Source organism: Maniola jurtina, chromosome 2 (genome assembly GCF_905333055.1).
Source record: "Maniola jurtina chromosome 2, ilManJurt1.1, whole genome shotgun sequence".
NCBI lineage: Eukaryota > Metazoa > Arthropoda > Insecta > Lepidoptera > Nymphalidae > Maniola > Maniola jurtina.
The window spans coordinates 7127728-7271906 of NC_060030.1; the positions used below are offsets into that span (position 1 = coordinate 7127728).

The 144179-nt window shown below is 36.8% G+C and overlaps 3 protein-coding genes and 2 long non-coding RNA genes across 13 annotated transcripts; 2 read left to right on the forward strand and 3 right to left on the reverse strand.

Moving 5' to 3' along the window:
* The first annotated feature begins 15470 nt into the window (after positions 1-15470).
* Positions 15471-29780, forward strand: LOC123877025. The gene is made up of 3 exons (XR_006798476.1): positions 15471-15600; positions 25580-25589; positions 29770-29780. It is a non-coding gene; the product is annotated as an uncharacterized LOC123877025 (long non-coding RNA).
* On the reverse strand, positions 16176-26711 carry LOC123876989 (agrin-like). 5 transcript variants are annotated; one of them, XM_045923472.1, is made up of 16 exons: positions 26535-26647; positions 26209-26303; positions 25556-25792; positions 24534-24749; positions 23045-23257; positions 22426-22638; positions 21954-22054; positions 21591-21705; positions 21095-21334; positions 20428-20753; positions 19967-20108; positions 19465-19725; positions 18868-19014; positions 18496-18759; positions 17617-18175; positions 16176-17144 (listed from the first exon to the last, which is right to left on the reverse strand). In XM_045923472.1, the coding sequence occupies exons 2-16, from the start codon at positions 26276-26278 to the stop codon at positions 16985-16987; spliced, it is 3264 nt and encodes a 1087-aa protein (XP_045779428.1). In that variant the 5' UTR covers positions 26279-26303; positions 26535-26647; the 3' UTR covers positions 16176-16984. The 5 variants fall into 5 exon arrangements, with proteins under 5 accessions (XP_045779428.1, XP_045779436.1, XP_045779422.1 ...); XM_045923480.1 differs by having other exon boundaries at positions 26209-26306; positions 26535-26597; XM_045923466.1 differs by lacking the exon at positions 26209-26303 and having other exon boundaries at positions 26535-26711.
* Positions 27859-66101, reverse strand: LOC123876966 (chromodomain-helicase-DNA-binding protein 1). Of its 5 annotated transcripts, XM_045923456.1 has the most exons (33): positions 65819-66101; positions 64455-64624; positions 61559-61642; positions 61180-61402; positions 60640-60751; positions 59866-60071; positions 59276-59468; positions 58766-58877; positions 57699-57849; positions 55775-55883; positions 50227-50241; positions 46851-46939; positions 46164-46529; positions 45882-46061; positions 40706-40896; positions 40029-40358; positions 39245-39495; positions 38889-39167; positions 38524-38804; positions 38043-38400; positions 37589-37963; positions 37105-37356; positions 36384-36551; positions 35678-35798; positions 34330-34517; positions 33601-33775; positions 33115-33277; positions 32411-32786; positions 31779-31997; positions 31143-31442; positions 30828-31042; positions 30264-30665; positions 27859-29344 (listed from the first exon to the last, which is right to left on the reverse strand). In XM_045923456.1, exons 1-33 carry the CDS (start codon positions 65899-65901, stop codon positions 29134-29136), a joined length of 6948 nt encoding a protein of 2315 aa, XP_045779412.1. In that variant the 5' UTR covers positions 65902-66101; the 3' UTR covers positions 27859-29133. The 5 variants fall into 5 exon arrangements, 4 of the variants coding, with proteins under 4 accessions (XP_045779412.1, XP_045779396.1, XP_045779404.1 ...); XR_006798465.1 differs by lacking the exons at positions 50227-50241; positions 55775-55883; positions 57699-57849; ... (6 more) ...; positions 64455-64624; positions 65819-66101 and adding an exon at positions 47863-48287 and having other exon boundaries at positions 27859-28662; positions 28740-29344; XM_045923440.1 differs by lacking the exons at positions 50227-50241; positions 55775-55883; positions 57699-57849; ... (6 more) ...; positions 64455-64624; positions 65819-66101 and adding an exon at positions 47863-48287 and having other exon boundaries at positions 46851-46936.
* Positions 50671-54932, forward strand: LOC123877017 (CD2 antigen cytoplasmic tail-binding protein 2 homolog). Its single transcript, XM_045923509.1, has 4 exons — positions 50671-50805; positions 50986-51182; positions 51688-52006; positions 54394-54932. The coding sequence occupies exons 2-4, from the start codon at positions 50991-50993 to the stop codon at positions 54885-54887; spliced, it is 1005 nt and encodes a 334-aa protein (XP_045779465.1). The 5' UTR covers positions 50671-50805; positions 50986-50990; the 3' UTR covers positions 54888-54932.
* A 7052-nt stretch (positions 66102-73153) lies between the features above and the next one.
* LOC123877029 lies at positions 73154-97691 on the reverse strand. Its single transcript, XR_006798477.1, has 3 exons — positions 97425-97691; positions 77376-77381; positions 73154-73164 (listed from the first exon to the last, which is right to left on the reverse strand). It is a non-coding gene; the product is annotated as an uncharacterized LOC123877029 (long non-coding RNA).
* Between the last annotated feature and the right edge of the window lie 46488 nt (positions 97692-144179).

Genomic DNA, 144179 nt, shown 5'->3' on the forward strand with positions numbered 1-144179 from the left:
TTTTTTTTAAATCTAAAATGACGGTTGATAAAAAAATATTGAAAATAAAAAGCTTCATGTCTAAACTTCACAGGTCGTTAAAGTAGATGATCGAGTTCACTTTAACTTCGTAGAATAACGATCGAGTTGAGATCCTTTGGGAAAACAACACCAACTAAAACTTTCTCTTTCATCTCCCGGTGCAAAGTAGGTACACCGCTTCGGGGACTAATAATTTTATGTGTCTGAAAGTTTTTAATGCATTATAAATCGATCAGTTTAAGGATTCAATCCCACAGCCAGAGGTCTAGAGTTCAAAATTTGGTATTCGGCATTCACTGCAAACTGTACGATAGCTTTTAAGATTTGATCTCTGCAAACTAGTTAATCGTTAATTAAGTAAGTACCTAGTTAATCGCGACGGTCAATTATAGTTAAAACTATTCAGGCTTGACGCATATTGGTTACTATAGTCTGAGCAATAACTTTTACAGCATCTACTTAATTATTTTTAGATTTTTCCCATCGAGACGATTGAGAGTAGTTTGAGCTCTTTATTGTTTCGAAAGAGAATCTTGAATAACTTCTTTAGATGTTGGCTGCTAGTATATACTCGTAGAAACACAGAATTCTGAAGAATTTTTGACCGTTGGCAGTGGGATCAATGTCTTACAAACAAATGGCTCGAGGCGATTTAAAATGGAAACTCAAAATAACACTTCAATAAATGTGTATAATTAACTTGTCTCTGTTTTAAATGGACGAAGGACTTTGATGTGGACTTTTGAGTGCATGAATTAATTGGATGTAAATCGATTGAATAACACATGCACAGGACTCTGTTCAAACATTTCATGTCACTTTCTAGTCAGGGGTAAATGAGCTGAAGAGAGTTACGTAAATTATAAATAGGTACCTGCTTTGTTCTTTTAAGTATTAGTGGTATATAAAAATGTCTAGGCTATTACTTATTATATTTAAAAATTCCAACTCAAAGGGTCACTGACGATATAGTAGTGGAAGGAACATGATCGTTTACTTTAGACGCAGAACGAAAAACGCAAAAAAGACCCTTACTTAACAGGGCTCTCCGTCACTTACTCCATACAATCGTAGTTCCAATTTCATTTGAATATTAAGCAACCAAAGTCCATGATATTTTGCAGACATATTCTAGAAACTAATATCTGTGCCTAAATAAATTACAATTTCGGGTTCGGCATCGATATAATAACAACCCATGCTACTTTTTTTTATATATTTCCATTGTACAGACACCACTTTTCTACAATTTTATTATATGTATAGATACCGTTTTCTTGATTCTTCTGCAAATAGATTTGGGTTTTGCAAATTAATATGTTGGCGTTTGTCCTAAAACAACAATCGAACGAATCTGTTGGAATGATACGGGTTCTCTGACCTGCATTATCATACTGTTGAATTTCAAGTTGCTCTAGTGCTTCAGATCAACATTATTAGTTTTTGTTTTTATATGCTAACTAGGCATTTTTATCTATATCTGTTTTATAATATGACTTCGTCCGCGTGGATATGTTTTTAAAATCCCATGGCAACTTATTGATGTTCCGAGATAAAAATGAATGAAGGATCTTTTTCACTCTCCAGATCTTTAACTAAATCCATGCAAAAAATTACGCCAATCCGTTCGTCCGTTGCGGCGTGATTGAAGGACAAACCAATAACGCAAAAACCCAAAAACAAACACACTTTCGTATTTATAACAATAGTAGTGAGCTAGAGACTAAATTGTGATTTGTCTTAAAAAGCTAGACCCTATCTTATTATTTATTAGGGAATACATAGATGCCTGTGTGAAATATTCAGTAGGTAATTTTGCGTACATTTTCACGAATTCCGCCATAACTCCTGATACCCTTCGCGAATATCAAGATGTAACTAAGAAATATCTTGGCATCTGTTAAATCTCGCGAGTAATTTATATCGGGCTTAGGCGTAGGTAACGAACACATTGCGTGCCACATGAAGGTCATTAAAATAAGGGCCGAATCTCACGTATCATCCGAGAAACATGGGTGCTTTTTAACGAGCTATAGAGAATAGATATTTAAGTAATCAAGATCGTGTTTTTATTGTTCACAGGCTTCATGACTCACCACTATTTTCTATTGTTCCAAATAGATGATGCCCACGACTTCTTAGATGTGGTTTTAGATTTTTTTAAATCTTATAGGAACTCTTTAATTTTCTGGGACAAAAGAAGTCTTTATCCTTCCCTGGGATACAAGCTATTGCAACAGACAGACAGACAGACACACTTTCTAGCGTTGCTTGCTAGCTTGCTAGCTTTTCACGGCGCATCCGTTTAACCGATATTGACGAAATGTGGTACATTAATTACATATTGACTGATTTTTTTAAAACTTAATTTTACATGGATGAGGTTGCGGGTGTCATGAGTCATCCATTTAGTACAGAGATAGCTTGCATCTCGTATACCCATATAGTCTACATTTTATTATGAAAAATTAAAGAGTTTCCTTAGGATTTTTACAAAAGCTGAATCCACGCGGACTAAGTCGCAAGCATCATCTGGTAGCTAGATAATGATGTAAATGATGATGCAAATTCCTGTATCTATACATATAATAAAATTGTAGAAAAGTGGTGTCTGTACAATGGAAATATATAAAAAAAAAGTAGCAGGGGTTGTTATTATATCGATGCCGAACCCGAAATTGTAATTAATTTTTTTTTGGTCTGTTTGTCTGTTTGTCTGTTTGTCTGTTTGTCTGTGTGTTTGTGCACGCTAATCTCAGAAACGGCTTATTCGATTTAGATACGGTTTTCACTAATATATTGTAGTAAGCTTCACTTAGGATTTAGTGTTTATTTCATGTCAATCGGTTCATAAATAAAAAAGTTATGTCAATTTAAAGAATCACGGCGCCTCGCGCCTGAGCGTCCGTGGCTATATAAAGCGCGAAAAGTCACTATTCCACGCGAACGAAGTCGCGGGCACAGCTAGTACTTAATATAACAGAAGTCATCACTTGCCCCCATGTTGTAAATGAGCTCGGCACGATGTCATTACGGGCACTTTTGAATCTGTAATCTTAATTGCGCCATTTGAGATAATTTAGACTCCCATTATGTGAAATAAAGTCATGTCCCATGACACTCTTTGATTAACTCGACAGCCGTGATAAAAGTGTGTAAGGTGCTTTTATAAACGATTTTATATCAAGCTATGAAGTTAGATGTTTTTCTAAGTAGTAAGGTACAAAGACTGCCCAAAAAGTGGGAGCACTACAGTTCTGGGCAGTATTTTAGATGTAGTCAAATAGGAGTCTGACACTTTCTATTACCTTTGTTTACGAAGATCTACCTGTCTAAGCAAAAAAAAGCTTTCGAAAATACAGTTTTTCTAATAAATATCCACCCATATTATGAATGCGAAAGTGTGTTTGTTTGTTGATTTGTCCTTCAATCACGGAGAAACAGATCGACTCGCTTTGTTTTCTGGCGGTTCTGTGATCTTGCTCTATAATATCATATTACAACCGTAATATAATAATCAACGTACATCGAAGCAGCCTTAAATTCATTTACCCCTGACTGGGATGTGACATGAAATGTTTGAACAGGGTCCTGTGTAATCGAGGTTCAGTTAAACACACAAGTTGCTCAACTGACGCAAACACTTTCAGCAAACTCTGTATCGGGCTAATCGAATCGACCTATAACTTGCCAGCGTGTCGTAAATACGGTCCACTTTATTATCTACGAGACTCCACGGCGTCGCTCCCGAGTCCCGGATGAGATGTAGCTCACTAACTTACTGGCACATGCACTTAATTGAAATACTGTTTGACATTTACACTATTAATATTTACAACATAATTATTAATAAATACTACACTTTTTTACAATAAACGTCTTGTGCCAATCCGTGACAGAAGACCTTCTATATTCCTCAATTTAAGATTCTGGCCTTCCAGCGTTTTCGTTTTTAAGGCGTGCTAGTTTCTATGCACAGCGTAGAGCTGGTTTGGGGTGAGACAAAAACTTGGCGCAACCACGCAAAAGTGCAACAAGTTAAAAAAAATACAAAAACTTAAATTAGTTCCATAAAATTGGTGATAAAAATCATAAGTTTACTAATACATCGTTTGGAAATAATAAAAGTCAAGAGTTAAATGTTGCAATTGAAAAAACGAGAACCAAGACCGTGGTAACCACAACGCCCAACGCCGGCTGGTATGACAGCGGCCAGTGCATGTTTTATGCACAGTCTACAAGAAAAAGATGGACTCATAAACGGGTCTAAAAAGATACCACACATATCGCAAGATTCTCACGAGGCGTAAGCTTCCACGAGAGATAGATTTTTCAGTATCTACTGAAAATGTGAGTGGTAGCATTGAGTCAACCGTATATAATACGTTAGCACAAAGGCCGCCCAGTGCCTGATCATACCATTTTTCGAGGTTCCTGATGCGACTCCATCCTACAGCGATGCGATTTGAATGATTTACCAAAGTATCTGGACTTATACTTTGTCAAATCGTTCAAATCGCATTATACTTAGTTATGGGTAGTGAGACGGCAGCCTAGCATGTTTAACAAATCCAACGAAGCCGATTTCAAAAATAAAACCGATCGTTCTGCCACTTAAATACTTCTGCTATGATATTCTGTATGCACATCACGTGCAAATCTGTCTTCACTTTTGGTGAACACAATTGTTCGCGAGGGTTCGGTCCATTTTTTGCTTTACTCTGTAGTTTTTGGAATTTTATGCTTTCATCTGGTCTCTGTCAGTCGCTGCTTTAATTGAATCGCACGTCAGCTTCGTGACATACGAGGGCCGATCAGCCAAGTCAAAACTCCCCGAAAGCAATTTGGTCTGTCTGTTTCATCGCGTATTATTCCAATTTTAAGCACTTTAAGTGTTGTGTGATGTAAAAATGAAGTGAAAAGTTTTAAATACTCACGACAGCACGCTATGTTGGTCTCTATCTATAAAACAGGTGAGGTGATGCTTAAATAAACCCAAAAACCGCATCAAAATTGGAAAACTCTAAAACACAATATCTTTACGATATAAACAGAAAAGTTGTTTACGCTGATATTTTCACTAGTATTATCCTTAGATGTAGGTATAAAAACTGTTAAAGTACTTTGATATAAAAAGAACCTAAGCATAAATGTAGTACAGCTACTATTGATCCAAAAAATTGGCAGGCACTGCCAATAGCAGTGAAAACTTAAAACTATGAAATAACAGTGTTAGTTAATTAAAACGCTTAACATCAGTTTAGCTTTAGCATCAATCAGCACTCCGAGCACTTACCGAGTTTTCACCCATCCCAAAATCCAACGCACCTAAAGAGGTTTTCAGTCTGTTTCTTACTTGTATTAAATATCCATTGATAAAATATACTTATTTAATAACCGCAGATCATATCGAAGATAAGTACGAATACTGACACTCTTCCGCAACATTGGACTTTTCAAAGGCGTATTTCTAGAACTACTTAGTGCTCACTTAGTAATAACTTAAACCAATAACATAATTGGCAGGTAGCGGAGCGCAGAGATTGAAGATTGCGATCTGCACGTCGATGATCCATTAAGGGTGAACCAGGGTGAACCTGTTTCACACTAAGCGCACGATCGTTACTTCACTCCACTAATGATTACCATATAGGTACATAGGTAGTTTGTGATGGTCTGTCAAATTTGAATGTCCATCAATATATTTTATCCATCACTACTAATATTATTATACCTAAATGTGTGTTTGTGTATTGGTTAGTTGGTTTGCAATTCAATTACGCCGCAACGGAGCAACGGATTAATTAGTTTTATTGCATGAATTGAATATACATACTTAAAAACCTGGAGAATGGCATAGGCTACTTTTTATCTCGTATATCTACTCTATATCTACATATTATAGTATTATTCCCGATAAAATAACTATAAATAGTTTTAAATTTTTCTTGAAATTAACATGACTGACAAACAGTTCAATGAGCACCAAACTCCTATATTTCAACGTGTCGTAATAATTACAAAATGAAACTGGAACTCCATAAATAAAATTTAATAAAAAGTCCTTAATTCTTCAGTTTGCCTACAAAACTTTAATGCTCATTTTGGGTTTTCACAAAATTAATATCTCGTATCCGCAAAGCGCGCAGGTATATACACGGAACTTCAAAACATGAGCGAACTTTCTGGAGACACGAAAGGAGGAAATTTAATATTCCTGCGGCATGTATGCAGTTATCTAACTCATAACACAAACTCACTCGGAACTGGGGCTGAATATTACACATAATACGGGCCACATTTGAACTAACGAGAGTCCACCTCACCTTAACTTTTATTGTATTACGTCGATGGTGTCAAATACCCTTCTGTTAATACGATTTTGTTACACGACTGCTCAAAAAGGTGTGTATGTGAGTTTCTATATTCCACCATAACTTCTAAATGCCAAACAAATGTGTATGTATGGAAAGTCAATAGAATCCTTACATTATTCCGATTACCGTGTTACACTGGGTGTATTTTTTTAATCAATTTAGCGAATGCATGGCGCCATTCTCAAATGTGAAAAAGGAAAAGTCTTTTGGCAAAGCAATCGTGTTTTTTTAATCATGACGTATCAAGGATTTTTACGTATTAATTAATTGCGTAGTTCTCGTTGTAAGCTTAAGATTGCAAGCTTTTCTATTAATTGCAGCAAAATGCAAATTATTTAAAGCAGAAATAATCCAGTGTCGCTAGCTTCGCCGCGCAATCAGTTCCTGTCACAAAACCGTTGACTGACGCCCCGCCCCGAGCATCATTACCGCCTACTTGTTTACGCAATACGGCACTATGCAGTTCAATCAACTGCTCTTATCTATCACTAGGTTTTCCCGCGACTTTTTCCTGTTTAGATTTTAAAGAGCCCGTTGGAAGGTCTCAAAATCCTTTCGGTTTCAGCTGCGCATTGTCTCTCTGTCAGTTTTGGTACTGTTTTTAACCCCCGACCCAAAAAGGGGGGTGTTATAAGTTTGACGTGTTTATTGTGTATCGTAACTCCTAAACTAACCCGACCGACTAACTCAACCGATTTTAATTTAGTTTTTTTTTTGTTTGAAAGGTGGCATGATCGAAAGTGTTCTTAGCTATAATCCAAAAAAATCGGTTCAGCCGTTTGAAAGTTATCAGCTCTTTTCTAGTTACTGTAACCTTCACTGTCGGGGGTGTTATAAATTTTTAATTTACACTTGTATATTACTTATGTATAGATACTCGTAGAAATTAACTAGGACGTACAATGAGGACATCTCAATTCTGATTCAGTAACTTTAAACGTTAAACAATATTGATTTGACACAAACAATACTAACTTGATTGCAAATAGGTAGGTAGTTCAGTTCACAATGAAAGGCCTTATTTGCAATGTCGAACCTAGTCAATAGAAGGAAACAACAAACTAAAAGCTTACCTTTTATCGCCGCCTCGATGATGTCAATGTTCCGTAGAGTCATCAAAACGGGTTCCATCACTAAATTCAATCCCATTGAAAGGTCATCCCGGTTTCTTTCAGTCAAGAATATGGCGTAAGTTCGTACACGCAATGGTGGGCACTTGAATTTTTTTGAACTGTGCACTAAAACAGTAGCGTCACTGAAACGTAATGATTCCGCTTTACCAAATTTTACACCAACGCCGACTTTGTTTAAATCGCCCTTTAAAACCCTACGGATATTCACTTTGTACGAGTACAAACGTGTATCATCCCCAGAACTCACGCGGTATACTTTCCCAGTAAATATATATTTCGAACTCAGGGTGACGTGTTTTATTAAAACTTTGTCGTAACTGATATTCGTGTTGCAGACAGATGTGCGTCTGTAGGGTGTCCTCGCACGATCCAATAATTGCACGCCCGTGTTGACAACGTCCATCGAGAGTGCCAACAATATTAATGCTGCCGTGGCCCGCATGGTGGACTGGTACAATAACTGGAGAGAATTAATTAAAGCGAGCTATAGCGAGTATCAGATCGGATTACTTACAGATCATACGCGATTCGCATTCATTCGCGACTCTCGATTAAAGATTAGAACCAGTATGTTAGCTAGGAGCGTGCGCACGGGCGCAGGCCGCGCCGGAGGCTTTCGCCGCGCCGTGCAGGCTCTCACCCACTCACTCCAGATCGTTCACCTACCCCACATATTAACATACTGATTGGTCCCGCGGCAAATAGCACCACACACCTTGTAATAAGATACCAGGTGATTGGAGAATACATCTATCAGCAATACTATCTTGATTTGTTGCGGTTGCTTGATCGCTAAATTATATGGTCGCTTTTTTCGTATTAACGAAGAAAAAAAAGATTTGTTTCTTTTTTACTCCAGGTGTCCCATATCGTGTGTTGAAATCTTTATATTTTTAACCGAAGAAAAAATGAAACATCAATCAAAGGCGAAAAGAAAATCAGACAAGTTATTAACGTCGTGACGAGCCTTACAGCACACAAATTGTACATCGTATCATTACAGGTCATCGGCAGAATATGTTTTTGTTGGTAAACAACGGCGTACGAGACGACATCAAAAATCAATTTGTTGCCTTTCAGAAAGCTTGCCGCTGTTTTTGCAGAAAAACAAATCTGTCTTGTTACAAACCTAATTTATTACAGCCAATTAGGGTCGAGGAGGCGTGACAGTTTAATGTGATTGTGGAAGCGTTCCACTTTGACTAAAAAACCCCAATGTTTAATCTTATGAACACGAGAAGATTGCGGACGAATTTTGACAAAATATAACGGTCTTTAAGTATAATTTTTAACCTCCGACCCAAAAAGAGGGGTGTTATACCTAAGTTTGACGTGTGTATCTGTGTATCTGTGTGTCTGTGTATCTGTGTATCTGTGTATCTGTCTGTGGCATCGTAGCGCCTAAACGAATGAACCGATTTTAATTTAGTTTTTTTTGTTTGAAAGGTGGCTTGATCGAGAGTGTTCTTAGCTATAATCTAAAAAAATTGGTTCAGCCGTTTAAGAGTTATCAGCTCTTTTCTAATTTTCTTGTAGAAAAGAAGGTTAGATAACCGTTAGGTTCATAATATTATGTCAATAGACAAATGTCAAGCTGTCAAGATGGACGTAGCCTAAATACATAATTATTTATTTGAAAATGATGTTTTGGAAAACTCAAATACTTTGGATCGTCGGGGGTGTTATAAATTTTTAATTTACACTTGTTAGATAAGCTTCTAATAATGACGTTTTTTTAGGGAAAGTACATATTATAGGCTGGACTACTGATGTTCATTAAGAAGAGAAAGTTAAAATATTTTAGACACATGATGGTAACATAAGTAAGCATGAACTCCTTCAACTTATCGTGCAAGGAAAAGAAGCAGGCAGGAGGAGGCTTGGCCGTAGAACTCGTGCCTTAAAATCGTGCACGAGTGGTTTTGGAAGAGCATCATTAAATACCCTTATTTAGTGCAGCGGTCTTAAAAGTTGAAATCGCCTTCATGATTAGGTAATAGGTAGCAATTTTTGTAACGAGACGGTGCATTAAGGCGAAAATACTTGCCACCCCACGCAAAAACGCGTTGACATGAAAATGCTATACCTATTGATTAGCCCGCTTCCATCTTAGACTGTATCATCGACCAAAAAATGCATGGACACTAATTTATTATCGCCAGCGAAAAAAAATATCAAGCAAGTTAATTTTAACGAACAATAAAGGTGCGCAAAATCAGACCTTTCAACGTTCACAAGGGTCGAAACTCGAAACGCACGTGGGGTCATTAAATTAAAATTCATGCCTACAAAGGCGCTCTAGTGGTGTTGCAATTAATATGAAAATCTCTGGACAATATTTATGACACGGACAGAGGCGAAATTATACCGGATTTTAATATTTACTGACGGCCCGTATTTTACACAACGAGGGGATTACGTGCAAAATATAAACGTAAGCTGCGTTATCCAAATTTAATGGACGCAATTTGACACTTGGTCATACTCGTTCCATGAAACTATTATGTACGCACAGACAATAATGTCATTAACGATATTGAAAATAATAAACAGCTAGGTTTTAACTATCGAGGGGTTAGCATTGATAATGTGTAGCCACCATTTAGTGATGTCTGGTCACTGGTGGAAGACTTCTGCCGTGGCTAGTTAAGTCCCACCCTAGGTAAGTACTTACCGGAAAAGCCATGCCACCACACAATTTAGCGTTTCGGTACCATGCCGCTTAGAAATTGACAAAGGATATGGGTTTTTATAGAAACCATACCTCTTCCAAATTAGCTCGCATCTTTAGACTACATCATCACTTACAATTACACTTACAGGTGACATCGCAGTCAAGAGTTAACTTGTGGTGGAATAAAAAACCAAAGAAACAATTTCCTAATAAGCTCATAATAATAGCTGTATCACGCATCGTTACTTACCATAAGATGTGATGGTAGTCAACTCCAAGCTATACCTAACAAGGAGTAGATATAACACCTTTAAGAAAACTTCCTTTTAAATTAATTTCTATTCTTTTGGAGTTAATAGGTTAAATTACCTATAGATTTACCTACTTGATTGGTAGAATTACAAAGAGCCAACCTCACCTACTGTTTGAGTTATAACAAAGGTACGTAATACATCAAAATCCCTGAAATACAACCCATCACGCATTCTATCTGTGCATTGCAAAAGAGTTAACCTCTCTAAGCAAAGGTATGTACGAGGATAATTTCCAACATGTTCGCAGCGATTATTTTCACAACTGCCACCGGAGTGCGGCCGTGTGATATATGAGGGAGGCTACGTTTACGTTTTCCAAATAATCTCTCCGCTCGGAAATAATAACCCGCGAATAAACATAAAGGCTGCGGTAGCGCAGAGAACCGTAAAGGTGCAACCACATTGGATTCACGCAGCGTGCTAACTCATGTAACATGATGTGACAGGAGTCATACATGATGCTATCCATACTAGTGATAGTATAAAAATGCGAAAGTGTGTCTTTCTGCTTTTCTGTCACCTTTTCACAGTCTTTTCTTTTTAACCCCCGACCCAAAAAGAGGGGTGTTATAATTTTGACGTGTGTATCTGTGTATCTGTCTGTGGCATCGTAGCTCCTAAACTAATGGACCGATTTAAACTTAGTTTTTTTATTTGAAAGGTGGATTGATCGAGATTGTTCTTAGCTATAATCCGAGAAAATCGGTTCAGCCGTTTAAAAGTTATCAACTCTTTTTAGTTACTGTAACCTTCACTTGTCGGGTATGTTATAAATTTTTATTTTACACTTGTATCAATTATTTATCTGTGCATTCCAAAAGGTTAACCTCTCTAAGCAAAGATACATACGAGGATAATTTCCAACATGATCGCAGCGATTATTTTCACAACTGCCATCGGAGTGCGGCCGTGTGATATAGCTATCATGTGACAGGCTGCGTTTACGTTTTCCAAATAATCTCTCCGCTCGGAAATCATAGCCCACGAATAAACATAAAGGCTGCTGTAGGTAGCGCAAAGAACCGTAAGGCCTCATTCGCACGAGAGCTTTTTTAACGTCCGTCAAAAAAGCGTTCAAATAGAACAAATGCATTCCCAAATATGTATCTGTTCACAAGTCAAAGCTTTTTTAACGCACACTTTGTATTTTCTGCGAATTAGAGCAAAAGGTGCAACCACATTGGGTTTACGCAGAATGACAATATAGATGAAGCATTGCTTGTGTGCGTGAATTTTCAAACTTTTATTCCAAACTATAATATCTACCTACTTACTATATTACTGTGCCATGCAGAGTACGAAATAGTATTTTTTTTTAAATAGGACACGTTGCCAGTTCACAGTCGATATGAACCGAATTAAACACGATTTCGGCGAGCGTTGTGTGTGTTTAAGGCTTAATTCCGCAGTGAAAACCCCGTTAATAATAGTCGTGGCTTTCGCGTTAATTTTGCGCCAAGAGAGAAATCTATGAGATTGCTCGCTGCCATGAGAGATTGCTCTCCTCTCTGAAGCCTGTTGCACCACTTTGTTCACAATTAGTATTCTATTACAAAATGGCGACGTATAAATTAAAAACTCTTAACTACATAGTGACGCGAGTTTAACATGAAACTGTTTCCTACCACTTTTCCACGTTAGGCTTAATTTTGTGTACATACTACGAAGATAGATACAGATGTCTGTAAGTGTATTATATTGCGTATTATTGTTATTGATTTTTATTGCTGGTATTGATTTTTATTTTTTATCAACCGGATTAAGAATATAGTAAGTATCTGCTTTAATTACTTAAATAATTTTTACAGCTAGTAAGAAGAAAGGTAAGTAGAGAGATTAATACTGAATATTGCGTGCCCACTGCCCAGCCTACCTTTTAACCTACGTAGATCATAATCATTTCTGAATTTGTCTCCGAATTCGGTAGGTATCCTATTTTTCTTTAGCTTAGTAACTTAAATGATAAACAAACTGCTCCTCGCAGATATACATGAGCCCGTACTGTGCTATGCCCCTATACAAGTAGGTGACTCTACCACAGTATAGTATACCTAAAGATCTTTACTCTAGGTCACTTACAAAATTTTACTTAGGTTCCTATATAGTAACGCGTTTTAGTTAACTACGGTATTCTGTAAGAACTGTGTCTACTTACTTACTATAGCTATAAAATGTCTAATCTAAATAAATAAATATTGTTTTGAAATTTAAAATTAGCCAAAACTCAATAGATAAGTAACTTTAAGTACCGACCTACCCATTTATGTAGATAGAATCTCACCTATTTAGGTATTTAAGTATAATCAAGCATGCGGAAAAAACAAGCGGATGACTAGGTAGGTAGGTAGGTAGGTAGGTATACCGTAGGCACCGTGGCTCAGTGCGCGTCAAGTGCCTCGGTGGAGGATGTCACAGCGGTAATTAAACATTCCACCGCGCCACTTCATATTAACTCGTTTGAAAATTCTAACAATGTCGTACCCACCAGGTATTTTCTATGAAAATGTTAAGCGGCATATTACATTGTACAATAGCCCACATAGCGTTCGCTGTAATGGTTAAATTTTGAAAGCAGTGTTCCTGTAGTTACTTTAGTTTACGTAGGTATATGAGAGTTGCTATACCTACCTAACTAAAAATGTTTTAAATTTTTTAATTAGTTAGGTAAACTTTGAAGTTTACTTTTAAGGTTTTAGAAAATCACGCGCCCGAAAGGAGAGTCGGAAAAATTCGTAACAAGTTCCATATTGTTTTAATAATCCATACTAATATTATAAATGCGAAAGTGTGTCTGTCTGTCTGTCTGCTACCTTTCACGGCCCAACAGTGTAACCGATTCTGACGAAAGGTACAGGGTTAGCTTATATCCCGGGGACAGGCATAAGCTACTTTTTATCCCGGAAAAATAAACGAGTTCCCGCGGGATTCTCAAAGATCCATCCACTTAACCGGTTTCTATGAAAGGTACCGAAGTAGCTTGCGTCCTTGTAATCGAAATAGACAATTTTTTATCCCGGAAAATCAAACAGTTCCCACGGGATCTATAAAAGTCTAAATCCACGCGAACGAAGTCGCGGGCATCCTCTATAGTAATTAATTATTGTATCCATGTATGTATGTCCTCTTTAAGTAAAAAAATCCCCGCCCGCCCGGAACTTCTCTAATTTTTTGATTTTGAAGGCGCGGACGGTCGCAAGTAACTAATAATATTATACCTAATTATGTGTCTAAGTAATTAGGTACTAAGACTTTTATAGTGTTAATAAGTTTTAAATCACTCGTAAGAATAATTTTTATTTACTAGATGATGCCCGCGAATTCATCCACGTGGATTTAGGTTTTTAAAATCTTTAATTTTCCGGGATAAAAAGTTGCCATGTCAATTTCCGGGATGCAAGATACTTCTGTACCAAATTTTATACAGGTAAATCGGTTTAACGGATAGGCCTTTAAGAATACCGTTGGAACTCTTTGATTTTCCGGGATAAAAAATAGCCTATGTCCATCCTCGGCTAACTCTGTACCAAATTTCATCAAAATCGGTTAGACTGTTGGACCGTGAAAAGCTAGCAGACAGACAGACACACTTTCGCATTTATAATAATAATATAATACTAATATTATATTCATTAATATTAGTATGGATGGATTTATAATATTAGTATGGATGGATATGGATGAAAAAAGGAGTGAAAAATACGTAATAGATATAAAGAGGCCGTAGTGGAAGGAGCAAAAACTTTTGTGACTTAGTTTTAGTTTTCCGTAAAATAATAGCCGAGATAAATTTGAAGCTCGGTCTTTTATGAAGTAGAGATAAGGATTATAAAGAGAAGGGACGAAATGATAAGAAATAATGGGATGACGTTGAAGAGGAAACCCGCTATAATTTTATACAAATACATTTGCTTGGTTATAAGTTAGCCAGTGAAGGTTTTCACTTTCTGTACAGAAATTCGTCTACATCGAAAAAGAGGTTTAAGAGTGAATTTATTTTGAACTAGTCGATGCCCGCGGCTTCACCCGCGTGGATTTAGGTTTTTCGAAATCCCGTGGGAACTCTTTGATTTTCCGGGATAAAAAGTAGCCTATGTGCTAATCCAGGATATTATCTATCTCCAATCCAAATTTCAGCCAAATCCGTCCAGTAGTTTTTGCGTGAAGGAGTAACAAACATACACACACACACACACACACACACACACACACACACACACACACACACACACACACACACACACACACACACACACACACACACACACACACACACACACACACACAAACTTTCGGCTTTATAATATTAGTGTGACTACTTAGCTTACATTGCAAGGATCTCGCCACTAGTACCTACCTACCTAGCTACTCTAAGTCCAAGATTACTTACTGTCTGCTTTAGACCAGAATCCAGCTATGTTCTATGAAACTATTCATTCTATCGCGCACATGGTAGCTTAGTTCAACCGCGCGCTAACGTTCAGCTTGCAATGCTCTTGAACTTGGACTGCCTACTAGTGCATAAGATCCCTGTGTAAATCATGTAATTCTGTTACCCTACACCTACAGGTGTTTTCCTACACCTCGAAGTTCTGAAGTATATTGCGCTACTGGTAAAGATGGCAACCGGGGTGAGGACGCCCCGCACATCCCTCGCGCTAACACGCTGCGAGTGGCGTGCGGATGTGCGGGACGTCCCTCCGCCTCATACCTCGATCGCCATCTCAACCTGTCGCGTACTATTAGGTAGGGTATAAGGCCACAACAAAAACAAGATAACCATAAATAATATTCATTTATTATTATTTTGAGAATATGTTATTTACAAAAGTGTCAAAATAGACAAGAATTTTATTGAAATGTAGAGAAATAGGTAGGTATAAGTACCTACTTATAATGATAACGTCATGATCTTTTTAATAAGTTTTGTAACTTTCAAAGATATGCGATTATTCACAGTTAGTAACGATATAATATTTGAAGAATATCACAATTGAGTTAGATTTAATGTTATTATTATTCGATTATACATTCTCGTTGAAGATTATTTATTAATAGACAAAATATGTTGAATTTTATTTTACGTAGAAAGATAACAATGGTCAACATTTGATAAAATACACTAGTAGATACTAGCAAATGCCTGCTATTTCGTCAGCAAATACCTACCTACTTATAATATAAGCTTTCACGATGAACAAGAAAATATTTTTTTTTCAGTCTTACCAATATTATACAACAATGGTTTCACTTAGCCGTTTTCAACACGGATCAAATAGTATTTTTTAATCATTTTCCTTCAATAGAAATGTTGTTTTAAAATTTACAGTTAAGATATAAGATGACAGATAATATAACAAGAAAGATCTAGGTAAGTATAATAATAATAATCAATTATTTTACGGTACTAAGTAATAATTTATTAATAAAATTATTATGCCCTGCTAAGCGTAAAGGTCGTACATTTTTTGCATAATATTTGGCACCATGGCAATAATAAAATTATATACCTAACAGCTAAAGATCCTGCAAAGTGAAAGTGATACTGCATACTTTATCTTTCCATAGCCAGCTCGCTATTGCGAGCGGATCTCCTCTCAGAACGAGAACGGTTTGGCCATAGTTTAACCACCAGCAATACCAGCAGCAAGCATACCAACAGACAAGTAGGACTTTTACTCTTAGCAGGACTAGTACCTATCCATTTGATAAAACTTTATCTACTATGCATTATTACTATTGAATTCGTCAATCCCTTGTCAATCCCTTACAATTAATGTTTCACAAAATATTTCTAAATTGTCTGTTATATAATAACATGACTAAGAGCCATTAACGCACGGTCGACTGCTCGCCCAGCGACTCAGTCGCCGTGACTTCGTGCGCATACACACGGCGTCGTCTATATAAATTACAGACTCTTACGGTCGCCATCGACTGTGTCGCCAGGCGACTAGTCGACCGTGCGTGATGGGCCTTATCTTCTAAATCAGTGATTGCATACTACAAGATCCGAAAAAGGTGCAAGAGCCAAACATAACGTCCGATACACCAGACTCGTGCGACAACTGCAAATGGTATTATTGTAATCATAACTTTTTTATGTGATATAACTACAAATTAATGACTTTCGAATGTATTTCTTTAATTGTGCTGGAAGACCTTGCTTCTTACCAAATTTCGTAGTTGTAGGTAAACGGGAATTAGTAGGTTTTGATTTATTCGCGAGTGTCAAAGTGTTTTTGATTGCGTTAACTTAGAAAAGCTTGTTTTTAAGAGTACTTGATATCAATTTTAACTAGGAAGCTAACTCGACGAGTTCTTGAGAAAAAGCGTCTTCATAGACAAACAGACCGACAATGAACGGTTCCTATTTCCATTTGAGGTACGGAACCCTAAAAATATGACTCTTGAGTCTTGTGCCTCTTGCGGTAGTATGCAATCAATTATTTAAACCTGACTTTAATATCAAGGGCACTCAATCTGAGCAAGATTGTACGGCGTGCAAGGTCGAACCCCGTGAGCGGTGATAGACAGGCCGCGGGAGGGAGGTATGACGTCACGGCCACTGACACGCAAACGATGCACGCACCCCACGAACCCGTGAAGGCCGTGAGTGTCCGACAACCTGTTCAAAAAATATGGTATGCATAACAAATAATATGCGCCAAAAACGCAAATGGTTGGATGTTATTATAAGGGGGTGAACAGAACTCAGTTAACCAAATTTAAAAGAAGAGGCTCGTATTCGCCATACTTTATTTAGACGAGGACACATGATGATGGTGATGATATAGACGATTAGACGATTGATGATAAAAAATACCATGTAAGGAAGGGCCGAAACAGAACACGATACTTTAACCATCGGCAACCGAGTCGCTTTTCCGAAGCTAGAACTTCTATGCAGCGACTGCGTGTTTCACTCACAACCATACAAACACCAGTTAAGAGATAGTAGGTAAAACTCTGTGCATCTGTTTTCATAGCACGCTCCAACACAAAAAAAAAATGCAATAGATGCAGTTTCTTAATCACTGATCGCCGAAGCTTAAAGTAACATGTGTTCCTTGGCCCTAAGATAAAAATGAATGTCTTACTTTGTAACATTGTCTGGTGGATGACCGACGTAAATGTACGGATCTACGTCCAGCGAACTCATCCGTCCATGCGTCGAACCTCTAGCAGTAGTCGAACCTAATTTCAGCATGGCATCTTTCTTATATCTCCTTGCAGACACTTTAGATTTCACATCTACTTTTACTTTCGCCGATCGCAATTCCAAGGGTCCGTTTCCCGCGTCCCACCGCAGTGCGGCCCTATCGTCTACAAAACCGAGCCATAAATAATCTCTTACACCTGAGGCACTTACTAAAGCACCCTTTCCACAAACGGCCGACACTTCCGCCCAAATATCGAATCGTTTAGCGGGCAACCTAGTGCGAGCAGTGATTCGGGCCTGCCCATCGAACAACGGCGTCGTATATACTTCGTTTTCATTTTCGTCAACGTACTCCTCATATATTGGATAATTTTCCTCGACCTCATTTGTTATGTATTGCTCCTCCTCTGTTTCGCTTTCGATATCAATATGCTTTGGAACGTTTTTATTACACCCGCTTCCCCCTTCGTTTTTCTTTGAAGATATATGTACTTTCTCTGCGAATCAATCATGTTATAAGAGATTTTATATATTTTTCCTTATTAGCAACATCAATTTTTGTGTGACAATAACTACGATTTGTGCAAACTACATTGTCCTAGCTTTATGAACTAGCGATAACCGATTGGCGGTAGGATGTCTATGCAAGTCAATTCGGGTTCAGGACTGTCGGGTTTGCCACTATCGCTCGTGTCTACTGAAGCGTCAGTGAACTGTATGTAATTCGTTTGGTATGTGCGTTCGAATTGGCCTACGGAATTGTTGGTTTCCTTTGGGTTACGTGAGGGGTTCGAGCGAGCGTCTGCTGAGCGACTACCTCGCCTGACGGTCGGGGCGTCATCGCCGCAGGGTCCGAACGCCTGGACTACGATGTCGGATTGGCTCCTACAAGCGTGTGCTCGCAGATGGCAAGTGGAAAGGTAGGTTCGACCATCGCTGCCACACACAGAAGGCGCCTCGGTAGCCGCGCACTCTGGAGCGCCACACTCACAAGTGGCGAGTCCGCTTCGTATCACGCAGTAGGCTCCGAAATAGCAAGTCATGTGTTCACAGTCAGTGGCCGGAAGTTGCGTTGATTCCGCTATTAAAAAAAGATAAGTATTACAACATTAACAAATTAATTTAATTAAGACAAAGTTAATATTTTGCATAAACTAATACTAGAGATTTGTCTGAGGAATTCACTTACGGTCGAAGCATCCATTGGGACCGAGGGTGTGTTCATGGTTGGAGCAGACGGTACACTTCTGACCTTGTATGCCAGACTTGCAAACGCAGCGACCCGTCATTTGTTCGCAATCCTCACGCACCGATCCAAAAGCGGAGCAGCCGCAAGCTGTTAGAAATACACCATAACATATGAATGTTATCAATTGAATATGTAGTATTTTGGAAAAAGCTCCGAAACTTCTTATATATGTGGTCTTTTTAGTTAAAAACGTGAACAGTCACATAGACTCCTTTTATCTCGAAAAATTAAAGAGTTCCCACGGGATTTTCAAAAAGCTAATTCCATGCGGATGGAATGATCAAATCAGGAATGAGGAGCTCCCTAGAAGAACCAGAGGCATAGTTCAACAGCTGAAGTGGCATAAGCAAAGCAAATTGTTTGAAAAACTGATAGGCTTGAGGTTCCAAGGTGCTATAATGGCGATGGAGATTCAAGTGGCGCAAGAGCGAGGCGTGTGGAAGTCCAGTGTGGACGTCTATCGTTTGACAATGATTATGATTATGACGCAGACAAGATCGCGAGCATCATCAGGTAAGAGGTTAATAACAAACTTACGTATACATCCAGTGTGCCCCGTGCCAATTCTCGGCAAGCCCCAGTACCCAGGCTCGCATCGGTCGCACTTCTGTCCCCCCACGCCGGGCCGGCACTGACACTGTCCGCTTTCATCACACAGCTCTGACACGGAGCCTAGTCTGTGACAGCCGCATTGCGACGGACACCCGGACCCTCCCGGCCCGCGAGCCGGCGTGATACCATCCGTGCAGCATCCATACCACGATTCTTGACAGTCCTTCTTGTCCACTACTGTTTTGTCTACAATAAAAAAAACCATTTGAAACTTATTATATACGGCTCGACCGGTTTGGCAGATTTTCTGTTGTGTTCGTAATAATTGTCAGAACAAGATTTGTAAGTATGAAGGAAATGTTTTCACTGCCAGTGGTGATGGTAAGTAGGACGTGGCTAGATTATCTGGTTAAAAGCCAGTAGTCAAGCTGGTCCGTGCTTACAAATCAGATGGATTTCATAGTCTTTTCTTTAGATTAAACTGTACCTTTTCTACAACACCGCGCTGCTTTAGCAGTATGATGACAATAGCTGCCAGCTGGGCAGTCTTTGCGATGCGGGCCGCCACCGCAGTCCATCGGACGGCCTCCTGCGTCCATTAGAGCCTCGTCGTCACCACAAGGTCGGAACTGTAACAAATATTGAGTAACCAGATGACACAGGCCTAATAATAATTTGCCAAACACCAGAAATGACTGAACTCCTTGATTTTTAATGTTTCTTCATTTTGGGAGATAAAACCATGAAATTAGCAAAAAATCTTCCTTACTTCCAAGCTTTGACACCATGCCAAAGGCCGTAATTTCAAGTTTTTCTTGATTCACAGGAGCAGATGCAGCCGCGGCAAACGCTAGACAGTCGAACATGCAAGCGCATCGGGCTGACTATTCCCGTCCACAGCACAATATTCTACTCGCGACAAATATTGTAACGTAAAACCTTTCTTACCTCCAAGCCCCGACATAATGCCAGAGGTCGTATTCTCAAATCTTCCTGACGTCGACACGCCTCCAACTTCATATGGCACAACGTCGGATACATCCTTAAGTCAGATGCACACACGGGCGCAGACGCAGCTGCAGCAGCCGCTGCGCAGTCGAACAGACAAGCGCATCGGGGTTGACCGTTCCCATCCACAGCACATGTCGCTTCGTATGCGCATTGCACGCGCGCGCAAACGGCTGTCCCTGATGCAGGCTCGGTTGAACCTTCCGTATCGTCTGATGTGCGAATGTCGTTACCTTGGTCCATTACATTGGCTGATTGGTTTAACCCTAAAAATAAATTGACTTTGTTCAAGTTGAAGAAAAATTTATAGGAGTATTTAATACAGAACCTAATGGAAGAAAATCTTGACCTTAGAAAGTAGGTAAGTATAATATTTTGATTTAATGGAACTGAAAACTTCTCTGAAAAGTGTGGGTTTCTCGTAAAGGATTCGAAACATAAACGTGTGAGTGAGTGTGGTAGCGATTTTTCCGGATTCTAGGCCAAGACACATCACCACTCAAGGGACAGGGTATACCTATGTATAACTCCTAACATTTCCTTGACAAATGATTCAAAAAATCTTGTATATTACTTGGTTAGTAAATTATATCATCTGCTGAATTACCTGCAGTATTATTTTGATCGTGATTCCCAGTGCATTCCCCGAAATAGGCAACTTGTGGAGCAGTTTCGCCGCGCATGCGCGCTTCGCAGGCCACGCGCTGCAGGGAGCACTCGTTGGGGAAGGTGCGGCGGTTGTCGGCACACACGGGCTCCCTGGGCGCGTCCGCGCACGTCGCCGCGCACGCGCACTTGCCGCGAGAACACCACATACCGTTGGGGCATTGGATGCCGCCACATGATTCTGTTTATTAAAGTTTTACTCAAAACAACCCTGGTAAAGGGCCACCATTTTTTGACGCACGCTCGAAGGTGTCAAAAGTGCGTAACCTCCGCGTCAAAAATCAATATCTATGTAGTCTGTATTGCTACGCGTATGTGTCACAAACACATTGAGTACAACGACACCTACGACCAAGCTTCAAAAATGCCTTTCCGCTCTGCAGTGTGCTCTCACCACTTTTGAAAAACCATTTCACAAACACAATGTAAAACCTTACCACAAGAACCCATATGTTTGATATGAAGACTTATTTTCTCTCGGCAAGCCACGTCGCGCAGGGCGCAGACGCTGCTGTAGGTTTTATTGTCATTGCCGCATATTTCTTCAGTCTCCTAAAAAGTCACATCGTTTTACACTCAAATTCGCCCATAAAACATTGAACTAACTAAATATACATAATATACCGTCTCACTGAGATTGCTCGTGAGATAGAGCGCGGTTCGCGGAAGAGACTCGCTCTCGCTCTTATCTTCTAACAACCCGCACTTTACCACACGAGCCATCTCAGTCAATCGGTACAGTTAGTTTCCAAGGTTTTGTTCTCATTTTCGTCAGATAAAAAGTACTGTAAGATACTCACAGTTCCTTCTTCACAATGTTGAGGGCAAACGCAACTTGCTTCGGAAACTCCATCGCTCTCGCAAACTGCGTAAAATTCACACTTTTTATTTTCGCAGCCATCTGAAATCAAAAGTATACGGTCCATTTTAATATTTACAAGAACATGTTTTTTTTACTTATTTTTTAATCGGTTGTATGAGGCATAGATAGTAAATAATCTAATAACGCAAAAGTTAAATTTTGATCCTATTGCCTATATCTGGAGCACTAGTTTCAGAGCAGTATGTTCAGAGCTCTTCTTTCAACTTATGGAGTATATTATAGAGGTAAGGAACACGATCTCTTATGAGAGAAAAGTCGGAAAAGTGTCCAGCTATAAACAGTAAATTGATACCTCCAAAATGGCGTTATATCTAGGCAAATGATGATATGAATGTAATATTTTCATATTTTTAGCGATTTTGTTAAATAATTGACAATAAATCACTTACTACATGGCCCATCGTACAGCACTTGTACATGTCGACGATGGCGACATGCTTCGAGTTGCAGTTTACATCTGTTTCCGTATGAGATGCCATCGGAGCCACACACAGGAGCAAATTCGTTGGAGCACCGCGGACACCGGCACACGCCACGCCCACCTGACGAGACACACTCGCCGCCGTGCGGGCACACGCGACCAGCGCATACGCCGTTCGAACCTGGTACAAAACAAATATTATAAAGGCGAATGTTTGTGTGTATATACGTATGTGTGTATGTGTGTATGTGTATGTTTGTTAATCCTTCACGCAAAAACTACTGGAAGAATTTGGCTGTGGAGCGGAGATAGGTTATACCCTGGATTAGCACATAGGCTACCTTTTATCTCGGAAAATCAACGAGTTCCGGTTATATACCGGTTGGTAGGTTATCCAGATTCCAGTCCTCAAGTAAGTTTTCAATCCTAATGTTAGTGATTCCTGAAAATGTTTGTCTTCACCGAAAACTCATAGCACTGCCAAACCATTACGGCAGATCAGTTCAGCAATAATTATCAATTCCCCGTACAAATAGGTACAATATTGAAGTCATGCATTGAGTTTGTAAGATGTCTTAGGTACTCACCGCAAGCGCCTGCGTGAAGAACCTTCAGCTCCCTCCCCAATAAGCACCCAGCTCGTTTCAATTCACACTCGCTATCGTGTGTGCGGGCGTCAGACCCACACACCGGACGTAACACGGGCTCACAAGGCGGTGGACACGCGCACACCGCTCCGCTCCCTTCCACCCTACACTCCGCCCCGTGACGACACTCCACTTCCGCACATGGGTTTACACCTACGAAAATAGTATATTTCATTACAAGTGCGGAAAGGCTGTCATTGCAAAGAGTTCCGACAAATGTCTACCCGAGCCGAGGCGTAGCTGAAGGCGAGGGTTGACAGTCGGAACGAGTTGCACTGACGGTTCCGCACGTGTACTGAACGACTATTTTTAATACAGTTGCGAAAAAATGAAGCAATTTAATAAAATAATAAAAACACAATAAACTCAACTAACTTAATTTAATTTAATTTAAAACAACTTTATTGTTAATAGATATAAAAAACTAGGGTCGAAATTACTCATTTTAGGCAACCAACAACTAAACTCGCAAAGAAAATTTCTGAAAAATGGCGCCAACCGTAGAATATAAGCAGAGTTTTATTTTTCTTCACCCATTCTGGTAGGCAAAGGGAACTATGCCCATACAGCCAAGTCTTCAGTAGAAGTTTTTTATTGATATGAAATGAAAATGAAATTTAATGAGATGAAATGAAATGAAACCTAATCAAACTCATTCAATCAAATCATTAAATATGATATTGAAACAAATTAGTAGCTTCTTATTAGAAATACGCATTTGCATGAATCATAAAAACTTCTATGAATTTTTTTAGTAAAAACTTCATGGTTGGTTTTTCTTTTTAATATTTTGACAGTTGGGAAAGAAAAAGCACGAGTGCGGGAAAGGTAAAGAAAAAGCACGAGTATGTAATAGCCCACATCCCGAACGCTATACGTCCCTGCAATACGCCACTTTTTGAGCAACTGTATTAAAAAAACACTTAAATCAACTTCTAACTCGGAATTCCTCTCACGTTGATGTATTATCTGTTGGACGGATGGATGCCACTGCTGGATATAGGTATCCTGTAAAGATCTCTGTACTCAGACCTGCACAGGAGTCTAGTAATACAACGCTCTCCCTTGCGGGGTATTCGAGCATCTTGGCGCTTCAACTTCCTTCTATTCCCGTGCTATGTGCGTTCTCACTGCCATTTCAACTAACTTCGCGATTAGTCGAGATTTGTATGAAGCTCAGAATGATGCGATGTTATAATCCATGGGCGGAGTTTACTTCAAAGTCCAAACATTGTTAATACGATTCCGCACAACAAGTACAAAAGTAGAGAGGGATGGAAATCACTATTATTAGAGTAGGTAGTCAATTTAGTTTTGTTTAGAAATTGTGTGCAGCCACCGCTGCTGCTTTTTTGCATTTGAGAATTAATCACTAACATCTGACACCTCATCGTTAAACAACAAATAAAAATTTACTATAAAATCTTACCAGAGCTGCATTGCCCCTTGAAAATGATCTTCAATTGTTTCCTAGCTCGGCAAGATTCCCTGTGCATCTGGCATTCATTGGAGTACGTCTTCCCATCAGAAGCACAAACTGGTGAGAACTCCAGCGGGCACGGTTCGGCGCAACGGCACAAGGGTTCACGCTGATCGTCCAGTTGACAGACCTCTGGGTCGGGGCAGGTCACACCCGCACATGGATCTGTTTAAAGATTTATAACAATCTTAATAGAAAATTAATAAAAAACACAGCGTACGAATGTGTGTACCTGACTATTTTGTTTATGAGGATCTCTGTTGCCTTTTATCTTAAACTTCAGAGCAGAATCCTAACCGATGTTTAGGTAGCTAACACCAAGTGACGCTACAGTCTTTTGTTTAACTTTTCCATAGAGATAGAACTTTTCACTTTTAGATGCTGTAGAGAAAATTCTGCTATCATTTTGAGAGTTGCCCTGATAAACCACGTTCATATATCTACCTATTACCTAAGTAGGCACATTTTTTAAGTCCATCATCATCGTCAGCCGTTAGGCATCCACTGCTGGATATAGGTAGGTCTCTTGTATTTTCCATGATTTCCACACGCCGCCTGAATCAAGCTACTCTCTACGACTCATTTGACGTCCACCTAGTGGGAGGTTTTCCATCGCTGCGCTTTTAGGTGCGAGGTCGGCATTCCGGCACCTTGGAACCTCAATGTCTATCGGTTTTTCAAACTATGTATCCTGCCCATTGCCATTAATTCTGCTTCGCAACGCGCTGGGCTATGTCGGTCACTCTGGATCTCTTATTTCCACATCTCATTCTTCTCATTTCTTTAACTAGATCACGTAGACAAACTCCAAGCCATCCACTCCATCGCCCGCCCAGTGACTTTGAACTTGGATGAATTAAACAATCATACAAGGACTCTGAGCTATCTTAATATGAGGCCCCATGTTTTAAATTATTTCTGTGTAAAGTATGTGGCTACTTAGTGTACAATATGAATAAAAAAATACTTACCACATTTACCGTAATATTTAAAAGTTATATTATTGTTTGTTTCGCAGGCCGCGCGGCGCATCTCACAAATGCCAGGGTAGTCTTTCGCATCGCTGGCGCAAAGGGGTCGAGAGCCTTCATGGTCCCCATAACTGGGGCACGACGTGGGGCATTCACAGTTGTGACTCTTCCCGTCGGGAGTAGGCCGACACAGCTCCCCAGGGCCACAGGTCACTCCTCGGCAAGGGTCCGGCACGTCTGCCACAATATGCACATCAATTAGCTGCAACAATGGAAACGTCAATCTGCGATTGGATGCGTCAGATGCAAAAAAACGCATTTTTTGTGGCGGACACTGGTAGGTATTATGTAGGTATGAGTGCTGAAAGCTGATGATTGGCAAGAAATAAATGTAGTATCTGTAACTCGTCATCTTACCTATCGGACCGCGAGGCATCAAAATCTTCGGCTATGTAGGGGATGGATACAAAGATCTCCACCCATACATAGCCGAAAGTCTTACCATATTCCTACCTATTAGCCGAGGGTAGGTATCAGCATAATATAGCTGTAGATCTAGGTATGAAGACATACCATAGCTGCATAGATAGATAACTGGTACGTACCTACATAAGTATGTATATATGTGAAATATCTACGATAGTTGCACTTACCACTAGGAAACAAATAGCACCCAAAAGCCGTCGCCACCAGCACCGTGAATGCGGTCGAAGTAGTTAACATTTTCTTAGTGATGAATGTACTTAATCTGCTAAACAAAGTCTGGTGTAACTTAAAATTTACAAAACAACTTAAAATAGAATTGTAACTATTAGATAAGTATAAAAGCAGATAGGCAAAATCCTAGGTACCTAATAAGTATCAAAACAAAATCAATATTAATTTCACTAACTTTATCTTAATCTTCCCAGTTATAATCTAATTTAAGATCGAACAGCGAATTGTTAAGGGTAAACTCAATATAAATTATTGTACTTACCCAATGAAACTTGTTTTAGCCACTTCTCTACAACACAGCTTTCGAAAAAGTAAGTATAATATCTTGCTCCTCTACATATTAATTCGATAATATACAGAAGTACAATACTAAAGTGTCGACTGTAGTGTGAAGCCCTTTGGGCGTCTGAATTGAGGGTCTCGAGCATGCGCATTATCTGCCGTGTTCATTGAGAATTAAAATCTATAAATAGAAGAGAGAGGTGTGAATGAAAACCATACCTATTTTAACAGGAAATCAATCAAAGAATTTGCCTGGACGGTAGGTATATATCTAGTTTTCAATACCTATCTACTTTATCAAACGATGTTTAGGCATTGAGGTATTACTACTAATATAGTTCAATGTGTTTAGGTAGGTACATAAAACTCCTGCTGGTAATAATTAGCAAACTACGATGTTATATAATATTTTCTTCTAAATATTTACCTGGTAGATTAATACAAGCAAAAAACTTACTATATAAATGTAAGTGTCCCTATTACTATTGTAAACAGCATAATAATATTATAACAGGCCCAGGTCCCTACTCCCTAAGCCTTTCGTGGAACTCAGAATGCTAATAAAATATACGTGCATCGTCTGCCCGGGCTGAACTTTATTTCCAAGTATCTAATCTTCAAACGACTAAACAGATTTTCTTGGATTATAGCTAAGAACACTTTTGATCAAGCCAACTTTCAAACTAAAAACTAAATCAAAATCGGTTCACTCGTTTAAGAGCTATGATGCCACAGAGACACGGAGCCACGGAGCGCTTCGCTTTATAAAACGGGAGACACATACCCGCATCGCGAGCGACCTTAGGATGTACTACACTATGCTGCTACCTCGCTCCGTTCCTCTTTCTCGCTTTGCTTGGTGGACAGGCAACCTAGAGAGACGGTATCTGTCACTCGACCAGACAAAGCGGGCGCTTCGTTGTATTGCAGGGTCTAATCATCAGTGACACGTGGGTTAATTATTCTAACCACAAGCTATTGGTCTAAGAGCCCGTGAGGGCCAGACGTTCGTTATTTTAGAAAAGCTAAAAGTTCCTATGCGCTTTGTCCGCAACACAGGGCGAACGAACAGCGACTAAGTATGGATCATGGTAGCTTTGGCAGATAACAGGTAACAAAGACGGTGACTTTCAGATTTTATAAAATAACGAAGTTCTGGCTCTCACAGGCTCTTTCTCTGTACTATTGTGTGCAAACAAGAAATAGTAATCCGATACTAAAATTTTATGCGCACTCTTTTAATTTAATTAGTCGTGGTTTATTAGAATTGCAAGAGGAAGGAATAACATAAAATAAATAAAATATTTTCAACTTTAATAATATGTTTATTATCATGGTATACACCAATCAAGACGTTTCCACTCTTATTACACTCATTTGCATCATGTAACAGAGAATAAGGCTTTACATAATAATTATGTATAAAAATAGGACTGTACGAGTCCCACAAGGACTCCCGAAATGCATGTACGAGAAAGGAAATACAAACCAAAATCTTCCCTTTCCACTGCGAAAATGCAATGACAGTTTATGTATGTGCCTTCAAGCTATACACCATGTTCTGGATTGCACATGATTTATTTTACTATGCAAATCTACTAACATTCGCTTAATTTTGTACATCGACTAAGGACTATGCATATCACCTGCCTGTCTGCCTCATAGTTGAGGCCCTGAATAAATAGTAAAGTCCAGAATGAGCAGATCACTATACAATTTATTTAAATCAGAAAAATTGGCAACATAATTGGAACAATATAAAAAAATATTTTATTTGTCTAAAATCTGTACATCAACAAATAAAATCAAACAGAATTGGTAATAAATAAATTCACTATACAGTATCACTTACATAGTCATATAATAATGTCCAAAATCGATGACGCTCTTTGCTTATCACATAGATAAAATCCACAGCACTATTTGTCACTTACACTTTACAGTAAAGTCTAGATCAGCATCCACGGAAAAGATCTCTATGGCTATTTACATATTTATTGTAATAAATTAAAACTATATTTACAGTGTTGATCACGGCTCATCATATGAGCTGGCTTGGTTGGAACGTGTCGGCCGTAATCACTTTTTACAGATTGAATTGATCACGTCTTATAAAGTGCAGTAGTGATCGCAGCTGATCTTATTAGCTAGCTAATCTCTCTTTAGTGTATTGATCACGGCTCACAAAGTGCATTGATCGCGGCTCATCTTATGAGCTGGCTAGTTTGGAGAAGCGCGTCGGTCGTGATCTCTCTTTTCAGTGTATTGATCACGGCTCATCATAATATGCGCTGGCTAGGTTAGTGGAGCGCGTCGGCTCTTAAGTGCATTGATCACAGCTCATCATATGAGCTGGCTAGGTTGGAGAAGCGCGTCGGTCGTAATTTCTTCAGTATATTGATCACGGCTCATCATCATATGAGCTGGCTAGGTTAGTGGAGCGCGTCGGCTCTTAAGTGTATTGATCACGGCTCATAAAGTGCATTGATCGCTGCTCATCTTATGAGCTGGCTAGGTTGGCGACGCGCGTCGGTCGTAATCTCTCGAGTGTATTGATCACGGCTCATCGTATGAGCTGATTATGTTGGAGGAGCGCGTCGATCGTAGTCTCTCCTATAGACCTCGCGCTCGTAGTCCCGTTCATCATACGCGTAATCGGGCTGCGCATAACCCCGCCAGTCCTCGGGGTAGGGGCGCACAGGCGGGAAGCCCATGCCGCCCGGAATGACGGCTCCTTCGAAGTACCCGCTACCGTATGGCCCTGCTGTCATCGCGCCGTAGCCTCCAAACCTATCAATATTAACATTCGTATTTATTTTTATCATCATTATCATGTGACCAGTACTGAAGAGTCTTAGAATAAGAGTTTCACCATTGCCACCAGCATGAAAGTTGGCAGATTGACACAAACACCTTTTGAGAACATTATGGAGAACTCTCAAGTATGGAGATTTCCTCGCGACGTTTTCCTTTACCATTATATTTGTTTAAAAGTAAAACACACATAGTATACCCTGAATAGGAGGTTGATGTTTAAACCACTACCTACCACCCTACCACCATAATTTTCTTTATTAATTAATTTATTTTTTATCAACGAAAGCCACTGTGTTGATTTGCTTTAACCTTCAAACACATCACAATTGAATTGATTTGTTTTTGTATAGGTATAGTTGATTACATGGAAAACTTCTTTTTAACCAGGAAAATCAGAGTAGGTATTTTAAAAACCTAAATCCACGAGGACATAAGACTGGAGAACAGAGGACAGGAGAAGTCACGGGCATCAGTTAGTTATACAAAAAATTGGTTTCAGAATATTCTTTTATCTTTAAGTCTTTTAAATATAAGATACTAGAGGATGCCCGCGAATTTGTCCGCGTGGATTTAGGTTTTTAAAGATCCCGTGGGAACTGTTTGATTTTCCGGGATAAAATGCCTATGTCAATTACAGGGACGCAAGCTACCTCGGTACCAAATTTCATACAAATCGGTTAAGCGGATGGGTTTTTAGGAATCCCGTGGGAACTCTTTGATTTTCCGGGATAAAAAGTAGCTTATGTCCGTCCCCGGGATATAAGCTAACCCTGTACCAAATTTCGTCAGAATCGGTAAAACTGTTGGGCCGTGAAACGGTAGCAGACAGACAGACACACTTTCGCATTTATAATATTAAGTATGGAAGTATATGTCACCGTCATACACATACCGTCTCTTATCGTGAGGTCGCGCAGTCCGGTCGCCGCCTCGGTACTGCCGGGGCCCGGGGTAGGCGGGCGGGGTCCAGGCAGGGTGCGCCGGGTGCGCGGGGTGCGCCGGGTGCACGGCGTGGTCAGTGTGCGCGTGCTGCGCGTACGGCGGACGCACCCTCGGATTCACGCCCCCGCTGTCACGCCGCGTTCGCGACCGCTCCCGGTCCCGGTCGCGCTCGCGGTCCCGTTCACGATCTCGGTCTCGATCTCGTTCCCGGTCCCGCTCCCGGTCCCTGTCCCGGTCCCGATCGCGGTCCCGCTCCCTTTCCCGCTCCGAACGGCTCCGGTCTCTGTAGATCAAATCGTCCCGCTTCAAGCTTCCTTCTCTATCTCTCCGATCCTTGTGCTTGTGTTTATGTCTGCAGGTATGGAAGCGAGATGAGCGGGAAAGTTAGCGATGCAAAAATAAAAAGTTACAGAGAGTATTAGTAAAATGAAAAGAAAAAAGCAGTGGCATGTGTTGGGGAAGATTATGTTAGTGAATGGGTCTCAGAACTGAAGAGATGGTGGATGAAAGTTACCTTTCGTGACGTTTGTTTTCGGTCGGTTCAGGGTCACATTCCCCTTCCTCCAGTTTCCTTTTTACTCCTGATGCATGTGCAGTTTTATCATTCTTCTTATCATCTTTATCGGTTTTCGGCCTTTTCTCTTTTCTGTTACTTTTGTCCTTGTCTTTGTCTTTTTTATATGACTTAATATGGTTATTGGAGTTATTTATATTATTTTTTACATGTGACTGAAACAACAATAAAACAGTTTCAATACCATTTTACATTAGACTAAAACAACGAACTTCATACATAGAAATAATAAAATAACAAATTAAAATCTTTTACCTTATTTTCTTTATGCTTTCCATCCTTTTTACTATCACTTTTCTTAAGACCATATCTATACAACCTGTACAATTGCTTTGCATCAAAATTTGTAAACTTAGACACAAAATACCACAGATTACTTCTCCATTCGACTTTCTTTTCAGGATCTGGGTATTCAGCTAAGCATATGTCTATTTGGCTTCCTATTTGGGTCAGGCAAGCTCTGGTCCTCGAAACCTGTTCCGATTCTGACAAGGTTTGATCAGGATTATCGAGAGCGCGTAGTGCTTTTTTGACTGGTCTCATTTTTTCTTTGCACTGTAAAAACATTCATTATAACATGAAAAAAATACATTACATCCATACTATTATTATAAATACGAAAGCGTCTGTTTGTCTGTCTTCTAGCTTTTCATGTCCGTTTATTAAATTTTGATGAGGTGCAGAGGTAAATTGCATCCTGGAGAACATAGATACTTTTTATCCCAGAAAATCAAAGATTTTTAAAACCTAAATCCACATGGTTGATGTCCAGTTGCGGACATTATCTACTTGGTACAGAAATAGCTTGCATCCTCGATACTTCTTTTTACCCTGGGGAGAACTACAGGAGTTTTTAAGGAGCATTACTAGTTATATATTAGAACTACGTACCTCATCAAAGACAGATGGATCTAGGTCGCCTAACAGTTCTAAAGCTCTAGGTTCGTTATTAGCGGTGAAGTGCATGGGACCTGCTGGCTTTTTACGGCCTCTCCCTTTATCATTTTTAGTCCGATCTTTGCCTTCCTTTTTTGTGCGCTTCTTGTCTTTCTCTTTCCTGTCATTAGACGCTTCGTCATGTGTTAACACATCTTCAACTTTCGATTTAGCCTGCAATAGTAATTCACATTAAGTACAATCAAGCTCAAGAGAGTTGAATACTTTTACCAAAAGTGTAAGCTGGTGTGTTTTTGTTTTAGATAAAATTGATAAAAATATTACTAATTCTGCATTTAAAATGTTATCTAATGTTATATATTCCAATATTATGTAAGAAGATCTTCACAGTATAGTCAAAATTGTTTCCCCAACAATGAAATTGCTGCCATTGTATTGCACTCACAAGTTTTGAGGCATGAAATTAAATTATTAAGATAGCAAAATAGAATTTCGCATTTGGTCAGATCCCATAACTTAGTTGCTGCATTCATGAAGGCTTCTCATAGATAAGAACACAATTTGTGTTCCTGTCATGGCATAATAAGCTATATCAATCAATGAAATAATTTTGAAAATTGAAGTACCTTTTCTCCTTTATCATTATTCTTAGCATTTTTATTCCCTTTTTTGCTCTCAGCACCAGAACTTAAATCATCTTCAATTGTGTCTTTTGTTATTGGTTCTTTGGCCCCCTTCTTCATCCTTGGTTTTCTCTGTTTTTGTTTGCCGTTTTTCTGATCTAGTAGTTTTTTTATTAGCTTCAACAAATACTCTGCCCTCGACTGTAAATGCTTCGCCTGTGGTTTTTTGTCTCCGTTTGTGAGGATTTTATCACCTATACCAAATGAAGAGTCCATTTTGATTGCTTCCCATGATCCCATACCATACTGATAAATGCCAGCTAACAGTCTTGAATCGTCTTCTACTCCCCATTCGATATCGAAATTTGCTGGTCTCGTTCTGAAAATTATAAAGTAGTTAATTACCTATGGATAGCGCGCGAGATGAGGGCTACTACTAATGCGTCTTGGTTTGACTGTGACTTGACAAATTGATACTGAAACAACTAGTTTCACTAGTAGGCTTCTTTGGTTAATAACTTCTTGGCTGAAATCCATATTGATATTAAAAATCAAAAGTTGGTCTGTCTGCCTGTTACCTTACAACTATTCATCCATATAACCGGTTTCAACGAAGTTTAAAGACCCTTTAAAGTACAAATGCTACTTTTTACTCTGGAAAATCAAACAGTTTCAAAAGTGCTAAATTCATGTTATTGTAAAATTACCTGAAATCCAACTGCCACTTCAGTCTTTCCTCTTTAGTTTGTGGCAGGAAATCGTCCAGGGGCGCGAGTTCGTCCTGGCAGGCAGCCATTGTCTTGGCATTAACAGGCACGCCGCCAAGCTTGAACGTTTTTCTTGCATTCTTACGCCCGTCACTATTTTCATCTACAATTTTTTTTTTAAAGATATAGTTAAATGCAGCCAAAAAGACAAAAAAAATTAAATCAGTTCAAAAACTGTCCTTTGCGCATGTGGGCTTTAGTTTCGGATTTTGTTTGTAAAGAAAATGTCAAAAATCATTTTTTACATTGATTATCTTTAAACTAAACAAATTGACAGGTCTAACATTTTTGCTATACTTTTTAGCAAAGGACAGTGGAAATATGTATGTCTTTAAATCTGTCAATTTAGTTTTGAAATATTGATGTACTGGCTATCAAGATTTATTTCTATACTCATTAAAAATTGTGTTAGGATGTTCAACATACTGGCTGGTGTCTCTGTGGTGTCATTCAATACTGCTTTGCATCTCTCTTGTAGGATTTCGCCCAACTTCTTGAGTTCGGCGAGTGGTTTCTCCTGCAGTTCTGCATCGCATGCTATGCTGTCCAGGTGCTTCAATGGTGCACAGAACTTCTTGAAGCTCTTAACAAATCTCCTTATCTGGAATAACAAATAAAAGTTCGTTATCTAAATAAAAGATAAAAGGAAAAGGTGACTGACTGACTGTGATATCAATGCACAGCTCAAATTACAAGATGGATAGGGTTGAGGCATGCAGATAAATATTGTAACGTAGACGTAGGCAGGCATAAGCTAGCTTAAATATAAATTCAGCAAATACTTGGACGTAATTCCTGGTAGGAACATTTATTTCAGTAAACAAGTGCTCAGTACAGCTGAGTACACTAAACTAAGCTGAAAGGGTAATCAATACCAAGTGTGTTTGTCTGTTGGTTTGTCCTTTAAGCACGCCGCAACGGAGCAACGGACCAAGTGACGTGATTTTTTTGCATGGATACGTAAGCTACTTTTTATTCAAGGAAATCAAAGAGTTCCCACAGGATATGTATAATCCTAAATCCACGCGTAAGAAGTCGTGAGCATTATCCAGAAAAGGAAATGAAGAGAAGACTCAAGTCAGTCGTCGTCGGGAATCGCGTCGCATCTGACGCACCAAAGGGCTGTAAAGGGGAGATATTTTCAAGAAACCTCACCTCTTGATCAGTGAAGCCCTTAATCTTCTCGCGGTGTGAAGCGGGAGGGCGGCCGCGCTTGCGGGGTCGGTCGTCGTCGCCGCTCGCGTCGGGGTCCGAGCCGTCACTCTCGGCGTCCCCGTCCGCACCCTCGCCGCCTTCACCCTCACCGCCGTCACCAGCCTCACCGCGACCTCGGCGCTTGCGACCTACATAATCTTACAGCTTAACGCAAAATCCATTTTTTTTTATAAAAAATAGCGAGCAAACGAGCAGGCGGGTCACCTGATGTTAATTAGGCCGGCCTTACTAATAAACGCTTAAGTGAAAGCCTAGACTTTAACCTTCTTTTCAGTGGGTTTGGGGTTCCATCCTGGGGACACACTTCAACTTTTCAAAGCTACGTGCATTTTAAGCTATTAAATATCACTTGCTTTAATGGTCACGTAAAACATCGCAAAGGAAGCCTGCATGTCTAAGAATTCTCCACTATGTTTTCCTAAGGTGTACTTGTATGGTCTGCCAATTTGCATTTGGTCAACATGTTGAGCTATTTGCCTAAACCTTTTACATTCTGAGAGGAAGGCGGACTGTGGGCTAAGCCCTTTTCATTCTGAAAGGAACTATTTTTATTCAGTACTGAGCCGGCGATGGGTGGTGATGATAGTATGCCAATTGACACTAGCTTCACTGCAATCTTTAAGATCTAGTATGACTCCCTCAGTTAATAACTCCTCCTCAAGACCTACCAGGATTAAATTCTGGCTATGGGCTGAGGTGAGTGCCTAGATATCACAAGAAATCATCAAGTGACCTGCCAGCACTTCACTGTATTTGTAAATCAGTGCAAGTCAGACAGAGGAAGTGGAGTCTCCATCCTCTCCTAGCAAAATCCCATGTGGGTTAAGCCTAACTATTTGTAAATCCAACAAAAGATATTTGAAAAAGTCTCATAACTTTTTATCTGATAATATTGTTTGTCTAACTTATACAATAATTATTATCAGCAGAATAATAAAACTCGAAACGCCGGCCGTGAAACAGAAAGTTACGTCTCAGTTACGGCCTTGAGTAAGGTCACGTACCCACCAGGTTCAACGATGCTCAATCAATACAATCATCGAAGTTGTAAACATGTAATTTCTACATTGAACAAGGTTGGTATAATTGATAGAAGTCTCTAGTCCCTAAATAGGATAAAAAACAAAGACGTACGTTTGTCTGTGTATTCGCTTATAACTTCTGAACATCTTAGTGGAGTTCACTATTTTTTATTGTGTATCCCCACAGTCAACCAAAATAAAATATGAGCCAGATATTAATAATAATAAATAATCAACCCTGGTAACAATTGAATAATATGACTTACCTCCTTCTGCATTATTTTGGTTCATATTCTTCCTTCTCGGCGGTAAGTACAAATCCTCGATTTCCTTATTTTTCTCCTGCTCTTCTATATTTTTCCTAACATTTTCTGGAATTATGTCATCCTGTAACAAACCGAAAATTAAGTATAGACTCAAACAAACAGTCAATCATAGATAATTGATATAAATCAAGAAAGTAGTGTGGTAACATTAGATTGCACTGGTTAAACTACGTTGACCCAAGTCGGCAGCTGGCTGGGGCTTTGGAGGTCCGAATTTAGACTTGACCTTTCCTCCGAGCATCCAAGATTGCAGGTCCCAGCTGTTATCTAGTTTTTGTCACTAGCACCTAATTCTAAGAGTTATTTTTTTTATTCATTTATTTGTAATCAACAGCATTACAGCGAATATAATTTTACATTTTAGACTTCATATAAAAATAAGGCCAAATAGGATTACAATACAGGATTACACTTTACTTATAAGTAATTATTAATTATAACAGTAGCTTTTCAGTGAAGTAGTAGCAGTAGGCAGTTATAACAATTATTCTAAACCTTAACATTTCTAAACAATGTGAGATTGCAGGTTGCTTTGTAACCTGTCTAATTGATATTGTAAACCACTTTGACAGGTAAATCAGCAGACTCTGGCCAAAATACCCAGGACAACCCAATGATTAAACTTTAAAGTAACTGCTATACATACCCAGTCCTTTCCAGCTTCTTCCGCGCTATCTTTCTTGACTTCCATAACAGCTTTTTCCTCATCAAATGCGAAACTGGCAACTTTGAATGCAGAAAGAAGTTCATCTCCCACCATTGCTGGCCCTTCATCTCTCGTTTCTGCTCTTTGAAGAATTTCATCTATGTCGCACTGGAAAAAAATGCAAATCATATTATATGCATACATTATACATAATAATTTGATTGGCAATTTATACATTACAGACTATAATAAGCAATCATTCGCAAAGCTTTTTCAATGTCACATGTGCTTTTCTTGCTTATGATGTCACATGTGCTTATGATGTAAAACGATAAAATGTAATGGATTTAATTTAATTTTTTCATCCAAATTTTAATATGCATCCTTTCACATCTCTGTTTTTTTTTTTCAGGAACCATCCGTTTAATCGATTTTAACGAAATTTGGTACAGCGATACCTTGCATCAGAAAACTAATAAGATTGGAGTTTCGAACATAATGAGCTCTTTGTTTCAAAAGAATATGTACATAAATATGAATGCGAGTTAATTTGTTCATAAGTCACACTGTAATGGATTCACGGATCGACGAGATTTTTCCATGGATTTGGTTGACCTGAAGAGTGACATAGGCTTCTTTTTATCCCTGGGAAATCAGGCAATTCCAACAAATTTGACGCGAACGAAGTCACGGGCATTAGTTAATAAGAATATTTACTTACAACAGGATCTTCTTCATTTTCATCATCATCTTTGAACAATTCTTCAGCGCCAAATTTCAAGATGGCGTTCAAGTCTTCCTTGTTAAAGGGGTTGTTCACAGTGGTCCCGGAAGCGTCCCGCTTGTTGAGCACCGTTCGCCCCGTTGTGTCCATTCTCTGGATCACGAGGTGGTCGAGGACCATTTTCCTCTTGGCCCTCTCAACAATATCTTCTTCCACCGACCTGGCGGTTACCAATCGATAAATATTGACCTACGGAATTATTGTTCAACAGATTAGTCTGCAACTTAAAATATTATCTATAGCAAAATCATTTTAGCAAGAGACTCCCCACAGAACTTCAAATAATTTGGCCCTATTCATCATTTATTATTATAATGGGATTCTAGCCCCAAGGCTTTGGACTGGTCGTTGACGAGTCAGTTCAGGTCAGGTTGGTGAGTCAGGACTTCTTTTATTGTTATATATTGATAATATTATTTACCTGGTTCTTTTGTCCAATACGATGCGCGCGAGCTTGAGCTTGCAGATCATTTTGTGGGTTCCAATCGGAATCGAATATGATGACGGTATCAGCTGTTGCCAAGTTAATACCGAGGCCGCCGGCTCGCGTTGACAGTAAAAAGCAAAAATCCTGGGAACCTTCTGCATTGAAATGATCCAAAGCCTGCTTCCTCAGTTCCCCCTTTATGCTCCCGTCAAGGCGTTGGAATGAAAAGTGCCGCCTTTGTAAGTATTCAGCAAGAATATCCAACATTCTAACCATTTGAGAGAATATAAGCACACGATGCCCAGTTTCTTTTAGCCTGCATAGCAGTTTATCTAATAATAGCAGTTTACCAGAGCCTCTGAGAAGTTTCTGAAAAAAGATTTTATTAATAAATAAATTACAAATAATAATGATTTTTTTGCAAACAAACAATCGATATTCTTAGTACCTCAACAGCATCAGTAGTAGCAAGCGATGCCCGCGTCTCGAACTCCTCTGGTTTAGTTAGGAGTGCATGATTGCAGCATTTCTTTAACTCTATCACAATATTGATGAATGTATTTAATGAGCCCTTTACACCTTTTCGTAATGCACTGTAGTTTTTTGTAAGAATCCACTTGTAGTACTGTTTTTGTATGGAAGTCATTTCCACTCTTAATATTTGTTCCACTTTTGCAGGCAATGATTTCTCAACATCTTTCTTCTGCCGCCTCAATATAAAGGGTTCTAATTGTTTGTGTAACTTTTCGTAGCCTTTTGTTGCTGCATCTTCATGGTCTTTCTCAAATTCCTCCCATGATTCAAACCTAAAAGTTATGCAAGTTTTGTTTTATTGAATGGTGCTTGAACTTGTTGACAAGTACGTGAATATACTCACATCTGAGAAAAAGTATTTACAATGTTACATAATATTAACTTAATATACTCACTTATATGGCATTATAAAATGTAAAAGCGCCCATAATTCTTTTAGAGAATTCTGCAGTGGTGTACCAGTTACAAGTAACCTATGATTTGTATCAAACTCTTTGAGTGCCTTGTATAACAGTGAGTCGTCATTCTTTAACCTATGCGCTTCATCGACTAACAAGCAAGCCCAGCTGAAAGACCTCAGAAATTGTCTATCTTTCAGTAAAATCTCGTAAGTCGTCAGAATCGCGTTAAATTTTAACCTCTTTGAACTAGCGAAACTCCACTCGAATTCTCTAATCTGCAAATGAAACAATATTTTAATGTTAACAAGTACCATAATGCAGGGGATCATGTCATAACTGTCTATAGTGTCTATACTTACAATATGTCTACTGCTGACGTCACCGATATATGTTACGACATTGATATCTGGCGCCCACTGCGCAAACTCCCTTTGCCACGCAGTCATCGTACTTAGAGGTACAACACATAGAAATGGTCCATATAATTGCTGAGTTTGAAACAGGTAGTATAAAAAACATATAGTCTGTATAGTTTTGCCTAAGCCCATCTCATCAGCTAATATAACGGAATTGTCTTTACACCAGGAATGTATTAACCAATTCAATCCATCCATTTGATAATCTCTCAGTATATAAGTCTGAAAGACAATAGTAAATTAATGAAAAGATGGTTAACAACCTGAAAAAAAGGGGTGATACTTTTGAAACAAGTTACCTGATCTTTGCCCATGTATTCAGGTTGTTCTTTGACCTGATGGAACTTGGGCCGCCTTTTTAAGACAGGACAATGTCTAGAGGGCGTTGTTTTCGCGGCCTCCCTGTATTTGAACTGTTCTACTTCTTTAGGCCACCTTTTCTCTATAAGAGGAGAATCTTCCCAAGTTGCGTCCGCATAAGGCAGTGATTCCCACTTACAGAAATATTCATGAGCTGTTCCACCTCCTTCTAGCTCACGTGTTTGTTCAGCTAATAAAATATTTGATGTTAATTTAAAACCGTTTATCTAATGTAATACAATTTTACAAGCTGTGTTTACTTAAAATAATTAAGATCTAGTATAAATAATTATACGCTAAAAGTAAGTTTTACGTAGTGATCATCATCTCAACCTATCGCCAAACCACTACTGAGCACAGGTCTCCTGTCAAAAAGGCTTAGGCTAAGGCCAAGGGTGGATTGGCAGACTTCACACAGCTTTGAGCATTATGTTCTGGAAAACTATCAGGCATACAGGTTTCCTCACGCTATTGTCCTTCACCATTAAAGCAAGTGATATTTAATCAGCAATCACAGAGATGTATGCAAGAAGTTTAAACCACTAAGCTATCAGTAAGAAGTGAGCAGACGCTGTGCGGGTGGTCCCACCTCCCCCCCACGGCTCATCTCATACCCCGATTGTCATGTCGACCGGTCGCGAACCTTTATTTTAGTAAATTAGTAGGTAATACAGTATCTTAATTTCATGCATTATTTAAATAACTGCTGCTATACAAACTTACCAAATATCCTTTCCACACTGTTATATGTTTTGACTAGTTCTTGCTGTAATTCAGATTGACATTCATAGTAGTCGATATCCTCAGGACAAGCCTGTCGTCTCCACCAAGAAAGGTCTGCTTCCTTTTTAATAAAATTTTCTAACTTTTTCATGCCCTTGACCTTTTGATCATTAAGTGACTTCTCCGACTCCCATGTATTGTGGATATGGGACCAGCCTTTCCATTTAATCAGGTACTGTAGTTCAGTTGATTCCTCGTCATCAGGATTACAACCCTCATTGGGATCTCCATGCTCTTCTACATAGTAAACTGTAGTCACATTGCCCGTGACTGAACAATAAGAGGATATTAGCTAAAATTTAATACTACATTGCACCACTTTGATTTAGTAAAACTAGATAATTCACTGAGCAGAAAATCTTACTTTAGCTGACGGGCTGACGGGCTTACGTAGCTGACGGGCGCAAGCAACTTTCTCAAGTTAAAGGATTTTTTAAACATGTATAATTAATTATTATGAGCATGAAACATTTTTATTGATGTAACTATACAGGCAAGTTCCAAGTTTTCAATAAAAGGATAGCTCAATCAGAAATAGTTGTATTTTTTTTTTAAATATCATTGGATATTTACCTATGGTTATTACTTATTATATAAAATCATAACTAATAACTTACCTCCTTTCTTCCCACGTCTAAGGCCCAGAACCCTTTCAATAGTTTCACTATGATCTTCGGGCTCCGGCTCCGCCTCCCCCTCCCCCTCTTCACCCCCCTCATTTTCCAAAAGGTCTGATGAGTCAGTTTGTTCATCGCTGGCTTCTTTGTAGCTTACTGCAGCCGCCCCCGTACGTCGCGTTGCGGTTCGACTATTGGACACACAGAAAATACTTTTTATCAGTTACCGTAAAAAATATTTTCACAAATCGGCTTTCAAAGCCACCAAAGTACAATAATTTTTATTGATATCGAGAGAACATAAAAAGAAACTAGAAATCCAACACATTTCTTAAAGAAGTCTGTTTTTTGAAATGAATTTATAATTTAAGCCTTTTAGTCTAAGTTAATCACAATCAACATTTTATTAAATCCCCACAGCTTAAGAATATCTTGCAGCATCAGGATTGAAGAGTTGGGACTTGGGAGTTCAATCATAAGTTGTTGCTTGCACCCTTCAATATCAATTCACCATCAACAGTTCCTAAATCCGCATAGATTAGGAGTGCAGTGCCCTGTATCATCAGGGTTAACGGTTGGAACTTGGAGTTCCAATCCTATAGTCGTTGCTTGGTACCTATATTATCAAATCACCATCAACAGTTCCTAAATTCCCACAGCTTAGGAGTACCGTACCCTACATCATCAGGTTTGAAGGTTGGAGCTTGGAGTTTAATCATGTAGTCGTTGCTTGGTACCTATATTATCAAATCACCATCAACAGTTCCTAAATTCCCACAGCTTAGGAGTACCGTACCCTACATCATCAGGGTTGAAGGTTGGAACTTGGAGTCCAATCCTGTAGTCGTTGCTTGGAACCTATATTATCAAATCACCATCAACAGTTCCTAAATCCCCACAGCTCTGGAGTACCGTACCCTACATCATCAGGGTTGAAGGTTGGAACTTGGAGTCCAATCATGTACCTAGTCGTTGCTTGGTACCTATATTATGAAATCACCATCAACAGTTCCTTACTTCCCACAGCTTAGGAGTACCGTACCCTACATCATCAGGGTTGAAGGTTGGAACTTGGAGTCCAATCCTATAGTCGTTGCTTGGTACCTATAATATCAAATCACCATCAACAGTTCCTAAATCCCCACAGCTCTGGAGTACCGTACCCTACATCATCAGGGTTGAAGGTTGGAACTTGGAGTCCAATCATGTAGTCGTTGCTTGGTAGTTGGTACCTATATTATCAAATTACCATCAACAGTGCCTAAATATCCACAGCTTAGGAGTGCAGTACCCTGCAGCACCAGAATTGCAGGGTGTCCCCCGTCTCATACGCCGATTGGGATGGAAAAACCGTACTGAATTAAACACCTTCTTTTTGGAAGTCGGATAAAAAAAGTACTTCAATTTAATATTAATATTATTATATACTGTGTACCATTACTGAATGGTTAAAAAGTATAATTACTAAAGATAATTTTAATTACTAAAATGTAACACTAATCCCGAGTGATTAGCCGTTGTCCGTTCAGACTCTTCCTGCATCTCTGAAAATCTCGAGCCTACCTAAAAATGAGACCAACCTGACGCCTTCTAACAAAAATCGAACTATTGAAATCGTACGGAATTATGGAGTAACATCGCCAAAAAGAATTAAGAGATAATCGCAAACAAATCTAATACGAGCATACGGGTCGAATACAGAACCCCCTTTTTCGAGTTCGGTTTAAATCATATTTCAATAAACTACCACTGCACTATCATAAATTACTGATCTAATAATAATGGTTCTCACACAGTACGCGTAATCATTTGTACACTCAAATGTTTACGTATTTGCGATTTGAACATATTCATGTGATCGGTTTAAAACGTAGCCTTCTTTTAAAGATGACCTGACCAATACCTAAGCGTAAAACTTGTGCTGAGATGCTAGGAATCAGTACCATTGTAAATTGAAAGAATGAGGCTTGAGGTTTTAAATTACGATTTCTTAGGTTAGGTTTTTGTAGTTTGCGGATTAAGCTTAAATACATATACCTACTTCGGCAAGTGTCTTTATGCTATAGAATATATTTGAAATGTTTTGCAAAAATGTTTCCTAATAATAGAATCTAAATCTGATTGACTAGCTAATTGGAATCGATTCCGTAAGTTGTTTAGTAATAGTACGTAATTCGACATATAGAGTAAATAGAAATTACTTATTTTGAGTTATTTATAATCGTAGAGTCCGTATTTTCCAGTAGTATTTATAGAATTTAGTGTTCATTTACTTATTACGTACCTACTTATTGTAAAAATAAAAATCGAGTTGGCAAGTCAAACTCCAAGGTTATATCGCGATGTTCACTGTCCAAGATGGCGGTTCCGAATTCAAAATGGCGGATACATAAAGCGAGTAGCGATCATTACAGACTGCGTGATTTTGTAACCGAACCCGCATATTAAATTAAGTCAATATAATTTTATTTTTGTTTTTTAAATTAATAAAAAACAATTTTGAAATGTATAAAAATAATGATAATTTGAAATTTTCTTTTGTTATGCTGTTGGTCACATGGATATAATAATATTTCTAGGGCATTGGCGAGCGCAGACATTTAGCAGGGTAATAAGAAATGCATTTTAGTGCTTGAAGAAGCAGATAAAGAATTTTTAGTCTAAAAGAGCCCCTCATCTCGGCTTCGATAACGCTTGGTTATTGAGAAAATTGCTCAGTTGGACAGAATTCAGTTCGTACGTCTCCCTATTCCGATGTTTAATCCATGTTAAGAAAGCCATAACGTAGCAAAATCTTTGACGGAGACGCTGCGTTGAGGACATTACCAGATGCTTTGCTAGTCTTTTAAGATGGGCCTTAGATGGTTACAATGAGCCTGCGAACTGTGAGGTAAAGGGCCATTAATTTTGTTTGTTTATGAAGTTGTCGGTGGTGGATCTTGCCATAACAGACAATTCCGATGGAACCATATTTTGGTCTCGACTTCTAACAAGTGCAGATTGGCTGTCCATACTTCGGCTTTGGGCAATTTCAACCAACAATACTTTTGGTTAGAATTCATTGTCAACTTACAATAAGTTACCTCAACCTGTGATTAACAACCGAAAGCGAAATTATTACCTACTCTTGGTTGAAAAATCTTCATCATACCACTATGTCACAAAATTATGCTTCACTGAGCAACTGCAACTTGCAACAACGCAACAGCCAATAAAGACTAACCTTAAAAGCTTAGCTTTCTTATGAGGAATTAACAATAATGTCTCGGATTCATAAATCATCCAGTGATGATTTATGGATAACACGCATTGTATGAAGACTTTTGTCCTCAGGCACTCAGTAATTTCAGACGAAAAAAGATCTCGAAGCCTAGCGGATGTTGCTTAGCCGTTGGATTAGACGCGTAACCTCTTTCTCAAAATTGGAATTCATCTAACTCGATAAATAGATTTTGGAGGGTAGCACGATTTAATTGAGATATGACAAATATACGCCCAATCGTGTTTGAGCGGACATTTTGCGGACACTTTTTGACATCCGTATCTCATCTTGTAGATAATATTTTATCAAAGGATTGAAGATTGAACTGATGAAGATTAATTAAAGGAGAGGAGACAACATGCCACCTTGCGGTATGCCGGCATTTATGGATTGCATACCAGTAAAAACACTTTTCCACAACATAATATATCTGTTGCGGGCATCCAAGCAACTAACTTAGAAACCAGTCAAAGACCTCAAGAAATATTTATAAAGAAAGTAGAAAGTATTTAATAATAATCAACATTATTGAAGGCTTTGCTGAAGTCCATTACAGTCAACACTGGCCTTCGCTGATTATTATTTATCCATACCAAAACAGATATCATCAGTAATTTACTAATGCAGTAACTATGACCAGGACAGATTGGAATGGATTCAGGAGGTAATACCATCTGGATAGGAATATTGTCATTTGCTTGTTAACTATGAGCTCAATATATTTAGACAGCTAAAATGGATATCGGCTGAAAAACCTTTAAATATGCAAGTATGCATCCTTTCAAGGGAAAACACTGGTACAGATAGAATGACAAAAGATAGACAAAATATGACAGGAGATAAAAATCAAGAAGATGAGTAACCATCTACGACTCTAATGCAGTTGATACCAATAGCTTCAGAGTTTACTTTCATACTATTTATTTTTATTACTTCCTTAACATACCTGCAATCCATTTGACTAAAATAAAAAGCTGTATTGTCAGGAGTTGATAAAGCTGGATATAAGATTCATATTTCATTTACCAACAAACCAATGACAACCAACTAACCAAACAAGCATTTTTCCTCATTTTGTATATGAGGAAAAATGCTGATTAAGTTGGTCTAAACCTGTATTATTTGAATGAATAATTACTACTTTATTTACAAACCCTAAGAGATTTCTGAAACTTTTATACTCTTCTGCATTTGCTTTGAGTACAGATTGAGATAGATATGCTATTACACAACCTATTGCTTCGATTCCGAATGTTTTTGTTTGTATTCCAAGTTCACTAGCATTTGATTTGATTTTTAGATTTTTGCTGATTGCCCTTGTGTTTAAGATTTAATTTCTCCAGTAGACCAAGGAGCAGAAAATGTTCAACTCTGACAGGGCATTTTAGAGGATAATATGTATCATATTACAACTTTATCAAAAGAGAATAATTCAGCATTTCTAGCCAATCATCAATATTATTTCCAATAAAAACTTCAGCTTAATCCATTCGATATGCCATCATCTCACAGAAGATCAGGGATCCATTAAAATCCAATTAACAGAAAATTTCCATTACACTTATTCCTATTACATATTATAATATAAAGAAATGTTTCGCAATGGCAATTTTAGGACTGTCGAAAATGATTTTCATCTTTTGCTCTTAGTTTCGCTATCATTTGTGTATGAAATAAAATGTGTGTTTATTAGTATGTTCATTATAAATCTTACAGTCCTATTTTTGGGGAAGGAATTTTCTTTATCTCAGTCACATTGATAGATTTCAAAATCTTGTGTGAAAGTGTCATATAAAACATTTTCTGCAAGAACTTACCTTTTTGATTGTAAAATTTATTAGAAAACACTTTAAACATTTTATGAATAAAATATTACCATGAAATAAATAACTTGAATTCAAACCTCTACATTACCTCCTAGTATCTTCATCAGAAGCCTCCGAGCTTTCTTCCTCGTCACTTGTAAATCTTCTTCTTCTGGTTGGTTTCTTTTTTCTTAAAGGTACACTTCTTTGGCCTGGTCGTTTTGATGGTGGTGGTGGTGAACCCTTTAGGTCACTATCACTATCTGAGGTATCTGAATTCCAAGAGTCGCTAAAAATAATATTTATTATAAGAATTTTTTTAATGATAAAAACAAATTTTAAATGACAATTTATTCCAGTAATTTTTTCAGAAATAATGAATACAATGTACCTTTTTTTCCTACTTTTCCTATCATGACTTCTTCCTTTATCACTAGAATCACTATCAGCAAGTTTTAGTCTATCTGGAACTTTTCTTGAGCGACCTGATCGCCTAATACCAAACATATCAGGGTTATCTTCCCAAAGATCTGATTTGACTTTACCATGGTTATTTCTAGATTTACGCTTTGTGATAGAATCATCCGAAGAGTCTTTATCAGTGTGATGATCAGATTTAGAAGAATTAGCATTGCTGCGTTTTGGTGATGATTTTGTGTCATCACTGTGATGTGATCGATCGGTGTGAACATTTGATGACTTATCAGATCCAGATCGGCCAAGAGTCCCAGAACCCGAAGAACTTGAACCACTCTCACTGTCCCAAAAAAAAAAGTATCAAAATTATTGTTAGACAAAATAATAAATAAAATCTATTCCCTGTCACTTATATAATATAATATATTTTAGTTGTTCATTATGGAAAATGTCCACCCAATAACAGTAAAAGTCCTTATTTTTTACACACTTATTTTGAAAACCTACCAAGATAATATCATAAAAATTTAACCTGCGATAGGCACAAATAGAAAAGGTATGGACGTCATACCGATGTTATTAATCAGGCACTTTTTGTATTGTACACATAAATTACATCGCTACTGAGTTAGGGAACAGGACTATTGAATAAAATTGGTACCTTTCACTTCCAGAGCCTGATCCACTGGTATCACTCTTCCCACCCTTCTCACTCATAGAATCACTTCCAGATTCATTCATGGAGCCCTTCTAAACAAATTAAACAATAAATAAAACCAATTACAATTAAAAAAGTTATCAATAAATAGGGAAACTAGACTGGGGAGAAAACAGACAAAAGAAGCGTCAAAATCTTTCTTCAATTACAATAATCATTAATCATTTTAAAATGGTTGATAGTTTTAATAATATCAGCAATAATGTTAAGGTTTTAGTTAATTATTCCTTATTTTTTGAGATAAATTTGAAAGGTATTGTCATCATTAGTAAACGTTGATGTTGAAATATACACCAGATGAGTAAGATCAGAAGTTTAACCAATAACTACTAAAAATATTTTTTTTATAAAAGGAGGCACAATTTATAATGTAACATTTATTGTTAATGTTTAATAAAACGAAGAAGAAGTCCTTCCCTAATCTGTAGAACAAAACATAACCTTAAAATTCAATGTTTACATACAACTTTAGAGCATAATTTTGGTATAATTCTCCAAAAATCTAACAATTTAATGATGAAAGAAAGCAGGAAGTATTGAGTTAAAAAAGGCATTGGTTACCAAAATATTGAAAAAAATATAGAAGACATAACCTCAAATGCTGAATCCTACAAGTACACAGCCTGGTAAGACCAATTTTCAAAGCTAAATTGCAAAAATGGGTCCCTCTCCAAAATCAGTTTTCTTAGCCTCTATAGAAAGATTACGTAACAAAGCAACCGTGGAAACACTTTCTTTCGTGGAACAAATACTTTTTAATACATAAAAACTTTAAAATATATTGTAAACAATCGTAGAAAACCGATTTATTCACAATTACGTCTTAAAAAGTATGCCCTTTCTAGGGCCACACCCAGCACTTCTAGAAAGTTCTATTGATATTCAGAACCAGTAAAACATATTAATAAAGAAATGTACGCAAAAACAACGTCTAAAAAGCTTTAAAATCACTTACCATGAGCATTTTGTAGAAATTTCAAGGAATACACTATATCTTAAATAATTGCAGATGAAAATTGATAAAAAGTAAGCAAATCATTTAACAGAAACCCCTTGAAACACTTTTTGCAACATTTTTTGGAAATATTTTATAGTAAACTGTTAAAAACTAAAAATTTAATTTGGAGTAAAATCTTGTCAAGCGACGCCATTTTGTCGTCGCGTGAATTCTGGTGACGACGGAAATGAAAAATCAGAAAATTTCCTATTAAACATGGGTAAAAACAAGGTAAACAGAAGGAAAGACCACTAAAAAATTAAAAATGAAACTTTAGAGCCGTCGGAAATACTCCGTTCTATATTGAAATCGATTTGAGCACCGCGCACTACCAGCGAAACTCGAAAGCTACGGCCATATTGCCATTACCCAAATGAAAATGCCACTGCACGAATCGAAAGAACTTAAATGCTGCCAGGTCTCTATTTCAATTTACCCCACAACCTCAATTTACCCTAAATTTTGAGTTAGTTGAAAAAAGCCTAATATTTATCGGTTAAAGATTAATGACTTTTAAGTTTTCATTTCACACTAAAATCCAGTTTGCCCACTGACATATTAAATTAATAATTATGTAAAAATAATATATTAGCTTCTTGTGAAATATCAATGTCTAAAGCCGACGCCAGACACTTGGTGACTTGTAGCAAACAACAATCAGCAAGCATCGGCTAACACCACAGAGTGCCTACTTTTTTGTTTTGGCTTGCAGCCAATCGGATCGAACGACAAGCATTGGCAAGCCTAGGCAAACACCGTCCACACGCTTGCCAGTGCTCGGTTATATGGATTCACTGTAAGGTTTTGGTCATAATTCTGTTTGTTGCACCGTCAGTCAGTTGCGACTCTATGTTACTGTAAAAAAACACTCCTTATTCCTTGGCAACTGCAGTAAAAACGCAAAGTAATTATTCTGTAAGGTAAAATGGTTTTTTTTTGCAGAATATCTCTATTGAGGACACACAACGTATCCTTAATAACAAATATTAATAATAATGTTCTTTATTTCAGGCAAAATGTACCTAACGTAATGTAAAGAAATTTTTAAGGTGGAAGCGACGGGCCTGCCCGTGAAATTCAAATTTAATTTGGTTTTTCGCATTTTTTAAACTAATACGACAACGTAGGCTTATGGCATTTTCAATTGCGACAATCGCAGTATCATTCTTACAGGTTTAAAAATCTTTACTTGAAAGGGTCCAGGTTAAGAAATTAGCTGTAGTATCGACTAATTCTGACACATTAGTCGATACTAGAGCTAATTTCTTAAACTTTCGCGGGCAGGCCCGTCTCATGCCCCTTATGAAGAAATTTTGATGGTAGCAGTGATATTATTTTAGTGCCTTCTATGCCAATGCTAGCCTTGCAGTGATGCCTTTTAAGCCAGTGGCTAGAGCCACTAGGTAATTAGACGTCATATCCATCTCCATTAAATTTAGATAATCATTAAGAATTAATTTCACACTTTCAGTTTCACGCACTCACGCTATCACTCACGATATTTTATACGCTTATTATTCAGCCCGTAATTTACTCACGTTAAATTCATACCCTAATAATTACCCTGTTAGTTCACTTTTACCCTAAGTCTAAGGTAAAATATCCTGAGGCGGCAACATTGTATGACTCTTCTATGGGAAATTTTTTTGAAAATGTGGCCAACTAAAGGTTGGCCACATTTTAATATGACGCATTTCCGCCACGCATTTCCGTTTTTGATAAACGGAGTGTAGAAATGGGTAACATTTGGTAGGTATTTGACTCTTAGAACGCCATATTATTTTGTACAAAAACCGATTGGTCAGTGACGACTGGCCATTGATTTTAGAAGCGCCTTTGTTAAATCTGAGCGACTGACGAATGTATTGGCACTCATAATAGTTATGAAAAAAAACTCTGACACAAACACCATTCTGATGATTGCTGTCTGTGATTGCTGTTTGCTGTTTCTTGCAAGCATTTGGCGGCACCACTAGACTTATTTTAGTGATTAGGTATCGTGAAATTTTTGCGCCTTTTTGTAGTGCCAGACCTGATCCAAGAGACCAACACAATCATTCCAAGGAGAGCACAATGCGCTTTGCCAGTGTCAAATATGCTTTGGTTCAAACGCGAGGTTACTTCGTCTGTGTTGGTGTTAGCTGGCGGGTGTGCTCTGCTTTATTGGAGTGTTTTTTCTTGTTAAAACTGACTGGAAAGCACTCTAAGGGGGTGCCGTGCGTATATCGGCGAGTGCCGGCACACATGACAGACAGATGGGGTCCATACTTGTATAGGTACCTAACTAGTTTAACTAATTTGTTACAAAAAATAACTACAAACTTGACATTGGTTAATCTTTGTAAAGCCAGACGAGAGAGAAAAAAAAGTAGCACAAATGGACCTATTATTATTTTTTTTATTTTTTTTATTGAAAATATTACAATAAAACTTAAAGCTAGCCTTATCTAATTACTATACAAATCATGCCCGCCTATTATTGTTGGTGCTACAATGGTGCTGCAAGTGCTGCATTTCAAGGAGTTGTCAAAGAGAAAAATCATAATGGTGGCAGACGTGGTATTACATGCTTGCCACAAACAAAAAAGAGTACTTTTCATACACATTACACAGTGTGTTGTTGGCTTGCTGCCAATCGGATCGAAGTTCGACAAGCGGCCGCAAGCGTTGGAAAACATACGCAAACACCTGTTCACACACTTGCCAATGTTTGTTGAATATATGTGTTGATTGCTGCAAACTTGTAGTGCCACCATAAAAATACATTTGTACCTATTCTCTACGGAACATTTTAATAGAAAAGCATAGACGTTGTGAATCTGTATTGTAAATTGTGGATCAGAGTTTGAGTTTGTTTTATATTTATAGAAAAACTAAAGATTTAAGATTACCAAAACCCAGGTTTGCTATTTAAATTATTTACATAATTATTATATGAAAAATATGTGCCACACAATACATAGGTACTTAATGCCATAGTAAAAAAATTTGCTACAATTATTCCGCCACAAACAAGGCATTAAGAAATTCTGAAGTCATGGACATGTTTAATTTTTGAATCAAAATTAATTTAATTGATAGATGAAATGTCGAAAAGACCGGCATCTGTTACTTTTGAGGAACCTGAGCAGAGTAAAAGGTCTCAGAAAAAAGAGGGAAAGAAACACTCATTGGACTCTGACGAAGAAGACAGTGCAGCAGAGGAGGAGCAGCAAAATGTTCTCAATGCTGATGACATAGAGGGTGAAGAAGATGGTACTGGAGGTATAGAAGGTGAAGTAAGTAGGCACATCAGTAGTAATTTAATGTGATGAAGAGCAAAGAGATTTGAAGTCATTCACCCACCCCACTTAGTACTTATCTAATTACCTAGATTTGTACTGCTAGAATACTGTTATTCTAGAAAGTATATGTGTTAACTTTTCTTCAGCTTCACACCAGTGGTCCTATCCATTCTATACTCGCATTAAATGTGAATGTAAACCTCCTTGTTGAAATGTGCTAAATGCTGATAAAAACTAAAACTTGCATGGAAATCCTCCGTGCCACAAAACACAGTCCTCCGACTTCCTCATCTGCCCGCTCCCCGCCACCTTCAGGTCATCGGTCCAGCGGGTTAGAGGTTGTCCCACACTGCGCTTACTGCTACGTGGTCTCCACTGCAGAATATGACTACCCCATCGGCCTTCAGTTCTATGACAGATATGACCTGCCCTTTGCCACTTCAGCTTGCTAATCTAAAGTGATAGTGGTTATCTTAAAATGATTTAATATATTTTTCAGATCACAATAACGCCATTTAACATGAAAGAAGAATTGGAAGAAGGGCATTTTGACACAGAAGGTCACTACCACTGGAAAAAAGAAAAAGAGATCAGAGATGGTTGGCTTGACAATATAGATTGGGTGAAAGTGAAAGGTAGACCTGAGGATAAATATAAGATTTTTAAAGATGAAGAGTCAACATCCAAAGGCATTTTCGATGATTCAGACACTGATGAAGAAGAAGCTGATGAGAAATATGATATTATAGCAAACTACAAGGAAATTATACAGTATATGAAACCAAAGGAGACCATTGCAAAAACTTTACAACGCCTTGGTAAGAAATAATTTTTTCAATAAAGTACACATTACGCAAGGAAAAAAAGTGGTGATAGAATAGTAGTTAAAATATTAGCCTCCTGTTTGGGGATTGGGGGTTAGATACTGGGTACCTTAGCACCTCTAACTTTTGGAAGTTATTTACAAGCAATTAAATGTCACTTCCTTTAACAGTAAAGGAAAATAGCATGAGGAAACCTGTTTGCCTGAGTTCCATAACTATAAACCTACCATGCCACCACCTAGCCATGTTTTTTTAGTAGTTTGTGAGCTGTTGTCAAAAACATGGGAATTAAGAAAGTGATGTTTTTAAAAAAGTTTGGTGATGTACCTAAGACTTAACTGAAATCTAACAAAACCTTGGTCCTTCTTTGGTGTTGTCATACTTTTTTTCTGAGTCATTAAATTCAATAACAACATTTTACTGCAATCTCTGCTGATGATAAGTGCAGTCTAAGGTTATATTTTGTTGAATAGCAAGAAAACTTCCAGAAGTCAGCTCTGGCAAGCCATTTGTACCTCATGTCTTGACTAAGACTCACAGCAAGTCAATATCTGCAAGTTAGTTGTTAAAACTTGCAATAAACTGACTAGCAGTGAAGTAATTAGTGGAATAATAATTTATTCATCATTGTTTTTTAAAATCATGCATATTTTGCAAAACTACTAAATTGTTGTAGACTACAGGCCCATGTTTAAAAATGGGTGGGTCATATGAACCACCAGGTGACGTATACAGGACGATATAAGAGCATAAAATAATAAGTTTCAGCACTATGCCGTCACTTGTAAGCTGTCCAACAGAGTGCTGGTGAGAATTGAAAAGTGCAGGTAGAGTGAGTACATTTTGGTCATATATTTTTGTACGGCATTTTTACCATCGATAGATCCATGAAAAATAATAAGAAAGCGCGCAGTGCCGTAAAAAAATGGTGCGCCACAAAGTCAGTAAATGTTTTGATTTTCTGACAATTTCCGGGGTAAATTTGGTCATTTAATTCTGTACGGCACTAGTTTCATAGTGTTTCAATACAGCCTCTAATCCATTATTCCGCAACGCCGTACAAAAATCATGCGACAAGGGGAAAAAATTGAGGGTAGCAACCCCCTCTCTTTCCGTGGTCCGGGGGGTGATTTGAAACAACATAAAATTAATTTATTTTGAAAGTGTTTTATGCATAGATAATATTTTTTTACATGCCGTACATTTTCGTTGGTCCAAAGGTTTGTAGGGGATGTGGATATTATATACACACCCGTTCACTTCAGTTAGACGGCATAGTGATTTTATCATATTATCAATTGTTCTCTTCAAAAATATGTTAATGCCGTACAGTATCAGATGGCCATAAAGTACTACCCTTAAAATGGTAGCGTCATTTTCATCAGCCTAAAAGATATGGTCTGCATTAAAATGTACGGCATAATTTTTTCCTAATTTATTTATCTTAATACTATTTAAAACAAGGGAAAAGCGTAGAAAATTGCTATATTTTATTAATCTATGAATATTTAAACTTTTGCAATAATTTGAAAAATTTCAGTTTTTGTATTTATCTATAATTTTTTTTAGAACAGTTTCTTTTGAACGGCAATACTATATAACAATAGTATTTTACACTATCATGTTAAAAAAAAAGTTGCCGTACAGAGTCAAATGATTTTACAGCTTTAAAAATTAAGTATACCATGAAATTAAGATAATTATTGATACACATTCAAATGAACACTAATTTTTTTACGGCATTATTTTTAATAGTACTTTTGAGTGCTAGATAATGTTTTGGAACGAAAGCCGTACTTTCTCAAATCACCCCCCGGACCACGGAAAGAGAGGGGGTTGCTACCCTCAATTTTTTCCCCTTGTCGCATGATTTTTGTACGGCGTTGCGGAATAATGGATTAGAGGCTGTATTGAAACAGTATGAAACTAGTGCCGTACAGAATTAAATGACCAAATTTACCCCGGAAATTGTCAGAAAATCAAAACATTTACTGACTTTGTGGCGCACCATTTTTTTACGGCACTGCGCGCTTTCTTATTATTTTTCATGGATCTATCGATGGTAAAAATGCCGTACAAAAATATATGACCAAAATGTACTCACTCTACCTGCACTTTTCAATTCTCATCAGCACTCTGTTGGACAGCTTACAAGTGACGGCATAGTGCTGAAACTTATTATTTTATGCTCTTATATCGTCCTGTATACGTCACCTGGTGGTTCATATGACCCACCCATTTTTAAACATGGGCCTGTAGTCTATTGTTATTTACTTCAAAATAAGAACTAAACTACTACTAAATAACTACTACTAACTATGTACTAAAGTGTAGTTGATTACTTCAAAATAAGAACTTAATCATTAATTTTATTATTTCAGGTGCCAATTCAAAGATTTCAAGCGCTGAACGCTGGAAGCGAAAAAAGGCTGGTGTAGTTGATGAAAGTAGCAAAACAGTTACAAGAATAACAGAACTTGCTAATCAAATTCTTACTAAAGAGGGTAACATGGACATATACCAAGAGACCTATGAAAAAATAAGTGATTTACTTGCTAAAGAGAAATCAAAGAAAGGTGATGCTCAGTTGGACATGTATGCTGACGATTTTGATGAAAAGGAAAAATCCAATATTGATAAAAAGGATCAGAGTGAAACAAATGATTGTTCAGAAAAAAAAGACTCCCAGGAGTTGAAATGGGAATTCAAATGGACTCAAGATAACAACGCGGAGATTTCAGGGCCTCATACAACGGAGCAAATGCAGAAGTGGGTCACAGAGGGTTACTTCAAAACTGGAGTGTGGGTTAGGAAGTGTGGCGAGGACACACAGTTTTATAGCTCAAACAGAATCGATTTTGAACTTTATATTTAGTTGTTTGAACTTTATGTTAAGAAATACACAATTATACAAAATAAATTTTGTGTATGTCTTATTGAGTTATGATTGAGGAGCTGGAGAACGAAACGTAATTGCACGAAATCAAACTTTACAGGAGAAGCAAAACTGTATGTAACTGGCTGAAAGTTTACTGTAATTATACCGTTTTGTTCGCCAGCTCCCCAATTTATATACTAAATACCTCATTTTTAAGAAAAAGATTTAAAATAGTTTTGTAGTACTTATAGTCACTCATCATGGTTCGGTATCGGTTCCGTACCTCAAAAGGAAAACCTTTTGAAGTATGGAACCCTAAAAATGACGAATGAGATCTCAAAATATATGCATTATACCTACTTATATCAACATATTTTGGACCGATTGATTAGTTCACATTCACAGACAGACTACAATTTTCAATACTTATTATTAACTAGATGATGCGCGCGATTTAGTCCGCGTGGATTTAGGTTTTTGAAATCCCGTGGGAACTTTGATTTTCAGGGATAAAAAGTTGCCTATGTCAATTTCCGGGACGCAAGCTACCTCTGTACCGAATTCCATACAAATCGGTAAAACGGATGGGCCTTCAAAAATCCCATGGGTACTCTTTGATTTTCCGGGATAACAATTCGCCTACATCCATCCCCGGGATTTAAACTAGCTCTATACAAAATTTCATCAAAATCGGTTGAACTGTTGGGCCGTGAAATGCTAGCAGACAGGCAGATAGACACACTTTCGCATTTATAATATTAAGTATGGATTAAAATAAAACACATCAGGTAAAGTTTATTTATTGTACTTCATATTATTTATTTAATGTTAGTAGGTAGGTAGTTATACTTAAAATTAAGTTATGTTTTACATCGTTTCTTAGCGATAGTAGTTATGGATAAGGAGAGAATGCCGAGCACCGCACTCCCGCCACAGGCGTACGTTAGGACTCCTCTGTAGTACTGCGGGCAATCTAGCGCATCGTCGCATTTGCTGGAATGGAAAAGATAGTAAGTTTGAAATGGATAAGATAGATAGGTTTTTGTTGTGAAAACTTCTTTAGGCACGTTGGGCGATTTTAGGATGGGTAAAAACTTCAAGGTCATGTCATCGACATGCTAATTTTTAGGGTTCCGTACCTCAAAAGGAAAAACGGAACCCTCATAGGATCACTTTGTTGTCTGTCTGTCTGTCCATCCGTCCGTCCGTCGTGTCTGTCAAGAAACCTATAGGTTACTTCCCGTTGACCTAGAATCATGAAATTTGGCAGGTAGGTAGGTCTTATAGCACAAATACAGGAATATACCTACCTTATACCAAGTGGGGTACCTATCATATGGAAGGGCTTTACCTGTACATTCTAAAACAGATTTTCATATATTTTTATGCATAATAGTTTTTGATTTATCGTGCAAAATGTTGGAAAAAATACCCGAGTACGGAACCCTTAGTGCGCGAGTCTGACTCGCACTTGGCCGGTTTTATAATAACCTAACTTCTATATCTTCGTTACAAGCATCAAGAGTCGCTATTTATCTAAACGTCTTTGTCTTCTGTACCTGGAGTAGGGTAGGTGCCTACTATGTGAAGGCATCAGAAAGTGAACTGAAATCCAATAGGTCCAAAAGCCATACCTACCGTGTTCAAAGTTCAAACCCTGTAGACTATTGTCATAGCATCTCCAAGAATTACGATTAGCTGGAGAGTAAAGGGGATTGATATACCTAATAATATTAGTTTGTGAATAGGTACAAATACTTAGGTATCGTTTACTTAATAACAGAAATACTTAGGCAAGGCACATGAGTTTGTACTGTACCTAATTTTTATGACATTAGCGTAACAAATTTTTTTTGTCCTTTACAAATTATAGGTAGGTACCTACGTAAGTATCTAGGTATTGTTAGGAAAAATTAAACGGTTGTGTTGTTTTCAGCAGCGTGTATAGCGACGAATCTTAAAGTACATAGTGATTTACATAAGTCTTTGTACCTTATTCCATGTAAATGAAAATTTTTCATTATTTTATTATGGCAAAACACAACTTGGCGTGAAGTTGAGTCATGGAATTCTTTTTGTTCGACATGAATTATTTGCGTAGTATGTTAGTATTCAATCCAAGTTCTTTTAAAATTTTGAGCTAATACCAACGACCTTAATGTAGTACTATGCACTAGACGGGTCATTGTGAACAAATATTTTTAACTGACTTCAAAAAAAGGAGGAGGTTCTTAATTCGGCGGAATCTTTTTATTATTTTTTATGTAAGTATGTGCCCCGATTACTCAAAGACGCCTGGACCGATATAGATTTTTTTATTTGAAAGGGTATACTTTGCACGTCCCATATAACTGGTGAAGATCTAATAAATATCTTCGGAGATGGAGAACAGAACCCTTCAATGGATAACAGTAAATTGCTCGCGATCAGTGTAATAGCTTAGTAATCAGTAAGGTTTTAACTGGGCACAGCATATTATATAGTGCGAGCTTCACACTTGGATTTCTAGTTTCTTTTATTATGCTCGCTCGACTTCATATTACACGTGTAGAAACAAAAATATATTTTTTCTTTTTAGTGTTTGTGGTTTCGGAAGGCGGTTTTATTCTTTTTTAGAAAATTTTTGCAACGTTGAAACTATAAGTAATTTTTGCTTACAAATTGATGTCCAGCCAGTGCCATATTAATGTTCATAGAACACGATTTTTGGTCTTCATCAGAGTAGTACGCCTACTCTGATGAAGACCAAAAATCGTTTAGGCTTTATACTTATATCCCTAAGTATCAAAAGTAATTATAATAACTCACTAGTTTTCGATAGCAACCACAGCTATGCCAGTCACCAATTTGTCGGCAAATGTCACAATAGAATATATCAAGGCACCCTGGTGTGAATGTGGGCCTATCAAATCAGCAGTGACGCATAGACTGGAGACCAAGGTGATCGAACTGCCAGCACCTGAAATACAATTTTAGATTTTAGAGGCTCGATAGTTCAACGGTTGAGGAGCGGACTGAATTTCGAAAGGTCGGCGGTTCAAAGTTCTGGCACAAACTTTAAGCTTAATTGGAGAGGAAAGGGGAGTATTAGTCATAGTTAGCATGGCTAATATTCTTTGTAAAAAAAAATTTGTATGATAAATAAAAAATTAGGGCTTCATGTCTATTTCGCCTTTATTTAGATTGAATTTCTTAAAACACTAGAAATTAAGCTCGATTAGAAATACGTTTGGACCTACGACCTTTAGGATTTCGACTGTCTCTACTCTCTACTATTGAGCTAAAGGGGTTTTTAGCTCAATCGGCCTGTAGATATCCGTACTAATATTTATAAAAGTGGTAAGTGTGTCTGTCTGTTACCATCTCACGGCCCGTCCTTTTAACCGATTTTGACGAAGTGAGGTACAGAGCATGCAAACCGGACGTAGATATCTACCCTACTTTTATCCCGTAATAAAGGACGAGATTTTAAAAACCTAAATCCATGTGGATGAAGTCGTGGGCATCACTTATTTGGTACAAAGGCTACTTTTTATCACGGAAAATCCAATACTTCCCACGGGATTTTCATAAAATCTAAATTCATAAAGTCGCGCGCATTAGTTTGATCATAGTTCCATCAATGGAATAGTAGGTACGGATTGCCTAATCGTTTTCTACACGGCATCGTATCGGAAGTCGGAACACCAAATGGTTTACCGGTAGGCATTTCATTGCCGGTAGCGTGGTCTAGTCTGTCCAACCGTGACAGAAATTTCACTACCAGCCGGGGTCTAATGTGGAAGCACCCTCGCGTAAGACTACAAGCATACACCGCTGTTCTAGTGGAGTGATGCTTTATACCTAGTAGAAATAATAATTGGGTAGAAACTTACCTATTAATGTCGCCACCAAATAAATCTGAACTACATGTGCTTCTGGACTTATTGCTAGTGCAATCCACATACAGCTCACTAAGCTTAGAAAACTGCCAATCAGATACGCCACCTAAAATTAATAAATCTTAAAACTTGCTTCTATTTCTATCCTACTATCTTCGACAGAATTAAAACTTATAAACTTTAGCAAGTTACCAATCACTGGCACTACCCACATTATAAAAACGAAAGTTTTTGTTTGTTGGTTTGTCCCTCCATTACGTCGCAATGACCCAAATAATGACATAGGACAGGGCTACTTTTTACCCTGCAAAATCAGAGTTCTCACGGAATTTTTAAAGACCTAAATCCACGCGGATGAAGTCGCGGGTATCAGCTTAGTTTTTTTTATAATTTTCATTAACGTGCCTTAACGTTATAGGTGATACTTAATATTTAAGTTGAAAATAAAGAAAAAGAAAAATATTAATCTAGAATACTTATTAGGTATATCAATTTATTCCTTACCTGATTACCTAATTTATTGATATTACTTTTTAATAAAAACGAGAAAAACAGTGAGGAAATGTAAAGCACTAGTGGTACGCTGGCAACTAACTCGGAGCCCTCTGCTGCGTTCGGGTTCACTGATAGCCGCTCCTCTAGGAAAAGCGGCACGTAAACCAGACTTAAAGCCCAGTATAGCCTCGAGAAAACGTACCTAGAATTAAATTAATTTACTTAACAGGATAAAAATAAATACTTTGCTAATGTAAGGTATACCTATTGGTACACTGGTTCTACCTCGGTTTTTCTTAGAAAAACGTAGAAAAACCGAGGTAGAGACGAAAGATTTTTATATAAACCTGTGGAAATGATACTAGATAACATTGGACATTAGACAAATTGCGAAAAACTAGATTAAATTTGAATTTCGCGGGCAGACCCGCCTCGTGCACCTCAAGGAATGATCATTTTTCAGACTGATTGACTAAGAGAGAGTTGCTTCGGGCTGACTTACATGGGTACAGCTTAGTACCTAGTATTTATCTCGCTACCCCAGAACTATCCCAGAAGCATGGATGTACTGAAGATAGGTGGTAGGAAGGCATACTTACAACAAACTAGTTTGATATAGAAGAGGCATTTGCAAAAAATGCATAATTTTAGATTTTGCTGATAATATTGTAGAATCTTTTTCACCGGTTTCCATTACGTGCCCATTTTCTTTGGGTTTCTCTTCCTTTGGGGGTTTAAGTTTGAAGAAAACGTGAAAAATTATAAACGAAGCTATGCCAATACTGGAAATGATGAGTGATACATCCTGTAAATAATATAAGTAGCTACATTATAGAGCTTTTTGTCAGGGTGAAGTCCGGAAAATGTTAAGCACCTAACAATTTGTGCACATAATATATGGAACTAGGAATCAGCTTAAATTATTACTGAAAAAATTTTGTAGGTATGTTACTTCTCTAGAATCCATACCTATGTTCTTTGATTGTGCAAGTCAGATATGACTGGTAGGTAGACCATAGGTAGTGTAAGAGGCCAGAATCCTCAGCAATTAATCATACATTCCTCCATACCTACTAATACTTATTATAAATGCGAAAGTGTCTGTCTGTCTGTTAGCTTTTCACGGCCCAACAGTTTAACCGATTTTGATGAAATTGGCTACATTTTATTCCCGAAAATCCAAAAGTCCCCAAGGCATTTTCAAAGGCCTTTCTTTCTAACAGAATTATATGAAGTTTGGTACATAGGTAGCATCTCGGAAATTGACATAGGCAACTTTTTATCCTGCAAAATCAAAACCACGGGATTTAAAAAACCTAAATTCATGCAAACGAAGTCGCGGGCATTATCTTGTTATTAATAAAAAAAGTTACCCGAAATTTGTAATCATCCGAAGGGCCAATAAATGTGCTGTAGTTTGTCGCTCTCAAAACGATCCACGTTATGAAGTAGACCATTAGACTCGATATTACTGAAGCCATATATCTGGAACAGGAGTTACCCTATTTACCTTATTCAACTTCGTGTTTACGCCACCGACAGCTGATTTTTTAAAGTACAAGATAGAGTTCAAAAACTTAAATCCGATTAAAACTTGCCCCAAGAGTTTATTTCCTGAAATCCTGACTGAAGATTGTTAAAAATACCTCTCTTTTTATGGCGATTTCTTAGCTTTGCGTATTATTTATTCTCTAATGAAATTAATGTGAATCATTGGTACCTACCTACTTATTATGTATTTCCTACCTACCTGTATAAAAGTTGATTAATTAACAAGTACCTAGCTACTTAAGGTCTATGTTGGTGAAAACCACATTGATATCAATTTAAAAGTTATTAGCTAATAGGTAGGTAGCACTTTTTGCGATTTTGTTTTATATTAAATAGTTATTATTCAGATATAGACAAGTTACCTTATAGATGTCAACTCTGAGCGGATCTGTAGGTCGTCTGTGATTGATGGTATTATAGCAAGGTGCGAGATTTGCACTATCGCCCAACCTATTTGGAAGAATATGACCAGGATGGCGTAATAAAACGGCATCCACCAGGATAAGTACTCGGTGTTGATCCCCGGCCTGCAGCCCCAGCATCGTATGAATAGTAGAGGAAACGTGCATGTTACGACTGCACAGCCTGAAATTTTTGAAATCATTGTACACCTTAAGCAGGTTGAAGAAGTTGGTTCAAATGATTTCGATTCATATAATCTATAATATTATCCATAATAATATATAGGTAAGTACTTACTAAGTAACTTAAATGAAAGGTAAAAAAAAATCTTAGGCTCACCTGTTAAATGCCAAAATTTCTTGGTGCTGTATTTGTCAGCCAAAATACCGACGATTGGGGTAGCAAGCGCATCGACTACTTGCCCTGTGATTAAAAAAAAACAATTTTATTTAGGGTACTATGCTAAGCAAATGATAAAGCTTAGTTTGATTTGTTATCAAGAAAGACCTTGACCCCTTTGCAATATGCAGGTGCACGTTGCGCCTTCTTAACCTACCTACTGGTTTTTATTCCATTACAGTTCTATGAATTACCTACCTTAGGTGCCCAACCTAAGCGCATATTAGGAGGCTCCGGGAACTCTAAAGAACGTTTGCCGGCGCCTCTCTTGCGGGATATGCGTTGGCTCATGCTGGAGGGTGTAGTAGGGAGTACCCTTTGACTTCATGCACCTTGCATGTAGACACGACAGTTTGTGACACACCAAGCTGGCATTTTCCCAGAGTCGCTGGCTACAGGATACAATCCAGCCAGCGACTCTAAGGTTCCAGCGCCTGGGACTACTGGATGGATGGATCAGGGAGTTGATCAGCGCTGCCCTGATGTTTCCACCTCCGAGCAGGATCGGTTTGCTCGCGATCCAGCCCGGCGGCCTCCTTCTTGAACATAATGGTATCTAAAGTAGGTACCATTAATACTTTCGCTTTAGGACCACCTTTGAGTTGACCACCAATGGTCCCAATTTAAAGTTTTGGGTCTTTAGCTTATGAGGCTTAACGACTATATCCGGTACTATTAATTTACTATTGCGTACTCATTGCGTTCTATAGAAAACAAATGAATTGCTTCCTAAGTAGTTTTACATCCTAATCTACTTAACTAATGACATAATTAGCTAAATAGGTAGGTAGTAAAATTTCCTTCCTTTTCATCGGAAAACATTTTATTTTATGACGGCTTCTGCCGTGTTTAGTAGCCACCCTGCAGCTGGTGAAGCTGTGCCGGCAAGCGATTCGGCATTCCGATACGATGCCATGTAGAACCGATAGAGATAGGTATGGGTTTAGTCAAAAAAACCGGTCAAGTGCGGATGGACGGACGGACAGACAGACAAAAAATTGATCCTATAAGGGTTCCGTTTTTCCTTTTGAGAGACGGAACTCTAAAAACTGCCATAAATCTTCCAAGTTGGTTCAATTCCATCTTAGACTACAAAATCACTTATCACTAGTTGAGATCGCATTCAAGAGCTACTTTGTATTGGAATAAAAAATCTACATATTCATTTATAGCTTGAGTATTGTATTGAGTAACAAAATTGCTATCAAAAAGGCATCCTAATTAATATGAATGAATCGTGGTTGCGAAGGTAGGTACGTACTTAAAAATCAATAAAATATATAATGAATATTTAGATGATAATTAATTACGCAAGATGCACTGATGGACATCGATAAGTGTAACAGCCATGATTGAAAGTACTTATATTAACGTTATCACAAGTGTAAATCGTGTAAATTAAAAATTTATAACACCCCCGACAAGTGAAGGTTCCAGTAGTAAACTAGAAAAGAGCTGATAACTTTCAAACGGCTGAACCGATTTTCTTGGATTATAGCTAAGAACACTCTCGATCAAGCCATCTTTCAAACAACAAAAACAAAATCGGTTCATTACTTTAGGAGCTACGATGCCACAGACAGATACACAGATACACACGTCAAACTTATAACACCCCTCTTTTTGGGTCGGGGGTTAAATAAAATAAAATAATTTTTACAATACAATAATGTTTAAACATTCTATTTCGTGCCTCTAAGGACTGGTAGGTAGATTAACAGATGTTCACGACGTGGGAATTCTTTGATTTTCTGGAAAAATCCTGTTATTGGTTATTATATTATGTGTCCCCATTCCCCAGAGTGCAAGCTATCTATCCCAAATGATGGCAAATAATAGTGGAAATTCACTCTGTAATTACAAAAACCTAATATCCTATTCGGAGAGATCCTAGTTTATAGCCAATGGGAAGTAGGTATGTTTGCCCTGGAAAGGGAACAACCCTTTGCCGGATTTCTATCTCAATACCAATAGAGGACTGCAGTCGATCGAAAAGAAGATCAATATTCTTTGCTGACAAGAACACATGAAGTAGGTATGGCGATCGGACCGCGAGAGTATTACAATTTATACAAAAGTTGTTAGGTCCAACAAAAAATACTGAGATGCTGGAAAAGGCTGAACGAATTTTTAATTTTTATTAAATTTTCAGAAATGTAGTCATTCCCTATCTAAGTAATTAAAAATACTCCAATCAAAAACTCTGGCCAAAATCGGTTAAGATTTGACAGGGTTATGATGTGTAAGATCGACGAAAATTTTTAGCATGTAGGTTTTCCCAAGAATGTAGACCCCCACATTAGTAAATACATATCTGTGTTGAGAGTTCTAAAGGGATCTTTGAAAATATGTACCTACATTCACGCGAACATAGTCACAGGAAAAACTAGTGAATAATGAATGATACAAAAAATGAGTTACAAAAAGTGATGCTACGGAAGTGCTACGAAATTTTGCGTACTTTGGTCACTTCATAAAAATTTCAACATATCAGTATCATCCATACTTCTATATTAATATTAGGTATAAATGCGAAAATGTGTCTGTCTGCTTGCTTCTCACGGCCCAACAGTTTAACCGATTTATATGGAATTTGGTACAGAGGTAGCTTGAGTTCCGGAAATTGTCTGCAACTTTTTATCCCGGAAAAGCAAGGAGTTCCCACGGGATTTTTAAAATATCCAAATCCACGCCGACAAAGTCGTGGGTATTATTTAAACATAAATATTTTTTTCATAGTGTTACCTTAGAATATGGTTTTATTGTTAGTCGTTTGAATACGAGCCTTTGGTCAATGACACGCGAATAGGTAAATGTAATACGATATTCTACTTACCTAACAAAAGCATCGCGCCGGCTATTACAGCCCTCATTTCGAGAACCGCTTGTAAGAACAGCATCATGTATGAGAACCACATCGCCGCACATAGGTCGTTGTACATGTGCCCTAAGCCGTACAAGAGATTTTGGCTCACACGCCACCATCCTCGTCTTTTGCATGTGATACTGGGGACAGACACGGAAAAATACATCTATAATTTAAGTAATGGCAGGTAGAGAACTTGCATAGATCTAGGCAACTTTTTATAGCAACTCTTCTAAACATTTCCAGGATCCTATCCAAAATCCGTCTTACTATGAAGGATCTCGTATATCTCCTAGATTTTCTTAAAGAACTTGATGTTAATCCATCTAGTGGAAAGTTTAGCACCCCTCCTCTTGCCGTTGTAAGGTCACTGTGTACCTACCTATCTACTTTGAAACCCTAATATCTAAGAGTGTCTATCAACCTATCTAGATAATATGTTGCTGCCCATTGTCACTTCATTTTTACCCAATCTCTAACATAATTTTCTATTCAAATAATTGTTTCCTTCATCGGCTATCGCTCTATAATAGAGCCAGTAACAACTAGTCCCAGCTCGAAAACAATTAGCCTCAAGTTGGGGCAAGTTGTTACTTTTGGACCTTCTGGAGTTACCTACCTAGTAAATAAAATTCCTTTAAAAGTTGGTTTTTAAGATACATCCAAAAGTCATTCAGTATTATAAAAAACAGTCCAAATATTCAACTAGCATTAATTAAGTTAATATGTAAGTACCTAACGTTCGAAGTTGTTCAAAAATTGGCACTTTTAGAGGGAGGAGGAGAAATTATTATTATAATAGGAATTCGTGTTAAATACCTGTTTTTATTACTGAATAGAGCTTGGCAAATGCCAAGCTAGCAAGCATGATAGTAAGGTTTGGTAAGTACTTAAATAAAAAAATACGAAAAACCTTGCGAAAAACCATGTAAATGAGATCTACGTCCAATGTTTCAGCTCTTACAGGATATCGGCCTTGGAGATAATTATAAGTTTTTATTACAGTGTTATCTAACTGGAATATCATAGACCATGATATTATGGATAAAATAATTCCTTAAATTTTTTTTTAATCTTCTTTCTGAGTTAATCTATCGAACATGGTTGATGAAACTAATCCATAGTTTGATTAATCGGCTCCTAACAATCGAATGATTTTATGCGATAGGTACCTACCCGTAAAACTACAGTGAAGGAAGAACTAATATTCCTTAACAATGCAATTGACAGACTTGTGTCCTACTTAACCGTCGCGTGTCACAAATTGAGGATAAATTACAATTTCCACCAGGAACTCTGATTGATGAAGAGAATTTGCGGATATAGAGCATTACCTTAAATCAATTTCTTTAACAGGGTCCTGCTTTACACTGATTTCCGTAATTTCAGCGTTAGTTGCACCGTATTTAGGACTCATAGTTTAAAACCTAAACTTTAATTTAACTCCCGTGATCAATTTATAGTTCACTTGTTGGTATTATCCGATCATAATGCACTGATCGAAGTCTATTAACATTTTCACTTCACTGTTATTGGGGACAAAGATATTGAGTTTCACAGTTCACGGGTAAGCCGACACGACGTGTAGCTTGAGAGGATTCCTACGAACAAATGAGTTTAAACAGTTAGTTTAATCTTGACGAAATTACTAGGGAAATATCTATAAATCAGTGGGCTACTATTACTATGTATATTAGCTATGACTAAGGTAATATCCATAGGAGAAATGGATCAAGTTTTTGGAAATCGGTTAAAAATTAACATAGGTAGGAATATGCCAGTGGGTAAGTACCTACTACCTAGGTAATTAATTTTGTTTGGGTACCTATTTGGTCTATTCACGTAATAGCTTATCATAATGAAATTATTATGAACGATCTTAAAACAAACAAGTGGATGATGGATCAGAAACTGAAGAAGGTTAACATTATGGCGTTGTGTGTAGAATTGGCTAACAGATACCTACTGATTTGGTGTGTGAGTAACAGTCCGATCACGGTACCCCGAAGAAATACATAATAAGTATTTACTAGCAATAGGTACACAAATACATAATAAGTATCTAGGATTTCTTAAGTTAAAAAGGTAAGAACTTACCTACACAAAGGGTTTGGCTTAAACGCACCTTACTGCTTCACTTTAGAATAAAAGTACGTACGTTTTGGTAGAGCCTCAGGAAATTGTTAGCAGTGCTAATTAAAGTTATTAAATAGATCTTAACGAGAAGGTACTTACCTAATTTGTTTAGTTCATAATATGACCTAAATAGCAAACTCGTTGCAGATATTATGTATGAATAAAACCGCAAGTCTAGACATACCTACCGTGAACCAAAATTAAAATGAAAACGTTGTTTTCAGGGTGACTAGGTATTGAAATTGTTCCAGGCGAGGAACCTTCCTATTTATACTCGAATATTATATAACTTAAATTTTAAAAACCCCCGACACAAAAATCTCTATGAGAAAACTAGAAAAGAGCTGATAACTTTCAAACGGCTGAACCGATTTTCTTGGATTGTAGCTAAGAACGCTCTCGATCAAGCCACCTTTCAAACAAAAAAAAAAAACTAAATTAAAATTGGTTCATTAGTTTAGGAGCTACGATGCCACAGACAGATACACAGATACTCAGACACACGTCAAACTTATAACACCCCTCTGTTTGGGTCGGGGGTTAATAAAAGAAAGATGTGGACTCACTCGCGTCTTATTTTTGTTCCCAAAACTCACCATAATTAATTATAAAAAATGTTAACGACAGCCTATTAAGTTTGAATATAAATTAAATGATGAAGCCTTGAATAGGGTTTCTTCGGTCAAGGATTTTGAAATAACTACATAATACTACCTTAAAAGTTACTTTTCGATAAACACATCAACTACATAGTACCTCTTAGTCTATAGCATCGAAGTTTGTAAAATATTGGGATTTGTCTCGAGGTTTTTAGGGGTAACTATAGGTATATCTACCTATTTAAATATTTTGTTAAATGATCTTTAGCCATAAAAAATTTTGGTTATTTATACATTAAAATACGATTTTTAACAATAATATGATAAGTAATAATAAGTATTAAAAGTAATTTAGCAAAACTCAAAAAAGCGTAAAAGGTAACAAGCGCCATCTCTTAAAAGATAGATAAAGTACATTAAAGTAAATTTTACCTATGTAGAGTCCCTGAGTCACGTCTCACAATCGCGCCTCTAGGAATCTACGTTCATATCTAAGAATGAGCCACGTACCTACGGCGTAGTTTACTCATATTGAACAAGATGTCAGCACTGATATGAAATTAAAGCTTTTTTGAAAATACTCATTTTTGTATTTATATTCTTTTCTGGGAATTTTGATTGTGTGATTGTATGATTGTGGTTGTATGAGTATGATTATAATCATCACATTATAAGACACACGCACTACAGATTCAGTCTGAAAACACGCTATGGTCGGCACTGACGTGATTAGCATTTCTTCAATGTGACCAATTTGGCCCCAACGGCTCTGGAGGCTGTTGCGCTCCCTATGGGACAGCATGGTACTATCGATTTCTTAACGGAATTAGATGGTTCAGTATCGGTTTGATTTGCGATCTCATCCTCGACTTTTTAGACTCGACTTAGTGTATAGTGCCCTCAAAAGTCAAGCGTACCTACCTACAATAAAAGTGTCTTTAAATATTTAACTAACCCTCCGCTTTCTGTAATTCTTATAAAATACTAGTGACCCGCCCCGACTTAGCACGGGTAGCTTATTACAATTTTCATAGTGACCTCAATTTTTTTTGAAAATAAATTATGTCACTCAGGAATAATATATGTTTCTATTGGTGAAAGAATTTTCAAAATCGGTTCAGCAGTTTCAGAAATTACTTCCTACAAACAAACTTACAAACTTTACCTCTTTATAATATTATAATACTTACTCTTACTCTCAGGTTGTCTGGAAGAAATCGTATTTTTTTAGTAATAAAGCCGTCTATTGTGCAAACGTCTTGTTGTAACATTTATGTGAATTTGATGTACAATAAAGAATTACTTTACATAATTTTCTTTAATTTTGAACACAACATCGCATATTGTAATAACAACTTTTCAGCTTGCGTAGCAGATCACTAGCAAGTGATAAATAGTTATTGCTTATAACGGCGATGTTAATTAATGGTGGATTTAATGACCGTGATTACGACCGCGGATGTCTGCCTAGACACCGGCTGGCACATAAATCAGGGCTCCAGTTTGGTGCACTTTGTCCGCGGTTTGTACGATTATGCCGGATGTAATTGATTGTTGACTCTATTGTAAGCTATGTTTCATTGTGCACGTTGATGTACCTGTATTCGCAGAGAAAATTTTTCCGTGAGACTACAATTCCGGAATAGGCAAGTGTAAATTAAAAATTTATAACACCCCCGACAAGTGAAGGTTACAGTAACTAGAAAAAAGCTGATAACTTCAAACGGCTGAACCGATTTTCTGGATGATAGCTAAGAACACTCTCGATCAAGCCACCTTTTAAACAAAAAAAAAAACTAAATTAAAATTGGTTCATTCGTTTAGGCGCTACGATGCCACAGACAGATACACAGATACACAGATGCACCACACGTCAAACTTATAACACCCCTCTTTTTGGGTCGGGGGTTACAAATAGCCTTAAATAAAAAAAACTTCAAAGAAACTCACAAGAACGTATTTTCTTTGAGAAGTCTCTTGTATCGTCTAGGATTTACAAAATAATAGGTATCTAAATATCCTTGTGTAAATTCTTTAAAATGTTTTAGTTTGCACAGCATGCAATTTGTTTTAAAGTAATAAAATTAAGAGTGAATACTTTCTCAAGTAATTTCCTGGCAGTTTACCTATTTTTCTACTTAATCACGCAGATAAAAGCTCACAAATCCGTTTTAGTGCGAGGATGCAAGTAGTGTAAGTGCGCTCAAAATACCAAGTAACAATAGATATAAAGCTGATCAAAACTAAATTTGTATAAAACAACGCAACTAATGCACTAAAAGTACATTTAAAAGTCACTTATGCCCAAATTAAGTTCTTTGTCATTCTTGTGTTTTTATGCATTGATGTTGGAAGCGCCACCCCTTAACCAATACCTAGATTCCCCTAGGGTTTATTTATTCTGAGGTTGTATGTGACAAAAAATGCGATAATCCTTGTTTAAGAGGGTTCTCTCCGTCACTCGCTCCATACAAACGTAGTTCCAATTTCATTTGAATATTAAGCAACCAAAGTCCATGAAATTTTGCAGACATATTCTAGAAACTAATATCTATGCCTGTGGTTTTCCAGATTTCTGTTAAAATATTCGGTTTCAAAGTTACGCGGTCTTAAATTTACATACAAATCTTTGAGCCAATGTAATTTTAAAACTACATATTTTTAGAAAAAATCTAAACCACCACAGGCACAGATATTAGTTTCTAGAATATGTCTGCAAAAATTCATGGACTTTGGTTGCTTAATATTCAAATGAAATTGGAACTACGATTGTATGGAGTAAGTGACGGAAAGAGCCCTGTTAAAAGGCGTGTCTACAACACGGTTGGTACCCACACCTGAAAGGTTGTCAAAGTAGTTACTTGCAAATGCGAAATCGAATGCATAAATTACTATTAACGTTTATTGCTTTATTATCATTTCAAAACTAGTAGTGGGCTTAAATTGAAGTTATGATTTATGAAACAATTGGTAACGGGTACCTACTGACTGTCATAGAATAATAAATAAAATAAGGTAGAGCTCATAGATTAATTAATTATTATTTATAGGTGCTGATTCGGTGATTATAAAATCAAATCTTAAAGTATAGGCATGTGTTCTTTTTCTTATTTTTACTCAAGGAAAAGTAGCACTATCGAACAATTTCTTAGTTTGCACCAAAATTATGAACCCAGATTATCACAAAAGAACAACTTTTCTAAATCATGTAATCTAAGTTAGTATGCACGATTTTTTTTCTTAATGTTCATTAGAATCATACCTTACTATGACACTTATTAAGAAAATTGTATATAAGTCCTTACTAGTATTAAAATGCGAAAGTGTGTCTGTCTAGCTGTCTCTTACCCGATATATGCTTAACCGATTTTGACGAAATGTGAGTCTTGAGATACAGAGATAGCGTGAAAGTTGCATCCCGAGACGGACCTTAGGCCGGACCTTTTATCCCGGGAAATCAAAGACTTCCCACGGTATTTTCGAAAAAGCTAAATTCATGCGAAACAAGTCGCGTCCATCATCTACTAAAATATTAATTTTCGTTCTTCGTAGAAAGTTTCTTCTGCGTTTTTCGTCAAAGTCAGGATTTCTCTGTAAGAATTTGGGTATAAGTACCTAATACATATAGTTTGCCAAATCTGGATTTTTAAAAATAAATCTTTGACGTAAGGGCTTTCGAGGGACAAAGCATCGCCCACCAATCGCCATTGCGGGGGCCGTGAACATTGAACATCTGATCTCAATGTTTATTAGCCCTTTGTGCTGTCGCCTTAGTAATAGATACTTTATAAATGGATTATACTTTTCATGTTATATTTACTATAAAATTCAATGAATATAGTCATGAATTGTTTATAAACACTCACGACTACATATTACAGTGAAGTTTTCTACTTTTCAATGGTCCAGGGTCGATTCTGGGCTTAGGCAGATACGTGCGTTTTATGCGATTACCTAATTATTATCAGAAGAAAAACATCGTGAGCAAACCTGCGAGCCTGAGAGTTCCCCATGATGGTTTAGGAAGGTGTGTGAAATCTGCCATTCCGCAATTGGCCAGCGTAGTAGTCTATGACCATACCCCTAGTTGTCTGTTTGTACTTTGTACATATACATAATATAGGGGAGAATAAGAGAGATGCAGCTTATGATAGTAGGTAGGTATTGCATGATCATAGCTTTGGACGAGGGCCTTAGTACGTGACTTGGTTAGAAATAGGTTCATTTTATTTTCGCATCGTTAGTATCTAATGTGAGTACACATTTAAGATAACGATATGTACATTTCTAATTATAGCAAAGTATTTACTTTAAATACTAATTAAGTCATGAATTCTATTTAAACATAAAAAAAAATTATATTATTTAATTTCATTTAATAGTTAGGTAGGTACCATGGACCAATAAAATATATTATTATATTATTATTATAATGCGATAGTGTGTTTGTTGGTTTGTTCTTTTGGAGAGTGACATTATGCCCGCGATTTCGTTCATTGCATATATTTAGGTTTTAAAAATTCCACGGGAACTCTTAGATTTTCGGGAGCGAAAAGTAGCCTATTTCCGTCCCCGGGATGTAAGCTACTTCTGTGCCTTTCATTAAAATCGGTTCAGCGCCCGTAAAAACGTACCTGGCAGACAGACAGACAGACACACTTTCGCAATTATATATGGATAGAACTAACAATAACTACCTAATGGAACGCATTACGCACGTACCTACTAGGTAGGTATATCTTATTCTACAATTCTCAGTTTCTTGTTTCGTATCCTTGGCCCTAAATGCAAATTATATCTAATAACAATTACTAAATTTTCTTATGAAGTTGGCTCGATTTCTACGAAACCTGCGAGCTAATATGGAATCCATTATGCTAATACGACAGAATATTTTATTGTTTTCCTGCCGGCAGATTTTGTGATCGCCGTTTACGATATTGATTTCGCCGGGCCGACGAAAATAAAACGACCCGTCGCGTCGAATACATTTTTATCCAAACCTGAAGTTTATAGACCCACCGCGTGTAAAACGGGACAGGTTTATACTAATAATAAAGTGTTGGGATCCCATAACCGTTGCGCACGAAAAGGTTCTCGTTAAGGTTTAACCCACTTACCAATGTATACTTTAATCTAAACTATACAGGATGCAACCAGAACGCTAACAAAAACTTAGCATTATTATTATACTTCTTAAAAACAATCCAAATGCCAATAACGTTAATAAATAAATTGCCTTATTTTGTAGTTTTAGCGATTTAGTATTTTTCAACCCGCAATGTATAACGTGATGATCCCGGAAAATCAAAGAGTTCCTTGATTCCAAGCTTGATTCTTAAGGATCTATCCGTTTAACCGATTTCTATAAAATTTGGTACAGAGGCAGCTTACGCCCCGGAAATTTGCATCGGTAACTTTTTATCCCGAAAAAGTAAAGAGTTCCCTCGGGATTTTAGAAACCTAAAACCACGCGGATGGTGTCGGAGGCATCACCTAGTTGACTACAATTATTTGGTACTCTTCTCATTTTGAGGAGAGACCCGTGCTGAGTGGTGGGCTGGTGGTAGGTTGACATTTTTCAATAAAATCTAAACGCTATCGAACGAAGTTAAGAGAAACAGCTATTAAATACTTAAATATCTATTACTAACTATATAAACAATATATCAACTATCTATTACAAAATATGTACATGATAAGTAAATAGTAAATACTACTTTTCTTGTTGTAGGTAAGTAATAATAATACCCATACAAGTTTTTTTATAGTGCAAAGGATCTATTCATTGATTCTTCAAGGAAACGTAGCTCCCTGTGATGTGTTCGTGGTACCATTTGCAATTATAACAACTTGAGCTTGTAAAACCCTACTCGTATATGAATACAAAAAAATAGTCAATACATAGTACCTAGTATGAAAAAACTATTAAGACTGTTTGTACCCTCTCAGCCATTTAAGCTCGTTTTTGAGCTATTTTGACTCATAATATTTTGTTAATCATAATATTTACTTAAAAACTTATTTATACTACTTTGCTAACTTCTAAAAAATCGCTTTTACCGATCAAAAATAAACTGCGCAAAACTTTCAGTTCTACGCAATATTTCGTAGATTTTTTGCGAGCTTCCTCTGCTCAGCCGAAATTTTTAAAATAACATACAAAACTATCCATTGTTCTTCTGTATACCAGTCTACTTGGGGTTAGGTATTTTAAATCAGATATTCTAACTCACACAAACAATACAGTCGTAACTCATTCGAATAATATTCTATTTACATGGAAATTAAATAAGTAAGTAATTTATAATTATTTATTCTCGTACACAAATGTGTTTAGAGATAGAACTAATATAGAACCTTTATTTATTTAAGCTTAAATTAGTTGGCGTTTCGTAATCCAATTTCCAGATAGGTAGCTAGGTAGATGAAAATATTTAAATCTGAATTTACTTAACAATTTCCATAAATACAAACTTACTTTTGATTTTTATTTAAAAATATTATTAAAAAATTAGTAAATCAAATATTTATAAGTAAAATAGCAACCACACAATCTTAATTGTATACTAGCTGATGCCCGCAGCTTCGCCCGCGTGGATTGGTCAGATCCCCTGCAGCATCAGGATTGAGGAGTTGGAATCCAAATTTTTTATGAAACAATGTCGCAAAGTTCCTCTATCGATTAAAAAAAAATGACGCAAATCGGTTCAGAAATCTCGGTGATTTCGGTGTACATAAGTAGAAAAACACAACTCCCTTCTTGAAAGTCGGTTAAAAAAGTAGCCTATGTTACACCCTGGTCAATCCTCTACTTGTATGTGAAAATCCCCTTAAAATCGGTTCAGCCGTTCCGAAGATTAGCCTTTTCAAACAGACAGACAGACAGACAGACAGACAGACAGACAAAAATTTTAAAAACGTGTGATTCAGTTATGGTATCGTTCAAATAACCATATGACCTTAATATGTGGTAGCTATTTCGAAATTACAGACAGACACTCCAATTTTATTTATTAGTATAGATTCTCATCACATTTCGAATGAATACATCTTAAACCATACTTTTTGTATGAACCTTATGAACAAGTTCTAGCCTCTAGGGCTGATCTGTGCAGCAGGTGCTTAAGACTGCATTCCATAGCGCTAGAAAAACTGGATTCGGAGCCTGCTCCTGTACTCTAGAGCGGTTCAGTGTCGAGATTGGAAATTGATAGGGAACTCATTGGACAACATAAGGCCCATAGAGGAATAAAGTGTAAAAACATTTATATACCTTTTATATACATATAAAAGTTTAAATGGTTTTGAAGCTTAGTTATGTGAAAGTAAAAATTGTAATTGATTGGCCAGTGAAAATCATCCCAACGCCTGTAAACGGTAGGTAACTAAGTCACTAGATGGAAAGACGGCATCAAAGTCACCGGGAAGCGCTGGATTTAGGTGATGAAAGACTGTATCGTATGGAAGTCCCTACAAGACAATACATACAGCCTACAGGAATACCTATATTTTTTCTGTTAGGACGTTTTTTTTTGACAGACATTAAAAAAGCGCTTTATATCGGGCCTATCTGTTGATGACGACCAATGAAAATAGTTTTCCTAAGCTACTCTCGAATTAGGTACCTAACCTAAAAGTTTTGTTCAAAGCTTGGCCAAATCATAACCTGAACCTATCTACTTACTTCCTAATTTGCCAAGTGCCTATTACATAACAAGGCTGTGCTTTTAGGTTAGTTAAACCAAGAGAAACTCTTAAAATAAATAAAATCAGTCAAGTGCGAGTTGGATTCGTACAGACAGGGTTCCGTACCGTCTTACATATTATATAGCACTATGTACCTAGTTTGAAATTTTTAATTTGCATGGCAGACATTTTGCAATTTTCATTTCTGTGAACCACACTACCTATCACGGTTCATGAGATGAACGCGCTGACAGACAGACGGAAGGATAGACGAACGGACAGCGGAGGCTTAGTAATAGGGTTCTGTTGCTACGGAACCCTAAAAATTATTACGATTCATAGCAATACTTTTTATTCATTAAATGAAAAAATAGTTTTTAAACTTAAATACACCTTGTACTTCCGAGTAGATACTATAGATTCCATGTCAAATATAATTTATGTGTGACCTACACATAAATCCTGCTGCATTCAAAATCTATACCCATACCTAGATGGAGAAGGTAATATTGCTAATATTATTGGTAAGGTAACTAGTTTCAAGTACCATTTGTATCAAGTAACATAATGATAGGTAGGTATGCTAATCAGACAATCCAGCCTATTATCTAGTAAGTATAATATTATAATTATTGACGTTTACTTAGAACTATTTTGCATTGGAAATAAACATGTAAGCACACATAGTTAGATAGCTCGGCTAGCCATTTGAATAATAAAATTGTAAAAGTTAGAATCACATAATAACAAAATCATTGGGATATTCAATGATTTAGCTGCTATATAAAAAGTATAAGTATAATACACAGGCACCTCAGTTCGTTACCGATTACTTTTACGGTTATTATATTATTTTCTCCTTGCATTTCTCAGTGGTCGCAAATTCCTTAATAAGTCCTCCCATAGACTTTCTTTTTTTTTTTTTTATTCACTATAGGTAAGCGCTTGACCACAATCACACCTGATGGAAAGTGATGATGTGGTCTAAGATGGGACGCGTTTACCTAGAAGGTGCCTATTCACTCTTGTTTTAAAGATACCCGGATTGTAATTGGTAGGAAACACAGATCGCGGAAGAGTATTTCAAACCTTAGCCATGCGTATGAGGAATGAAGACGCAAAACGTTTCGTGCGTGTTGATGATGTTGATGATGTTGATGGGATGTTAACGACATATGGATGGAAACTCGCCCGACGTCTTGCGGTTCGGAGGTAAAATGGTGAAGGGGGGACAAGATCGAAAAGTTCCTGGCGTTATGCATACGATTTCGTAATTTTTGCTTTTAAAATATAGCAAAGCCATCGATAGTTTCCTAGTTGTAGCCCATTTTGTTAATGATAATAGAAAAACGCTAGAAGAAGCTTAGCGAATCCCCCATTAGATAACACTCACGTTTCTCCAGTGTAGGCACCTATACTGGAGAAATGTTATAGTATGACTGTTTATTGAGGATGACGTACAAGCAGAAATGTCGAGATAATTTTATTAATTTATGAAATACATCTATCCCACATAATAATATCACAGTATGGCACTACCTAAAAGTCGGGAGCAAGTAATAAATAAGGCTTGACTATCGCACTTTCATTAGCGGAATCATTTGCTAATTTGCAGTGTTGTGCCCGCAGCTACTCAGTTAGGGGTGAGTGTACAAATTACACCCATTACAAGGGCTCGTGATAATTAACACGGCCTGTTACAGTTCCACGCAAATTAGGAGTCTCTGTTGCCCGGTAGGTACCTACCTACTCTGTTGAAGATAAATAAGTAGGTAGGTATATGAATAATCTAAAGTTGTACAACTCTTGATCCCTATTGTATGAGAATAAGATTGGAGTCAGACACCAGTTCTTATACATATTTTTTCACTTACAAAGTGTCACTGGTACGGTGACTATTACCTACATAAGCCTTAATCAGATAATATGAAGTTAATTGTTCCAAGACAGGTATGAGTGGTAGCTTCTGAGGATGGAGTGAAGAAGCTAGTGGGTCACTAATCAGCTGAATTTATATAGAGAAATACGTGTGTCCTCAGTAAACTGAGGAAAGTCAAAGTATACTCTATAGATATCAGCATAAGATAGATCTATAAAGTAAAATCTTTGAATGAAGTCTCAAAGAAAATACTGTTATTATGCCATTACCTATTCTACGGAGGCTGGTCCCTATTCTACGAAGGGCAATGCTTTTTCTACGAGGAATAAGTATGAGCTGTCGCTTGCAAATGCAAATAGCAGAACTGAAAATGAAAAACTATTATTTCCCAGTTAACTGGATACCTAGTTAAATGGATAGGTCATATTATAATATTAGTGATGACTTGATATAATATTATGACGTTAGAATACTCAGAAAGAGTATTTTGTTTATAGTCATAGTTCGAAAAACTGATAGAGGTTGGGGTTCTGACTCCTAAGTTGCTTGAATGGCGAGCTCTCACCGAAAAACGCAACCTTGGAAGACTACCCACTAGGTGGATAGATGATATAAAACAAGTCGTAGGAGCCGCTAGATTCAGGCAGCTCGGCGACCGAGGCGTGTGGAAGTCCCTATAAGAGATGTCCAGGTCCATATATAGGTCCAGTAGTGGACGTCTATCGGTTGACGATGATGATGATGATGATGATGATGTATTGGATAAGCCGTTAAGCGCGTAAGTATCATGGGACCCATCAATTTACATAGACACCAGTTTATCTAACCCTGTATTAGAGTATCGTTGTGAAAGAGTTGATAATCAGTTTGCCTCGTTACACAACGGGACGGGTATTTCACATCAGAATGGTAATTGTAAAATAAACATACAGGTCCCCACGAGCGATGTTTAATTGTACAGACCCGATATTTGAAAGAACCGACATTTTTTACACGTGTAGGTAGATGCCTCTGTTTGTATAAAAGATAAGTATTTATCCTAGCACTGCGTTTTCCATAGAAACGTAATCATTAGCTAATCAAACTCAATTAATTTTTAAGTAAGTAGATCATATACTTATTATTTATGTGTGTCTGTGGTTTTTCAAATTTCTGTAATATTTGTGAATTGTGTTCATATCGCATGCTGCACGTCGCACCACGCAGATTAATCTGGTTTGCCGGATTATAGCAAATTAAGTTAATGGTTCCTTGCATTATAGTGCTATTTTATTTTATTTTATTACTGATCCTTGATATGCTGATGCCAAAGCGCACTGCAAGTTAGACTTACACTTTTCATATTTACAGATGTTCCTATATATAGTTGTGATCTATACCTACATGAAATAAATCTATTTATAATTACTTATGTATACTTAAACTACTGTTGTTTACTGATGAATTAATAAGATAAACAATACACATCCAACAATGACTAAGCAACACTAAGCAAGCACGTTAAAAAGTTAACGACCCCGCATTTGAGTGGCTCTATAATACTCCTTTTACGATATTCGGGTTAAAGGCTTAAGTTGTTGACTTCTATTTCATTATGTACCTAGCACCAACTCGACACTTCTGAAAGGACCCTTTTATAGAGTCCTAAAATGTTATTTGACGTTATATTGGATTCTCTACCTAAGCGAATCCAATTGTTTTTGGAACGCCTCCGTTCGTCAAGACCCTTTTGCTTCAAGAGTTATGTAAGTTTTATCAACCCTGGTACCTAACTGGCCGCCATTTTTTGAAGCTCGCTCGAAGGTATCAAAATATAAGCCCCAGGCCAATATTTACATAGTCTATGTCGCTGTACTTACCTTAATGTGTCACATAAACAAGTGGTGTGAATTACTTGTCTTCACTTTTACAAAAAATACAGCTGTATGAACTTTGTCTGTCTGGAGTTTTATAATATCTTTGATTTTATTTAGAAAAAATCTGCTATTTTGATACCACACATATTGTGCACAACAGAAATAACATCGGCTTAGTGGATTTGCTCATCTCACGATATGCGATCACATTTCACTCACATTTAATTTTTATGTGAACTCTGCAATATGTTTTAGGATTAGGATAGACTCGGTCGGCGTGATTTTTTGGATCTTTTTAAATTCAGTGAGAACTTTTTGATTTTCCAATCAAAATAGCCTCTTTCCCGAGATGCAACTATATCTGTACCGTATTTCCTCAAAATTGGTTAAACAAATGGGTCGTAAAAATAAAAATCAGATTTATTTATTTGCATGATTGCAGGTACAAAGAAGATACGTGTTACAATGATCAAAAATTACAGCCAACAGACAGACATACATACCTACTTTGTGATTTATAATATTCGTATGGATTAATTAATCAATAATGCTACGTACCTTAAATTAACTTTTTCTATTATGTAATTGTCCAGGAAAACTTTTGTTTACCTATACAGCTAAATTACTATCGTCCTAAGACATTAAGCGCCCGTGAAGGCTATCAATGCAAATTGAAGCAATCAATTCATCAGTCGTGGTTTCAATTAACACAGAAACCTCGCAACGCATATTTATTCGTTTCCTTATTTCTCCCTAAAACATTTGAATAAGAAATGCGATTCCAATGTAACTTAAACAAGCTCGTAAAATGAATACATTTCAATGGATTTACTCTCGGCAAAAGACGTCGTAAATGGAGCAAATTATCTTCATTGAGTTCTCCATTACATTCACCGAGTGGGTCTTGTTACTGCATGTAATAAGCTGGAGTGATGTAGAAAGGCAATTGTTTTCCGTAAGCTGCGATAAATGAACCAGATAAGATCTTGGAACAAAGTCTAATCCATATCAGTTCTAATATTGTAAATGTAAATGTGTGTCTGACAGTCTGCTAGTTTTTATGTCCCATCCGTTTGACTGATTCGAACGAAAGGCAGATAGCTTTCATCCTAAGAAAGGATTTAGACTACTTTTGGTCCCACGGGATTAAAATAGAATAGAATAGATTTTTATTCAAGTTGACTTTTACAAGTGCTCTTGAATCGTCAAAATATTTTAATAATTAAAACTTAAAACCACATGGATAAGCTGCAACATTAATTGGGTATATAGAGACCGTTTGCATCCTCGAGATGGAATTGACTAATGTTATCCTGGAAAACCAGAGTTCCCACGGAATTTTTCAGAAGCTGAATCCACGCGGACGAACTTGCGGGCATCAACTAGTATACCAACAAACTAATTTTATTGACAAATAAAAGCCATTAACAGGGCTCTCTCCGTCACTCGTTTCATACAATCGTAGTTCCAATTTCATTTGAATATTAAGCAACCAAAGTCCATGAAATTTTGCAGACATATTCTAGAAACTAATATCTGTGTCTGTGGTGTTTTAGATTTTTCTAAAAATATGTAGTTTTAAAATTACAGGGGCTCAAAGATTTGTATGAAAATTTTGAAGACCGCGTAACTTTGAAACCAAATATTTTAACAGAAATCTGGAAAACCACAGACATAGATATTAGTTTCTAGACTATGTCTGCAAAATTTCATGGACTTTGGTTGCTTAATATTCAAATGAAATTGGAAGTACGATTGTATGAAACGAGTGACGGAGAGAGCCCTCTTAAGATGGAAGCGACGGGACTGCCCGCGAAATTCAAATTTTACTTGATTTTTTTCTAATTTTTTTTTAATTTTAATTTGAATTTCGCGGGCAGACCCGTCGCTTGCCTCTTAAGAAGGTACATTATTCCATTAAAATTTCAATTACATCGTAATGGCCAAACTTTAGTTATTCGTATTTTAATCAATCTCTAGTGCTACTCGTAGATTAAGTACATACTATACTTAAGTACCTATACTTAGATTCAGTGACCCAAAGAGGATCCTATATACATTAAATACAGGTGCAACTACATTACCTACTGACTACCTTCATATACCTATTCAAACGACTATGCTTTTATAATTAAAAGTATTTTTAAGTATTAATTTTTTTAATAAAAAGTTATTTAGGTTAGAAACCCATAACTGGTACAGGCAAGGAAATAATTCATTTGTGTACTCATTACAGGTAGTACCTAATATCTACTGGTCATTATAACCGACTAAAAATAAAATAATATGCTTCCACATTACCTATCAGCTTCATAAGATAGCCGATATCAATTGGGCGCTACCGACGGACTTTAATTTGTTCCATGGCGTGTATCTAGATACAATCTTATAATGAGATAGCAGACACTTTAATATCTGTGATAATAGTATCGGCTTTCTGTTCGCCGTCGCCGCCTATCGTTCGTATCGCGATAGAAAGTTTAATATACATGTAATATAATTGATATGTTAATGCAGTAAAATGCGGATACGTCCGTTTAAAACTGTATCTCGAGCATAAAAATCATGCCGTGCGACGAAATTAATAGCTGATTGTTCATTAAACGGATCTATATAAATTGCATTCCTATCAGTATAATCTGTCAATGAAACTTTGAATTTGAAAAGAAAACAAGTGTAAATTAAAAATTTATAACACCCCCGACAAGTGAAGGTTACAGTAAATAGAAAAGAGCTGATAACTTTCAAACGGCTCAACCGATCTTCTTGGATTATAGCTCAGAACGCTCTAGATCAAGCCATCTTTCAAACAAAAAAAAACTAAATTAAAATCGGTTTATTAGTTTAGGAGCTATGATGCCACAGACAGATACACAGATACACAGACACATACGTCAAACTTATAACAACCCTCTTTTTGGGTGGGGGGTTAAAAAATATGAAAATGAACAATCCAATTGGTAGATGCTCGAAGAAATTCGAGTGGACTGACCCTTTTAACAAACACTCATCTCAGATATATTATTACTTAAGTACTTCTATTTGCTAAGCATTTGCCTCAACGCGCACTAAGTGCTATTAAAACTATTACAGGCCATTATTCGCCTTTCCATCAAGGGTCGTATCTAGGCTGACCACACTAGATACAGCCTTGTGACCCTTGGTGGAAAAGGCGAATGGAGGTCTAGATTCCATTACAAAAAAATTATTTCAACCTAAAGTCTCTCTCTCTTTAGTAGGTACTACGTCTGGGATTCGAAGTAATTTATTTGAAAAGGTTAGCTTGGTATATGAAAGGTAAAAAACTAACAAACAAGGGGTTTTTATAGAGTCTTTCGCTGACTCTCCGCATTTTATATTGTTAAAAGTTTAAAACTTTTAATATATCGAGTCAATGAAAGTGCTTAGCTACTAATTCTTAAGACATTAAGGTCTGTTCATAAAACTCAACTATCACGTTTATGGATACACCCCAAACCACGCACTGCTCTGAATCTACAAAGTTGAGATTTTGCGCTTAGCTTATGACATAGACCCTTACCGAGAAAGGATTTTGAGATGCTCTAATGGGATTTTTAAAAAAACCGTTGGTAAAAAGTGGCGGAATAATTTACTTCTCGCATCGGTCCTTCACTTTGAAAATCGTAACTCTCTCAAGATTTCACTTCCTTCACTATGCTGCGCCATTTCACGCTATTGGAGGCAGTATACGATTAGCAGACGGGTGTGCAGACCGCTTATTTTATCTGGTCGGTCAGACTAACCTCTGAGGTGTCTCTTTCTTTCGATCTTATCACTGGCTATGAGTTTTTCGATGCTATTCACTTTATTCCCAGCAATGTGAACCAAGTATCTACCTATTCGAGTATTCGCCCCAGGCAGATGTTTGAGAGCCGAGTCTTCAATCGGTTTAAATAGATATGTTGGTATGTTCGTCAGGCACAGGGTTAAAATTAAAAAGAATCCCCTCGAAGTCTATGGCTCTGGCTACGGCCCATGCTCGCCTACATAACTCACCCTCACTAGCATCCCCACTCGTAACGTGACTCCGCGTATTTCTCTGAACTTAGTGGGTACAGTGTCAGGGCGAAATAAGTAATTAATCAAAGTCAAATCTAATAGCACTAGTAATTCATGACGCAAATCATACCCAGATATTTGTTATCATTGCTATAAATTACAATTTTGCAACCAAATCATGCTAATTAGAATGAAACACAATGTAAATTACTTTGAGTGAAATTGATAGTGCCTGTGATGAGAAAATTATAATTTTAGAGAAACATTAGTTTGATTGTGTAAATTTACGTTTAACGTTGTTTCTAAAATTAGGTAGATACGAGATGTATTAGGCAGGTAGGTACACTAAACACGCACGGAATAATGTTGCTTACATTAGTCCAATCCTTATGTTTATCTGACAGGTAAATTTTAGTCGCCCATGATGCAATGACGATCGTCCAACGGTGGCTACATAGCACATGTTTTTTTTTCTTTTCATATTATAATTCTACATGGTTCTTAACATTACCAACTCGCCAATCTGGTGGGCCAGTTTGTTGGCGAGTGATGTCACAATTTTCTATTACTATTTTATTTTATTTGGGTCAAAGTATTAATTTATTACGATCAGTGTGAATTAATAATAAATTATTTATCAACCCTATCTGTAATCTGTCGATAAGTTACTTGGCAACTTGTTATTTGTAAAAAAATGTATGGCCGTTTTCGACAATTAATAACAATCTTGCTAAGTAACTTATCGACAGATTATAGATAGATTGATCATTAATTTCGGCCGTACCTAAGGCTGTTTGAAGTTTTACTTCAAACAAAAAAGGAACTGTACAGTTTTCTAGAACAATTATAACACATCTACCAATCTACCATTATTAATTATGTACGAAACACGTAATATTCCATGGAATAAATTACCGTGGCTCACGTACAGGTTAATGTTAGAAAATCCTTCATACATGCCCATCACGCCTAGGGGATTTGATTGTACTATTATTATATTAACATCCAATATCTGAGTTATGACCGTGCGTGCGTGTATCACATATCGCATAGGGCTGACGCGGTCGACGTGAGGGGACTGTAGTTCTATTTGTGCCACAACACAAATCCACAATTAATCATATTTTTCGTTGACACTACTATCACAGTCACTACCTAACAGATTATTGTAGACTAGCTTTTTCCCGCGACTTTAACCACCAGACTCAGTTGTCTAGTAGAAAGCTTCGGCCGTGGCTAGTTACCACTCTTTTATTAGATTAGATTTAGAGATTAGATTTAGCGTTCCGGTACGATGCAGAGTAGAAACTAAAGGAGTATGGGTTCAATGAAAACTGCCTTGCCTCTCCCAGGTTAAACCGCTTCCATCTTAGACTGCATCACCACTTACCACCAGGTGAGATTGCAGTCAAGGGCTAACTAGTATCGGAACTTAAAACAATCGAATCATTAGATATGCAGATTACCTTACCCTCTTTATCCAAACTTACAAACTTTACCTCTAATATTAGTGTAGAAATGTGTTCAGCTTTCAGTTGAATGACTCCTAGAACTTATGTGAAATACCTAAGCATTTACGCAAACTGGTGGTTTGATGTGTAATTGAAATTGAACACTAAAGGAAGGAAATATCTAAATGTTTTTTCTCCCAGCATTGACGTACAGACAGATTTCAGATTTCATAAATCATTTCGTCAATATCAGTAGATGATAATCGTTAACCCTAGGTATAAAATTATCCTAACCTAGATTTGTCTCACGAGCTCGATGGAGGTCAGGAGACAATAGCCATACAATATGAAAACTATAGTAAGTTTAAATACCTACATTAGTTTTCCTGTACAGGAAATTTTAATTACTACACAGTAATTGTAGAATGTAGAGCCATTGACAGAATACTTAGTCTAAACAAGGCGAATTACTTGATTGTTTAAAAAAATTACGTGGTTGAAGGTTACGTAAGTACCTATTTAATTAATAACACAATTACATTACTTTGATACATTAATTGACAGTCAAAAAGTGTATTAAAATACCTATTTTGTTTGAATAAATGCTTTGCGTTTAAGTTTAAGAAGCCTGCCTTTAACATCTATTTTCCGGATTCTCTTATTAATCCTTCAAACTTTGTTTTCAAGTTACCTTTATAATTACCACATAATAATCTTGGATGATAATAATAATATAATAATATATTATAAGCCTTTATTTTCTTGAATTACATGTTATATTTTTAACAAATAAATAATTTTGACACTGTTGTTTTGTTTGATTTCCTATTTCTCTTTTCATTCAGTTTGCCCATGGGCATAGGCCTCCTCCAGGGTTCACCATATAGTTCTTTCTTTGGCTTTTCTTTGCCATGAATCCCTGCCATTTTTCGTATGTCATCCTCATATCTCTGACAAGAGACAAGAGAAATAAATGGACCATAAATGGACGAAAGCAGTTACAGAATGGTATCCAAGAACGGGGAAAAAGAAGAATAAGAAATACCTTAATTAATACCTTACCTTACCTTATTTAATAAATTAAATCACAGAATTTAAAACAAAGGATACATAGAGCATATTTTTTTCAGGACGATAAAGTTTGTCATTGGCAAAAACATTGAACACTGTTCGTATCCATCGCATGAGTTACATTGACATAAATTACGAGTGCGCTGACGCTAACAGAGCGGATGTCAGGGGGATGAAAAATGTAGTCGCGACAGTGGCGCGGTGGAGGCGATGCGGCGCGGCGCGGTGTCAATGCGACTGATTGCGAACTGCACCGCAAATCGATACACTGTCATTTGCATGCAACGTTAAACTCTTTGCGTTCTTTTTTGGCATCGTTTACGAGTTTTACCTGAGAACAAGAAAACTGTCGAGCAGTTTTCTTTTGTTAGATTTTCTGTCGTACTCACTAGGGGCTATAGCTATCATCAACGACCGTTTGTGGGCCTGGGACTGCTCCATCGATGTCTATAATTTGTACTCGTTTTTCAGCTTTTTACCTGTCATCATCAGCCTCTGGACGTCCACTGTTGGACATAAACCTTCCCTAAAGAGCGTCACCACACCCGGTCCTCAGCCTTCTTCATCCAGCTACTTCCCGCCAGCCGCTTTATATCGTCGGTCCATCGTTCTGGAGGGCATCCCACACTACGCTTGCTTATATACCAGTCTTCAATTTACTCAAACATTTTCTTTTACATTGCAGTGAAACCTTACCTTTGATGCTAGGATATCTAAAGTTTCTGATAAGAAGGTACCTTGATTTGTCATTCAATCAGTCAGTACATCTTATTATTAATTGTTTGTGGTATTTTAATAATCCACAAAGTAAAAAAAAGTTATTGCTGTCGTGAATAAACCTGTTTATATTTGTATATCATAATAATTTCAGAAATTCTGAATTACATAGGTACAACTACCCTGTAGCGAACAGCGTCATGTTTAGTAGGTTTATGTTGTCTTGAAGAATAATTTATGTTCCTCGCTTTAGGTACATGAGTTACATTGGCATAAATTATGAGTACGCTCATAACAACATATCTGGTGTTAAGAGGATGGAATATATAACTGGTAGTGACAGAGGCACGGCTGTGTACTATATGTGCAATTGATTGCGTAATACAAAGCAAATCGATGTGGCAATATTTGAATACATCGATATTTTTGGAATCATTTACCTCATAAACTGTCATATTTTACTGTAAATCCATACTATAATATAATAAATGCGAAAGTGTTCTGTCTGTCTGCGAGCTTCCGTTTAACAGATTTTGAAATAAGTACAAAGATGAGGGAAGGACACAGGCTACTTTTGGTTCTAGAAAATCAAAGAGTTCCCACGGGATTGGTAATAAACCTAAATATTAATGAACGATGTTGCGGCTATCATCTACTTGTACAGATATATAATAGCTTGCATCCTGAGACGGGTTTACCTACCCCAAAAAAATCAAAGAGTTTCCATGGACGAAATTTACGCAGGCAAAATCGTGGGTATCATCTAGCACTACTCAATATTGCTCAACAAACGTAATTATGGAAATAGTATTTTACTTTAATACCACAAAAGCGGATCACTGACTTCCTATTCGGTTAGCGGTTCAGGTCAACGACAGTATCCAGCTGGATAACGTTAACACGACTTGATCAGTTGGACGCAATTTGATATACGTACCTACGTTCTCACGACTAGGCCGTATTACTAAATCCTAGCTCCGGTAAATACTAGGACTTTCATAAAGGCTGTACTTAAAAGCCGTAATACGTTCAGGAAACGGCGTTCAACGAGTGCAGCGTAGATTGCAATCTGTTTACAGCACGTACAATCTGATATAGGACTCGCCATATTGCTCTATCTGTCAACTGACAATTGAAAAGTATAGCAAGGAAAATCTACAAATATAAATACAAAAAGAATACCCTATATACTTAAATCCATGTTCTATTTTTTGTTCTAGGGAAAAGCAGCAAAGAAGCTGATGATGAAGACGAAGACTAGTCAGAGAATGATACAGTTCAGACATCAGTGCAGTTGAAGAGCTATATTTCGATTAAATCAATTTCATTCGAGATTAATTCTTTTGTTAATGTATATTTTTTGCTAACCCCACCTAATCGGATCACATTGACAGCTATAAGGTCACAATATGGCGACCACGGTTTTCCTTTCTCAAATTGTACGCGTAATATTTCCACTGAGCGTGCCCGTAATCACGTGGCAGCGGCTGGCGCACAAATGATCAGTCCGCCTAGCGTCGGTTGCGGGTAATGAATTACCGAGCCATTGCTTGCTTGCAAAATCTAGTCGGCGCATCGTACCCAAGTAATGAGGTTAGCTCTCCCCAGAGCCGGTGGGCGCTGCGTCGTGACTCGGGAACTGGGGTGCTGTCGGAGGCGTTCTTGGGCGAATTATTTTCTAAAACGAGCGTTATAAATTAAACAGAGTACGGTTTATTGCTATAAATATAATAGTGTGCTCTTTAAATTATTCGGGTGACGGCCCGAAACTAATGAGGCCAGGGAAACCCAGAAATGTGGCCTCTATACAATACACAATTCAAAATACTTGCGGGTGTGTAATAAATTAGTTCGTGTGATTATGAGCAATTTCGCTGCTAAAAACCCTCAATAGTGGAATGTGACCAATATAAAAAATACAACGCATAGCACAACATTTTGCTGGGTGTTTTAAATTGTGATACCTATTTCTATTATTATTTTATGTGAAAATGTGCCTGTTAGCTTTTCACGGCCTATCCGCATAACTTATTTTGACGTTTGGTACAGATAGATCTCGGTACATCTCGGCGACGGAGATTTGCTATTTTTTATAAGCTTTTTATTGGAGAAAAACGAAGAGTGAACAAGGCATTTTTAAAAACCGAAATCAACGCAGGCGAAGTTCCGGGCATCGTCTAGTATTAAATATATTTTTATGCAATTTCCCCAACCCCTTTTCCCAAAATCTGGATTATTGTAGTTGCAAAAAATACCTTCAAGTATGTTTAACTAAATATGAGTGGTCTAGTCTATGAATTTCTGATTTAGTCTAGACCTGTTTTTCCCTCGTAGTTTCAGCAGTCGAAAACCATTACTAAAATTCTACTTTTTCCGTAAATTATACGGCGATCGCAGCAAATCTGAAAAGGAACTCATAAAGTAGGTCGTTCAAGCATGGACTTAAGAGCAGTTTTATAGAGTATTTTATGATTCCATCCACACTATCCCTACTATAAACGCTGAATTAGATGAAGTGGAAACCGCGGGTGGTACTGCAAAAGTAAATCTGTTGATCCCACAAGAACTATTATTATTGCTCTGCTAAGAGTTACAAATCGACATTAACTACGAATTAGCCTTAGACTTATTATAATACAACTAAAATTTTCAAAAATCTGAGCAAATAATAATCAATCGTTCATTTGTTAAATTTTGTATCTACCTATAAGTAAACGAGCTTATTTCTTAGTTGGAATTTGGGCTTGAGTATAACTGTTTTAATGGTGACTAATTCCAAAGAGAAGCCTCTTTTAAATTAAATCTGCGATAAAAACTTAACGACTCTACAAAAACTGCAAACGTCCATATCAGCGTACGAGTATATGGCTGCAAACTAAAACCTAGGATGCAGTGGTAAATTAATTCAATTCACCCGAACGTCGGCCACACGTTCCAAGTCGTTAGGGAAAAAGAAATCACGACGCTTTGACCACAGCCATAAAGTAGTGGAGCTTTCAAGCGCAGATTCTAGAAGCCATCCAGTGCTACTCCCTAATACATGTGCTTTCGAGAGGGTGGCTCTGAATTATCAGCTCGCCAGTAGGGTATATTGCCACCTGAACTGATAGCCTGCAATTGACGTAAAGTTATAAGGAATTTACAAATCGAGTCGATTCATATCTACACGTACACTCATAATATTATCTGCTCAAATTATACACTTTTAGAGTAAAAGTTCTCTTCTTTCCGCTTAACATGGGTCTTGGACAAAAATATTGACCTTCTGTCTTGGATTAAAATTTATAATAATTAACTCTCTAATATACCAAGTCTTTTGGAAAAAATTAATATCTTGCTATTGCTCTTCCATAACCGGACTTCAGAATAATATGATCAATAGTTCCGTGAAAAAACTATAAAATTATCTAAATGATTATCCATGCTAATCCATACTTATTTATGTAATAGTATAAATGCGATAAAGTGTGTCTGACCGTCTGCTTTTGACAAAACACTTAGGTACAGACATAGCTTGCATCTCGGGGATGAATATTATTGAAAATCTTTGAGTTTTAAAACACCTAACTCCACACGGACGAAGTTATGGGCATCATCTATAAAGAAATAAGAATAAGTAGAACCCTGTCAAAATACAGCAATATTCTCGGTATAGCTATGTTTTGTTTTTATAATGCAGAATTACTTAATACCTACTTTTTTCGGCGTGTCTAATAAACTTAGCTCAAGGCAAACTTTTTAAAACCTGAAACTGATTTCTCGGTATTGAGTCGAGGCTACTGAGTGTGATCGTGACGAACGGCGATTATCCACCAAGCGAGTAGCGACCCCCACGACTATGGAGATTTAGTTAACTGCTTCATCACGAAAGTCAAATTTCTATAACAATAAACAGTCCAATAAGAATAAGAATAAGAATAAGAAGTGTTTATTTGCTAGAATATGGTATAATATACAAGTACATTGGTCTTAAACATTATGTGGAACCGCATATTCTGCCAAGCATGGCGTGCAAAATTTATTGAATTTATTTATTGTAACAAACATGTCAAATTATTACTAATTATTGCATTCACTATTTAAAATTTGTCATTCAAAAATTCATTAACATCATAATAACCTTTGTTTAATAAAAATTTAAATAAATAACATCTAAAAGAAGTAAGGCTCATTGCATAACTGTGTGACGGTAGATGGTTATGGATACGTATTGCCGCACAGTACACATTCTTTGTATATAAAGCCAATCGTTGTGCTGGTATACAAATTTTATTTTTATGTCTACTGCTCGGTTTTATTTCTGTCTTTAGTTTAAAGTATTGGGGATATTTACGGACAAATATGCAAACTTCATAAATATATAAACATGGGAGAGGCAATATTTTAAGTTTTTTGAATAAAGGCTTACAACTGTCAGTAAAATCAGCATTACAAATAGACCTAATACAACGTTTTTGCGCCTTAAAAGCTTCTTGTGCATTGGTGGAATTTCCCCAAAGTATTATTCCATATCTTAACAAAGATGAGGCATATCCATGGTAGGCCAACAGTGATGCCTCAACTGAAACTATTTGTCGAATACGACCCAAAGCATAGACATACTTATGTAATTTTGTGCATAAATTCTGAATATGTGCCTTCCAATTACAATACTTATCTATAGTAATTCCCAAAAAAACAATGTCATCTATTTCTTCAATCCTCACATCATTAAATTTAATATCAAGGTTTTGTGTTTTAGTTTTATATGTTTGAAATTGCATTATATTAGTCTTAGATATATTTACTTTTAAATTATTTATATTAAGCCAGTCTACCACATCCATTAGTGCGCCTTGTACTTCACTCTTTATATTTTGACGTTGTTTAGATTTAATTAATAGGGTAGTATCGTCAGCGAAAAGTATGCATTCGTGTTTTATAATGTCAGGGAGATCGTTTATATAAAGAAGGAAAAGTAACGGCCCTAGTACACTACCCTGCGGTACTCCGAAGATATTTTCCCTGTAGCATGAACGAAATAATGTTTTATTATTTCCCACAAAGCTACAGATTTCAACACATTGTTTTCTATCCTTTAAATATGATTTAAACCAATTCAGGCCTTAATGGATATTGGACACAATAAAAACGTAAATATGCCGATTGATGTTTTAAAAGGTCGTGGGATTTGTTTTGAAATGAAAAGATGGGACTGTCTTTCGCATCTTTCAAAAAGTTTGTGGAATATGAAATTGGCGTTTTATTGCACAAAAGAAGAAAAAACCGGCCAGCTGAGAGTCAGACTCGCGCACCGAGGGTTCCATTCTTGGGTATTTTCCGACATTTTGCAGTTTGCACGATAAATCAAGAATTATTATGTATAAAAATTAATAAAAAACTGATTTAGAATGTACAGGTAAAGCCCTTTCATATGAAATCCTACTTGGTATACTTATTAACGAAGTGATCCTATAAGGGTTCCTTTTTCCTTTTGAGGTACGAAACCCTAAAAAGTGACCCGGACAAAATTGCATTGGAGATCAGTAAGGAAATTAGGAATGTAAATTTGGAATATGGAAGAAACTAAAATAGATAAGTTGTAGAAAAGACTCACAATGTTTTGTAGGCACACAATGTTAGGCGCTATAAAAAAAATTATTATTGTTACTATTAGGTCTACCTACCTAGGTAGACCTCATAATTTTTTTTCGCCTCTGCAATAAGAAAGTTTAGGTATATATTGTTAATACAATATGACTAATTAAAGAATAAGAAGCATTAATTTTGATTCCTGATTTTGGTTCTTGCTATCATTTTATAATTATCATATTATTTTCTATCATTTTTGGCTAGGCAAGCGCGTTTCAATCTCTACCATAATCATAGATTTCTATAAAGCATAATTTCCCGCAAACGCAATCATAATAAATTATTCTAAATTACTATTAAAAATTATTGTTAAAAAAAATAACATTTCCCTATAAAATGTAAATCTTTGTACAAAACACAACCATGCAATATCTAAAAACATCCTTTTACGCTCGTAAACACTTCATGCTATACAATCTCGAGTGGCAAGATAAGTAATAGAACAGTCTAATTCACTTGATTACAAGAATTCAGCGGGAATATAATGTATAGCTGGGAGAACCGGTCCAGGCCGTGTCCTGAGTCAGCTCCAATTTGTCCACCCACTGTAAGACACATTTCGCAATTGGGTAGATTGTTCGCTTATGGTCGTTTCCTTTTTAGAGGCAAACATCTCGTCTTTGTCTACTTGTCTATACGGTTTAAATAATATTTGTAACTGGATTTCTAAACAGGATATATTTTCGATTATATACACAGATATCTCTTATAGGTATGTACCCTATCAGTGGCGTGCCCAGGGTTTGAAGCTAGGGTAGGCATTTAGGTAGGGACCTATTTACTGGCATCATATTCTTCATTAATGGGAGTCGTGACCTTTTTCATTTCATTAATCATATAATGGAAGGTTTTTTTTTTTTGAGATAATAATACGATGGGTTCTCGGATCTTTGCAGGTTAATGAAAAATAGCATTTAAGTTGTTACATATAGGGTAAAAAGAGATTAAATATTATTCGTTGTTATAGCTGCAATAGAAATATCTGAAATCTATTAATAGGTCTCCGTTTCTACCCTTTGAGTACGGAACTCTAACAAAATACTGACTATTCGAACGTAGAAGCATTTAAAAACCCTACAAAATACTTTAATCTAACTAGAAACTTTACGTTTAGTAAAAAGCAGTAAGTACTAACTATAAAATATAATGAATATTTACTATTCATAATATTATCTAGGTAATTTATAAACATGAATAACAATTTCAACGGGGCTGCACGTATAAGAAAAGCGAATTTATAGGTAATTTCGAACAACGTCGGTCTTATTGGAAGCGTAAATTATATTTCTCGCAGGTAGTACGGCTCTGGCACAGCGTTGAATTGATTGAACGGGTCATGAAGGTCGGCTTTTAACCAGACGCATACCGCCGACTAGGCGAAGAAAAATTTTAATCGAGCATTGGTCAGGTTTCTTACTGATTCTTCCCAGAAAGGGCATTTTGAAACAGAGGTAGATTCACTTCAAAAGCTCTTTAAAAAGTTTATTTGAATAAAAATTAGATTTAGTGGTGCTACCAGCTGTAGCTACCTATGTCGTGAAATCTCAGTAAGAAGAATTTTTTTAAAATGGCGTCCCAAAAAAAGTTACTGAGTCGTGAATAATTTATCAATCTATTTGGTGTTACTTATGCCATCTACAATACGTCGCCTGCAAGCACACTAATATGAAACTTTTTCGCCTGGAGGCGCTCAAAAATCTATAGTTTGCGCTTGTCACAATAATTGACAAGTCATGCAATATAATCATAGAGCTTCCATGTCATTTAAGTGTTTGTTAATCATGCATAGAGTCATGTCTCTATGAAGTGTTCCACACTGAATATTTATTACGATAAAAGCTTTGAAGCAATCGCACATTTCCGACCGGATAGACTTAACGAAGAAGGTAGATTATGCCGAATCATCGTTGTGAAATAAATCGGTAGATTTGAATACGTTTTTTGTTATTTCAGTGGTAATGGCGTAGTGGTCTTACGAAGTATGAGAGGTTCCAGGCATCCCAGGTTTGTTTCAGGCAGGGCAATTGGGGAACTTATAATTTCTGGTTTGACTCAGGTCAGTCTGTCTACTGTGCGTGTTACTACCTGCTGCTATCATATTGTGCGTATGAGGTACTTATTTATTATTATTTATTCTATATAATTATTATTTTAGAAGCTACACTGATGATAAGGACTGACTATATAGAGATTATATAGCAGAACCGACGCCGGTTAATGGAGCAGACGTGTTCTGGAGTGGAGACCGCGTACCGGTGAGTGCAGTGTGGGATGACTGGACCGATGACTTGAAGAAGGTAGCGGGGAGCGGGTGGATGAGGAAGGCGGAGGACCCTGGTTGGTGACGCGCTCTTAGAAAGGTCTATGTCCAGCAATGGACGCATATAGGCTGATGCAATGGAATGGAAAATAAAGGGACTTGCCTTTAGAACGCGGCTACCTACCTGCTGTCTCATTAGACAGCAGGTCACATTTCTTTTCTATCACATTTTGTTGACTCCGTAACTGAATACAATTTAAAAAATATATTTGTTATCTCAAAAGCGATAGGGTCAGAAGTCAACGAGACCTGGTTCCGGAGGAGGCAAAATGGCGGTTTCTCCGTTTAAACGACTCGTTACATCAGGGAAAGTTGCGATTGCCAGCTATCGGTCCCTTCCGCCATCTTTGAAAGTTATCATAAAATTGAAAGAGCCTGCGTTTAGTCTTATGTTATGCCTAGTATCACTGATAAGTGTGTTTAAACACTATCTACTAATAATCTTTTTTTTTATTGCAAGATAGGCTTATGCTTGGCGATAATCACGCGCAATAAAAAAATCAATCAAGGGCGAGTCGGACTCATACACTAATCGTACCATATCCGTACGTATGAGACGATCCATAGTACGAGATATAACAATGCTCCATTAATTTTTTTTTAGATCTATCGATTAAATATTAATTAAGTTTAGAGACTTTGTATGCAACTGAATAATCACCAAAGTCTACTTGTGCATTATTTTGCGTACCTACGTAATAATATGTTGTTTTGAACTTTATGGTTTCGCGTGGTTAAGGTTAATTTGCGAAAAACGGAGGGTTTGGAAAAACCGTGAACAATAAGTAGGTATAGTTTCCGCAAATAAACACAGAAGGGATTAGTGCAGCGGGCTGTAATGTTGAACAAAGGCAGAGGACGTGACTGCGCCCGCGTCGCGCACAATGCAGCGCGGTCAAGTTCAGTAATTCAGAGGCAACGGGCCGCGACTGTGCCGCCGTAATGCGATTGGTGTGTGACACATTCGCCATAGACAGTAAACTTAATTTTTCATGCACTCCGGCGATTTGTGACTACGATCGCCGCCGGCAACTGCCGACTTTTTTACAATTTTTTCCGTAGGGAAGGCAGAAATACTACTTGTGACGTCATTTGCGTTTCTAATAAGAACAGCAAAATGCAGCCCGTGTAGCTTGCGTCTCTCGCGGCTCAGAGACTTTTCTTTTGAGCGATCAGCTAAAATGAAAAAAATACAAGCTTCTTAAGAGTCACGACAAAATTGCGTTTTTTAATAATAGTATGAATTATTATGGTCCGTAATTTATTTTTGGTAGACCTTATTTGGGAAATAATATTTTCTAAATTAGCTCAACACTGATTAAGTGTGTGATTTTGGTTAGGTACAGCTTGCATCTACCCGTAAAGTCAGGCAATTTTGTTTACACCAGCGTTGTTAGATTTTAAAACACCTTAACCAAATAATTATTTGAGGCGAACGTGTTCTAAACCTAAGAGCCAACCATTGTTTCAGTTGTTCAGAGATCGTTATGCAAAACGGATAGCAAGCGTAAATAACAACTTTCCTAATCAAATTGTTAATGTCATTGTAAAACAATGTTGTTGATCATACAATTCAAAATTCAAATTACAAAACAATTGACGGTGCTCAGGAATAATAACAAAGAGATCTCGAATTCAGTTGCTGATTTTGTCAATTTAATGAATGACATTAGTAGCTGTATGAGGCCAATACTGCATTTCGTTACGATGTCATGTGGAAGTCCAATAAAGGTTATCGCCATAGCGTCATAGGTTAACTTTCCAACGTCATTAGCACCTGTAAGTATGGCGCCTTTCTTTTTAGATTCATCTTTTGCTCATCAATAGATTTATGTTTGTATAAGATCCAACTCAAACCTGTTCAATTCAAAAAGTGTTACCGTAGTGCATTTCACAATTTACACTGGCAAGCCTCAAGTGTACAAAAGTTATAATTGTATTTTCAACTTCACCACTATAAATAATGTCGGAAATATTTTTGCCACATCGGCAATAACAAGAAATAGGACCAAATAAGACACACCGAGAGAGCTCGCCGTAAAGTAATTTCGGAACGTAGATGGAACAAATTTTCAAATTCATAAAATAAGTAGGTAATATATCTAACACGGAGGCGAGGCGAAAGCTCGTTATTCCTGTTTAGACCATATCTAATTCACGACGTGCGACGGGAGCCAGATTGTCGCGATGTGCCGACGGGGAAATGTGAAAAGTTCGCGAGTTATCCGATATCTGCCCCGCACATCTGCTTAGCGAACGTGCCGTCTCGACTATTGTATATGTGATGAGTTAACACTTAAATCTCTGCTTACCACTCTACTTACACATCCATAGACAATTCCTCTGTCCGTGACCATGCCCAGTTAGGTAAACATTTAAAATTAAATACAACAATCCTGTTCAATACATTTCAGTAGCGCGTAGGTAATAGATTATAAGCTCAATAAGCATTATAAGCCTCAATAGCTCAACGGTTATAAGAGTGGACTGAATTTCGAAAGGTCGGCGGTTCAAACCCCAGCCGTTGCACTATTGTCATACCCACTCCTAGCACAAGCTTTACGCTTAGTTGGAGGGGAAAGGGGAATGTTGGTCATGTTTAAACTGGCTAATATTCTTTTTTTTACAGGTCAGCGAACGAAATGAATAGGCTTAGGTAGGTACATCGTGTAATAATAGTTTAGAATTGCCTTTTGTAACCCTAGGTTGAGCTGGATGTCCTTTGAGCGTGCCACAAGGGCGTCGACCGATCACCTGCAATTTAGCGTTTAACGACCCTTTTTAGGGTTCCGTACCCGAAGGGTGCCAACTGGACCCTATTACTAAGACTCCGCTGTGCGTCCGTCCGTCCGACCGTCTGTCCATCACCGGGCTGTATCTCGAGAACCATAATAGGTAGAGACCTGAAATTTTCACAGAATGTGTTTTATATAACAAATAGAGGATGCCCGCGACTTCAGCAGACAGACACACTTTCGGATTTATAATATTAAAGTATGGATAAATACTATACATTTCAAAATTGCCACCATGAAAATTAAAAAGTGTTATTTTTTGTACGGATTGTACGATGGACGAAACACTCCGTGTGCGAGTCGGATTCACACTTGACCGATTTTTATGCAAATTTTATTATTTTCGTGATTATTTAAAGTTTTTCGTGAAAATAACTTTTCAAAATGGCTTAAGAACATGCATATTTCTTACAATTTGTCATTTTTATTGCGCAAAAATTGTTCTAATTAATTATAGTCATATTCTTTAGGTAGGTACCTAATAAAACCCCCTAGCCATAGGCTTTGCACGTAGGTCTATATTTTTTTAACAAAAATAACGAGCTATTTGCAGCACCAGAAGAACCGCCAATACAAATATGAATGTAAGTTTGTTTGTTTGTTTCTTATGCTTTCCTGTAAAGTTTGTACAGTTATTGTTAGGATTTGCGGGAAGATTTCTAGCTTAGTACGATCAAAGAGGCATTGCAACGCATGTTGGGTATCGGCTTACATAATAAGCATGAAAAAAAATGAAATTAAAAGTCAGTATGGGTTTAATAGGCAGGTAAATCGACGGGAAAAAATAGGCAACCTAACGTTTGCATATTCTATGGGCTTCATACCTTCGATTGGTATGAAATTTGTCTATTAACCAAACCGGTGAAATGTTTAAAAAAAAAATTTTGTTTTAATTATTAATTAGTCATATCCAGGACTGAAATTTTTTAGGCAACCCATATGCAATATATTTATTGATATGTTAAATTGAATATAAAATATGTTTCATCCATTAACCAGCTCGGTGAAGTTCGTTGTATAGCGGGATCTTAGACCATCATATTCAGTCAGTTGGAAAATCTAATTTAAATGTGACTAGAACCCAAAAAATAAAAAATTCAAATGGCGAAACCTCTTTTAATCATCTTGGGGTTGAGACATAACTTTAATACATTCAAAATTAAAGAAAAAAAAACAAAAGCCTGAATGAAAACAATAAAATATTACAATCGCAAAAATTGTGGTTCGTTGTTAATCTCAATGCGGCCTTTCAAACCATTATTACAGCGAGAAACTGGGTAAATGAAGCTGTTCTGTTTCCCTATCTTTACGTTGTATGCAACGTTTACTTGACAAAAAACAAATAGAAAACATTAAAGCTGCTCTGTAATTACACGGTTGTATCTAACCGCGCTTTTGTTGCGTATTTAAAAAGCTCCTGAATTTTTTGTGTATATTTTAAACGCATTGTGGAATGTGTTTATAGATTTTATCCAAAAATTAATAAAACGGCTGACCTGACCTTATTAGTAAGTACGTATACAAGTCATGCAATAACAGCCTGACTTATTCTTTGCGCAAAAGCAAAGCGCAGCCGGCCAAAGCACAATCAGTACCATCCAAAAACATTTAATATTTGACTGTACAATTGTGCATGCAACCACAGTATCAAAGAATTAACTGGACCACAAGAACGCGTTGTCACACTCATTGTGCTTGGGCTGCTAAAAAGGCTGTCAACCGTGACACAGTTCACGACAATTATGGAACTTCTAACAAAACGTCGAGGATTCGACATAACTGGTAGGCGTCAAATGTTAGTAAGTACTTACATTTCATGCAGGTAGCCCCTAAAGCAGCCCTATTTTTCTTTGATTTTACGTCACGATAGCCATATTTCACATAATATTGTTGATTCAGGATGAAACCGAGAGTTATTTCAGTGCTTCTGAAAATCTGAACCAATGCAAAGTAATTTTTTAAATATCTTATAGAGTTTGCATTGAATTTTGGGGTTAGATTAGTAGTTCAGTAGTAGCAGAATTGAGGCATTTTTGGGATCCTTAAATTTGAATAAAATTATAAATCTAAAGAAACAGTAGAAAAAAATAACAGTATTATCCTATAACTTTAAGCCAATTTCAAAATCTATTATGCAACTTCAACTGGTATAGCAGTCAAGTATGATACAGTCCCGAGACAAAGTTGCACATACAAAGCGGAGAGGAAGAAACTACTAAAACCTAGCAACTTAGTCGAAGTTAAAATGAAAGCTAAAACCAAATCCGCTGTCAACTTTAGATACGCGTCTAACTTTTCTTAAGTTCGTGTTTTAACAATGTCACTTATGAATTTTATTGAGTAATAATATATGTAGAATGTTATTTTTTTAACCCCCTACCCAAAAAGAGGGGTGTTATAAGTTTGACGTGTGTATCTGTGTATCTGTGTATCTGTGTGTCTGTGTATCTGTGTATCTATGTATCTGTGTATCTGTGTATCTGTGTATCTGTCTGTGGCATCGTAGCGCCTAAACGAATGAACCGATTTTAATTTACTTTTTTTTGTTTGAAAGGTGGCTTGATCGAGAGTGTTCTTAGCTATAATCCAAAAAAATTGGTTCAGCCGTTTAAAAGTTATTAGCTATTTTCTAGTTTTCTTGTAGAAAAGAAGGTTAGATAACCCTTAGGTTCATAATATTCAAGTGTCAATTGACAAATGTCAAGCTGTCAAGATGGACATTGCCTAGATATACATAATTATTTATTTGAAAATGATTTGTCGGGGGTGTTGAAAATTTTTAATTTATACTTGTTAAAATATTTGCAAAATATTTGCAAAATATTTGCAAAATATTTGCAAAATATTTGCAAAATATTATATGAAATAAAATATTTATTTCATCTTCACGGTTGCGTGAAGATGAAAATTTGTTTTTGGGTGTGTGCAAACTTGTGACTCGATAAACAACCTTTTTTGCAAAGTTTATTCTTCTTTTCATTTCCTGATAATATTTATCGGGGTTCTCGACTTACATTTTCGCTTATCTGTCTACTTTTTTTTTTTTATTATATATTTTATTGACTCTCCCTGAGATCTTTAAAATGTACCTACCTAATTTTTAAAATATGCGTAATAATTAACAGTGTATGTTTGGTATATATTAATTAATAGGATAAATAAAGTAATCAACCACATAACAATGTTGTTTCAATTACGTATCAGTCATCACCAATCATCATCCACCCATCACCGACTCACTACTGAGCGCGGGTCATCTTTCAGAATGAGAAAATGCGGATTGGGCGACAACTACATGTTATAATAGTATTCTTTGCCTAAGTTATGTAAGGTCATAGCATAATATAGGTAACATACTATTACATAAAAATATATTACCAAGCACCTATTGGTTTTACGTACGTTTTGGATGCTACCTTGTGAGTTGTGAGCTTATTTCTTTAAGATTTTCCCAGCTTTTGTACTCGATTTTGCTTTGCTAACGTGCATTTTACATAAACCAATTTCTATTCGATCTTCGCGACCCATTTAGAGCGAACTTGCAACACATTAGTTGAGATTATGCATCTAAAGTGTTCCAGGCATATATCAGCACATTTTCGGAACACAAAGGGGATGAAATGAGATAAAGCTCTTCACCCGAATACGGCGCGGATAAGCTTTGTGGAGACGAAAAAGAATCTTGTATTTGTGGCTGTAAATAGGCCACCCGTAAACTACAATCTTGGCGTCAAATCTGTAGATATAGTAAGGGCTTAGAGCGTGGAATAGATAAAAGTACCGAATAGTAAGTAGCTTGGCAGTTTCAGGGTTCCGTATATCATCTAGTTCTAGTCACACTAATATTATAAAGACGAAAGTTTGTGTGTATGTTTGTATGTGTGTATGTTTCTTACTCCTTCACACAAAAACTACTGGACGGATTTGCCTGAAATTTAGAATGGAGATAGATTATACCCTGGATTAGCCCATAGGCTACTTTTTATCCCGGAAAATCATAGAGTTCCCACGGGATTTTAAAAAATTTACATCCAAGCGAACGAAGTCGCGGGCATCAGCTAGTAAAATAATAAAAACTCTTGCTTGTTTCTAAAATGTACATAAATACAATAGGAAGACGTCTTCACCTACGTTCTATTTTAAGGTAGAAACTGTTTTTCATCTGGTTTAAATTTAGTTCAACATCCGGTGAGCAAGTAGAGAAATATTCACACCTTTTCATTTTTTAGGGTTCCGTACCCGAAGGGTGCCAACAGGGTCCTATTACTAAGCCTCCGCTGTCCGTCCGTCCGTTTGTCTGTTAGTGGATTGTATCTCATGAACCATAATAGGTAGAGACTTAAAATTTTCACAGAATGTGTTTGCCGGTAGAACAAGAAAATTAACAAAAAAAATTAAAAAATTATTTCTTGTACGATAGTACGTAACCCTTCACGCGCATTTGATGACAAGTTAGCGCTTCAATGCGATATTACCATTTTCCTTAATTAGTAAGTATTGCCTAATGCAGTCGCGTATTTTATACATTGAATATACTTGATCATAAAAAAAAAGAAAACAGTTAACTTACCTACATTTTCACTTTAAAACAGTTCCTACTGCACAAAAAATGGTAATTAGGCATTGCGACTTCAAAGCCTACTTAACTACCAGAAGTCCAAGCGCAATGAGTGCGAAATATCTCTATCGCGGTCAGTGAATTGGCTCGAAATATCATTGATTGTCGCACTGGTTGTGCTTGGGTTGCAGGTCGTACTCGAAATTCAAGTCTCGTCCGATAATTTTTTCTGTCATGCACATAGTCACTTTGCCATTATTAACTTACCCAGGAAGTGGCTATTGAGTTCATGTAAGGCTCTGAAGGACATGGAACAAAAGGTGTCAGACAACGTATTTGGAATGTGCGAATAGAGTACCCTTAAGGTACCCACGCACTTGAACTGAACTGCAACTGAACTGCGCGTCGCGGCAGCGCCCCGCACGATATTCTCTCCAGCCGCGACGCGCGTACCGCGTAGCGCGTCACTGCCGCGCGTTCAGTTCAAGTGCGTGGGCGCCTTTATTGTCTAATTAATATTCATACTAACACCTACAATCTGCGTTCGTCGAATTGCATATATAAATTCTCTATGGATTTCTGTAGCTCATGCATTTTATAATGGGTGCTTAGTCTGCGAGTTAAACTCATTGTTAAACTTTGCCATTGTCCATACTTAATTATCGTCTGCCCCTGTAATGACGGCTAGTTTGGAATAGCCAGTCACTTATCGAAAGTTCGTATAGAAACTATTATCTAACGCCAAATAATTGAATAGATACCTAGGTAAAGTATAAAATGGCTTGGCATATTCATGGCCTGTGGGTTTATCTATTTTATGAACAAAAAAACGTGAGAATTTAGGAATGTAGTTATTATGCACTATACTTAAACCTTCCTTTTCAAAATTTCTAAATCGTACCTCATTTAGGATATAGATTGTATGATGTCAAAATATATTAAGAAATTTGGAAATGAAACGATTACACAGAAAAAAGCGAAAACAATAGATAGTTAATTAATACCTACCTATACGTACCTAATTATCTTATAATTGAGCTATAAGTCCGTGTTATTTAATATAAGTTCAAATGTTTCAACATGGTTTGAACCTGTACCCTTTTATTAAATTCTGCAAAGGTCAACACCTATAATGATGTTGGGAAATTATAATAATTATGTGTAACATGAAATCGTAAATCTAGGTAGGCATTCAATAAATACAGAATTACATTACAATATTATACATTAATCCAGGTTACTCTTATCTATCCACATTTTGAATTCTTAATAATTTCAAAAAAAATTGCCAGTCAGTGGAGAAAACTTAAAAGTATAAAATAACAATGTTTTTTTGGATTCTCAAATTAATTGTAGTATCAAAAATTAATGTAAATTAAAACCATTAACATTACTTAATTTAATATACCGAGCTCTGAGCACTATTTCACCATTAGCATGTCGGTGACGCGGCTTTGTAGTTTTTACCTATCCTAAAATCGGCCTACGCGCCGGGGATTTTTCACTTCAAAAACGTAAGGTGTAAAAATTGACTTAAATCTAATAAGCAAAATGTTAATTTTCGTAGGTTCAGTTATTAGGTAGATTATGTCAGTTAATTTCAAACTTAATACTTTTTACACAGGCATGCTATCAGGTCAGGTAGATACTATATCTAATGTGAATCTACACTTAATGGCAAAAATACCGTTCACCTGACACAACATTAATGATGTAATTCGCCTAACGGTTTGAATCACTAATGGAAGACTGAGCATCTAACACGGTCGTCATGCAGTAATGTGCCCTAGTTACTATGATTTGCTCAAATTGCCCATACCTACTTAGGATCATTCGTTTGACCTAGTAATTTGAACTTCGTGAATTGTCGTGTTGGAGTCACGTCAACTTCATTTAGACTGAGGGTTTGTGTAGTAAGTAGATTCAGGTGCTCGATTGCGGTAGAATGACAGTTACAATGTCACGATCGCAATCATCTCTGATTGGTTGGTAAGTTCAGCCAATCACAACAATTGCGATTGTAATAATGATTGATGCAGGTTTTCGGGAATCGACCTGCGGACTACTTTTACGGTTCCATACCTCAAAAGGAAAAACGGAGCCCTTATACGATCACTTTGTTGTCTGTCTATCTGTCCGTCCGTCCGTCCGTCGTGTCTGTCAAGAAACCTATAGGGTACTTCCCGTTGACCTAGAATCATGAAATTTGGCAGGTAGGTAAGTCTTATAGCGCAAGTACAGGAATAAATCTGAAATTTGTGGACACATCATTTAAAAAAAAAATTAAATATGTTTCAATTTTCAAAGGAACTAAGGAGTAACATAGGCTACTTTATTAACCGACTTTAAAAATGGAGGAGTTGTGTTTTTCTTCCTATGCACTGATATCTTCGAGATTTCTGAACCGATTTGCGTATTTTTTTTAATCGATAGAGGAACTTTGCGACATTGTTCCATATAAAATTTGGATTCCAACTCCTTAATCCTGTTGCTGCAGGGGATCTGACCAATACACGCAGGTGAAGCTGCGGGCATCATCTAGTTGCATTGCATTACAAAAATGCTTTAATCAAATGATAAGGTTTTTAGATTCAATTTGCATAATAGCGTGACATGATTATCGGGCTTATAAAACAGCACCTAAGTACATGCAATCCAATCTAATAAAGATAACGACCCGCAAGAGGTGAATATATATCGCATTTTTTTATTATCTCTGCGTTTTACTACGAACAAAACGGTTCCTAACAAAAATATTTGCAGGTGCGAGTATGTCATTCAGCTACTAATTTTGATAGCTTTATAGAATTTGATTTTTGTTTGAAATAGCCCTTCTATAGGTACTAATTTAGCCTCAATGTCTGTAATAAAGCCTAATTCATAATAATATAGCTTCCACGTTTTCAGCGGTCTTATGCGGCCATGTGCGATCACCTTTAGCGTTCGTTGCATGATCGCTTTCTTTTGAACAATTCAATCGAGTAATAGAGACAAACAGCAAACAATACAATACAAAAGGTCTTTACGTGATCGCTTTACAAATTCGAGTTTATTTGCGACAGTAAGTTTGTCAGTTCTCGGACAATCAGTGGATAATTATATGCATCGATAAGCAAGTCGCTGAACTCGTTCATGCACTTTCTTTAATTAAGTCCTCTATCTATTTAGATAAGCCAGTCCCTAGAATGTCTCTTTACATTTGTAGTCTGTACAAGATATCTGATTGCACGGCCAGTTAATTATTTTGGTAGTCTTCACTTTATCAAGATGGAGTTTAAACGTGTATTGAAACACAATTAAACGTAGTGGATTCGTTAGACTAGGTATAAGGTTTTGCAGTCAGTTTTAACTTTTCCCACAGTGATTGCTGGGACTGACGTACTAAAAGTAATTTTGTGGCTAATATTTGCACAACAAATATCTGGATAATTCTTTGCTAGTCACTCATCCGTCCATCTACCAAAGCAGAATCTACCATCTAATAGACCCCATAGGTTTGACTAAATGATTTTGTGGTCACGCAAAGCGGTCAAATCAGACCGATAAAATTGTAACAATAATCGATTTGGGCTTAAAAACGTTTCATTTTACCAATAACACGGCAAATTGCGAATATAGAGTAACAAATCACTAGAGAGATTTTATCTTTTTGCATCATACATAAAACATTAGGCGATAAGCAAATTGAGCGTTTTATTTTAAAATACAACGTTAGTAAAATATTGGATTTTAAGTACACTGCAGTAGTTTACTTGTCGTGTTTTTTTTAGTATTTTCTTTATGTAATAATCGAGTGAAGAAACCTAAAGTTAGTAAATAGTAATACAATTCTTATTCTTTTTGTAATGTACAATTATTGCAAACCTGGTTTGCCGTTCATGATTGAAACTTTCTGGTGCATCTTCGGTCATTCATACATATTCCATCGAACAGAGCATCCATCAAACTACGATTTTAGATAGATACCTATCTCCCTATCCTTACTTTTTTTTTAATATTTTTATTTTTTTATATTTATTTTTTAATGTATATGCAGCCTTACTATTTTATAGAAAGAGTATAAGTTATTCTATCAGTTACAGCTAAGTTTAACTCGAGAAGCAACTAGCGTAAGATATCTCAATGATTGTGACCACAGAAATGTTTACTTTGCATCGAGTTAAGTTGAAATGGATTAATTTGAATTTAGCCACAGACGTTTTAATTTAAATTCTCTTGAAGTTAAACGAATGCTCGAAATGCTTATTAACCTATATAACATTGTGGTTTAATTAAACCCCGCAAAAAGTGTTTAAGTTATTTAAATTAGTTTCCATAGCGGCCCCTAATAAGATATCCATCTGAGACCTAAATGTATAAAAGTAAAAATTAACAGACCGGAAGCTATTAATGTTTACATATACTTTCTCGCACGTGATTTCATATTATTATAATATCTCTTTTGATTAAAATAAAATACTTAGGCACTATAAAGTTAGGGAGGACAAATAATTCTTAATTAGAAATTATATTTTGTTGTAAGATACATGCCTACTAATTATTATTTTTTCAATCTATTTATCCACTACAGAGATAGATTAATTTCAAGTCATTTAGTGGGCGATGAAGAGAGCTAGGCTTAGAGCAGATATAAAATTATCTAAGTGGAGGAAGGGTGTAAGGAATATTAAACCAAATTAATCCACATAACTAACTCAACGAGTCGCAAAGTTAAAGTGGCAATACCTACCTAGGCGTTGCTGCATTAATAGGTCGGATCTCCAATGATCACCACCACACCACACCAGCTACTATCAAGTTTTGGTGCCACACCAGCACCTTGAGACCCCAAGGGTCTCAAGGTGCTGGTGTGGCAACAAAACTTGATAGTAGACCTCACCAGTGAACAGATGACATCAAACGAGTCGCAAGGAGTCGGAGATACAAGCGGCTCGAGACTTTGGAATGTAGAAATTTTATCAAAGGACCAACAGTGAGCTTGCTTATAATACATACTACTATCGCTGAGACGACGACGAACCTACCTGTATTTTTGGTAAAATCACTGGCGACCGCCCGCGGCTTCACTCCCGTGAGTATAAAAAAAAACCGACGGTATTTCCTTGGGTACATTATCTCTAATGTCTAAAGGGAACCTCTGTATTTCAGCTTTCAAGGTCTAAGGCTACGGGTTGGGTGATGATGAGTCATTTAGCGAGTCAGGACGTTTCTTTTTTATATATTTAGATTATCCAATTAAGTAATAAAACCATTTTATATTGTATTTAGATTTCCAAGTAAGTACCTAATAAAACCAAAAGTGTAAACAGTGAAAATGTAAAACGGACGCTCGTTGATTTCGGCTTTTTTCATTCACTAAGTTACATTTGGGCGGCTGCAGGGGGTGCGAAAGGAAACACCAGTTCCTTATCCTAATTTTATTACTAAAAATTTACATATTATAAACTAATTATTACATAAAATAATCCTAATTGCTCCGCCGATTTGTGGCGGAGGCTTCTAAAGCTAATTGTGATGTGTTCGTGCCCAGTCCTCGCGCATGGTGACCGTCAATTTCGCTGCGTCAGGCGTCAGGTTACGCGGCGACTGTGGGAACGGTTTTAGCAGGCACGTCTAGCGTTACGGCCTTACTATGCCTGCGTAACACCTCCACCCGTTGACCAGCGCATATTGAACAAGTTGGTTGGAGATATGCGCTGCGCTGGAGCATGATCTTCTGTCCAGAAGTTTCAGAACCAGTGCGGTTTCTGAACTTCGGGCTTTCAGCCTCTATGTAAGTACCTGAATTCGTTCAAGTTGGGAGGTACGAAGGGATGGATAAAGGCTTAAGAATGGACTAGGCTTGGCTATGAATATAATATACTTAATTAAAATTAATGCCTACACTATAATATAATAAAAGTTATACCTACTCTGTAATAATTTTTAGAACCTATCTAAGTTTTATATAATGGGTATTAAATAACATATTAAAATGATAATTTAAATGATTTAACTATCCGAAAAATTTAATATTAATGTGTCAAAAGTTTTTTTTTTTTTTGATGGGTATCACATTTTAAGGTACAGTTATCGTATTATTATCAAGAATAGCACGAACTTACGCTAAACTGCATTCTATCCAGGAGAATCGTTAAGATTTTTTTTTTGAAAAATTAATCTAACGTCGAAAAACAGAAATTAAAATCAATTGCAAAATTAAGTCATTATAATAAATCATCATCTTTAAGGACATATTTGTTAAAAAGAACATTAAATTAGGAAAGAATAAGGATGTAAGGACTTGAACGATTCAAGACTTACTTTTAATGCGTTTTTCCTTTCGCTGAATCGATTTTTGTATTGTCCTCTGCTGCGGCCGCCGGAAGGTAGGTCCCAGGATAAGATTTCCGTCACAATTGCTCGATGCAGGTGTAGACTGGAGAAATTCCTATCCTACCGACTGCGCCAGTTACATTTGGGCGGCTGCAGGGGGTGCGAAAGGAAACACCAGTTCCTTATCCTAATTTTATTGCTAAAAATTTACATATTATAAACTAATTATTACATAAAATAATCCTAATTGCTCCGCCGATTTGTGGCGGAGGCTTCTAAAGCTAATTGTGATGTGTTCGTGCCCAGTCCTCGCGCATGGTGACCGTCAATTTCGCTGCGTCAGGCGTCAGGTTACGCGGCGACTGTGGGAACGGTTTTAGCAGGCACGTCTAGCGTTACGGCCTTACTATGCCTGCGTAACAACTATATAAATAATTTATCCAAACAGAAGGTAGGTATCACGTATGCGTTGGACAGAAATAGTGGACAATAAAGGTTAAATGTAATCTGATCGCGGACTTTAACAATGCTCTGGGGACCGACAATGGCAATCGGCAATGTAACGTATGGCAAGTGTATGTATTTTTAGGGTTCCGTACCTCAAAAGGGAAAAAGAAACCCTTATAGGATCACTTTGTTGTCTGTCTGTCTGTCTGCCCGTCTGTCGTGTCGATCACAAAAACCTATAGTGTACTTCCCGTTGACCTAGAATCATGAAATTCGGCAGTTAGATAGGTCTTATAGCACAAGTAAAGAAGAAAATCCAAAAACGGTGAATTCTTCGATAGGTACGTCACAAAAAAATTAAAATGTGTTCACGAAAAATTAATTTACTAAACCAAATATAGATAGCACAGTCCGTCATTAGCTTGCAGTATTCTAGATAAAAGTGTTAGGTATACCTTGTACTATGGAACGGAACCCTTCGTGTGCCAGACCGACTCGCACTTGGCCGGTTTTTTACACACTCGCGCACATTCCCATTTAATTGCTCTTTAAATTAGCCGGAACGATACATGGTCGCACTAAAAAGGATTAATTAGATACTCATTTGCTAAAGCCTTAAGCTAATAAATATTTCTTTAAACAATACGAAGAAGAGACTATTTTTATTTCTGCTGCTTAGCTAATATACTCGTAAGTACTTGACTGATTGACTGCTTTGCTCAGCTAATATACTCGTAAGTACTTGACTGATTGACTGCTTTGCTCAGCTAATATACTCGTAAGTACTTGACTGATTGACTGCTTTGCTCAGCTAATATACTCGTAAGTACTTGACTGATTGACTGCTTTGCTCAGCTAATATACTCGTAAGTACTTGACTGATTGACTGCTTTGCTCAGCTAATATACTCGTAAGTACTTGACTGATTGACTGCTTTGCTCAGCTAATATACTCGTAAGTACTTGACTGATTGACTGCTTTGCTCAGCTAATATACTCGTAAGTACTTGACTGATTGACTGCTTTGCTCAGCTAATATACTCGTAAGTACTTGACTGATTGACTGCTTTGCTCAGCTAATATACTCGTAAGTACTTGACTGATTGACTGCTTTGCTCAGCTAATACACTCGTAAGTACTTGACTGATTGACTGATTTGAGCTCGATGACAAAACCTACAAAATACTCGTACATTGACTGGCCAATCCATATTTTATCGTCATTATCGTTACATCGCAGCCAAGCAAATACTCTTACTTGTTATCAAACAGAATAAAATACATAAATTCAAGCATTGAAATTGAACTAATCGAAACGCAGGCGATGCAGAGTTTTAATGTTGAAAAAAAAGTCTGAGGCAAAACATGGAATGCATTTTACCATGCCTGCAATCAATCTGTCTCAGTTGATCGCGTATGCCAGCTGTAAAATTCGCTTATAAAAATGTCTTCTACGCGGTATTGTAGGACAAGGATTGGTTGCTTTTAAATCAATCAAGAATTAATTCTGGGACTTGTTTTATGCAAAGTAGAATTTACCACTGAAATAGGTGGCTAAGAATATACTTACCTGTATCGGTAGCTTAGTATCTTTTTTTTTCTTAAGTCGAAGATGGAAGCGGGCCATTACTTTGAAAGGGTATGCTTATTTTACCCACACCCCTAAGTGCCTCTAATCTGTTTCCACGCAGCATTGTATCGGTACACGGTAAGGCGGTAACTAGCCACGGACGAATATTTCCCCTACTGAGAATTGAACCCAGAACCTTCTACTTATAAAAAGATAGGCGTTTCCTTTATAATAAAAAAGTAATTTCATATAAAGGCTTATTCATTCGAAGGCAGTTCGAACTGCACAATCTTTCGGATCAATAGTTATTAGTCCCTAGCTGCTATTTCTCGCATATGGCGTCGTGTATGCGAACAAAAACCATCTCGAAGAAGATTAAACACAAATTGTATCCAGTCTTGTTAATGAAGTCTAGCTTGATTTGTCTGATTACTTATTATTTTTCGTTGTTTTACCGCGGATTGATAAAGACATAAGAAACTAACAATTTTGGCAGTAGATAGAAGTGGACAGGTATCTAAATATCGGAATGTGTAATTTGCAGAGGCCTGCACGCTCTTTTTTACCCGCACAGTTAATTGTAGGCACAAGTAAACCTATAAGCTATGTCGTTGTCGATAAGCTAGATATAGCTTATGCTATGACGCCTATTGCCCATAAGTCCAACTATAGTCCAGGCGAACATAGTGTGTTTTGGAGCCGCACGATATGAGCAGAATTTTGTAATAATAATAATAGGTAATAATTAATAGTCCTCCCGGTTAAAGTAACCAAATCTGAGACCTCATGATCCTGATGATTATTAGCTAGCCACTGAGTTGAAGAGGTTTTCACAATGTGATTGTACCCTGAAAGGTTATTTTAAAATCAGTTTTGTAAATAAAAGACGCCACGCAGTAGCAATTTTATATTTCCATAGAACATAAACAGGCGTTTGATTAAAAATTGTTTATTGAGTGTCGATATTGGTCGGCGCAAGCCTCGGGGTCAGTAATTAGGCCGCCCGCCCGCCATCCCGAGCATGCGGTGCGCACCCTAAAGCCGCCAAAATTTGAACACAAGTTTTGTTCGTTATTGGACACCACTAGTCTTTTATATACACTAACAAATCGGATTTCTATTTTAAGTCCAAAGTACATAATATATATAAGATTACTGAAATATTTAAAATTATTGTAATAATTATAATACAAATCGTACACGCGTTCAGTATGACCATCCTACCGTGCTACTGTCATCGCGCGTCGCTGTTCTCTCGCTTTGTGTACGTCCAATGTGCAAGATATAAAGCTGCACCTAATAACTTCTTTTATATAATTCATTCCCTTTATAATATCTCTGCAACCTCAACAATAGGAGTAAATGTGAATAGCAAAATGAAAAAATGCATGTATTTGCGCGGCAGCCAGTGAATCATCTTTTATATGGAAATAGGGCCCATAAAATGTAATAGTTGGTGATTCATATTTCTAGTAACTACTAATATTTTATGTGGAAAATGGTGCTAAGTTTTCCAGGCTATCCAAAAATTGCACCTAACTGGACGATTTCTATTTTTTAGGAAGCTTTATTATCGACAAAGTGGCTCTCTATGTTGAAAATAAAATCCAAGAAACGAGTACGTTAGTTTTTGTCTGTATGTCTGTTCACCCATCAGGCTGAAATTACTGGACAGATTTGTATGAAATTTGGTATATTATAGTTAATAGTTTGGATTATCATTAAAGACTTTTTATCCCAAAAAACAATAGGGTTCGTTCGGGATAGAGGATGTTTGTTGATGTTACTCCATAGCTTCGTGAAATCTTTTCCGATTTCAGAACCAAATTAAAATTCTTTAGTATATTACAGAATAAAGTTGCAATCCTAAAATTATAATACGATGTTGATAAAGAGAAATATACGAATATGGCTGGAAATTGTAGCTCTCTTCATTTAAATTTTGCTAAAATAATACAACATATGTGCCTATAAGAAAAACCCGTTATGTACTTGAACGCACGAACAGGAACGTCAAGTTCGCTGGATAATTAAGGAATGCTTGAAGTAATTTATAGGGACAAATTACACCATTAATCTCGTTACTTAAGCTAGAGTCAATTTAGTTAATACTTATTTGCTATTAGAGTGTCAGTCGCGAGGCACAAATATTTTAGCATCTATTAGCTAGTATCTAATAGGTAACTAATAAGTGTATCTATGCATAATGTACTACATAAATCATAGGTATAATATCATATTTTATTTTGATATAATTGTATTTTCGATCTAAAATATTCTCATGCTGCTATGCTCAGCAATTTATAAAGTCATTTCACTATGAACAATTATTATAGACCACTTCTTCTAAAATCTACATGTGAAAATTCCTTTAAATTTTCCCTTCCCTTTGCTCTTAGAATTACCGAAAACCGTGTAATGTGTACTCTTTCATTGTCAACCAAAAGCCTAAATACCAATTTACATGTATATGAAAAAAACTACGTTTACTTAGTTATAACTTGTTTCTAAAATATTTTCACGAAGTTTTAGAGCTACATTAGAAAGTACAGATACTCACAGCTTTACAAGAAGCCTTAAAATATTCATTGCCCTGGACTTTGTTGCTCTCTGAAATGTAAGTAAAAGGGTTTTGAAACAAAGTTTTGTAATAAAAGTGAGAATTAGTAAATCACTACTCACCATAGCTTGAAATTAGTCATGGCAATCAGTCATATAGCGTGACCGTGAAATATGGTTGAATCAGCAAAAAAAGTCTCTGGCTGCAAAATTGTGGCAACTCTGGCGGATATGGCCTCGTACCACTGACTCAGTACGGAGACAGTTCTACTTTGACTTTCGAAACGACGGCGGTAAGTAAAAATAAGATTATGTAAGAACGCTGACATGAATCATTGTTACATTGTGCCTACACTTTTATACTCTATGCTTTATGCTGTAAAATCTTTATATAGGTAAGCGTTCTAGATAACACCCGCGTAGATGTAAGTTTATTGAAAATACCGGTTTAAAACTCTGTGATATTCCGGGATATAAAGTAACCTATGTCAGTCTCTGAGTTGCAGGCAATCTCTGTACGTTTCATAAACACCGCCATCAGTTTAACGGATGGCCCTTTAAGGATCCCATGGGTCTGTGAACTTGTTGATTTTCTAGGATAAAAAGCCTATCTCAGTTCCCGGGACGTAAGCTAATTCTTCACAAAATTTTATCAAAATCGGTTAAACGAATGGACCGTGAGAAGTTAGTAGACTGACAGACAGACAGACACTTTCGCATTTTATAATATTCGTATGGATTAGTATTGATATTGAGCATAATATATTAATTAGTATGAAAGTATGGATGTGGATGGATTAAGAATTTATGTTAGTAGTGAGATTGGTTGCCACTTTATCAGTAAAACTGTATCTATAGCTTTACTCTTATTCAAAGTTATGTTTTTTTTTTTTCTGGGATATTGTATGAAATAAATTTTGCTGTTATTACCTACATAGTAAAGGAAATAATATTATTACGTTAGACTTAATAAAGGATATTGCTGCTATTTATAAAGGAAGATAATATATCGAGTTGACTGCACATTCGAGGCTAGGTGAGGCAATAAGAAACCCAATCCTTCCCTTTCTTTGGAACGCAACTCAACCGCTGTTGGGCACTGGACCGCAGGCGTGTTTTAGTGTTCCGTAAACAAAGTTCTAACAAACGTTTTCCGCTTTCGTATTGTATTGCGTTTAACTTAGTTTTAAACTTCGCAATTTCTCATACACAAACACGCATTAACTTTTTTAAATCCAGTAAACGAACAGGCATATTTCAGTCACCTGATTAAAAATTGTTATCACCGCTTTAAGCATGTGTGTGCTTCCAATTTCTTCTCGATTCAGAGTTTGTCCGTCTGAATTGCATCACAGTGATCATTGTAAGGTCCTATTTACATTTTAATAAAGAACTCATCACCATCTTCGTCATCCCTTTGCCAGTCCACTATTGAGCTACTGAGCACGGATCTCCTTTCAGATTGCAAATGATTATGGCTATAGTCAACCACGCAAGCCAACATGCCGTTGAGAACATTATTGGAGGACGCTCATGCTGCAGGTTTCCTCACGATGGTTTCACCATTAAAGGAAGTGATGTTTAATTTCTTTAAACGCACATACCTCCGCAAAGTTAGGTGTGCGTGCCCGGGATCAAACTCTCGACTCCACGTATAAAAGGCCGACGCGACGTCACTAGGCTATCACTGCTGTAAAACTCTAGAAAATTATAAACTGAAATGTTAGGAAACAATAATAAAGATCGCCAGTTCGCTCTTGGCTGTTATTTTTAAACAGGATCCTCGTTCAGCCGCCCACCGCCGCATATTGCTCCTCTTTACGATTCTGATCCAGCCGCTCTCTTCGGAAACTAATTGAAGATAACAGGCTTGTTTTTTCACCTATCTGCTTTTCCTTTTTGGAGTCGTAACCAACAACGGAGCGAGCGATATTGTTTGCGTAGATTTTTCTTTTATTTCTAGCAAAACATTAGCTATTGTTTCGTTTTGTACCTACTGCACTGTATTTACGATTTTCTTCATTAATTGCTGGAATGAAAACATGAAAACATTAGTGGTCAGTTGTAGATATAGTTATGCCTCGCTAAAGATATATAGATAGATAGTTGTAGATAATACTTACTCAGATAAATATCTGAGTAAGTATTATCTACTTAAGTATAATAAAACTGTGACTGGGTGAATTCTGTATATTAGGTTAAATATTTAAAACAAAATATATTGTAATATTGATATAGCGTAAGACAGTAGGTATTCTTTTCATGTCAGTCTGTTTAAATCCATCTATTCGCGCATCAGATGAAACTACTGGAAGGATTTGAATGAAATTTAATTTATTTATATATAATGTTCTGGAATAGCATTTAGAATATTATTTTGCCGAAAAAAAATTAGGTTCCTTCAGGATAGCGGATCAAATTTTTTGTAGATTTTATTCTACAGATTTCGCCTAAAAGTAAATACACTTCGACGCCTAGGCTACGATTACTATTAGATGTTAGTAATTACTTAGTAATAATGGTTGGTACCAACTGGACCAAATTCTTCTATAACCACCAAAGAAACTACCCTCCATGTACCTGTTTTTACATATTGATTTTATAAGTGGGGAAATGTATCTGTCTAGCTATTACTACTAGTGTCACGGTTCAACTACTGAAGCAATATTTTAACCAATTTAACCTGGAAATAGCTTGTACCTTAGAGAAGAACTAAAGATACCTTTTATCTCCAAAATCTAAGATTTCCCGCTTGATTTTAAAAATCATAAACCATGCCAACGAGCAATGGCGGAAATGGGTTGAGATCAACCCATTTTCGCCCCACTACTGAGTACGGGTCTCCTCTCAGAATGAGAAGGGTTTAGGCCATAGTCTGCCACGCCGGCCCAATGCGGATTGGCAGACTTCATACACCTTTGAGAACATGGAGAACTCTCAGGCATGCAGGTTTCCTCACGATGTTTTCTTTCACCGTTAAAGCAAGTGATATTTAATTGCTTAAAACGCACATAGCTGAAAAGTTAGTGGTGCGTGCCCAGGTTCGAGCCCCCGATCTCCGATTAGGAGGCGGACGTTCTAACCACTAGGCTATCAAAGCTTACGAGCAACGAGCATCAGTTAGCGTAAAATGATTCAGTAAATATAGGTTTTTAGTTCCATAAAATACATATTATCTTACTCCTATATGAACTCATTTCAAGTTTTCACGAAGAATTTCCCTTTCCTTCCTTTTTCCCAGCATCAATGCGGTTTCATTAATTACTTGAAAGTATTGCTTAAGAATTTTTATGAAACTTGTGATCGTTCTTTTGTTCCGTTGTTGGATATTTTAATAAAAGCACAATATAAACGCTGTGCTAAAACTTGGCGATATTGTGATTTCATAAAAATTCTCGCCCCTTAGCGAATAATTTCACACTTGACCAACTTTTTTTATATCACTACCCAATACCCATATTATAAATAAAAAAATGTCTTTGTTTGTTGGTTTGTCCTTCAATCACGTTGCAAAGGAGCAACGGACTGTTTTTTTGCAACGGTATACCGAGTTAAAGACCGTGACAGAGAACATAAACTACTTTTATTTTGGAAAATCAAAGAATTTCCAAAAGATTTTTAAAACCAAATCCACGTGGACAAAGTCGCGGGCATCAGCTAGTTTTATGATAACGCTTTATGAAAGGCGTTCGTTCGCGTTATCACGAATGATGGAGCGTATCCGCGTGACTGATTCAACGAAGATTTGCTTCAACCAATATCTAAATTCGTTTGCTTCGTGCGTATCTTACTTCTCTTTTTCACGTTCATTCACTCCACGTATCTATATAACTAGTTTATGCCCACAATTTCGTCCACGAGGACAAACCCCTATTTCACCGTCTTAGGGATTGAATTTTCAAAAATCTACGCGATCATAGCAGGTATCTGCATGCAAAATTTTAGCCCAATCCATCCAGTAGTTTGAGCTGTGCTTGATAGATCAGTTAGTCACCTTTTCCTTTTCTATATTTAGATTTAGGTACCTACTATTATATTATAGCTACCTCGCAACCCATATAAAATCTACTACTTTTCTGTGATTTTATGCTGATTCGTTTCGATGCCAGATTGTAATATTTTTATAACTTATCCACACTACTATTATTATTATTAACGCGATAGTTTACCTACTCGTTTGCTCGCTATTTTTTATTAAAAGAAAAGTTTGTCTGCTAGCTTTTCATGGTCGATCCGTTTAACCGATTATGATGAAATCTGGTATAGAGATGGCTTGGATCCCGGAAACGGATATACGTGTAGATTACTTTTTATCCCAGAAAGTTAAAGAGTTCCCACGGGGGTTTTTTCAAACTTCAACGGTCCAATCTTTTACTCTTGCTCTCTTTACACATCTCAACAAGGCACCATGGATTTCAAAAGGAACTTTATCACACGCTTACGTAATAAGTAAATAACATAAAATTTTCAGTTCAATTTATTGAGAGAAATTACGATTATGTCATGTGGTTATCGATACCGTGGTTATGTTTATTTTACAGTCTTTGATCTGTATTTAACTAAATCCAAGTTATGCGACTGTTTGATGTTTATCACAATTTACTTTTACAGCAGCCCGTAATATTTGAGTTCAGGGTTTAATTAATTAAATCAATCCTATATACAAATTAAATTCCGACTTCATCATAGATATTGAATTTGGTTAATATCAAACAGTTTCGAAATTATCGAATTAGTTTTAGTACGATAACAAATCATGCGAATTTAGATTTACGAATGTTAAGTGATAGAGTTCCATTCATCTTGTTGAACACATTAATATTTAGATTTCAGTAGTAGATATTTGGGTTTACTAAGGGGAATTATTATCTTTCCTCGGATTAATTCAAACGGCAAAATCATTTGAAACGCTATTTGACTTAAAAATAATAGGTAGGTATTATTTCCTTTGTGAAAATAGAATCGTGAGGGATTTATTCCTAGTTCTCTCCAAATAAACAGAGTTTGGCTCTTATTTGAATACTACCAATCAAATTCAATTTAATTTTGTAGATAAGTTCTAAGAACTAATATGTCTGTGGTTTCCGTTAAAATATTCAGTTTCTTCTTAAGAATTTACCTACTTAAAAATCTTTAAATCCGTGTAATTTTAAAACTAGTTATTTGTACGGAAATCTGGCACACAAAGTTATTAGTTTCTAGAACGTGTCTACAACATTACAACAAATTTGATTGATTAATACTCATATGAGAACAAAACTACGTTTGTATGGAGTCAGTGAAATACGATTTTGCGTTTAGCTTTAATCGTAATACTTAATGCTTCTTACACATGCAGATTTTACCTTTTCTTCTTTTTCGGCTATCACTAACACATTGTGATTCGCGAATTTCCCCACTAACACTAGTGGCAGCCACTCGCCTAATTTTAGCTCTCCGAAATGCATTTGATTCTTGAATCTTTCCCGTATAAGTTTATCGCATTGTAGTAGAAACTTTCGCACAAGTTAGCATTCCAGATGCTTTGTATTATTCTTTGAAGGAAAGGAGATATAAATAATTTTTCTTTTTGAAAATCGTATTTTATATAAGTACAGTAAAGTTCAACAGGAAGTTTCATTTAGGGGAAAGGTTGGAGGGTGGTAGAAAACAAACAAATAAATAAAATACGGTTCGACTAGATACCTCGGTTAGTGTCAGCATAGTTTTAGTCTTTACGCCTTACAGTGGTTTAGCGAGGATTCATTTGTGTAGATATCCTATAATCCTATTACAGGGAGGCGATTCGACTCTTATCTCATTGTAAGTTATCATATTTTATTGGCCATTTCGGGAGAGGACAAGTAACGATTTAGCCCCGCAATCGAGATAAGCGACCCGTCGGCACAACGTATGAGCGACAGCGGCTAACAATAGCCTTCGATGAACACAAAGGCTCTACAGTTTCTATACTAATTTATGTTAGCGGGACTCAGGAGACTAACATTCAGTTTGTATGGTACAGTATTTATATATCTATACAAATAAAAACCGGTCAAGTGCGAGTCGGGCCTCACTTTTTTAAGGTTCCGCTCATAATTATGGGTAAGCATATTTTGGGTGTATGAAAATATTTTTTTCCGAGCTAGAACATCGCAACAAACCGTGAAAGGAACCCCCAAAAAATGTTTTGAAAATATTCTTCTTTAATGTTTTGAGGACAGAAACGTTTGTCGGGTCAGCTAGTATAAGACACAAAGTTCCATAAGTCATCTTTTGACAACCTTCCTGGTGCATGTTGTAAGGATAGCCAAGTGTTGTGATCTTATAAGTGGGAAATTTCAGTTTTGGTATTGCATGTTTGGCTTATCTTTGGCTGTTGCATTACCACCCTACCACCAAGATTAGGGGCATAGGTTTAATGACCATGAGGTGAGGTGTTACCCCTTTTCAGGTTATGCTAGAATAAAGAAACAGGCTCAAAATTGACTAGGTTGCAGCGTTTCCATTGCATGCGCAGCTCAAGGTAAGAAAAAAGCGTCGTAAGTGCAGGCGGGTGCAGTAGGTACGGTACGCAGTTGCGCAACTCACGCTGTCTGGTTACCTGACCTGCCGAAATTAATTCATTAACCTGCTTAATTGTAAGTGCATTATGTTGAAACTATTAGCTATTAGGTTATTACGAATATTATGACTGTCGTTGTCCAATCAATTTAAGTTGCAATATATTCTTTCTTCGTTGTAAGAAACTTTTTATTAAAAACAGTATACTTAATATTATATCTATCTAAAGGCGTACGCAGCTACAGATTAAAATATTATAAATAGGTAAAGTTTGTAAGTTTGTTTGTAGGAAGTAATCTCTGGAACTACTAAACTGATTTTGAAAATTCTTGTAGCAGTATAGAAAGCTACATTATTCCTGAGTGACATAGGCTATATTTTATTTACAAAAAAATTAGACATCCCGCGAAAATTGTAATAAGCTACCCGTGCGAAGGCAGGGCGGGTTTCTAGTGTGTAGATAATGTATTTCAATCTATACTTCGCGTTATGTAGGTATCTATTTCTGAACGTAAAGTCGCTCTTCAGCACACAACATGCTAGATTTTATGATAAAACCTGAATTAAGTTCAACAAGCCGAAAATTAAAGTGCCTTTCCCGTACGTTATGTAAAAAAAGCTTTTAAAGACCATCACGTTTACAAAATCATTATCATTTGCGTTGCATCATTTACATTGCATTTAGAATACGGTAATGGGGCGTTTATGTAAATTCCGCCAAAGTTATGAATGAGCGTCCCAGATTTGCGTCTATAATCATGCGGGATGGAGCGGGGCGGAGCGGAGCGGAGCCGCGGCACAAGGCGAAGCTTAGCCTGGGCGGCTCCCGCGACCTCCGCACGCCACGGAAGCACCTAACTGCCACCTCCAGGCTCCATTCCTATGTAAATCACTCCGGCGCATCCGTCGACAGATAATAGAGACGCAATTTGCATGTCTCGTTGCTCTTTGTGTTAAACCTTGTACTGTCGACGGCCTGCAAAATGGGTATCGCTTCCCGAAGCCCTGGCGCCACATGAATAACAAACAAGCACTAATAGACAAAGCTTGTTGAACAAGGTACAATGGTTTTGAATAACTGACCTTTACTAATACAAGTACGCTGGACCTGCGATTGCTATCCCGTTTTTGAAGCAATTTGATTTTCGCCATTATCGCGCTTGCAGCAGGAGCGAGTGTCATGGGAACTAAAAATGTTTGTACTTAATGAGACATCTGTCATATATAGTGTTAACCCGAAGTAAAATGTGAATTTGTCTCGGGTATGAGGCCCATACCCCAGCAGGTTTCAGTTTGTCGAGAAGACACCACAACAAGTGTCAATTTTAATCCCCAGTACGCTCAATCGAATCAGCACACAAATAACCGTAATTTTCTATGGCACATCTCTTCTAGCGTACTTGTATCTATCCTTATATCCCTGTGCTTATTCTTAGGACCTACGTCTTGTCTTGTGTATGTAGTATTGAAAAGCACTTATAAAGCTACTAGAACTAGCCTTACCTAGATACATACCTATTATAACCTGTATTAGTGAACTCTGTTGGTAAATTCGGAACAAGTAGAATTACATTGTTTATTCCACTCTGACAGCAAGAATTAGGATAAACTATAAAACTAACTTTGGACTTTATCACTATGCCTACGATTCTGAGTAGAACTATTAAATGTCGCATAATACGACATTAGGTTCTCACAGCATACCTACCTGTTTACTTTACGAATAATTCGTAAAAAAATATCTCATGTATAGAAACAAATTCTAACTGAGCTTTCTATCAAGGTTTATAAACGAGGAAATAGATAAAAAACGTTTTATTTTGATGTCACAGGCAGTAAAGTCCGTAGGCTTTTTCCGGGTACACCATTAGAAGTTAATTACGGACCATCTCCAGTAATGGCGGTGGCAGCATTAAACCAGATCCAGTGATGACCTCTTAGTGGCTACATACTCGTAGAAACGTGTACGGGTTTTTCTCTCACGCACATTGGTGTCATGTACCTTGATCTTCGTCTAAGTGTCATGTATCTGATTGATCTTCTATGTTTCAATTTGTTTTTAGGTTAATGTACCCTACTTTTTGAGTTTTTACTTCTCTATGTATTTTAATAAGTCGTTTTGCCGTTTGCATTTATTTTCGTACTACTAGGTCATAGAGGGCGCAACACTGTGGCGTATGACAGTCACTTCAAGGAAGATGTCCAGAAGTGGACGTCTATCGATTGGCGACCACTCAAAAATTCTCAAGAAACTCAAAAACTCTAAGAGTAAACTTTAATCCTACTAATATTATAAATGCGAAGCTGTGGATGTTTGGATATTTGTTACTCAATCACGCAAATACGGCTGAACGGATTTGGATGAAATTGGAAATGGAAATAGATTATACCCTGGATTAACACATAGGCTTCTTTTTATCCCGGAAAATCAAAGAGTTCCCGCGGGATTTTGAAAAATGTGAATCCACGCGGACGAAGTCGTGGGCATCAGCTAGTGATTCAATATTTTCAAATTGTTTTCAAATAACGTAGTAATTTGTCTAAGCTTTATTTTAGCCTCTTTGGAGATAGATAAAAGCTGTAGAATATGTAAGTAGGTAGTGTCAGATGCCGCTAGCTGAGAGTTTTCATTTAGTAAAGAGCATGGGATGGTTACGGTGTTGAGGTTTTTTAAATGCGGATGAAAACAAGGGTACGTATCTGTTGTTTTTGATTTGCAATTCTGAACTATATTAACATTAGTAACATGAAAACTGTGAGCACTTTCAGTCATTGGGCCATAATATAGTATAAGTAATAAAAGTTCGTCAAGTCATGTCGCTTTAGTTTAAGTAGGTACAAAATTACTGATTCACCTAAGGTATGAAAATTACGAATCATTATTAAGCTTTTTACATTCAAAGACAAGTGTAAATTAAAAATTTATAACACCCCCGACAAGTGAAGGTTACAGTAACTAGAAAAGAGCTTGATAATTTTCAAACAGCTGAACCGATTTTCATGGATTATAGCTAAGAACACTTTCGATCAAGCCACCTTTCAAACAAAAATCTAAATTAAAATCGGTTCATTAGTTTAGGAGCTACGATGCCACAGACAGATACACAGATATACACGTCAAACTTATAACACCCCTCTTTTTGGGTCGGGGGTTAAAAACACTACTTTCCACAACAGAACACAACACGCTAACATTAAAATTCTGAGAAGTTTTATTAGTCGCAAAGCTGTTTATGCGATACTCAGTAGGTCGGTATAGAATAAGAAAATTGCTTCCGAAGAAGTTTTCACAGTCCATTATAAAGATAAAAGTAAGCTATATAGGTAAGTAGCTAGATAGGTATAGTAAAGATTCTCTGTATTTTATTTATTATATCGAACGGGTTAATATAATTTATACTAGGACATTAAATTACGTACATTTCACGTTAAATACTATACTTATAATGCGAAGGTTCATTTGCCAAAATCCAATGATGATTGTATTATGGAAACTGGCAATCAGGTAGTCTACTAATAACACATCTTCAACATTTTCTACAGGTTTTCCGGGTTTTAATAAAGTTGTAGCATAAAAAATTAAATATAACGAACTTAACAAAATCGGTAGCCCAATAAAACCTTGAACTTAATCTACCTCTTCAAATTTTAACCAAATTAAAGGTTAATTCGATCAAGCCCGCAGGATGGCGGCGAGCTCGGGCTAAGCCGCCGTGAAATGATTCATTAGCTATATGCGGGCTTGGATTACTGCCTTTGGTACCTACCATTAGATACAGCTAACGCAGGCAACCGCTTTTTCACATGGGCGCCGCCGCACCAAAGTCAAACAAAGCGCATAATATTATCAAAAAGTACTAAACGGATTTTATTCAAGTTTTTACCAATAGATAGGCTTTATTTAACGCAAGTCCTGTACCTACGAGTTTTTTAAGAATTTATATGATAGACATGTTTGTTTTAAGAAACATTTTTTAGTTTAAGAGTTTGATCTAGTAGATAGATCTTTCAATGCAAATATTTTTAAATGAAACGTATGAAAAATTCAAGTGTGGGGGTTGCGTAATTTTTAACTTGGCATACAAATTCTTATCTATTCTTCCTAGACGTAACATTTGTTTTATAGCTTATTTAAGATGTTACGTAACCACACCGCCACAAGCTACTAGGTAAGTAGTATCAACTTTATTGGCATTCGTACAGATTTATGTACGTTTGTACGTGATCCGAGATAGAGTTGACGTCACTCACTAGTGACATGTCAATAGTTCAGCTCAAATATTCAACTGTCGATATCCCCTATGTCAACGACAGAAAAGCTGCTCTGACTCTAAATCAATAAAAGTCAAACCAGAAGTTATTGCCAATAGTTGGTATTTTCTACCTACGATCCTATCTCTCTCTATATTGCTTACGACATCGACATATAAAATCTATTTGTCTGTGGGTAAATGTGTCGTAACTTAGTAATTTTGGACATATCCCCTGACGCTGGAATGAAAGTGTCGAGAAGCTGATCATGGTTGGGAACATGGAAGGCAAAACACCACGAGGGAGATCTGCTATCCGATGGTCAGACCAAGTGAAGGAAACTGGTGCACTTAATTTTTACGATGCTGTACAAATAAATGGCTAAGAACAAGATCCGATGGAAGGACATTATTTACCGCAAAATTTGACTCCCAAGGATTCGATTACGATCCTCATTCAATCGATCAAAAGCGATTAGAAAACTTGTATTAAACCTATTCTAATGAAAAGGCGCTTCTACACAATATATTAATTTTCAAATTTTAAAGAATATAGGTGAAATATTGAATTGTACTTTGTAGTAATTTTGCATGCCTGTTTATGTAAGGTGAAACATTTCTACTGGACACTATGTAATAACATCTCATTGTAAAAATGTTTCTGTATTAAAAGAATCTTGAATCGTTAGGAACCATCCAACTTGAGAGAGAGAGAGAGTTGTTGTAACCTTACCACATGACATCGGAGCGATATTTATAATACCTTTTAGTAATCTGTTTGCGTGTGGCGTGGGTCCCTGTTTGTTTGTATTTACGTTCAATTATATTATTCATTTTGTCGTGTATGATGTGTTCAGTGTTGTTCAACTTCTTTATAAAGGAGACCATCTGCCCAATATTATTAAAGAATTACCTATTTCAAACGTTGCTATAGATTGTATCGGGTATCGGTTTTCGATATATCAATTCGAACCATACTATTATATGCCTTAAACTTCTCAAACACTTTCTTAAATCGTTAGAATCATTTGCGATAAGGATTTTAAAAAAACGAGTACGCGATGATTTTTGTTAAATCTAATGTAAGTAGTGTGGATGGCACGTGGAGATCGTTGGTAAATACGTACTAATAATTTAAATGCGAAAGTTTGTCTGTCTGTCTGCTAGATTTTCACTGCACATCTGTTTTAACCATTCTTGATGAAATTTGGTGCAGAGATGCTTGAGTGAGAGCTTGCATACCAGGCAAGGGGATAGGCTACTTTTTGTCCCGGAAAATCAAGGCGTTCTCACGGGTATCTTGAAAACCTAAATTCACGTCGACGAAGTCGGGGTATCATCTGTTGGGACAGAGATAGGCTTGTATCCTGGAGATGGGCATATAGGCTAATTTTTATCCCGAAATACCAAAGCATATATACGGGATTTAACAAAAACGCTTATGAAATTAAATATATGAATATGAATATTTAAATCTACGCGAATGAAGTCACGGGCATAATCTAGTAGGTAGGTAGATAATTTCAATGTGGCGTTACTTTAGTAGGTACTTACTGCGAAATAATTAAGACAGAAGATAGGTATTAATGTCCGGCTGACCTAAGACGTTACTTATCCCAGGATAATACCCGTAGGATACTGCGGGCCGTCTGTGCGAGGATTCTCGTAGGAAAGCTGAAAAATCTCAGGCTTATGCAGTGGTTGTATAATATGTCCTAATAGCAGGTTAGCTCTATGCCTTATTCATCTTATATGGATTATCATGTGGTTAACATGTTCATCTAATACTAACTTATGCCCGCGACTTCGTCCGCGTGGACTACCTACACAAACAAACCTGTATCTTACCCCGTTAAATGTTGAATATCAAAAAACCTTTCTTAGCGGATGTCTACGTCAAATGAGCCTTCAGGCTCGAAATGTTGAATTCCTAATAACAATCTGCACGCCTTACAGCCCGATCCGTCCAGTAGTTTAAGAGGGGCATTGATAGGTCAGTCAGTCAGTTAGTCATCTTTTCCTTTTATGTATTAAGAGAAATATGCAATACCATCAATGTGCCATGAAAACTAATATGAGAAACTTTTTAACAGCTTTTCGAGTTAGGAAAATTCATTTAAAATTCATTTCATGACGGTAAAATGATGCTGAATTTACCATTCCGGTTCAGTTGTCTTGCACTGCCTGTATTCAGGCCGTGCCTGCAGCACTGTTCTCGAACACTTGTACAACATCGGAACAGAATTCCGATAGCGGCCGATGTCGATCCCGAGATAGCTGAAATATCTTGAAGCGTTGCTCTGAATAATGCCCGGTTGTTTACATTACCCTGCCCAAACTATCGCTAACAATGTAACTACTTACGTGATGAGATTTATAACGAGGGACTTAAAGGCCTGGACATATACGAAGCGCGGCGGCTCTAGCGAGGATTACAAAATATTACAGTAAACGCACGTATAGTGCACGACAGGTTGAGATGGCAACCGCCGTGCACAGCAGATGGGACACCTTGCACAGTCCTCGCGCTAGCTCGCTGCTGATGAGCGCGGCTAACGTGCGGGTGTGCGGGGCGTCCCCCCGCCTCATACCCCGATTGACATTTCAACCTGTCGCGTACTATACCTACAATTTATAATACAAGGACTTGAAGCCTGTTTTTATGTGGAGAAATCCTCATGGATACCACCGCGTCGGCACGGAGGTTATGTCAGACTCTTACCCACTACAACCCTGCGGTGTTCCACACATCGCCTACTGGCTGGGCTACTACGAGACAAAACCCGTTTGCAAAACCCAGTGATGGCGAGCGAGTGACGGCTGTAGATTGTGATGCGGTGCCGCATTGTTGTACACGCTTCCGTCGCGCATTTTGTATGATCAAGCCTTTACTCTATATCCTTTGTTTACATCTTAGCCTTTAACCATATTTCCTTGCAAAATAGTTGCAAGCTGGACTCCCCGGGTAAACAATAAACTAAATAGGTTTATTTTGTTGGGGGATTGTTGGTTGACCTGTTTGGGATATTTTATGAATATTTTTTTTAATGGTTTTCTACGAGAAACGCTTTCACTTTCCAGCTAGTTTTATAGCTTGTGTCAAACTATACATACTATTATGCTGTGTATAAATAAAACTTTGTATTTTATAAGGAAGATAAAGATGGAGTCAAAATTTTACTTCCAATGTATACCTGAGACATACCTCCGTAGAATACATTTTGTTGTATAGAACAGTCCACTTATAGTAAAAAAATCATGCTTACAGAAATAAACAGCCTACCAAAATACGTCATCGAATTAAAAAGTGTGCGTCAAGCTTACCAGCCGTTGTGGTTTTCATTAATTATTTTGCTGTCGGTACGCTTGGTGAAAAGTAGAACATTTTGGTTCATACTTTAACGAGCAGATGGCTTCCAAATAATTTATTTTCTTATTGTTAAGCAAATGACAAAGTAGCTTGTCGCAGAGCCAGAGAATGCGAAAACATTGTGACCCATTTTCTCTATAGTAAAAATTTAAAGACTTTCCATGAAAAGCTGAAAGTTAGGCCTTCCTTTGTGATCTCAACGAAAAATTATTTTAATTTTTTTGAAAAGAATACCAGGCATTTGAGACTAGGCTAATATTCCCGTTTTCTATTCAAATAGGCTTAGGCCTTAGGCTGTTCTATGATATGACGTAGCAATATTAAAATTGAAAACATAAAACCAATCGCAGATAACTGATTAATAAACAATCAGTCCGATAAATGTCAGAAAAAAATATATGCATAGGAAAAACGAAAATTGAAGGAAGTACGATCCCAGTTCGACCTAACTCAATTCGGTTTTTGACGGAGAGTATAGAAAATACGAGTGAACGAATGCTACGCAAATGGTAGCAAATGGTAGTTTGCATTGATTTGGCGCCCGCCGTCAGCGATATAAATGTTTTATACCGCTGGTTGGCGTAAAATTAGCAGCGCTACTTTATAAAGTCGACCGCGATTGTCGAATGAAATCGATCCCAGACAAAAGCGGTTGTCTGCGTTTATAAAGTTAAGAGCTGCGGTTTTTTGGACTTCAACCACTTTTACCATAAAGCCGTTGATACTTTAAGTTAATACAATAGTTTATTTAACTCTACCAATAACTAAATTGTTTTTCGAAACGTCTCCATTCTCTCTAGGTACTTATGCCTCGTGAAGCTCGAAATAATTTACAATCGACAAATTAACTGGAGACGCAACTACTGGTTAGTCGTATTAGTTTTTGCAACTAATTCTGAGTAAATATCAATTGTTTGACTAGTTTTATTTAAAATAGTTAAGATCGCTATGTTATTTTATGTTGTGTTAATCTACAAAGGGCTTTTTATTAAGCTTAATATTTGTTATATTCTTTTATCTTTACTAAATTTTTACTCCCATGTTTGCGTTTCGTCTCGATCTAACATCAAAATTCATTAGACATTTTTGCGTTTTATTAACAAAATAATTAAAAACAAGTAACAAGTAGTACATAGAGTAACAAAGACGACCTTACATAAAATAAATTAGAGTACATTCCATTGATCTTCAACCTGGTAAAGGACGCTGGACTCTTCTTTTGCGAAATATTACACAGCTCTTAAAAGGTTGTATCTACCTGCCTATAAATGTTGAACGACGAACTTTATATTATACTCAGTAAAATAAATAGGGAAATTACCTCATAAAAACTTAGCAAGTAAATGAATAATTTCATTAGTGCTTACCTAGACGTGAAATAAACGCATTACTGAGGGATCAGTCTTCATTATTTAACACATTCTAATTTAGTTTAAATTCTAGTTCAGTTTAACTCTGTCGAGGATTCACGGGTCAACGGACGGTTCACCTTTGACAGATCATAGCTATTTTATCTTTAACCCCCGACCCAAAAAGAGGGGTGTTATAAGTTTGACGTGTGTATCTGTGTATCTGACTGTGGCATCGTAGTTCCTAAACTAATGAACCGATTTTAATTTAGTTTTTTTTTGTTTGAAAGGTGGCTTGATCGATAGTGTTCTTAGCTATAATCCAAGAAAATCGGTTCAGCCTTTTGAAAGTTATCAGCTCTTTTCTAGTTACTGTAACCTTCAATTGTCGGGGGTGTTATAAATTTTTTTTACACTTGTTTATAAAAGTGTTGCTATTAGTATTTCATAATGTACCTATTTACTATTTATTTTAAAACAAAATTATTATAATATGTAATATGTACCTATATTAAAAATCCATACTAATATTATAAATGCAAAAGCATGTCTGTTTTTGTTTGTCTTTTACCTATTTATTTATTTATTTATTTATTTATTTATTTCATTGCTATCCTATCCTGTTGTCAACTTGTTGTCAAGGGTTCTGTCCTTTGGCGCAGACATATTCCTATTATCTAGTATGAAACATTTTTGAAAAAATATTTTATTTACTTTAACATATAAAAATATTGTGAAAATATACTCTGACCAGCAGCCTAAGCACAATCAGTGCGATAACGTTTTCACGTGACTTTATCATTGACAAAACGTTCCAAAAGCTGCGAAAAAAGATGTCTTGCAATGATTATGGGCTCGGGACTCGGATTGGGCTACAAAGGCGACAATTTTCAGCTTGGCGACACGCATTGCGGCATGGTGTGAAAGAAATGTACATAGATATTATAGAAACGTTTCATACCGCGTTCGAAGGCTTTAATGTCAGAAATAAGGCTAACATTAAATTTGCCTTTTATGAAGTACTTCTACTTACGCTTTTAACGTAAAAGAAAATGTTTCTTGAGTGTCACTTAATCGCTTTGCTCGTTTACAAAATACTAACATCCAAATGCCGCACTGTTCAAATAACTTTGGTATCGATATAGCTTAATGTCTTGTTAAATGCTACTATTATATCGAGTACCTCACTTTATAAACACTATATTGTTGCTCAATTGGATAGAAAATGGCTTGTAAAAAGTCGTTTTAACTCGCCATGAACTTGCAAGGGCGGGAGTGCCGCCCGCCCAGTTCCCAACTAGCCGCCCAACGCGACGAGCGTGTATAAATGCTGATGGAACCACCACGTGACTTCGCAAATGTAGAACTGACTTTTCAAGTGAGTGTAACAGTGTAAACTAAAACTTAACGAATAAAATAACATAATCCTTACATAGTTCTCACTTCTATTAGCTTTCTAAATACTAGCTTCAGAAATAAGTATAATTATCAGGTAAAGTGTTTAAAGGATAATTATAAATAGCTTGAGTGATAATACTAACCATTAAATATAGTTAAACTAACAAAGTCCTTCATGCGACTGTAATTATAATTTTTCTTTGTAAGTTAATAATTACTTTATCGAAAAGTGGTGAAGTGAATTGAAACTTACTGAAGGTAAGTAAAAAGTTGTTATTCACTTAATTATACTAAAATTGGTACTAAAATAATAACAGTAATTCATTCATTAAGGGTACTATTTTATATTTTGTCAGTTTCCACTACTAATTTTATAGGAGTGGCGCAGCAATGACTCGCATCTTAATTAATTATAAGTTCAGTATTAATACAAAAATTACTAACAAAATGAGTCACTGTTGCTTGAAATAAAAGTTCATTTATTTATCTAAAGATTTATCCTTCGAATATTGATACTTTCAACAAAAGTAGGCATTTAGAACTCTGTTAATAGGCAAATGAGTATTGACATTGGATTGTATTAAGGTACCTAGTATAATAATAACGCTAAGTTTTTGCTAGCGTTCTGGTTAAACCCTGTATTTGTGAGGTATACCCTATTACCTACGCAACTACTTAAAGCTTCTTGATGACGAAAGCTCTCAGAGTACTCGCGATAATAATCAAAGATTTTACTCAAAGGAGTGTTTGTAGGAAACATCATGCCTATAAATATACAAAGCATCATAAATTTCCTGAGGGATAATCCTGTTTTTGTGCCTTGATTTATATTAGAATAAGTCAGTTCTTTATATTATACTATATTGCAGGTATTCAATTCAAGAGCCAGATACAATCGTAAAATTATATGACACTGAAGTCTGGTGTTATTACAAGGAAGACCTAGTATTAAGAAAATATTATGATTAATAATTTTTGTTATTTGTACTACCTTTTTGTTTTGCTTTGTATATGTTTCCTGTGCTAATTCATTCAATAATTACTATTAGAAAACGCTATTTGCGTAAGTATAGTGAAGTAGTGTTGTAGTCAACTTTTCCGAGTAGAACAAGTTTGTAAGACACAGAATTTTCTGTGTTGTAAAATGACCCCTTTCGAGAGACTCTTGATAGCAGAGACGCTCGCAGCTCTCCCAAATTACACAGTCAGATTTGCTCTGGTGAAGTAAAGTTACAAGTTCTCTAAAGTCGCATCTTAGATATCTTATTGCACACTACCTACCTATTGGAATGCTTACAACTATTTATAATGAATAGAGTCTAAATAAACATTTTACTGCTGCAAAAAGTTTACGAGATAGAGATTAGTTACAGCGTATTTTTTTTAAAGAATCATACGAGTATTATTATGACTCATGACCCGCTGCGGGTGAGCGCGAGTGATGTGCGAGTGTGTGGGCCGACTCCCGCCTCATACCCCAGATTGCCATCTCAGCCTGTCGCGTGCTATAAGTAGGTACCTAGTACTACTTAATACAATAGGTACCTAGACCTACTATATAGTATTATTTACTAGTACATAATAGTTCTATGTTACTGTTTGAAATTTTATCAGTAAGGACCTTAATCTAAAAAGGACCTTAGTCTAAAATATTCACAAAGCTTAGCAGAGTATCGCAGTCCTTTTTAGAGCTGTGCTTAAAATAGCTTTATGAAGTTAGCGAGAAAGGATTCGTGCACTTTGCAGAAGTTTCTCTTCGTAAACTCAGAGGGCAATCGCCTGCAAGCGACTGCAGTAACACTTTCCCCTATGATCGCTAAAGGTGAACGATCACTTATCAGATTAAACAAGCCATAATAATTTCCTGGCTGGATATCATTTACTACAATAATGCCTCTTTTTGTTTCCGCAATTAATATGATAAATTATGATTGATTTAAGTGCTAATGGTGGAATTACGACTAAACGTTAACTTGCAATCGGATGCCCATGCGATATTTGCCTGATGTCAAAAGTAAATTACTTCTTAAGAATTATTAAATAGAGGGTCTTCGAAAATACGTAAAATCTACGTCCTTTGTTAGTTTTAAGTGTAATAACCATTTTAAATTATCGATTAAATTCAGTTCAATGTACAAAGCTTGTAGATTGTATTTTTGTGGATACCTAATGGATGAGTGCAAGGGAACAAGTGTGTGTTAACCTTTACACACTATCCAATTACGTTGCAACCCGTTCCCCCTGTAAATCAATCAACGTTTAAATTTCATTACACGCCATATTGATTATGAGAGACCTTTTTAACTGTCTAGGGGTTTTACTTTGGTAACATGAAATATTGCGGTGTGTTGTTTGGTGGTTCGATATGTCTGAATTGTTAATGATTTTTAGCTTTCTAAACATTTAGCGTTATTACTATTCACTGAAGTCTACCAACTCAAGACGCGGTTTCGGTTGGCACCAGACCAGAATAAACTAGAGTTAGGGGACTCTCAGCTTGATCCTGAAAAAATAATTCGCGGTTTAGATACTCTGTTGGATAGGTAAATAGATTTAAGCTATTGGTAATACCTATGTAATTAATTCATATAACTTCCTTCCCAGCATTGTACTGCATTAAGCTTCATTATTCTAAGAATTTAAAGCACAAACTTCACTATTTACTATTCATTAATACTTTTCTAACAATTCCATAGAATTTGAAATGAGACCCATTTGAAATTCTATACACAACATTTACGACTCAAGCTTAAATAAAAAAATAACTCAAATCAATAATAATAATAAATCAACTTCTACGAATTAATTAGTCGGTAAATCTGTGGTCCGTTAGATTGCGGCGGTCATCCGTGTCAGCTTTCGACGGATTCGGCATTTCGGTCGGTCATGGCGGCTGAAAGGCGTGAGAAAATAAACAACTGTTCTCGTTAACTGCCTCTTATACTACCATTGAGTATACCCCGCAGAGTTATGCTCTAAAGGCCAATTCACACCAATTGCGTATGCAGCACATACACATGACACGTGCGTAGTGACGCGCGTGAATCCGTAGGCATAACTGCATGCATTACGTCTACGTGAACGTTCACGCCACGCAAGCGGTATGCCATGTCTCATACAGTTCCATACATTACAACGCAATGGTACGCGCTACGTCTACGCTTACGCAGCCTGTGTGAACGAGCTGTAAATGCTCAGCCTTGTTAATACTTTACACGACTGGTGTGACTAATCAAGTCAAATAACGTAACATATAAGCTTAGAAACATTGACTAGGTATAACATGCAAGCGCGATTATGTGTTTAGGATAATGACGCATTATTTACGAATTACAAATTGGTCTTGGGTTTAATTCTCCAATTCTTATAGGCGTGTGTCAAGGTTGAAGTAACAAAATAATCGTAATATTTGGCATATAAGTAACAATATCTATGAAATACTACACTACCTTATTTTTTTTATTATACGTCTATGACAGATGACTGGAAAGTAATGTTGGTAATGGATGTTTTAAAAATATTTAGCGTGCTTGAAAATTCATCAAAAAGCCTCTGCTGCGCAGCGTAGGTATGCTTTTGTGGTTCCATATTGAGGAAATTTTAATCAAAATTTCTGGCATTATATAATCAAAACCCGACTTAATTACCTAAACGCACGCTTATTAAATTGAGGAACCTCCTACCTAGCTACTAGGTACTAACCTAGGTACTAGCAGATATTTTCAAATGAAACTTAAAAATAAATGTGATTGATCTGTATAGTTTTCTCATCCGTATAATATTGTAATTTAATGTTTATATAGAGGAATGTGCAGCGCCCAGACAAGTCGACAAGAACCTTCAAGGTAAGTATATCTATGAGTTATATTGATAAAAAATATAAATAAATAAATAAATAAATCGTTATTTCTGCAAACGTCATAAACAACTGTAAGTAAGTGCGACATACCTTATCGTGAGTCGTGACGCTGCGCCTACTACTCTCTTATTGACTAACGGCCAAAATTAATGCTCAATCTATCGTTAACTTGTCGATAAGTTACTTAGCAACGCTGTTATTTGTCAAAAAGACTTTTAATAGAATAACAACATTGCTAAGTACTTAACTTATTGTCAGATTACATATAGATTGATTATTATTATTAATTTCAGCCGTTACTAGATGATGCCCGCGACTTCGTCTCCGTGCATTTAGATTTTTAAAAATTCCGCGGAACCTCAAATTATTCGGAATAAAAATTAACTTACGAGTAGGTAAGGAGTAGGTATGTGTTTATTTAGAGTATATCTCCATTTCAAATGGCCAAATTGAATCAATCAATGATGACGTGAATGAGTAACAAATATACAAATACTTTCTTTATAATGTTAAGTAAGTATCTATAATATCTAGTCAAAGTTACGTCTACAGATTTCCCCCAGATCGACGATTAGTAAATTCTTCCCATATACCTAGGTAGGTACCTGGCGCCTAGTGCCTACATTAGTAGGTATATTTTCTCTTTCCCTAGCCTAATCGCTGTACCGACCGGGTACATTTCCGTTCAGTAACAGTTTCCTTCCATCTACATAAATTCTATAAGCTCAGCCCCCTTGCGTAAAGCTCGAAACGGGTATCACTACGAAATGAAGTTTGAGTTATAGTTTGGTAAGGACTTAAGGTTTGGGCACTTACGACGCGTGACGGAAGCGTGGCAAACGCCAGTTGCCACATATAACTTGAGTACCTTAAAGACAAGAGTGAATAGGCAGCTAGGCAAGCGCGTTTCACTTTCCAACCTCCTTCTCATTGCTTTCCAGAAGGTAGAGTATTGTGATTCTTGCATGAAATAAATTGATATGAAGGCGGTGGTATTGTCGAGAGCATGCAGACGCCATGTTGCTGCAATTACGCGCCGTTACTGGTGCGCTCTGCTGTACGTTCTTCTTTAAATCATAGTTCCTTATATTTAAATTACAGCACATGCAATGCGACATCCCGTCAAACAACTCTATGTGCTTTATTTCAACCGTGAAGTTGCCAGCACATCTTCCTGTATGGTGTCGTAACTTGGACTTTTGTGCTACAAAAAAGAACAGAGAATTGATGCGGATGATGGAAGTGAAAGTTACGTATTCCAAAATTCTTTCTCAACTACAGATTCATCCCAAAAATCAAATCAAAAAATCATCATCGTTAACCGATAGACTTCCTCTGCTGGACATAATATGTCTCTTGTGAGCTCACGTCTTGCGCCGTCTAAATCCAGCGGCTCCGTGCGAATCGTTTGATGTAGTCCGTCCACCTAGAAGGAGTCTTCCAGCGCTGCGCTTTCCGGTCCGAGTTCGCCACCTTGGGACCTTGGGACCGCAACGTTTATCGGTTTTTCGAACTATGTGTTATGCCTTTCGCCACTTCAGCTTCGCAATCCGTTGAGCAGCTACAAATTAAATCAGCGCATCCTTAGTTATTATAAACATATCGCAAGCTGATTGTGGTTGGGATGTGGAAGACCACGATAAAGATATTCTATCACCTGGTTAGACCAACTAAAGGAAACTGGCATGGTCAACTTTAATGACTTAGATTTTACGATATATGGAAAATCATCATCCCAAGATGTTGGATCGTCAGGAAGGTGAACACGGTCCTTATGAGGGACTGATTGGAAAAAGAGAGGGTGTTTTTATCGTTCGCCGCTGCCACCGTGCTTCATGTTTATCCAAGCCTTAAAAAGTAACAATACAAAACCGGTTTCCAAACGTTGGCCACCGATGAGAAAGACTTATTTCTGTTTCTTTTCGGTTCAGTGATCCGATCTAGAGTATCGTTTCACTCCTGTGTTAGAGGGAGAGCGAGAACTGTGTACTCTTGTACTTGTATTCATATCTTGTTTATCTTATTGTACCGAATGTTCACGAAGAAACCCGACGGGTTCCGAAGCGCTTACGCCGGCTGTCTGCGTTCTACGTACGAGACGTTTTTGTCTTATGACGTGAATTCATTGATATTTAAAGACTATTGTATTTTGTACGTTCGTGTTGTTTACAAAACCGTGTTTTTATGCTAGTGTGAAATTATTGATATAGACGGCGCTCCAACTAGCGCTGTGTTTGAAGAGGTCATGTAGGTTATCTCTAATAGTGTAGCGGCGAGCTTTAAAGCTCCAATCATTAAAGTGAATATTAAATAGTATGTATTGTGTTAATGAAGTAGATAAGAGTTAATGTCTCTATTACGCATAAAATATTAGTTACGTACAGCTCTTTAGCGTACTGGAGCTATGAAAAAACTGAACTCTTTGTTGAAACCAGTTTACGCTCGAAAGTGGGTGACTGTCGATTGAATAGAAGTGGAAATAAGGCTGTATGGCAGTGAACGTTGCACGACTTTATAACATAGCATTGAACGTAAAGGTAAGGTCCAATTAAGTTTATTTAATAATTGCTTAGAGCTTTTTATTTTTAATATTAAAACCCATGAAGTCTGTATGCAGAAATTTTAACAGGTAGGTACTAATTAGGTAAATACATGAATATAATATGTATGTTTATAGTAGGTACCTAACACTTAAGAGGGCTCTCTTCGTCACTCGTTTCATACAATCGTAGTTCCAATTTCATTTGAATACTAAGCAACCAAAGTCCATGAAATTTTGCAGACATATTCTAGAAACTAATATCTATGTCTGTGGTTTTCTAGATTTCTGTTAAAATATTCGGTTTCAAAGTTACGCGGTCTTAAAAATTTCCATACAAATCTTTGAGCCCCTGTAATTTTAAAACTACATATTTATAAAAATCTAAAACACCACAGACACAGATATTAGTTTCTAGAATATGTCTGCAAAATTTCATAGACTTTGGTTGCTTAATATTCAAATGAAATTGGAACTACGATTGTATGAAACGAGTGACGAAGAGAGCCCTGTTAAGTAATCCAATCGATAATATTATGACAACCTATAGACATTTATCACGTACTACGGGATGCCCACGGCTTCGCTCGGGTGGATTTCGATATTTTTAAATCCCTTAGGAACTCTTTGATTTTCCGGGATAAAAAGTAGCCTATGTCCTTCCCCGGGATGTATCCCAAGTCTGTACCAAATTTCATTAAAATCGGTTCAGCGGTTGGGCCGTGAAAACGTAGCAGACAGACAGACAGATAGACAGACACACTTTCGCATCTATACTAATAAATAAAATTGGAGTGTCTGTCTGTAATTTCGAAATAACTACCTCATATTAAGCTCATATGGTTATTTGAACGATACCAACACTGAATCACACGTTTTTAAAATTTTTGTCTGTCTGTCTGTCTGTCTGTCTGTCTGTCTGTTTGAATAGGCTAATCTTTGGAACGGCTGAACCGATTTTGACGGGATTTTCACAGACAAGTAGAGGATTGACCAGGGTGTAACATAGGCTACTTTTTTAACCGACTTTCAAAAAGGGAGTTGTGTTTTTCTACCTATGTACACCGAAATCTCCGAGATTTCTGAACCGATTTGCGTCATTTCTTTTTTAATCGATAGAGGAACTTTGCGACATTGTTTTATAAAAAATTTGGAGTCCAACTCCTCAATCCTGATGCTGCAGGGGATCTGACCAATCCACGCGGGCGAAGCTGCGGGCACCAGCTAGTTTATAATATTACTATTACTATGGACTATGGATAATATTATGTAGTCGTAACATAATATAAACTAACTGACTATCTTTTGCACAAAAGGGCGATTCATGATGAAAATTTTTGAGATTCGATTTCTGGTTAGTTAGATTGATTATGACCTAGAGAATACCACCACCGCATTATTATTAGGTATATCATAAGTATGCCGACAAAACCTGAGGTGTCACCCCTCAAAAGAGAGTTGGGAGTTGAGACTGGTTGAGACTCAAAAGAGAAACTAGGTAAGTAGGTACATAGAAAATAAGGACTTTTAAGTTTCTAGAATATTATTATGTCTGCAAAGTTTCATGGACTTTGGTTGCTTAATATTCAAATGAAATTGGAACTACGATTGTATGAATCGAGTGACGGAGAGAGCCCTGTTAATAGGTATTATAAGGTATCTACATGAAACTTATCTGTTTAAAGCACTCCACATGATTGCTTTATAAACTTTAATACTAGGATAACACTTGTCAAAATGTCAAGAACCGACATTTACGAGTTATTGTTATTGTTATTTTACAGGCTGCCGCAACATACCTAACAACATGCCTATAATGTTAATTGAATTATTAAGCAAACTTTACGTCTGACTTATCAATAAACAACTCGTCGAAAACTCCCCGGAATAGCGAGTATGCAATGCACTTATTACCTGCGCTTTGACTTGCTAAAGTCCGTTTTTCACTTACAGGTAGGTAGGTACTAGTTATGTATCTTTATGTTAATTTAATTGATAGCTCGTTGCATAGTCTCGTTGTTGCGGGGCGCGTCTTGCTTACCTTTTAAGTAAGCTGAGAAAAATAAATTGTAAAAATATAATAAAGAATCAAAAGCTTAATTTGCTATAATCCGCTAAAAAAGGCAAATCTGTTTAGTACAACATGCAGCGTGCAACATGCACCTCCCGCCCTCCCACTGCTAAGCATGCAAGAAAAGCCAGCCACCAAGCAAGTTCTGGTGGATTTGTGCAGTGTTGCGTGGTGGTACTTGGGGCTTGCTTGGTGTTTCGCAAAGTACAAAAGTGTAAGAACACTTTAGTTTTCCATAATTTACATAAAAGGTAAATAATTAGTAGCTTCTCCCCGAAATACGTAAGAGGCGTACCTACTATAAGCGGCCCATACGACTCGTTACCGCCAATTGACAATGAATACGTGATACAAGTAAAAACCCTAACTCCAGTAGCTCTAAAGCGCCTGACAAATCCGAGTTTCTTCGAGTCAGTTACTCGATATGTTTTTTAGAAATCTAAGGCAAAACGGACTACAGTAATAGGGAGAAGAGGCAAAATATAAGAATACACATACATAAATAATAAAAGAGAACCACAGGATAATAAAGTTGGATACTAAGTTCCAGTTCAAGCCAATAACATTATTATTAACACCCCGATGATATAGGCAGCAATTTTATCCATAGTATGAATTTCTCACACATTTATCATATTAATAGCCAATGAATGTATGAAAATGGAAGCTATTATTATGTATGAGCATAAAATTCAGTCACTTTGACACTAATCCCGAGTAAAAACCGTGTTGTCACAATGGATATTACGTGTGCATAGCCCATTTCCAAATTCTGCGAATAACAGAGGGATTTTATTTGTCATTCCTCGTTTTAACGTTACTTTTATGTTTCGGTACCAACAGCTTTTATAGCACGCAAAAAATTTTACCTTTCACAATCAAATAACATTGCAGAACCTAACTGATTGTGATGTGAAATTTTGTTTTAGAGGTATTGATAAAAATCCATACTGATAAATGCGAAAGTGTCTCTGTCTGTCTGTTCGTCTGTCTCCTAGCTTTTTATAGCCCATCCTAAGTGGATGACAGACACAAAACCAATTTTGTGATAGCTTTCATCCCAGGGAAGGACATAGATTTCTTTTTATCCTAGAAAATCAAAGATTTCGATGATCAAAGAGATGAAAAATCAAAGATATGGAGATAGCTTGCATCCTGTAGATGGACAGTCTGCTTTTTATCCCGGGAAAAGAGTTCCCACGGGATTTTTCTTAAAATTTCAAACCCATGTGGACATCGCCTGGTATAAAATAACGAGAAAACGAGTAGGTGATACCCTAGATAGGGTACCCTTTTCGTTTTCATATTAAATATTTACCGCCGCACCGGCTAGAATACCAGTGGCACTAGAGGAAACGTATTCTATTAGAATTTAGAAAGCAAAAGTTTACCAAACTCCTAACCTACTTTGTATCAGAGGAAGCATTTTGTAGTAGGTATATACAAAGTTTAAACCTTTCGCATTGAGCAAGCTTATTTCTTACGTGATCGTGGGTTGCGAAGATGCGCTGACCTGTGCCTCTTACCCACTAAAGGCTTGGAAACAAACAATGCGCGGCGGATCGTGAATAACGCTTTAATTTAGTTTTCCTTAAAAGATAATAAAATCACAGAAGCCTTTTCGAGAAATGACCGGCGCTTTAGACCTTCTGGAGTTAAGTTTTCATAGTCAGTTCACGGTAACAAGATCGTATGGGCGCGTATAGTGCGCCTCTCGCGCATTTCAGCATGAAACTACTCTATAAATCTCTATAAATATCTATAAACTACTCATTTACTCGGTCTTGGTCAAATCAAAATCAAAATAATTTATTCAAAGTAGGTACTGAGGAGCTACTTGACAAACTCGATCGGCTTCAGAATCTGTGCATACGGTTTATATACGGACTGCGCAAATTCGATCACATTTCCGACTACCGTCGTCAGCTAAAATGGCTCCCTATTCGCTTTCGCCACAATTTGCATATTTTGACTGTTCTATACAATGTTCTCATTACCTCTTCCCCTGGTTATCTGCGAGAGCGATTTCAATTCTCGCTCCCTCCTACTAGGCCTATGCGGTCTTGTGTCTCAAAAAATCCTCTCGTCACTCCCCATTGTAACACAATCTTCTACAGCAAATCTTTCACCGTACTAGCCACCCATCTTTGGAACTCACTTCCTGAGAATATTAGAGAGAATTGCCGCTCAGTACATTCATTCAAATACAGAGTGAAGCAGTATTACCTATCATTACAATAGAGTATTTTATTATATTTTATATATATTATATTTATTCGTATTTTATTATATTATGCATAACTATTTATTATTATATTATTATTGTATGTATTTTATTTTGGTATTTATTGGAAGATATTTGTGTAAATATTATTGTGTAGCACTTGTATTAACCATTTTATAAATCTAGTACCATGGGACCTATTCCACGTATTTATGCACCTTACTCACAACCTGCACGGGGAAGCTGGAAGAAATCTCTGTTTAGAGATAAGCATTTCCTTTGTACATAGCTTAATTTATCTTAACTTTGTAACTACAATTTTGGTACATGAAAAATAAATATAAAATATATATACTATTTGTACGCCTTTTGATAATCAGAATTGTTAGATTTGTAAGATGCTATAGTGGTGATAAGTAATTACGAAAACTTAACTAAAACTACGAGGGTTCCAAACGCACCCAGGTTTGAGAAGAGCCCACAACAAACTCAGCCGGGTATTCTTTTTATTATTACCACTACACAAACTTCTTCTCTTCTTGGTCTTAGTTCTCGTCGCTGCTGTATTGTGTGGGTCCAAGTCTATAAATATTTGTCTTGACATTAGTCCTAGTACTCTTCATAATAACTATAATCTTCGTATTTATTTGAATGATCCATTGACAGTTTACTTGTCGTTTTAACTAATGTTTGCTTGTTCTATTTTGTAACATCGAAGTTGTGAGTGTTGCAATTATTAATTTAAATGTATCTTACGTCACTATTGTCAAAAATCACCATCTTGACCGCATTCAGTGTTGTTGAAAAAATTTAGGCGTGGTGATAAGATTGTATCATAAGCTGTCATGTTTTTTTGCATTAGGTAGGTAATTATGTGACAATAGTTTAAAAGTAGAATATTTTTACGTTAGATTACAAATGTTTTTCCCTAGTACGTTCTCCAGAGCTTTTCATACAACGTAGTTTGATTCTCATTTGGATATTAAGCGATCAAACTCAATGAAATTTTTTGTAGAAACTAATAATATTTGTGTATGTAGTTTGCCAGAATTTCGTATAACTAATATGTTTTATATATAAATCCTTGAGGCCATGTAAGTTAGAAACTAATTAACAAAAAAACTGGCAGACGCAGATATTAGAGTTCTACAAAAGTATCTACAAAATTATATTTAGTTTAATTGAAATATACAAATAAAAGCCAAATTACGTATGTTTGGAGTGCGCTACGAATAAACTCCACTTGACGACCTTGTCTCTTTTTAAAATGTTCCTTTCTTTTTAACTTAACACAGGAAAAGTTAAACCGCACGAGCTTAGACAAGCGGCTTCTTAAAACTATAATATAACATGAACTTGCTGCCTTAGTTTAACGTTGAATGATTACGTGATTCTACACTTAAGACAGACTTGTAGATAGCTAGTTACCTAACTATATTACCTGAAAGTAACAAAGGTGAGGTCGTCACGAATGTACCGTGAATATTTTAAATACCTAGGGCATAGGTAGTAAGCACCTTAAGCAAAAATCTTAGACGCATTGTTAAAAGAACAAAATTTTATTGGCGTCACTCAGAAAAGCAGGTATTATTTAATTATTTTTATGGAATTATTGGAATGTCCTCTCATTTACCAACACAAAAAACTGTATAACGCTTTTGTTACACATAGGGGCATGAAATTACGATTCAGAGTTGCTCTTAGCATGAGTTTGTACAACTCGACAACGTTGATAGACAGGGTGTTGAAATTCTACTAGGTAGGTAGGTCGGCATAAAATGTACTTGTACAGACTTATTTTTGTACTTTATTGAATTTACAAAGTAAGATCTAAAATACTTTATAGGATAGTTTAATCATTTTAACTTTATCCCGAATCATTTGTAGTTTATCGGCAAGTCCTACTCTACTATAATTTTCTTCTTGGAATTAAACATAAAATACTTTGCAAGTTAAATTCTCAATTGTTAGTTTTTCACTTTTTTGAAATCTGTCAAAGTTGTCGTACTGTGGAAACTTGTGCTAAGGATACTGAGCTGTTCTGCAAACTCGTTGTTTAAATTCGTTTCATGCAAGCCTTTATGCTGACATTTAGGTAGGTACTTACTGTCTGTGAAATGCAACACACATTTTGCCGGAATTATGTCGGTAGGTATTTGCCACGGTTAGTATTCAGGCTTTAAATATGCGAAAGGTTTTCCTGTTTTTACATTAGCATGCATGCTGAATGGGAAACATATTAATAAGAGCTTCATAATATAGTTATGTGCATTATAAGCTTACATGAATAGTAAATGGGTGCCTTTAATGGAATTAATTTACTTTACAAGAATTTTAGTATAATAAATTATCTTTTTATATAGTGTACCCTGTGACCCTTTCAACCTCGCAAAGCTTATCGCACATAAGAAACGAATAAATTTGAATTGAAACAGTTTTGTTCTATAGGGGTGATTGTTGTCCGTCTTCGGGATAAAAGCTACCTTTGCGCCAAATGGCATCAAGATCGGTTCACTGGTTAGGCCGTAAAAAGGTAACAGACCGATAAACACACTTTTGCATCACTACCCACATGTCCCATATCACTATCCACAATATAGAATGCAAATGTGTGTTTGTTTGTTTATTGGTTTATTAATTTGCTTATAAATGACGTCGCAACGGAGAGTAGCAATGCATTAGTGCATTGCTACTCTCCATGCAAAAGTAATTTTTTGCATGGGCTAGTTAAAAACCTAGAGAATGACATAGGCTACTTTTTATCCCGGAAAATCTGAGTTCTTACGGGATTTAAAAAACCTAAATCTATGTGGACAGAAGTTGCAGACATGACACCAGCTAGATTATATTGTAATTAATAATAGTATGGATACTTAGGATAGTGAAATTTCAGTTGTTGTCAGCATATATTTCAGACATATCCATTAGACATCTTATGAGTTCATTGCATTGCTGATTTCGCTAATCAGCACGATCTGACCTCGCGGGAAACCGTGCTCTGTGATATAATATGTGATGTGATATAATAATACCTACCTAATGTAATGACAAAGTGAGCATGCAATGCCGTGCAGTAAACTACGTGGATTTGATAACCGCTCACCAAGTAGAAGATAGGGGGAAGTCAGGAAGTTTTAATGTCAGATTTTAGATACCAGCCATGAAAAAGTAGGTAGGTAGCATTACCTCAGGTTGGTTAGTAGGTAAGACTTTTGTGTTCAACCAAGTCTATATAAAATTTTATCTATCAGGTATATATAACCTATTTATGAGCGCATCACACAAAGATAACGGGATTTATTGGGATTCAATTTGCAAACTCTATAAAATATCTACTCAAGATATAATCCCAATCTCACGCAAGTGAAGCCGATGGCAAAAGCAAGTTTTATCTAAAGGTAAAGTTTCTGCTGATGTTTCTACAAAAAAAAAAACCGTTTTTGAAATACTGGATGGTGCCAGCGAATTTGTTCGTGTGAGTTAAAATTTTCAAAAATCCCTTAGAAGTTAGAAACTTTTTGATTTTCTGGGATAAAAGTAACTTCCCCGTCTCCGGGATGCAAGCTATCTCTATAACAAAAAAAGATGCCCAAAATTTTCATCCACGTGGGTAGATGTAGGTTTTTCAAAAATTTCGTGGGAACTACCTACCTATACCTACGTCGCCAGCATCTCTGTACAAAACTCCGTCAAAATCAGTTATTTGAACGAATGGTATGGACCGTGTAACGTTGCAGACAGACTGACAGTTAGACAGACAGGAACACATGCGAATGAGAAACATTTATAAATATAGCATGGATTTTGTCGTATTCCTGACTTTATACTAACCATGTACAGTGAGGGTTACCTTTTAAACGTTTAAAAGAAAAGTTCGAAATGAATAGGCCAAGTATAGATCTTTCTATAGCTCGCTGTACAGTTTTAATTACTCGTACAACAGTCGAGATGGAGAAAAAGTTTCTTAAATTAAATGTGGTCTAGATTATGACGCAAACGAAGTTTTATGTTTTATATCGAAAGGAACATTAAAAGTTTATGAAACACTTGACATCATTACTTAGCGGCTATATAACGTTTTTGATGTTAACAAAGTTCTTTAGAGCTCCCTACTTCGTCTGAGTTGGTGTTAGCTGGTGGGCGTGTTCTGCCTTTTTGGAGTGTTTTTTTTTTTGCTAAAACTGACTGGAAAGCGCTCTAAGGGGGTGCCGTGCCTATGTCGGCGAGCGCCGGCACAGACGGGGTCCATACTTGTATAGTTTAACTAACTTGTTACAAATAACTACAAACTTGACATTGGCTAATCTTTGTAAAGCCAGACGAGAGAGAGAAAAAAAAGTTCTTTAGAGCTCCCTATATTTTATTAGGAATGTCAATTGCGTCATACTACTATAACTATATATTGTACTGTGCTATACAGTACCTAATAAATATTAATGTGAGTTGATCAATTGGATGAGTATAGAAGCACGATATATATA

Coding starts and splice junctions, on each gene's coding strand:
- LOC123876966 (XM_045923456.1), bottom strand. CDS start 65,901: ATGAGTCCTAAATACGGTGCAACTAACGCTGAAATTACGGAAATCAGT. Junction 59,469..59,865: donor CTATATCAAACTAGTTTGTT/GTAAGTATGCCT, acceptor ATTTAATTCTAG/GTACGTTTTCTCGAGGCTAT. Junction 35,799..36,383: donor AAGAAGCTGGAAAGGACTGG/GTATGTATAGCA, acceptor GGTTTGTTACAG/GATGACATAATTCCAGAAAA.
- LOC123877017 (XM_045923509.1), top strand. CDS start 50,991: ATGTCGAAAAGACCGGCATCTGTTACTTTTGAGGAACCTGAGCAGAGT. Junction 51,183..51,687: donor CTGGAGGTATAGAAGGTGAA/GTAAGTAGGCAC, acceptor TATATTTTTCAG/ATCACAATAACGCCATTTAA. Junction 52,007..54,393: donor AAAAACTTTACAACGCCTTG/GTAAGAAATAAT, acceptor TTATTATTTCAG/GTGCCAATTCAAAGATTTCA.
- LOC123876989 (XM_045923466.1), bottom strand. CDS start 26,706: ATGCGCATGCTCGAGACCCTCAATTCAGACGCCCAAAGGGCTTCACAC. Junction 22,639..23,044: donor TCTTCACGCAGGCGCTTGCG/GTGAGTACCTAA, acceptor GTTTTGTACCAG/GTTCGAACGGCGTATGCGCT. Junction 17,145..17,616: donor CCACCAGACAATGTTACAAA/GTAAGACATTCA, acceptor TTTTTTGAACAG/GTTGTCGGACACTCACGGCC.